Source organism: Falco biarmicus, chromosome 2 (assembly GCF_023638135.1).
Source record: "Falco biarmicus isolate bFalBia1 chromosome 2, bFalBia1.pri, whole genome shotgun sequence".
Classification (NCBI taxonomy): Eukaryota; Metazoa; Chordata; class Aves; order Falconiformes; family Falconidae; genus Falco; species Falco biarmicus.
This window is the reverse complement of record NC_079289.1, coordinates 67,386,310-67,530,488: the sequence shown is the minus strand read 5'-3', so window position 1 is coordinate 67,530,488 and position 144,179 is coordinate 67,386,310. Positions and strand designations below refer to the sequence as shown.

At 40.7% G+C, this 144,179-nt stretch overlaps 1 protein-coding gene across 2 annotated transcripts; it reads left to right on the top strand.

Moving 5' to 3' along the window:
• Positions 1-53,217: 53,217 nt before the first annotated feature.
• Positions 53,218-142,089, top strand: NCK2 (NCK adaptor protein 2). Of its 2 annotated transcripts, XM_056328130.1 has the most exons (6): positions 53,218-53,476; positions 55,556-55,647; positions 86,662-86,733; positions 109,779-110,020; positions 130,299-131,020; positions 140,708-142,089. In XM_056328130.1, exons 4-6 carry the CDS (start codon positions 109,795-109,797, stop codon positions 140,900-140,902), a joined length of 1,143 nt encoding a protein of 380 aa, XP_056184105.1. In that variant the 5' UTR covers positions 53,218-53,476; positions 55,556-55,647; positions 86,662-86,733; positions 109,779-109,794; the 3' UTR covers positions 140,903-142,089. The 2 variants fall into 2 exon arrangements, with proteins under 2 accessions (XP_056184105.1, XP_056184104.1); XM_056328129.1 differs by lacking the exon at positions 55,556-55,647.
• The last annotated feature ends 2,090 nt before the right edge of the window (positions 142,090-144,179 follow it).

Below are 144,179 nucleotides of genomic sequence, written 5' to 3'. Positions count from 1 at the left end.
TTATGCTGTAAGATGATGGATAAGCTCGCAACTGCATTTGATCAGTGAAGTGTAGGAGCAGGTCAGATGAAGTAGCAGATGGAGCAGGTTGAGAAATGAGGATAGAAAGTTAATTGTGGCCAAGATTAATTTCCTTTATTTGACTATGTGGGAGAAGGTTTTGAAATTGTTTGGAAAGTATTTCTAATTTCAGAAGACAATAATAGTATTTAGCATTGCACATGACTTTAGGATCATAAATTTAATCTATAGATTTCAAAGCACTTCACAAACATAACTGTTAATCTTCTTGCTCGTTGTTTAAAGGGGAGGCACCAACAATTTAGTGAACTTTCAGTTTGTCCCAACTTTTCACACTGGTCCACAGCAGGTGCCAAGCAGAGTCCTGCTGTTCCCAGTTAGCACATTCTCAGACCTCAGACCAGACACAGAAAGCCAGCTCGTTTGTTGATGTCATTGAAGAAAACCATAAATGAGATCTGGTTTTCCTGGAGAATCCTTTTGAGTCCCAAGCAAATGGGCAGGATTGCAGCCGATCTCCGGTAGTATTAGTTAATTGGGAACTTGCTGAGATAGCAGCACTCTGAGCACAGTGTTCCCACAAACTGATTAAAGAGAGAAATCTGGCTGCATCCAAATGGAGGGACACGGGAGTGCCTCTGACCACACCTTGGTGATGTGTCAGGATGAGAGCCCGATACCTAACATCTAAATGAGCCTGATGGTCCGGGCAGGTCCCCAGTCTGGAAAGCTGGTTTATCAGGACCTTAGTGTCATACACATACATGTGGGATGCAATTGCCTTTGTGCATCTGCTGCATGCAGAGCATACAGGCATTTGCACAAAAGAATGATGAAAAAAAAATATTCCCATTAGCTAGGTGGAAACTGGATAATTTCTGTGCTTTTTTGCTCAGTTACTTATTGCTGCCTTCTTGCTCTTAAACGTTGCAAAGGTTCCCACGCATCACTGAAGTGCTCTGTTCCATAAATGCACATGTAATGTCCAGTCATCCCAAGCATAGTTTCCACTCCTCTCTAGCTTGTAATCCTCTATGCCCCTTAGAAATCACTGACTGATTTCTCACCCATTGAAATCAAAGGCCAAAATTCCCTAGACTTCAATGAGGCCAATACTTTTTCCCTGTGTCTCTGCCATCGTTAAGCGGAAGCCATTTGGCTTTAGATACCAGCTGTCTCATCATTCTAAATAAGCTGCCAAAAGAAAGAAAAAAGAACACTTTTTCAATCATTTTAGTTCTTCAGGAAATCTGGAGTCGTACACAGACCTTTCAGTTTTCTCAGTATGTGTCCTGTCAGTTTGTCTGCTCTGAGAGAGTCCAATTATGTATGTTGCAGTCATATTATAAAACTGCCATTTCAGAAAATAACTGATTTCACAATGTGATTGCAACATATTAAAAATACCATTTGCTGTATTTACAAATACTGACTGCTAACAGGGGCACTCACAGAGCAGATGGGCATCTCTTCAAACAGTGTTTAGCAATTTGGGGTACTTCACTGAAGAAGAGATTGTTGTAAAGGGGTGGGTGGCTGTGTGCTGATGTTAAATAGGAGGATGGCTTGTCTTGAGTAACAGTCAGATGTACTCCTAATCATGACAATCAAATAGCACATCTCCGGGCACCTAGGAGCAGTGCAAAAGACGCAGATAATATCGATCACATCAAAGTAACTGGAACTTGTGTGGGGCACAGATCCTGCATGTTACATAGGCAAAACGGCAATGAAGTAAATAGAAATTTTGGCTGAACCATGCCTCCTGTCATCACATGGCTTTGAAATATGAAAATCTAAGGCTTGAGTGCAATCATTTGCGCTCATGCTCTGAATGGGAAAATAAATGAACATGTAAATAATGGCATCTTCTCATATATACCTGACTTCTCCGCACACTTCAGGTTCTGTGCATTTAAACAAAAAAAAAGGTGCAAAAAATATCCAGAATACTACTACATCTAAGAAGCCCAAATTTTGAAAAACTATTGAAATAAGGTATTGTTACTGTTGTAATACCATCACGTAACAGTGTTTACAATATGTTATCACATCATGTAACAACATAGTAACATATATGATGTAATATATATGATGCAGCTGTATATTACCTTTCACTTTTCACCCAGAGATATCAACATGCCTTACAAAGAAGAGCAGTATTAGTACTGCTATTATAATTACTATTATCATTAGCCAACAAGAAATGTGCATGTCTGCACAATGCAGATGAACCCAAACAATGTACGTGCACGGAACAGAAATGCCTATAAATATTCATCTGAAATATTACTTCAATAGCACATTACATATCAACAAAACTGAAGCTATTTTTAAAAGGGGTGAGGGGAAATTATTTTCTACCAGTTTATTCACGCAGTACAGATGACTCTGGAGAAAAGGACAATGACCATGAAACTAGCATTAATCTTTACATATGATTGATCATTTAATTGTAGTAGTCTTTCATGAAGCTAAATAATCGCTAGTTGATACAGAATTGTACTCAAGATTTGCAGGGTAAACACCCATCAAATTTTAGACATCACACAGTAGCCCAAGATATAATTATCAGTTCATCATTTGTATTGTTAAACATATCACGTAGACAGTGGAAATAAATCCCAACATACCAAAACCTCAAGCAGCATCCTAATTGAAATACAACAACCTTCATATTCAGGTTATTGAGTAATTTAAAATTGGTATATTTAACCATAACTCTTGTTCTGCATTTAAAACAGAAGCATGAGCCAATGTTTTGGGGTAAACTATTACATTGCTGTGAAGAAAAACTGTCAAGATAATAAAACATGGGAAGCAACAGAGAGGTGAACTCCAGCACTGGTATTGCTAGACTATGTTATTAATTTTGGATTAGGTGTGAGTGATGGGTTTAACATTTACACTAGAGATCAGGGTGGAAGGGTTCCATCCAATTCTTCTTTATCAAAAAATGGCCCCCTTTATGACAGCTCTAAAGAGCGATATGTGAACAATTTATAGCTAAATCATACAATGCTGCTAAGGCTCTGGCAAGTAACAAAGGTTGTTGGCAATGATAAGTTACAACACACAGTAGAGAAATCTTCCTTGTCCACAGTTTACCACCATTTTTTTCAAAAATGGTGGAAAAACTTGAGAGAAATGGGGAATATGTTTGAGAGCAGAGCAAGTGATTATCTTGTTCAGCCAAAATCTTGCCCAGAATGCAGTTGGTAACCATCTGCCTTCAAACTATTTGTCTGTGGCTCTGGCTGTGCCTGACCTACATGTGACACTTCCGAGCAGATGTGCATCAGGATACAACAGATGAGAGAATGTCAGCCCCTGCCAAAAGGACTCCACACATATTGGGAAGGATGAATACCAATAAATCAGGATCAGACGGGATGCATTGTATGGCTTTTTCAGAGTTGAGAAACAGTTGAATTGTTTTATCTATTAAATGAATCGATGAAAGATTTAATAGTAATATGTCTTCCTGCTATATTTGTCTTAGGCAGCAACATAACATTTGTGTCCACCCAGGACCTTTTATTTTCAGGGCTTAGAGGCTGAAACAGAGGTTTGATGCCTGGAAATTGAGATCCACCAAAACGACATTAATTCCATCTTATTATCTCCCACTTACTTTCTATTCATACTTCATTTAACTTGTATGAGGAGTTCACAGGCTCAGAGTATATATTTAAGATATTTCAGGAAGTGGATAAGGGAAGGGGAAGAGGATATTTGAAAAGAAGTAAACATGAGTTGAATGCATACGTGTCAGAAGGGGGGTCCAAATGTATATGGAACACACACAGCAGCTGGGACAGGAGAAGTGCTGTGTTGTCAACAAGCGTCATGTAGAAATGGAGATAACCACGTGCTCAGCTATCTGTCTGATACAAAGCAGCTTGTGACTCTTCATTTAAATTGCAGGAAATGGCATTTTGTGGTAGGCACTTGTCATTTGGAAGAGTTGTTGCATTTTGTTGGCCAAGGAGGGTTCATTGGGAGGAGTTTTCAAGGGACAGGAACCCTGGTGATAAGAATAACAGCTAGGGCGATGAAAGGGACTAACACTTCAATTTCACTGCCTTTCTGATACTAGCTTTACAGTTCTACAAAGTTCTTAATGCAGCAGGGTCTTTAATTGCTACAATATCTTTTAATGAAGCTTCATCTAAGGTTGTGTTTAAAACTGGACAATACCTCATTAAAAATACTTTATAAAGTGACTTCTTTATAAAAAGAATGAAAATAGTTTTCTCATCTAATTTCTGGGTGTCCTACATCATCAGGGAATATATCACAGGCAGTTCATAAGCATTTGTATCAGCTGGCTACATGATGCAGTTAGCTACATGATTTTAAACAGGAATGCCAGAATCTTTCTTGAAGAAAACAAGTGGGCAAAAAACAGAAGCAAAATTGATGAGAAAATGGAACACATTTGATTTAATAAGGATGCATGCATCTTTTCAAAGACAGCTGAATAAATTTAGAACAAAGAGATTAGTTTCCTTTTTTGTATTATTATGATTATTAATACCAGTTGTATTAATTTAGCTCAATGTTATTTTAATCCCAATATGTTTTCAGAATCAGAGGTAAGTCTTTGATGTCCTTGAGTGTACATGAAAGCTGTACATTTAGAAATAACATGTTTTCCCTAGTACTGACTTCCCCACTGCATCAATATGCTCTCTTAGATCCCTGCCCTTCCTACTCCCAGTCCAGTTTTGTACCTACTGCAGAATTTACTAAGAGCCACAAATCTAAATGCTGTGATGCAAATGGTGACTACTTCAGTAAATTATGTTATGTTATAGTAAGCTGAATTAGGATTCTTTCCCTGGAGCATACACTTTTCAGGGCCACCAGGTTTCTGTGTGCTCTCTTCCCCGGTGATGTATGGGAACCAAGGAGTGATTTGCACCCTATGCATATGTTTAGAGAGGATTGCTCTCTATGTGTACGTTCAAAGTGCAGAAAAGAGCTTTTCGAATTGTGCTGTTTGTATCACACTCTCTTGATCTCTCTGAGCGCTGGCTGGTCATGTGGTTTATCTTTTTTGTTAACAGATTATCAATATGCAGCTAATACTTGGTACCTGCCCCTAGTTGGTCAAGTGGCTGTCTCCCAGAGGTTTAACTCATATAAAGGGATAAAACCAGGCTTGATAGAGATAAGCCTGGGGGTGGCACACCAATGTTTGACAGTGTGCTAGCAAGGTCCTTTGGTCTGCTGTCTCAGTGGAGGTAGATGGAGATCCATGCAGCACCAAAGATGCAAAGGTCACTGATGTGTTATAAACTGCAGAAGTGCCTGATAATGGTCACATAAGAATTAGGGCTTCTCCCCCTGCGAAAAGTGGTGGGATCAATAGCCCAACTGAAGTGTACCTACACCAATGCACGCAGCATGGACAGCAAACAGGAGGAGCTGGAATCCACTGTGAAGCTGGGAAAATATGAAATAGTTGCCATCACGGAAACATCGTAGGATGACTTGCACAACTGGAGTGCTGCAATGGATGGCTATAAACTCTTCAGAAGGGATAGGCAAGGAAGGAGAGGTGATGGGGTAACGTGGTACATTAGGGAGGGTTTTGATTGGCTGGAGCTTAATAAGGGTGACAACAACGTTGAGTGTTTATTGATAAGAATCAGGGGGATGGCCAACAAGGCAGATATCCCACAGATATGGGAGTTGGTTACAGAACACCCAACCAGGATGAAGAGACAGATGAAATATTCTATAAGCAGCTGGGAGAAGTCTCACAATTGCTAGCCTTTGTTCTCATGGGGGACTTGAACTTACCAGATGTCTGCTGGAAACACAAAACAGCAGAGAGTGAACAGTCAAGGAGGTTCCTGGAGTGTGTGGAAGATAACCTCCTGAGCCAGCCAGTGAGGGAGCCAGCTAGGGGAGGCACCTCACTGGACCTGTTGTTTATGAACACAGAAGGACTTGCAGGTGATGTGATGGTTGGAGGCTGTCTTGGGCATTGCAATCACAAAAAAATGATAAAGAGTTTTAGATTCTTGAAGAAGTAAGGAGGGGGGTCAGCAGAAAAGCTACCTCAGCCTTCCAGAGGGCCAACTTTGGCCTGTTTAGGAGACTGGTTGACAGAGTCCCTTGGGAGGCAGTGCTGAAGGGCCAAGGGGTCCAGGGAGGCTGGACATCCTTCAAGAAGGTAATCCTAATGTCGCAGGAGCAGGCCATCCCTGTGTGCTGGAAGATGAGTCAGCAGGGAAGACAACCAGCCCAGCTGAACAGAGAGCTTTGGTTGGAACTCAGGAAAAAAAGAAGAGAGTTTGCAACCTTTGGAAGAAGGGGCAGGCCACTCAGGAGGATTACAAGGCTCTCATGAGGTTATACAGGCAGAAAATTTGAACGGCCAAAGCCCAACTACAACTTTATCTGGCTACTGCCATAAAAGACAATAAAAAATGTTTCTATAAATACATTAGCAGCAAAAGGAGTGTGAAGGAGAATCTCCATCCTTTATTGGATGTGGGGGGAAATATAGTAACAAAGGCCGAGGAAAAGGCTGAGATACTTAATGCCTTGTTTGCCTCAGTCTTCAATATTAAGACCAGTTGTTCTCCAGGCACCCAGTCCCCTGAGCTGGAAGACAGGGATGGGGAGCAGAATGAAGCCATCAACGTCCAAGGGAAAATGGTCAGTGACCGGCTGCACCACTCAGACACACTTAAGTCTGTGGGGCCAGAAGGGATCCACCCAGAGGTGCTGAGGGAGCTGGTGGGAGTGCTCACCAAGCCACTGTCAATCATTTATCAGCAGCCCTGGCTAACTGGGGAGGTCCCAGCTGACTGTGGGTTAGCCAGTGTGATGCCCATCTGCAAGAAGGGCAGGAAGGAGGATCTGGGGATCTACAGACCCGTCAGCCTGACCTCAGTGCCGGGGAAGGTTATGGAGCAGATCATCCTGAGTGCCATCACATGGCACGTACAGGAGAACCAGGTATATCAGGCCCAGCCAGCCTGGGTTTATGAAACACAGGTCCTGCTTGACTAACCTGATCTCCTTCTATGACAAGGTGACCCACTTAGTGGATGAGGGAAAGGCTGTGGTTGTTGTCTATCTGGACCTTAGTAAAGCCTCTGACACTGTCTCCCCCAGCATTCTCCTGGAGAAACTGGCTGCCCATGGCTCGGACAGGTGCACTCTGCACTGGGTAACAAGCTGGCTGGGTGGCCGGGCCCAAAGAGTGGTGGTGAATGGAGTTAGATCCAGTTGGTGGCTGGTCACAAGTGGTGTCCCCCAGGGCTCAGTATTGGGGCCAGTCCTGTTTATTATCTCTGTCTATGATCTGGACAAGGTGATTGAGTGCATCCTCAGTAAGTTTGCAGATGACACCAAGCTGGGTGGGAATGCTGATCTGCTTGAAGGTAGCAAGGCTTTGCAGAGGATCTGGACAGGCTGGATCAATGGGCTGAGGCCAATTGTATGAGGTTCAACAAGGCCAGGTGCTGGGTCCTGCACTTGGGTCACAGAAGTCCCATGCAGCGCTACAGGCTTGGGGAAGAGTGGCTGGAAAGTGCCTGGTGGGAAAAGACTTGGAGATATTGGTTGACAGCCAGCTGAACATGAGCCGCCAGTGTGCCTAGGTGGCCAAGAAAGCCAACAACAACATCCTGGCTTGTATCCCAAACAGTGTGGCCAGCAGGACTAGGGCAGTGATTGTCCCCCTGCACTCGGCACTGGTGAGGCCGCACCTCGAATCCTGTGTTCAGGTTTGGGCCCCTCACTGCAAGGGGGATGTGGAGGTGCTGGAGTGTGTCCAGGGAAGGGCAAGGCAGCTGGTGAAGGGTCTAAAGAACAAGTCTTACAAAGAGTGGCTGACAGACCTGGGGTTGTTTAGCCTGGAGAAAAGGAGGCTCAGGGGAGATCTTATCACTCTCTACAACTATCTGAAAGCAGGTTGTAGGCAGGTGTGGGTCAGTCTCTTCTCCCAAGTAACGGGTGACAGGATGAGAAGAAACGGCCTCAGGTTGCTCCAGGGGAGGTTTAGATTGGTTATTAGGGAAAAATTCTTCACTGAAAGGGTTGTCAAGCATTGGAACAGGCTGCCCAGGGAAGTGGCTGAGTCACCATCCCTGGTGGTATTCAAAAGACATGTAGATGTGGTGCTTAGGGACATGGTTTAGTGATGGACTTGGCAATGCTGGGTTAATGGTTGGACTCAATGATCTTAAAAGTCTTTTCCAACCTAAATGATTCTATAATTCTAACAGGTGAGGTGGGAGGAATTACCGTGTTTCTTTCAAAATTCCCAGGCACCTTGCAGCTAAGACAGGACCTCCCGGCAATATTTTAATTCCACATTTCTCATGAAAGCTACAAGGCCTTCTAGTTAACTTGATATTTAAAGTAAGTATCAGCAATTTGTAGAACCCAGTAATAAAATTGCATCAAATGACAGTCTTTAAGACAGAGCAAGGAAAAACTGTAATGCTTTCTTCTGCACTAATGATTTGAGACGTATAGCTAGACTTTCAGGAATAAGGCTACATAAATTAATTTTTTGTGTGGTTTTTATTGGCACAATTTTCTTGTAGGTTTTCATTATAGCATTTAAGCTTCAAGATTTCCGTAAAAATCACAAAACAAGAGATTAACCTTAGCACTGAATAACCTTTTTTCCCCTGAAAGTTTATTCAGTAGGCTAACTCTTCTCCTGTTTGGACTAATACACATAGAGAAAACAGTCTTACTACACCAGAAACCTTTTGACAGAACTCCAGCAACCACTGTCAAACTGTCTAAATGCTCTCAGAGAAGTGGGTTGTCCTTGATATTTTATGCAATCGGTGCCAGACATTAATTCTGGATCTTTCTGATTCAGAGGGTGCAATTCACCTCACCTAAATGTAGGCATCTACAAAGGAGATGTCTCCATCAGAGAAATTCTCCTAGACACTTTTTTCTTATCAGCAGAGAGAAATAAGCCCTTCTCACTTGTGATTCATCTTGTCCTAAGGTAATCATCCAAACCAGAGCAGATGACTCATGAACTAGAAATGCACGTTTCTATCCATTAGTCTAAGAAGGGAACCCTAGTCTAGCTCATGTGGAGACATCTACCTGGCAGATGCCTCAGGTTAGGTGAGATGAATGCTATCAAGGCGTCTCTCCAGCATTTCTGTGTCCTTGGTAGAGTAGACAGGAATAATTTGTCATAAAAGATGAAGTCTGCATTCAAAACAGCATCTTCTCATGTAATAGTTTGCTACAGGGCACAGTCCCTTTCTTTCTGGAAGGAAGAACTGAAATAGAGCAGCTTCTCCTGCAGCAATAAAACGCAAAACACAGAAGTGGTCTCCATAAAAATTTAGGGATGCAGTGAAATTGCACCCTGCTGCTTTAACAAAGGATCCATCTTTCTGCATCCCAGGAAGAAATGAAAGGAAACCATTGCAGCACTATTCAGAACAAAGACCCTCTGTACCCCTCTCAACATTGGGTACGGGGGGGGGGGGGGGGGCATGTTGTCAGGGATTTGTGTTATCCGAGTGAGGAGTGGGAGGGAAAGAAATGACAAGACGTTTAAAAGTGATTGATAAATTCCAGGTGTGTCTTTGAAGAATACTAAAATACTCGATTTCCTTTTGTTTACAGTATATATTCTATTCTGAAATAGATCTGATGGGAAAAACAGAGCGTACCTCCATATTTATTGCATTTCTGGAAATGTGTCTGTATTTATTACTGGCATCTGCTGTTGGTGACAGATCTTGAGTAGAATCCAAAAGTCCTGAATAACACTTGGCTTTCTTATTATGGTAAAAAAATTGCTTTTGCAGGCTCACTGCAATTAGCAGAAAGATTGTATTTTGTTCTGCATGCCCTTTACTAGCAGTAATCCAATATTGAATTGCCTCAGAGGGTCTCAGCAATAACTGGGTCAAACTCTCTCATAACTCTTTCTGCTTGACCTGGAAAATTGATGCTACCATAGGAGTGCACAGTATATATGTATACTGTCGAAACACTGTGTGTATTTCAATCTTGCACTCAGTTCTCCATTTATTCACCTTCCTTTTATGATTTATTTGAAGTTTGTCCATATCTCAATTTTTTTCCAACCTATTTAGCCTCTAGATAAAGACCACTTAGCTGCTAGCAGAAGCAAAATTCATCTTCACGCAGCATTTATACTGAACATGTTCTAATTAAGTCAGTTAAAGTAGCTATCTGCAATTCAGCATGTCTGAACAGCTCTCCATTCATCAGTGATCTCCTGTAAACATTTAGGACACCTTGACCTTGACTAGTTGCGAGTGTAGAAAATGTAACATGACTGAAATTCACAGGCTGCTTCTTGGCAGTCGGGCGGCAGCTTTTTAAGCTGCTACTCCAAGTTATTCCTGGTCACAAGTGCAAAGAGCCAAGAGGAATGGTGGCACCTCATGCAGACCATGCTGAGGTCCCATGGCAGGAACAGGGCACCAGAAGGGGGGGATCTCTTGGTGGGGCCAGGGACGTGATGCGGTATGATGTAGGGTCTCCATCTGATACTCACACAGGAAACTAGGTAAGCCATATTTTTCTACCATGTGAATGAAACATATTCTCACTTGATTTTGCAGAAATCCAGTATTTTAAAAGTAGGGGCAAATTCAACTGACATAATCTTCCCCCACTTACACTTGTTGGGGTTTTTAGGTGTCTCTCAGAAGCTGGTATACATACCATCTTCATTATCACAGTCTGAATGTTTCACTAATTCTAAGCTGGTATACGTACCATCTTCATTATCACAGCCTGAATGTTTCACTAATTCTATCTACAACACCCATAAATATTTTCCATTTTGGAAAGTCCATACATAAAGTTAACACTTCAGTAAGTGTTATATCTAGGCTTTTGAATGAGCAGAACAAGTTATACTGAAAAACAGGTGGTTTGCATGCGTAAAACCATGACAGAGAGCAAAGTATTGCTGCTCATCTTCCTACGTTTTGCCTGAAGTCCAGAGATTAAAGCAATCCGGAGAATATGTGAAATCCTGTTCTTATTCCTATCATAACCAAAGTGGATCTGAACTTACATTTCTTACCTCCATGGAGTGCCTAAACACCAGGCTGTGTAATATAAGGATGCTCCTGTCAATTCTACCCTTCTTCATACCTAAAAGGTTATTGGGGTAGGAACTGGTGCCCTGGTATTTCAAGTCCCAGATGAATGCCCTGACCTCTGCTTCATCCATCTTTCACTCCTTGTCTGCCTCTGGTTCAATTTATATTTAACCAACGAGTCTTTGTATAAAACAAGCACTACATTCTTTACTTCTTTCCCAGCATTTTGAATGTTGTCTGTACTTTGCACTTCATTTCATGAGGGATTAAAATGCTTGAAATAGATTTAATATTTTTTCCTTCAGCCTGAAGTTATAATTGTTATAATTTGCTTCTACAAGAGAAATTTTAAAAAGTTTTCATTTTGGCTCAAGTTTCATAGCTGCTGTTTTTAAATTTTTCAGTTTGAGAGAGGAACTGAAGAATTATTTCTTTTAGAAAATCCTAATTTCTCTTTGTTCTGTTCATTACACTATCTACTGTCAACTGCCTTGAGGTTTGGTAAGGTTTCAGACACTGAATGTCCTTGCCAGTGGAGACTAAGCTTAATAATTTAACAGCATTTTCAATGTTCAAAGCCAGGAGAATTTGAGCTGTTAAGCCTGCTAGTTGTAGTTGCACAAAGCCCTATTACACAGTATAAAATGCTCATAATTTCCAATCTATTAAAACAGTCTCTTTGCATTCTGCTCTTATTCCCCGGTGTTAAAAAAAAAAGTGCTAATTAAGCAAAATGAGTTCAACTCCAGTTTTATTTAAGAGAATTTTGCTTAAATTTATCAAAAACTTTGATCAGACAAAAACTTTGGAGGTGAGGTAAAGTAAGATACATTTTAACTCTCAAGGAATGGATGGAGATATAATCAGGAGCTTATTATGACCTAGATATTTTTGGCATTCATATATAGATAGCAGACAGGTTTCCTGCGTGTCATCCCTCTAGCAAACAAGAGTTGAAGACAGGTGGGTTTTATAATCCTATCCTTCCTGCACTCCATGAAAGCTAAGGATCACAGTGAACAAAACATATTTTTCATGCAGAGAAATCACAGTAAGATACTTCCTCTAGCAGCATGCTTTCCCTCTCCTCAGTTGGCTAAGGATACATCTCTCCCTGAAGGGGTGAAGTTAGGGATCCAGGGGGAGGGAGCAGCTTCAGGTTCTTCTACAAAAAAGTCCTGATGAACATTCTGTGCTTTGCCTATTTTTTTCTCCATTGTGTTCAAAAATTTCATTAAAGCCCCTACTAAGCTTCAGTATAAGAGCACCTATAGGCAGGAAATGAAGGTTTGATGACATTAGGCTAAAGTTATGACCAGCCTTGTGAGGTGTGGTGACCTGGGATGAAAAGTGAGCCTTATATGCATTCGTAAACACATATACATAGGAAGCTAAAAAACTCCTCACTGACAGCTATTTGTGTAAGGGGTTTTTTTTGTGTATTATTATTGTTGTTGTTGTTATTGTTTCTCGGGATTTTTTTAACAGAAAGAAACAAAGTGATTTTGCTTTTGATCCCACTGACAAGTAAAGACTTCAGATAGCATCCCCTAAATGCAGTAGGAAAATGACAAAAAAACAGAAGATGAAGGTCTGGATCAGGAAGACATGGTGCTACCTAGAAGCCTGTCACTGGTGAAGGTGGTATTTTCTGCTGCACGGATGGCTGAGACCACATCCAAGGGATGACCAACTGGCTGTTAGGGAATGGATGTCCTGGCTCGGTCTCTTGCCATCTGAGAAGCCCTGGGGTCCCCCAGCATCTCCAGCTGCTCCTCCAAAAGAGCACAACTCTTCAGCAGCCCTGTATGACATCTCCCAGCCCCACATTTTCTATCCATCCACGTGCTTCCAACAGTATTAGACACTTGTATTTAGTAATAGATTTCTAGAGAGGTTGCCACTGACTGCAACAGTATCTGCATGTAGCCAGCCACCTACATGAAGACCCCAAAATGTGGGGGTCCTCACCAAGAGCCCAAACCTACCTACACCAACCCTTAAGCAATTATGATGAAGCTAACAAAGAACAGCAAGATGTTATGGAAGCTAATACTGATTATAAATTAAAGGGAATCCTATTTGACAACTAAATCCTATTAAAGTAAGCAGGTGGATTACTATCAGCATGGCTGATAATGAGATGGGCTTGTGGAAAACGTTCTGTAGGCCAAAAAAGAAGTGAGCACAGAACAAGCCTTAACACAGGATGAGTCTTAAGGCTCATTAACAGTTCACTTATTGTGGTGGCTGCTACTGCATATGATTATACTGGAGAAGTGAAATGGCAGACAAAGCAGCTAGTCCTTGTGTATGCCTTATTTGCTTTGCAATGGCAGGAGCTTGACCGTTAAGTCACCAAATGTATGATTCATCAAACACCCATATTGCAGATGCCTGTATGTGATCTGGTCACCCTGTGTTATAAACCAACACATCAAGGATGCAAGTTTCCTCACCTGATTTAGATTTTCCCCTCAGGGTGGAAAGAAAGATTCCCTGGGTGTCCTGCTAGGGTGGGCAGAGAGGTCCCGCCCAGAGCTACCTGTGCTGCACAGCTTGGTGCCCTCTTACACTGGCAAACACCAAATCCAATGGGACTGTAAAAACACAGCTGGAGAATTCAACCTTTATGCTAAAAAGGGGGATCACACAAAAAGTTGAGGTTATTTTCTAAACGTATTTTGGGCTCTGTCTCTCAAGAAGTGCCTATGCTAGGTAAGGAGATCTGCTGAAGCGTTCACTGACCCTGCATTGATCCAACGAGCTCAGGCTGCAAGCGTGCAGCTGTGGTCTGGTGTGGTACCATGACCATCATATGTGACATTGCTGGGAGGGAGTGCACGCTCACCGAGCTGCAGTGCCATGCAGTGCTGGCTGTCCTGTGCTGAGGACCTGAACTTGTGCCACCACCCAGGGCTGTGTGGTGCACTTGGACACACTGGTTTGCTCAGTGGTACCACGCTCTTGCAAGCTTTGCAGACACCATCTGTCACAGACTGTGTCCCATCACTGAGTAAAACCCAAATGCCACCTCCAAGCCATCAGAAAAAAACAAACAAACCCAAGCCCCAGCAGCCCTGACATTTTTACATCTCCATTTAAGAGCATGCAGCAGTAGATGAAAGGCAGGCTCAGCAATTGGTATTAAACCAAAGGGACACTTGCAATGCTGTGGGAAAGGAAGACAGATGGGATGTCTCACTGTGAAAGTGCCCTGCTATGACAGTGCACAGCCATTTCACCGAGACAGCCGCAGACATCAGATGCTGAGGAGGAGGAGTTACAGTCAGCAAAAGGGAAGTTACTTAGCACGCTAGAAGTTATTAGTTCTATTATTTTCTCACTCTGTATGCACTGAAAGCAATGTTATGAGCGAAATTCATTCTTGCAGATTATCTACTTTTCAAACCAACAGAGATTCAGCAAAGAGTGAAAGAAATCCATAACGTGTGTACTATCTATCTACATTCCAAATCAATATTAGAGATGGGCTACCAGTGTGAAAAGCCAGAGATCCAGGCCAGAGATGCATGCAGTGTTACAGGGATGGAGAGAAATCTATACACTCGGTGTATTTATCTACATTCTAAGCCAATATTAAAACTAGTTTACTCATGTGAAAAATAAGTGCTACATAGTTGAGAGGGGGAGAACACATCAATAGCTGTACTGTGGAGACGTGCTAAATAACAAAGATCGCCTTCATGCCCTGCCTATCTAGCGCATCTGTATTGTGCAGAGAAATTCTACAATCCCCCAAAATACTCAAGTTAAGCAGAATGTTCTGAAGGAAGGATATTTAGGCTTTCTGTTCATTTCCTTCCAGATTTCACCAGGAGCTGCTCAAGTTCCTCTCTCGGTGCTCTCTCTCCACCTTGGTGTTTTCTGCAGTGCTCATCACGGTACTGGGCGGCCTCACGAAGCTTGAGGATAGCAGTGCTGACGCGTGCCCGCAGGGCAGCCCTTCCCTCCATTGCTTGCTTCCTTCCCCTGTGACCAGCAGTGGCTTCCCCCCTCCATGTTTCACCGCCTGCCCTGCCTTCGCTCCCGTTTAATCTTAACTGTTGAGCTTGACAGTCTTGCAGCACGTGAAAAGGAGAGGCAGGTGAAGTCTGATCCACCATCTCCGATTTTCTGGATTTGGTTGGGAGAGGCAGGTGAAGTCTGATCCACCATCTCCGATTTTCTGGATTTGGTTGGGAGAGGCAGGTGAAGTCTGATCCACCATCTCCGATTTTCTGGATTTGGTTGCTTACTAGCAAAACCTGCTACTTTTGCCAGCAGTCACAGCAGCACAGCTGGCACAGAGTAGGCATAGGGAAAAAAAAAGTCTTCTCCTTACACAGAGCTTGCCTGGTCCCAGGTTTCCCCATCGTTGACCCTTGCACCCCTCGCATACGTGCCATTTTATTGTCTGCTCACACAAAGGCCGCCTCCTGTGAGCACCAGGCTTGCACAAGCTGCCCTGCCCTGCTGTTCTCTTTTATCCCTCCTCTGTCTTTTCAGGCGTTTTTTTCCTTTCATCTTATCAACACCAGGAGGGGCCAGCTGAGCTAAGCCCTACTCCTTTCTATGCCTGCGGCCTCACCCCCATCAACACCTGTCTCTTTCATAAATTAATCCAAAATCAATCAATAACCCAATCAAATAAGCCATGTCCCTTGCTTTGCACGCACATTTATCTTGCTGATTAATATCCCAACAATGAGTCACCAGCCGTTTAACCTAATTTTGGGAACTCTACAATAGACCAGCCTGTTCTGGAGCTCACTGTTTATTTTCCATGTCAACAAAAGAGCTGTTCCTTTAGAAAAGGAAAATGCCCCAATGACCCACTCAACATATTCAGGTGCCGATGAATAATTATCCCCAAATAAGGCCCCTCCTTATCAAAATAACATTGAATATGAGCATCTGATGGCCGCTTACAAAAGTACCTTGCAATCTTGTACAGTATCAATAAAGCACAGCGTTTCTGTGAGGGAAAGGCAAATTCGAGCAGCCCTGAGAACACTGTATGTAAATTTTGTTGGGTGTCTAATCTGGGTTTACTCCTGAACTTGAACTTGATAAAACTGGCGCTTGCTAAACATTCAGGTACATCTCTCCCCTCTTTGCCTCTAAAAAAGTTCTTCTGCATATATGCAAATTAAGGTAATCAAAGCCCACTGTCGCATGGCTCCTCTAAATCCTTTTTACAGTGAATTTCTTCCTGAGAGGACTGTCAGATCTGTTGGCTGGTAATGTGGCACCTGTGAACCCAGGAAAACTGACTTCAAAATTCTGAGAGAACAGACTCTTTGTTTTTATAAGCGTAGGGAGATTTGGTGATTTTTGTCAAGAGCTCTACGTAACAAGCAGGCAGCAGTTTATGTTTTCTGCCATAGGCACTGCAGGTAATGACAGAGAGAAGCATGGTTTTGGAAAGTGCCAGACTCATGTAGTACACTATTGGAAATGTGGCGGTGAAGAAAACATGCACCATTTGCATGTGGGCAACACCTTTTTGTTCCAAGTGTGTTTTCTGATACCTACCTTATCTGACCATATATTTCCAAAGAGAGCTCATTTTTAGTTTATTTTAGGAAGCATATGATGGCTTCATGTGCTGGACTGAGATCTGAGCTGCCAGAGAGCAGCTTCGTGTCAGGTTCTCATACATGATGCCTCTGTGGCTTTGGGTGCGCCTGATCCTACAAGGTGCGTGGCATTGTGCAAGACCCAGGTCCCAGTCCACAGAAGCTCTTAAACATATGATTAATTTTTAGTCTCTTTGACTTCAGTGACTAAACTGCTTAGCTGGATTCGCTCCTAGGCACTTAATCTTCTTTCTTGAATTTCAACATTAGCAAAATGAGGATAATTCTTTCTTTAATACAGAGGGATACAGTGAGCATTAATTAGTTAATATATGTGGAGTGCTTTGGAGATATAAAGGCTATCTAGATGTTAATTTATGCAGATAGGGGAAGAAGTAGAGGGAAATAATTGCTGTCTCTCACCTGTGCAGGGTTTCAGAACAGCATTCATTCCCTCAGCCACTGAAGAACAGAAACTAAGCGCTGAGACAAGCCCACGCTTAGGAGACACTCGGAGCACGCTTATCAGATTTAACACACTTTCCCATTTAAGGGAATGCAATCAGCTCTGTATTTGCATTTCCCTTGCAAATGAGCTTCACTGGCTCCTTACAGTTCGCTTTGCACTAGCTGCTTCTCATGCCTCAGTGCCGTGGTAGCAAACTGCCTCAGCACTGCAGCACGCTTTCATCTGCCGTGCATCTACATTTAATTATGAACCTGGTGAGGAGACTCCAGCACCGGCGATTGGCGGATTCTCACCCATTCCTGTTTTGAGACACTGAGTTTGGGCCATGCGAGATCTTGATTTGGCCAAGTGCTTATCTTGGTTCTATAGATAAATAAATAAAGCACATAAAAGGGACTGGTTTATCTCACTTCATTTAAAGTTGTTTGTGCAAGGTTTGTGTTCTAACAAGTACTGTAAAGTGGCTGGGGTGAAGATGCCCTTGCCGTTGGCTTAGGAGGCCTGTGAATAGTACTGTTATCTCCGCAAAATTGGACAGCCACAGCAGCCCTTAGATCCCTTTCCCACCTGACAGAAGTAATAAAACACTGTAAACTGTAGAGCCAGGCCTTTCCTCTTATCAGTTGGAGAAAAGCTGAACAGCAGACTCTCTGGAGTTTCCCTCGGGTTCTCCTGGGATTTCTGCCTGGCGTTTCAAGCCCGCTCTCTCTGGCTGCGCTGTGGGTCTGTTTTTTCTTCCACTGAGAAACTATATCCCCAGCTAAAAATGGAGAGTGAATATAAGTGCAAGGCTTTATACTCAGCTCTTCACCTGCCGATGGACCTAAGGAAAGTAGGAAGAGACCTAAACAGGGCTAAATAAAGAATAAGAGAAAGAAGGGTCTGGGTAAATCCCTTGGAGATCAAAATCTTGAGACACTTTCTAATCCTGATGGAAGTAAGCCTGAAAGTACCTGCTGTCTGTCATCTGGGAAATAGCTTGAAATGTGAGTTTGGAGGGCTGAATCTGCCCCATTCATCCAGTGGGATCTCATTGCTGGGCTGGGGGTGAGCAGTAATGGGGGTGGAGGGGGGTCCTAGCACCCAGGGGAAGCCCAGAGGTACCACAGGGATCTGGCTGGCTGGGCACAGGCTACAGTGAGAGCCCTTCATACATCTCTCAGCAATGTGACAGCTCTACTGAGTTGCAAAGATGATTATAAAATTCCCCTTAAATAAAGCTGCTACTGCTTGGAAAATATTGCTATGTCAGAACAATAGTGTATAAAATCCCAATGACAACGCTGTGTACCCGTACACTCTGATTTATGTTTTCTCTTTCTCTAATGAAACACCATCAGGTTTTATTGCTAGTGAGTTTGTTGATAATGGAAAACAAACACTCTGGGTGGCAATGAAGAGAGTAAGTTTTTCTAATTTTCGTCTTCCTTGTTTATGAATGCACATTAGGTTCTGAATTAACTTTTATTTATTCCTAAGGTGAATGCCAGCTATGCAAAATTACATCACTAATACAGAGAATGTCTGAATCCTCTGACTGTTACATTGTGACTATGGAAATTTGCATCTTGGCAGGAAGAAGGCTATCACCAGTGAGGTAATTGGTACCCAGTTCATGGAGATAGCAGCCACATGTCAGGGATTACTGCTTACACCAGAATTTCTTTCACCTGCGGATGGCTCTGCTGACTGTTAGCAAAATCAAGCTTACCATCTCTGAGCATAGGTCTTTGTTCAAATATTTCAATGCAGCAGACAGAGCTTACAACTTTAAAAACATTTTGTAAAAAACCATGTAGTAACACCATAGGAACCTGCCAGTTAGTGTTTGCATTACAGCAAACCCATTACACTCTTACAATAAGCCAAGCTTTCCTAAAACTTACTACTGGCTCATCAGAAGCAAAACCTTTTAATTTTTATTTTTTTTTAACACAGAAGCTTTCAAAACCTCAGTTGTGTATTTTGTTTGTTATAGTATCACCCATATAGGCTTCGCTTGAGATTGCTGGATACAGTACAAACAGAAACAAATCATGTCAGAGGCAATCAAATCCAAACAGAGAGAAATCAGAAATCCGAGGCAGTCTGTACCTCGCAGATTTTACAGTCTTAGCAGGTGAGGCACTCAGAGGAGAGAGAAGGAGGGAGAGGGGTTAGTGCTAGAGAGGGGGAATCCGTGTAGTAATGGAGGAGCAGCGGCACAGAGAGATGAAGTGACTTTGGCCAAGGTTACACAAGAAGCCTGAGCAGAGCCGGGAAATGAGGCCAGAGCTCTTGAGACCCTCAACCACAAGACAATCCTTCCCACTCTGTGCATCTCCTCTCTTTTTCACTTCCTCTCTTTTTAAGGCAGAAAATTCCTCAAATTCCTTCTGTTGTTTCCCACCCTGGGATTTTGAAGCCAAGCAACGCCTTCTTTATCCAGGCTCACCCTGATGTAGTCTGCCTGTGTTCAACAGGTTTATTTTCAGGCACTGTCCTGATGATAATCATCACAGTGAGCTTGTCAAAGCAGGGATGAGGCAGTGACAATTTACTTGGCTCAGTTTCTCTGCCTAAACTAGTAAACAAATATTATAATTGCAGATGTGAGTAGGATCTGGGTAGTCTCCCGTTATGTAGCATGCGAGTCCCCACCATGGAGAGTCATGCCTTTTGCAGCCTTCATAATTTCTAAAATCCAGTTTAAAGTCCCATCACGGGGACAGGTGACCAGGAAAAGCAGCTGGTACCCTGGGGGGGGGGAGATACACCATGCAGCATGGGAGGAATATTCCCAGGTCTGCTCATCCCAGCAGTCTCGCTCTGCTCTGTGAGCCACAGCCCTGGCACAGATGAGCCGAGTGAAGGCATCCAGTTCTGGTTGACCAGCCGAGCGGTGCCTGTGTTGTGGTGCAAATGAAGGAGGTGAAGTAGTCGCAGCTGGGGAGCTTGAAACTGGGGCCTGCTGAGTGAGGCTTGACAGGTCTGGGGCTGGCTGGGAGCAAGCCTGCCCTACCACCTGATGCACGGTGGTGATATGAGAGCAAGATGTCATCCAACCCAAACCATCATGCAGATGGCTTCTCGGCTTAGCTAAGCAGTTCAGAGGGAGCAATAGGGTAACGTAATTACAGTGATTCTGGGATCAAAGCTGTGTTGCACCACTGAGACATACCAGCTTGTAACTTGGAGAGCTCCAGCATGGCATGGCATGCATTGGATAGAGCAATCCCTGTCTTGCAGAAATGCATATGTATGCATGTATAATAGATGCTTCTGCCTTGTAAGTACCATACAGGCAGCCAACACAGCTCTGGATCCCAAGCCATGCAGGTAGGTGGTGCGGTCACGTTGCAACATTCACTTTTGGGATAATTAAAGGTACCAAGCGTTTCAGCAACTTGAAAGTGACTGCAGAGAAAGCCTTTAGGATTCATGTTACTCATTTATTCTAAATGTTAAGGGTTGTGGAGGATCAGCTCAACTAGAAAAGCAAGGTGTTCCAAGTAGAGGGGAAAAATGCATTCTGAGTAGGGCTAGATATTAGACAATATACAAGAGCAGAAAAAATATGTTTACATGGATTAACAACTCAAAATCATGTTGAGGAGGTAGGTAGGGAAAGGAGTTTACTTCTGAATGCCACATTAGGAAACATCTCTGAGGAGTGTTGTGTGCAGATTTGTTATTGATATTTGCAGTAGAGACACTGAAGGATGTCAAAGCAAGGATGCCAATTGACCCAAGATTGAAAACCAGTGGAAATGAGGTCCAGGAGAGAGACCAGTGCTTGGCTCCAATGACTTTTGGGTTTCATCCTCTTCTGGTTAATCGTTGAGGGGATTCACTGACATCTTGGACAGGCTGTGTAAGTACTTACAGAGGCAAAAGGTAGCTCATGGGGAAGGCATTCAGTAGTCCCGATAAAAGATCTGGGACAGTGCAGTTGAACAAACAGCCTGAAAGAAGAATGTAATTTCTTAGGAGTGTAGATGTTCTTTTGTCTTGTCATAGTGTAGAGGTGTCATTATAACGATTTCTTTGTTTAGTAAACATGATGGCTTGGATCCCACTTTATTCATTACATTCTTGATAGAAACCTGAAATCGCTGGACCTTCAAGCCATGAAAAGAAGTCTTCGCACAAAATGACAGTCAACAAGGGGAGAAAGGGAACATTCATGAGCTGAACAAGGTTGTTTGCACCCCCTCAGTGCATTGCCTGAGCATCTGCAGGTCTGCACATGAAATGAAACCTCCAATGAAATCTCACACTTCAGAAGTTCACAGGGAGCCCCAGTAGACAGTGGTTAATTCATGCATTACTATCAGCATTACTATCATTGTGACTTCGCCTGAAACACAAGAAGTTGACTTGCTAGATCGTGGCTGTAGGATGAGTACCGAGACTGGTGAGCCATACACATGCAGTTTGTGCATGCACTCAGAGACAAACAGCAGCCATAACTCTGCAGCCTGTTCTACAGGGCTGGTGCATGCTGCCTGAACTTTCAGAATCACTCTTTTACAAATAAGCTGTACGCAACTTCACAAACACCTGCTGTGCACAGAAGGGATTATTTTGATACCAAATTTCAAGCTTCAAAAGTCAGGATGTGTCTACACAAACAGGTGCGGATGAGTGCGTTTGCTTTGCATATTCTCAAATGCAGGTGGAAGAGGAGCACACCTGCCTGCACCCAGCTGGGTACATATTCTTAGATGTGTTCAAACCATTGCCTTTCTCCTTTCCTTTCCAAAGGAGGCTGAGCAAACTACATGGTCAATGATAGGGAAGTGGTTTTCTCAGTTTATTTGTTATTTCATCCTCTTTTACCTCAAAAATAGCAAAATAATTGGGTTTATATTTTTGTCCCACAGCCTCCCCAAAATAAAAATTCATTTTTGGATTAATTTTCATGCCTTGAAGGGAATATAGCTGCAGGTGTTTGTTACATATGCAAAAATGGGAAGATGTCTGGTGATTTTTTGGCAGCCTTAACTTTTTTGTTGTAAAACAGAGTAAATACTGAGACAGCTGGTGCACTGTGGGGAATCTGTGGCTGACAAAACTTTAGTGTAAGAAGGTTGATTAAGTGATACTTGCAGTAATTCTAATCTTGACAGTGGCTGAAGCACAGCAGCAGGCTCAGCTGGAGCATGAGCCTCCCATCAGTGGTGACAGAGCAGCCCTTTCTGGACCAGTTATTGTCCTGTATCACATGAGTAACGTAGCTGGGGGATTGTGAAAGGGACTGTTTGGTTTCCTTGGTCAGATAAACTTGCAGGGAAATTACAGTCATTTTTGATTAGATAGGTATGAGGAGTGCAATATCATACACTAGCTAGACTTACCCTGTCTTTCAGGCAGAGAAAGTTTGTGTTAATGCTTAAAAAAGGTGAGACAGCTTCTACTAACAAACCACAGTGCCGAAGAAGAAAGGGAGGGAAAGAAGGATAAAGGCACAAGAGTGTCACATTTCAGGCCAGCGCAATAGACTTGGCTTTCTAATAGCTTGCAGTTTTGGAGCAGGCTGTATTTCAGGGTCTTTAGTTCAGACTACCCATAAATATGGAAGACTAAAAAGCATGACCTGCTTTATACAGAAGGTACAGGAAAATCAGTGAAAATCCCATGGACAAGGCATGATTTTGCTCCTGCATTCTGCCATCTCTCTGAAACAGGGGCAGGGTACTGCAGCGCAACTCTGCTGTTAGTGAACTCATATAACTTGGTGCATGTAACACAACACTCGAACACATGACTCGGTGCACAGAAGTCTGGGTTCTCCCACTGTCCTAAAGCTATGAGAGTGACAGCCTCCTTGACTTGAAAAGTTCAGTTTTGAAATGAGAATGTGTCTTGAACAAGAAAAGCAGGATCTAATCCAGAGAAAACAATTTCTCACCTTCTTACTTGCTCACCCACTTCTGAACATCTAAAATTAGACTGGGTTATGCCACCTCCTCTCCCAGTGAGCCATCACTGCAAGGGGCCAGATGGGCTCTTCTTGAACCCTAGTACTACTCAGTCTCAGCAAAATGTGCAGCGTTTACACTGCCTCTTTGAGTGCTGAAAAGTTTGGTACACTCCCAAGAAGTACAAAAAGTATAAAATCAGTCAAATTTCATTATGAATGGGATTACTAATTTAGCAGACTATGGCTGAAAACTTTCCAGACTAATGTAATACCTCCGCCTTGCCAAATTTGTAAATGTGTAAGAGCAGTGATTTAGAAATAAATTAGTCTATTCAGCAAGAGTGCAATCTACTGTGCTTCCAATTAGTAAAGGTAGGGAAAGCACAGAGACCTTGTGACAAAATACTACCTAACAGAACTATGACCAGAGAAACGCTTGTGTAGATGTGAAACAAAGCTGAGAGCCTGGAGCCAAAAACTGAGCGGAGGACAAATACGGGGCTATTACAAGGCACCAACTGCACGTTCACATTGCTTCTTGAATCGCAGCAGTGTCCTTGGGGGTTAAACCAACAAACACGGCTACATGCTTGCAAGCTCAGCTGGCATTTTAGAGTGCTTCTGCAAGCTTGCTTCCAACCCAGACTCACAGATACGAGATGCTAAAGCCTGTCACCTTAAACGTGTCTCTGGACATTCTGTCCACAACATGACCCAAAGCATTTTATTGAGAGAAGCTGATACATTTCAACTAGGCTCTGCACTGCTAAGTGCCATACTTGATTGAACAACTTGTCTCCACTATTAAAATGCAGAAAGAACTTAGACAAGCATTTAGAAGCTTTGTCATTAAATAGTTTTCTTGTCAATTGATCTATCTTGTAGGAAGAAGACAACTACTAGATCATTAATTGCCAGCAAAAAACCTAGAAACAGGTCTTAGTTAAGTGAGCAAGTATTGCTTGGCAGCTCCCTTTGGGATGCAGTTCATTTCAGGCCTGACTATTCAGCAGGATTAACAACTTCAAGCACTGGAAAGTTGACCTTAAATGAAGGTGAGCTCATGTCAGCAACGTGTCAGTGGAACAGCACCGTGAGAGGCAGCAGCACAAACCTCTCTCCACTCCCTTGCTGAGGACTGCAAGATCTTTCCCCACACACCACCCCCCCCCGCCCCCCCCCCCCCCCGAGAGTCTCACAGAGCTTTTAAGTTGTTTACAAAGCTTCAGTCTTTTCTCTTTCTGTTGATATTTTATTGTCACGCATTTCGTGACTTGTGCTGTTCAGCTCAAGCCCTGTTACTCTTGCTGCTCCCCGGGTGCCATGCCTTGAATGAGCAGCAGCGTGTGTGGTTGGGGGGAATGCGCTGAGATGGAGTCAGGTGCCGACAGCTCACTGAGTCGAAATGACTCTTCTCAGCGATGAACGATGAAAAATGCCCCTGCACACAGTGCAAAAGGAACTCCTGCTTACCTACAGCTGTGTCACACAGGGGCATCTCACCCAGCCAGTGCCTCTGCCGTTCCCACTCCTGATACGAGTTTTAAGCCTTCACTGTATACTTTTTTTTTTTTTTTTCCCCAGAGCCCCAAGTGTTACAGATGTCCCAGGACACCTCTGTGTTAGACAAGCCTGGTGTGTCTGTCACAGACATGTCCCTGTTGCTGAAGCACTCTGCTCCTTGGGAAGCTGCTTCCATCTCCTTCAGCTTCAGAAATGGCTTCTCCTCATCTTTTCTAATAGTTGCTGCTAGCAGTGCTGCTAACAACCCATCCTCAGCAAAAGCCTCATAGCCTGAGAAAAAGGCAAATATTTTTCACCCATTTTACATACAAAACTCCCTAAAAGTTTCTCTGTCTCTTCGTTACTACGTACCAAAACCTTGGATTCTTAGCGGGATTAGCTTGTGCAGCTGTGTGCAGAACATGCTCAGAAAAAGCCAGTTGCTGAGCAGGACTCTGTCATGCACGAATTACTTGTGGTAATGTAGTTGCAGAGTTTGCCAAATCTGTTTTGCTTCTCCTGTGTGAAAGTAGATTAACTCTCTCCCCTTCCCTAAGGTATGCCCCAAATGCTCTCAATATAACATCAGACTAATTATTACACTTAAAAGTAAGGTGACAGTCAGTCAGATACTGTACTTCAGGTAAAAATCCGTGTTGGGTTTCAGGCACTTCATGGCAACATATAAAAAATTAACATTTCCTCCCTTTTTCAAAGCTACAAATTAATGTGAAAACTCAGATGAATATCATGCCTATTTAAAGATGTTAAAGATTGATAAATCGTATTTGTCACCCTCACAATCAGTTTGAGTTTCAATTAGGTGGAACTGAATCGTCCAAGTATTTATTTCGATTACAGGTGGGTGGATTCAGGCTATAAGGTTTACATGTGCAGTTTTATTTTTCTCACATTCTGTACCAATTAATTCTTTAGAATAATAAAAGTTGTAGAAGACAGTATTCACAGCGGCTGTGCTCCAGTAAATTTTAAATACTGATGCCCGTGAATATAAGCGAATAGTTCAGAAAACATTTTTTCTATGTCCTAAATTAAAATTAGATCAGTGATGAAAGTTCAGTTGTGTCTCACTTAATGATGTTGTCACTGATACCAAGGGATGTGCTTGGCCACTAATTACAACATCAAGTTTACAAGGAGTCTGTGTGGAGCAGAGAAATACAATGGCCACTCTGTGAGGGAATCGCTGTTCATAGTCCCATTGCGTTTATAGAAACTGATGCAAATAAACTAAGCAGAAATGCAGAATGCTTCACTGCAATAATCTCTTTAATTTATTGTAACAATTGCAACAGATCACCTTTCATCCCGGCTGTTGCTTTTGATGTGCTCTTCTCTCCTGCCCAGCACGGTGTGGCTGTGCTTCAGTAGCGGGGCTCCATCCACAGTGCCTGGAAGGGAGCAGCGGCTACCAGGGGGGCTGTGTGGCAAGGGACAGCTTGGCTCCCCCCTGCACCCTGCAGCTGGGGCACTGCCGGGGGGCTCCTTCCCACCCCCCCGGGCCAGGCAGCCTCTGCCCAGCACAAAAAGTTTTGCTGCACCTCTGCTGAGGATGGTTCTTTTCAGAAAACCCTTTTTTTTTTCCAGGCTTCTCAGCCTTCCTGAGGGTAGGAGAATATATATATATGTATATATGTATATATATGTGTGTGTGTATATATATCATTTCTTTAATAGGGAGGGAAAGCTTGGTGACACAGCAATGCACAGGCAGGAGCTCTGCAGGATGTGATTGCATCCCCTGCTTGGGTTTTGGGAGCGGCTGGCCCAGGAGCCCAGCTACTGGACCCCATGGGAGGGAGGGCACAGCCAGGCTGGGCTCGGGGGCTGATATACAGCTGCTTGTGCCCCAGTTTCTGCTGTCCTGGGGTTGGGATGTGGATGAAAGGTGGCTTGCTGCCTTTCCACCTGTGGGAAGTGAGATGTCCCCGGAGTGAACCTGGGGGAGGCAGCACCCTGGCGAGACACCGGCTGCTGAAACCACATTAGCCCTCGGACCCGTCTCTGAGGATCTGCAGATCCTGGCTGCTGGCAGCAGAGGATCCCCAAGGAGGCTCAGTCACGGAAGCAGAAACATTTCTGCTCTTCATTCAATGTAAAATAATTGCCCGAATCCATGTGAGGAAATCCTCTCCCCGGAGCAGCTTTGGGGATATGACAGAAGGCCTGCTCCATTTCTGCCAAAGATAAAGCAATTTATCCTCCTTTTTGCTATTTCTTTCAGTGGAAAGCCCTGAATTTCTCCCAAAACATGACAGCAGTGTATATTAGGACATGATGAGGAAAGAAATTGGCTGGGGTGGTTTGTTTGGTTGTTTTCTTTTTTTTTTTTTTTTTTTTATTGGGCTACCGCAGGGCTTTTTCTAGCTGTGGAGTTGTGTCAGCGATTTCAGTGACTTCGTCCCCACTCTGCTGTTGTTGATGTTGGTGGTGCTGTAAATCTGCCTGTAAGGCACTGCTCGCAGAAGCGGCGTGTAAAGCAGAGATTTATCCTTTGTGTTTTGAGCAAACTGAAGACAGAAATTACATAAGCCGGCTCCCCAGCTCAGTCAGGCATCTACTTTGGTGGTCTCCCCTTGTAAAAGCTTTGGGGTTCGGTTGGTACTTATTATATACTGCACATATATCCACGTATATATGTGGATATATACAAGCACATACGAAAATATGGATATGTACATATATGCGTGTGTGTGTATCTATTTATATCTATGCATGAGTCAGAGGTCTGAGATGCAGGACAGTGTACCCATAATTATCAGACTCCTTTGGTAAAAATGATCATACACATTATGATCCTTATTACAGAGAGAGACTGACTGAAAGTATATTTTACTTTTTTTTTTCCCTCTTTCATTTCTCTCTTATTTTTCTGTTTTGTCCTTCTTTTCCTCTCTCCTTTTTCCTCTTCCCATTTAAATGTATTGGATAACAGAGACTAAAAATGCCTTTGCAGCAATGGTTTTGTGAGATATACTTAGGGAGGACAGATGCCTTTTGAGTATTTGTATGTAATAGAGTTGCATCTGAACATGTACTCTGTATCTCTCACCAGCAATGTTCATCCCATGTCTCTGCAGCTTAATGTATGGATACCACTGTGTTTATATGATGTTATGGCAGCATGATATATAAGCACATAAAGAAACATGCAATTGAAAGGAATGCTGAAAATAATGTAAACATTTGTTAGAATATATAAAATGTATACAGCTCAACATAAGCATGTTTTTGCATGAGTATGTTTTTTATTTCTGTATGTTATCATACAGTCTTCCTATGAGCACATGTATGTGGGAGGAAAGGATATGATTATGGATTTGCATAAAATCCTGCATGAATGTAGACTGAAACCGAAAACATGGAAGGAATTATACAATCTATTTTTAAAGTCTATATTACTGCAAATGTTGCTTCATCAAGCTCTTATCATAGCTGATTAATTATGTAGAATGAATGATGATGAGTTCTTCCTTTATCTTCCATCTTCGCACTGGAGAAGAAATTTAAACAGGGTGTTTTGGGACACTCACAAAGAGTCATTTTATCAGACAGTGGAGTGAGTACCACAACATTATTTTTTTATCCTCTGGACATCCTACAGATTCCAGTATCTCTCCTCATGCATGAGATTATTGATCTTTGTGGCAGTAATGAAAGATGAAAAGGTCAATTTTTGAATGTGAACAGTAGGGACCACTTGCTATGACAACATCTAATGTAGGAAAAGTGCACCCTTGCCTTTTGTGAAGATCTTAGGTATATTAACAATATTGATCTACTGTGGGAAGATCTTGTTTTCCTATCTTTTTGTCTTCATACCACTTCTGTCCAACACTTCCAGAACAAACCTGCTATTAGTTTTGATAGCTCCCCACCTTCTAATTTTCTTCCTTTCCAGCATGGCAGGCACTTGTATCAAGCTGCCTGAAGCACAGTCTCTTGTCTGTGCTTCCCTGCATGGCTTCTGCTGGTGGAGGCCCAGCTGGAGGGCACCCTCCCCACTGCAGCACCCCAACCTCTCTTTGCAGCTCTCAGACAGTGTTGAAGGGTGCCAGCACAGGAGAGAGCCCTCACAGCTGTCATCCGTGTGCAGGGTGGCTGCCAGTTATGCAGGTCCAGGCTTGGTTGTGGGAGAGGAGGTGGGACAGAGGGCACTAATGTAGTTGGGTGCAATCAGATGAGGAAAGGGGGCAGCAGGGTAAGAGGAGTTAGATTAGTTTTATTAGGAAAAATGAGGAACGGGTACTAGGGCTGACAGCCTGGCGAGAATGAATCTGAGTAATCCCAGGACTGACAGCCTCACAGCTTGGGAATACAGGGATCAGGGGCCACCCCACCCCACCCTGACATCCATGGTATGACAACTATAGCTACTGCAAATATTGAGGCATTTCTAAGTTGCAGGCACAGCTGCATCGTGATTCGGACAACAGAGTGCCTCAGTGTTGCCAGCCATTTTAACTTTCATGGGAACTTCTTAACAGCTGTCTTAAACCCTCAGTTTTGGAGTTATCCTGTCACACAAAAATTCCCTCCTTCCTTCCTTCCTTCCTTCCTTCCTTTCTTCCTTCCTTCCTTCCTTCCTTCCTTCCTTCCTTCCTTCCTTCCTTCCTTCCTTCCTTCCTTCCTTCCTTCCTTCCTCCCTCCCTCCCTCCCTCCCTCCCTCCCTCCTTTTCTTCCTTCCTCCTATCCTTCCCTCCCTCTCTCCCTCCGCTGTCCCTTTCTCTGCACCCCTTTCCCCTTCCTTTCATCTCTCTCTCTCTCTGATGCAGTGAAAAATGCAAAAGGATGCCCCATATGCTGAAAAGACTGAAACACAAAACCTTACTTCCTTCCATGTTTTCTTGATGTTCCATGTTCCTGTCTTTTTTCAACACAGTATCACACAGTTGTAGACAGGAAGATTGATCTGCAGTTTCTGACTTTTTTTTTGGTTTGGCACAGCTGGAATTCTGTCAAGGAAGATGTTAGCCTGCAGCAATTTCTATTCAGCAAGGGGGGAATTAGGCACGTGAGAGTAATAGGAAAGTTTGACCCTCATACTCACGATGACTCAAGTCCAAGAAAGCAAACCCCAAAAAGGTGTTGTACAGGAGACTGCTGCTGATAACCAGAAGTTTTGGATTAGATGTTTAGTGCAGGAGGTAAGAGGTGTGGAAGAAAATATGGAATGTGTTAAGAAAACTAGTCTCTATGATGCAATGGCGTATGTCAATGAACAAACCAACCAACACGAGATTCTAAGAAACCTGGAGAAGTCTGAAAGGAACCACAGCTGCAGCATGTCTGTCTATATTTTCCCTCTGAAAGAGAAAACAGAATGGAGAAAGAAGCAGGCTGTGTGCCTTTAGGGAGCCTGCTTGTCAGGCTCAGCTCAAGTCCCTGGGAAAAGATAAAACTAGCAAGAAAACAGAACAAGGGAAGGATAGCCAAAGGGGCATCAGATAAGGGAGTGCCGTGCTAAAGAGGAAGCAGACCCCCTTTTAAGAACGGAAGTGAGATAAATTCTTACAAAACGGGAATGCTGCAGAACTATATTCAAACTTTGTTTTATAGAAAGAAAAATAAAGATGGAGTGCTGGCGATTAGGAAGTATCGACAACACTTTAGCTGTTGAAAAAAAAACATGTGAGAAAATATTTGGTAAATTAACTGCCCTGACTAAATTAATCCATAACATTGAAGGGATTATTATTGAATTGCTTATTTTTCCTATGTCTCAGAGAAAGAGAAAAATACATTAAGATGGGGGAAAGAATATAGGGTAAGACTCAGCTTGCTGATTTAAGTCATGCATAAACAGTGAAGCATCTACACATGATGGAGGTATCAAATGTCCCATTATAATCAGTGGCAATTTAGGGCTTCATTCACTTGCTCACACATAGGCATGGCCCAGGGGGACAGCAGACATGCACTGGGGACTGAGAGATACATCACAGGAACTACAGGAAACCCACGTCCCTCTGGAGCATAGGGCTGGAGGCCAGACAGGACAGGACAGGCCTTGGGCATCTCAAAATGGACCAGGCACCTGTGGCTAAACAGCCGAACCAGGAGCTGGGAATGGGAGGTAGCTCCAAATTAAGGCTCCAGATGCCCATATCCACACATAAGCTAGGTGTTAGAGCTCCTACTATATTCCTCTAGTAGACAAATAGTTCACTATAGTTATTGGCAGCTGAACATCATGCCTAAAGATCATTTCAGCTAATCTAAGGTACGGGCACTTACAGCACTTAAAGCAGCAGACAACTTCAGCCCAGCAGTTGGGCTGCGTGACATGTGGGGAGGCCCTCTCCCAGTTATCTTCATTATCCTGCTCTAACTTCAGATGTCTCCTTTAGAGAGGTTTATGATGGAGCAAGCCACCCCCTCCACAGCTGATGAAGACAGACAGGCATGGGGGTGCAATCCCTCTCACTCCAAAGCATACCTCTGAAATAGGAGGGATTCCCTTTCTCAAGTGCTTGCTGCTCTGCAGAGTGTGATTTTTCTCAGTGTTTAGGGTGATGAACCCAGGTTTCTGCTGGTGCACGCAAAAGAAAAGTAGATTTTTCTTTTTCTCCAGGGTTTGGAGGTGATTTCTCCTGAAGAAATTCTAGGAGGGCTAATTATATATGGCAAAATGAAAGAAGAACTGTAACGCTCTCCAGTGTCCTCCCTGGTGCGTTGGCAACTGCATCACGCAGTGAGCAGAGGCCTTGGCTCCTCTCCCTGCAGAGCTGCATCTGCCCCGGTGCCTGTCCCTGGTCCAACTTGCCCTGAGACCCAGGGTCCTGTGGGGAGAGGCACCCATGCCCCACGGGATGCAGTGTGGGTCCCCAGCAAGGATGCGACACCCAGAGTGAGACTCACCACACTGAGTCACAGGGATGGGGACCAGGCTCAGGAAATGAGTCACTTGCCTTCACCCTCCATAGCCTGTGTGAGGCTTGTTAGGTAGAGGTAGCTTTATTTAAAAACAAACCCTGCATCAGTCTGCAAATGCATCACGTAAATCCGCGGCACAGCAGCCCTGGCCCATGGCTTCCTCTGCTTGCTGTCTTGTGGGGTAAAAAACCATCCCAGCTCCTTCTGGGTGAGGGCTGTGGTAAGCGTGTCCACATCAACACAGTTGGATTGGCCAGTGAGCTGGGAAAATGCGGTGTGATTTTTTGGAGGGGGAGTGGAGAATACTCCCTGTTGACAGTTCTGTGCCCTGATGAAATACAGCATCACATCTCTACCATTCCCACCACTGTGGAGGGCAAATAACATGCCACGGAGAGGGAGGGGATTCCTCCAAGAGTTATATCTCAAACAACTGGAAGACATTCAATTTGCAGAGATTAAGGTGAACATTAGAGCAGAAATTCCATATGGGTGACATCTACAAAATTAGAGACCAATTTGGAAAACTGCGCTTCTTAAGCACTAAGGGGAACAACAGTGCATTGTAAGGCACGGGATCTCTCATAGGTAATAGCTGTATTACAGTGATGGAGTGTTCACACTATAGTTTAACATGAGTCACAGCACTGACTGATGCATAAATACCATATGATTTTATATAGGCTATATATGCATCTTGTTTATGACATTATTTTCATCTGTCCCTATAATTCAAGTTTAAAACTTCTCTGAGATAGTTCCTAGCAGTTATGTATGGTATCTGGTAAAACCCTTACAAAGTTTAACTTAACCAGTGTTCAAGGAACCTGCTAATTAAAATTTTTTTGCATTAGTGAGTACACAAAATTCAGGAGTACCTCTTTACAGTAAGCATAACTTTATTTTCAAGTGTTTTTGGAATACAATGCAGTACTTGTAAATGCAACTTGGGAATTCCGGTAGTTATCTGATAAGCGACACAGACTAGGGTTAAGAATGTGACCATCCACTATGAATAGTTCCCACTTACAGCTTTAGTACGTATATTTATAGAACTACTTATTTTAGGCTTAATGCATTTAGTGGTGGGGTAACTGGAATTTTTTCTTCCTGGGCCCACTTTCCTTAAAAAAGCAGTATGGACCACTGTCTGCTTGGGGTCTGATAGGAGGCTATCTAACATTTACCTTGTTTACACCTAAAAATAAGGAAACAGAGAGTTTGGTATCTATAGATCTAAGCATTTGCATGTCCATGTGCTAGCTGAACGTTCAGTCACAAAAGTTGCACAAACAAATTAGGCATACAGCTATACAAACCTAGTTTAAAAAACTGGGCCATGTGTGGGTGTGTGCATCTAAATATTTTACAAACTGAACAATCACCCTAGAGTATTTTAGGTTAAAGATAGATAAATTATCAGTCCATCCAAATTTTCATGTAAGCAGATATTCAAAGACGAATATGCATAAAAACTTTGAATTACCGTCAGGTTTGCAGGCATTCTGGGCGTCCTTCCTGCAGGGCCATACTAGGCAGAGCTCTGTGCTTTCACAGTTTGGTTCTGTGAGACAAAAGCAGAAATCAGGTTACTACTGGAGTCTGGGTTACCTAAAAATATTTCTAATAATCTATTTCATTGCTGTAGTATAGCAAACGTTAACAGTGACACAAGCACTCAAAGAGCTAAATCAATGGAGTGACTGGGACGGCGGGATGCCTAGCCCTGCCACAGTCAGCCGTGATGGGGAAGGTTCATCACTGCCAGGTTCCAGAGCTTCGGGTGTGTGTGTGTGTGTGTGTGCGCTGTCCCTCCACAGCATCACGTCAATGCAGCTCACAGGTCACCATGTGATGCCTCCAGCCCAGCAATGTGGGTCTCCCTGCAGAGGGGCAGTCTGGAGCCTTGACTGTATCTCAGCCTGAAAGTGCATGACCTGCCTGGGAGCAGGCAGCAACATCTCCTCCACACAGTCGTCCACATCCCAGTGCAGCCAGGCTTTATCCCCCCTCGGTGGCTTCACCTCCTCCTTGCTGAGGGCACAGTTCCAGCAAGAGGAGTAACGAACCCCTGCCTTTCCCTCCTGAAGCCACCCCACTGAATCATTTTTTTTTTTCCCCTGAATCTGGGGCTTTCTTGTTATGTTTGATGTTATAATTACAGAAACTGAGTGACAGGCCCATGAAATGGACTGTCAAAGGCAAGCCTGAGGCTAAGCCATGGGCAGAATTTGTAGACTTGGGAATGGGCACTGGCTTAGACCAAAAGACATCATTTGTTTTCCAGCTGCAGACAGGTAGCTTAGTCTCCGTGTTTGTGAGGGCTCTCAGGATTTCCTAGGTGACTAACGCTATCTCCTGGCATTAAAGTCTTCCCTGCTGTACCCAGTCCTTCTACGAGGCTTGTATCCTGTATTCACTTAAGATAATTATTGCTCAGATTGAAGCACTCCCTTTTAATTAATGGAAAGGTTGATGATCTCATACGTTTATCTGTTAGCAGTTTTGTTACTTTTTAATAACTAGAGGCCCAGAATGATGCAAACCCACTGCACCAAGCGATGGTGGCTGTCTGTCACCTCAAATGGTACAGAGACCTGTGGTTTGGGGAAAGGCACTGGGGTCTGGGGCCACCTTCTTCCACGTGGATGGTGTACACCACCAGTTAACGGCTGCTCTGAGCGGTCCAGCAAGTCTCTCCAAAGGACAGGCAATGGAAGAGGGAAAATCAAATGAGCAACAATAAAGTAGCAGCCTTTTACATGATGTGCCTACAAGTGAGTACTCCTCATTCCTAAAATGCTTGCAGATTACCACAGCGATTCTTGCAGCTGGTTTGCTTTGTCAAAAATTATGAATTTATCTTCTTTTCTTCCATGGAGATCTTTTTCTTTTGTCTGTTGACTTGAAGAAGCATCTCAGAAATATCTTTCCATTTCGTTTTCTGCTCATTTTTATCAGCATGGGTATGCAAGCAATGGGAGAGGAAGGAAAAGATAAAGTAAACATCTCCCCATTTGTTTTTCCTGGTAGCGCTGCCTGAGCTAGTATATATCAAGCCCAGAAATGCAGTAGACAGCTCACACCAGAGCTGGCTCCAAAGTATCAGCCTTACCACCCTTCAAGCAGCATTGCCAGCACTACATTCCTTTGCCCAGAAAGCCCCCAAACCACCAAGGCTGAGAAACCCTGCAGGGAAAGCCAAGCAAGGCAAGCTGCCTTACCTGCCCTAGGTGGTCCCTACAGGCAGCACCTCTGTGGGTGCCTCTCCCCCACCTCCCCCTGCCCTGACAGCCCCCGATGCTGAGGGTTGGTGTCTGTGGGACTGCAGGGCCGTATGGGATGGGCATTGCGGAGGAGGCTCAGCCTGCTTTTGGGCGTGGGAGGAATGTGGACTGTCCAGAGAAGATCTCTCCATGTACAGATTTCAGAAAGTATGTTTTCTTCATCAGTAAACAAACGATGAGTCATTGGCTGTCACATGGGAGAAAAAGATTACAAAGAATGTATAAGTAAATAAATTAGTTCCTTTTAGTCATGGCAACAACTCGGTGTTTCCACCCAAATGTTTCATTCCAAATCATCTATCTTCCTTTATTTTTGTAACATTGTTGCGCTTGTATTTTGGGCAAACAAAATTCTAATAGGGTTATCTTGGAAATAAAGTTTTTCAAAATGCAGTTGTGTGAAAATGCATTTGAAGACGCAGTCTTTATTTTTTGGCACTTATGTCCAGGGATGGAGTTGTGAAGGAAGGAACAGAGCTGTAACCAACCCCCTCTGCCCTGATGGTGCTGCAAATCTTGCATGTGGCATTTGTCACTCGACCCGCGAAAGGAGCTTTTACCATGTGATTATCTCTTGCTCAGTCCCCTGCCCCAAATGTGTGCGCACTACACTTTAGCTGTTTTACAGAAGCCATCCATAAGAAGAGCTTTGGAGGTTTGCTGACCCCTCTCCCCAGGCACTGAGGCCAGATTATTGTGATCCAAAGAACGATATCCCTCCAGGGATAACTCTATTTAAAAACATGCTTCTGCTCCAGTCCTTTCCATTACACCCGCATCTTAGAGCAGTCGATGCAAATTTTTTTGTTTTCCCTAGATCCTGCGGAGATGTAAATCTTGCAGAAGAGCTCTGTTTCAATCTTGGTTTGAGTTCTGTTCTTTCAAAGGCTGTGGTTTTCCAATAGATGCTAAATAGTCTAAAAATTATATAAGGTGTTTTAAAATGGTGTATTTGTTACAACTCATATAGTCTCAGTCCATGCCAAAAGAGTGCTCTCCAAAGTAGGGGAAGTTGGAAATTGTTAGAATCACATCTTGATTTAAATGTCTTTTAATACTGTCCTCATCTATAGGCTGCCACAAGTGGATATTCTCTTTTTCATTAAGATGGGAAAAAGACTTCAGAGAGCATTCCAGAGAACTGAATTATTTAAATATTACCTTTATTCACATATTTCCCCAAAGCTATTTTCCCATTGGTTTTGTCCCTTATTATGTGAGATGGAAGGAATTTAGGGAGATGGCACAAGCACCTTTCCTGGTACGCTCTTCAATGTTTGCAACAAAGACAATATAAAAACGCATTTTCTTTCTGGCTACGAGTGTTTTTATATCAGAGTGATGCTGTTGCATATATCTCTTCTAATTGTAAAATTCACTTATACCATTCCAGGCTATGAAGGTGATGGCATTTTCTTGGTCAGGAGGACGCAGAAGTATGCACACAGCCAGCATCAGCAATATAAATTTCTTCATACTATAAGTCAGTTTGATTTGGTTTGAATTTTCAGGTCAGTGGACCAAAAATATACTTTGACCTTTTGTTCTGCTGTATTTCCTGTATCTTCAACGACAACATTTTATTGAGAATATTGTCTTTAGTCACCCAGCAGAGATGATGCGTGAGGGAAGGAGAGAGAGAAAAGCAGCATGGAAGGAGTTTTAGCCCCTGCATGCACCATCAGATGCTTCAGGGTTTGCAAACACAACAGGTAGCCAGCCTGGAGCCATCCCTTCCCTGCTGTTCGGAAAAACACTCTTCTTATTCCTGGTCCTGCAAAGATCTTTAGGCTGCAACAAATTGAAACTGCCCTGTCAATTCTCAAGGCTCTCAAAACTGGGAGACAATGTTAGTAAAGATTTAAAATAGGGAACATCACAGATTTTTCATGCAGGCAACTTAAAAGGCTGTGGGAATTTTTCCAGTATAGCAGATAACTTTTTCATTGTCGGTGGTAGCAATAATCATAAGCTGAGGTCTGTGATTCCATTTATGGTGGTCTAAATTTAAGAAGGAAGATTTTTTTTTTTTAATAATAAAAATGAGGAAATAGCAAAATTCCGTTAAAGGTAATTAACTCCAGGGATGCAGGACTGAAGGTCGCTCTGAAGAGTGAAAAGGAAAAAAAATCTATATGGGTGATGGATTTTATCCCCTTTCTTCCCAGCAGGTTAACTTTAAGGTATCTTCTTTTAATTGGAATTCTTGATGAAACAATTAAATACTACAAAACTATATTTAGTTCCTGTAATTGTTGATGTCAAGGACATTTCTACACAAAATCTGAGCAAGAACAGGTCAGGCGGAGCAATGTGTGGGTGAAAGCACTTCCTCTACACAAAGTATAGTGAGACAGACAGTACGTAAACAAGTACTGATTCACAGTCTTGTCTTTGAAAGGAGCAAGTCTAGTTCTAAACTCTCCATCTTCAGTTCTGAGTGAAGAACTGATTCTCCAATGATGGACTGAATAAATCACAGCTCATGCTCTGCTATTGGGTTTTTGCTTCTATTTAGATGGGTTTTTTTCTTTCAAGGATGGAAAGTAGATCTTTATGGGAGTCTCATGGACAAAGATATAAATTAATTCTTTTCAAGGCAATTAATCTGATCTGAGCTGTTCATTTAACAGAGAGAAAAGTGAGATTAAAAACTGACTCTCCAAAGGCCAGCTCTGGTAAAGCAAGACAGTAAGACTTTACCCATCTTCACCTGTCAAGAGCTGATGCTATTGGCCCCATGCTGCTGTATAATATCTTTGTAGGGTTAGTGGTTAAGGGATGGATTTTTTCATTCATTTAGATTATAGGTAAGGTAAGAAATTGAGGGCTGGGTTTATTTTTTTAATACTTTTGAGATGTCAAAAGCACTTGAAGCAAAAGAATTTTAATTCTTATTTTATTAATGTAAAACTACGTTCTTGTTGAGACAGTAGGTGGGAGCAGTGGAATCAGTAGCTTTGTGTTGAATTCCAGCTCTGATAATAAATTGCTTTTTGATCAAAGGCAAGTCTCCCAACTGCTGCATGCTGTAATTTCTTTGTCCTAAATGTAGCTGTATATAAAGTGTACCTGCCTCATGGGATACTCCTGCAACGAACAGGACTGTACACATTGAAAGTACTACATAGTGCAACTATAGCTGATATTTAGGTTGATATTTTACAGCCTAAGCGTCTGAAACACTTTTCTCATTATGTCATTATTTTCTTCTCTGCTGATATGTGGCCTATCCAGGCAGAATCAATTAAGCAGTAACAAGGAAAGAGGCAGAGTTCTTTATGGTCAAGTCAACGAAAAGTCCAGAATGGTCAAGTCAACGAAAAGTCCAGAGATCTTTTTCTTTCTATATTTAAAATAATTATAACTTGTGGATGGGGGGGAATGGGGGGGAAGCGGGGGTGGGGTGGGTGCGGTGGTGGTGGATGGGGGGGTGGAGGGGGAGAGATTAAGATGTTTTGCCCCTTTTTTTTCGTTTTTTATTTTTTAAGATTCTGGTATTTTCAAAGGTTTGGAAGGGTTTTGTGGTTTCCAACTGTTGCCTAGCTCACCATGGCATATAAGATGAAAATGTGTCAGCTATTTTCTGAGATTCTTGGGCTGTCATAACATAGACAAAGGCTACCATTAGATCCACACTGGAAATGTGAAAACTTGTGTGTCTCAGAGCATTTATTTAGGTACAGAAAGTTTATGCAGCTTATGGAAGAATTACTCCATGAGGGAATTCAGTTTTGATAGCCTTTTATCTCACTTCCTCAGTTTCCCTGTCATCCTCTGAGCTCAACCCTTTCTTCAGGAGCCCAGAGCAAGCAGGGAACAATGTGTTGAATTTAATGGTTGGCTTGGAAAAGTCTTCCTCAAAGGACTGTTAGTCCATTATAACTGGCTGTCTGCTGCATTTATTTTATTGTGGTTTACTGGCTGTAAGGACATGAGTACTTACATTTACTCTCTTTCTCAAAATATTGTGGTTTGGCTAAGTGGTTTAGACCAAACTGAAGAGTTATATCGATACTAAAGAGGATGGTTTATTTTGGTCTTTCTACCTGTGTGCTTTCAAACTGTCTGTACTGTGAGCATCAGGCTGTGCGTGGGAGTGGTGCTGCAGCAGGAGGATGCAGAGGAGCCCCCATCACCCATTTCTCTGCACACACACACAGAAGTGCTTGCCCCAGCTGCTACGCTCCACTGTAGATGGAAATTTGGAGATGGGAGCAAGGCCAGACACCCCTGCGCAGAGAGCTCGGTGTGCTGGGGAAAGGCAGATTTCATGGGGACTTACCACCATGGCCCTCGCAAGCGCTGTGCAATTGAGCTGTAGGCAAGGCAGGGTTGACCACACTGTGATTCACATTAATCGCACCACTCAGATGGAGCCAGAGGACAGGCTGTTGGCAAGGTCAACCGTGGCTATCCTTACAGTCACCCTGGCCTCACCCATGGTGCAGAAGACCTACACAAGCCCCTCACCACCCCTTCAGCTCATCTGGGGTCCCTGAGGTTCCTTGAGGATCCCATACCATTTCAGCTGCGATGCCTGCCTGGGCTGCTGTTCTGCTGAAGAAGGGGACAGTTATGTTTCACCAGCATAAATCCCCCACCACGTTGATAAAATGTATTTTCAGAAGGACAGTCAAGACTCCTGAGCCCTTGCAGCTTCCCCAGTGGCTTGGCCTCCCCCTCCAGGATGTGCAGCCCGGCACCCTGTCTCCGCAGCCCCGGTGCCAGGATGCCTGCTTGCCCACAGACGGCTGGGAGCAGGCCAGGCTGTAGGGCTTGGCGCCCAAAGAAACGTGTTCCCAGTCCGGCTGCAATGAGTCCAGCAGCCTACTGCTTGCTCATTCTCTGTGAAAGACAACACTTAAAAGACCAGCAAAGCAGCCCTGAGCGCACTCCAGTCACGTGCAGAGAGGATTTGGATTACAACTCTCCAGCTGCACAGGCAGCCCAAGTGTCCTGCCCTTGTGCAAATGCAGTGGATTTTGCCTACTGATCTATTTTTTTCCCCTCCAAAAGGACTTTCATATGAGGACACAGTTGTTCAGAAATTAATTTGTGCTGCACTAGTAATTGTATTATTATTGCTCCCATGCTGCTACGGATATAGATGGTATTTTACAGGAAATCATGAAAAAAAGACTACTGCTTCGAGTGGTGCTCTAATCTAGAGTTATCCAGACAACATGACCCATGCCCATATCCTCACCTCTAATAGCTGCGCAGTGGTACAGTGCCAGTCTAGTCCAGCTGATGTTCTGACCTAAGTTTTCAACAGCTATGTGTTTATTCTAATCGACAGGCTTAACATTTTAGACCTGGTTCATCATCCTAATAGTTGAACCAGCAAGAACTTAAACCTGAAGCAAAATTTCCTGGTATGGGTTTCCAGTATATATACTCACTGTAGAGATGCCTTTTCTTTTTTACCTGCCTGGGTGGTATCAGATGCATCTGTAGTTCATGCTTCTGTTTTATAGAAGGTATATTTTATTGCCTCATACTTAATGAAAATGAAGAAATCAGTAATCATATTGATTAATCTAAATAGCATCACTTCATCATTTGTAATAGGAAGCAAAATACCTAAAAACGTGTCAAAGTAAATTGCTTCTTGTATCCATACTATTTCTTTGAAGTCTGTCCCAGTATGAACATCCCTCCCGAACTCTTGTATTGGATGTGCTGATTATGCTCTTTGTTTAGCAAGCAGTAAATGAATGGAAGTGTTATTAAAATACCAAACCAAAGCATTTGGATTAGAATACATCCACTTCCTTGAAAAATGAAGGTTGGGAAGAGCATGCAGGAATAACAGCAAACACATAAACTTAGTCTGGGAGCCAAAGGCAGAGGTGATGCTCTTGCGTGTGGCACTGCCTTGGCTGGCAGCAGCCACAGGGCAGGACAAGCTGAGGCTTCTGCTCTCTGGGGCTGGGGGTGTTACTGGGAGTGAAGGGAGCAGGGCAGAGGGGGTAGGGTTACTGTGTGCTGCCTCTCCCTGCCAGAATCAGGGTCATCCACGTTCCACTGATTTATTTGTGGGAAAGAAGTTAGGGGAATTCATTTGCTAATCCTACAGCCAGCCTCCCTCTTCCCTGGCTGCAATCTTCCAATATTTCCCAATATAGACTCTACCTCCCTCTCTGCAGCTGTTTGTTATTTTTAATAACAAAATGCTATTGCCTAAGGCTGACACTTGGTGACTTTTGTTTCTTTGTCAAATCCAATTCCACCTAAAGTACATAAAGGTTTTGTTCCTAATACATAAAAATCTGTAAAATAAGCCACTTGTAGTAGATTTTTTCTTGTCTAAATACATCAATTTAATCTGAAGAAATTAAGACACCTGCTTAAACAGTAAACCAAATGTTCATGAAAACTAGGAAGAATTGGAAGGCTGATTCTCCACTCACTCATAAATCACGAATGTATACTTTACTTTTGAGTACCCATGAGATAGTTTGCAGGAATTGGTTTTAGGTGGCTAAAGATGGCTCACTGCATCCCTGCAGTTGTTCAGCAGGGACAATGTGGAGGCAGTGGCTCTACGTGACATTGCTCCAGCTTCCTGACTGTGTGACTGCAAATTAATGAGCTGCTTAGGGCTTGACCCAATGAAAGGTTTAAGTGACTAACAAAAGACTTATGTATTATTAAGATGCCTGTGCTCAACATTGCAAATCCATACCTTCCTGTTTGACTTCGTAAGTCGCTAAACACCACCAGCTCTGTGCCTGCATGTGCCCGGGACTGTCCCTGATGTTCTTGTCATGTCTGGGCTTGATTGTAACCCAAAAATACAGCGCTCATTTGCCTTAAGGGCCTGCAACAGCAGGCTTGGCACACAGCCGCAGGATGGATCCACTATAGGAGGCAGCAGTGGTTATGGAGCAGCTTTGACTACAAATACCCTCCACCTTTGTTGTTGACAGTAAAGGCAAGATTTATGGGCCTGAGAAAGGGTGTGTAATGTCACTGCTTAATATAGCAGGCACTCATGTGGAAAGGAGGGAGTCAGTAAAATCAAGAGATCTCCATCTCCTAGTCAGCAAAGCAAGTTCAGGATTGCTTTGTCCTGGCCAGGGGAGTAGGGGTGGGATCCCTAGGAGATCCTTGTGCACTGTGTCTCTTGGTGCCAGGCTGTGGGTGCTCGCTGCAGTAGGTACTGGCTGAGGGTGTTGTTATTCTGACCCCTTTTTCCCAGGGGTTGGTTTCATAAGTCCTAGGGTGTCAAATAACTACTTTGTGACCCCAGAGCTGGAGGTCCACCCATCTCTCATGCCCTTGCCAATGCACAGTCCCACTCTGTATCTCAGGTGAAATGGCCCTCACACATTGGCTTTGTACTTGAAAACCTCAGTTCAACAATCTGGAAGAAAACGAACAAACAACAGCAAAACCCACATAGCTTTATGCCACACTAGTGAGTCAAAAGGGAGGGTCCCGTGAGGGCCAGAGCTGGTGTAAGCAGGACACAGGACTGGGAAAGGAGAGAGCCATGCGGTTTCTCCTCTTCGTCCTGAGCTGAGCGTTTCAGTGGCTGCATCCACAGGCTCCATGTGTGCTCTCCAGGGAGCACCATTCCCAGCTGCAGGCTTCGGTCCTTCTTCGCACGTAATGCATACCTCTGCTAATAAAAATATTAGCAAAGGTATGAGGAATGGGGAAGATTGGTATAACTTCATTAGGAAAAGATTAATCAGTATGAACACAGGCAGCTGTCCAAATCATCACATAGAGCCTAAATGGTGGCTGCTAGGGATATGTTTGTAGTAGGTGCACGCTCTCCTAGCTTTGAATAAACTTCTTCTCCGAGAGTATAAACATTTATGATTTAATCTAGGAATTAGCCTTAGGGAAACCACAAATGTCTAGAGTAATATTTACATTTGCTTCAGATAATCAATTGCTGTTGGTCAGCAAATAATTAATCTGTATTGAAGAGAACTTAGGTGATATAGGTCAAACACTTTTGCACTGCTGTGGGAAAAGAACGGAGACTAAAATATAGCTCCAAATGGGACAGGTTGCTTTATTCTTGGCGTTAGCTCAGCTGATGTATGTAGGCAGCAGAGACCAAGCTTACCAAGATCTTTCTGCCCATCCTGCCCTTCAGAAGGCAAAAAACTGCCAGGTGAGGGCACATGAGCAGATCATAATTAGACCCAGAGATACATACAAACAATAGAGCATTCATCGAACTGAGAGAAATCAATTGGCAGATATATTCCCTAAGTGCTTTATTCTGCTTATGCAGAGCGTTACCTTTAAATCCATGAAATCTGCATGCCCACAAGTCTATTTTTCCAATATTTAACCATCACTGATAGAAGACATAAGCAGGAAGAGCCTGGCAAGTTACAGCTGAAAAGTCAAGTGGATTTGCTGCAGGTCTAAATCTTAAATTATAGCAAAAGACATACAGGCCTATTTGAGATAGAAATACTTTTCTTTATATGTTTCTATATTAAAGAAAAAGAAATAAAAACAAAAAGTAAAAGAAAGAAAATGAAAATGAAAAAGAAAAAGAAAAAAGAATAAGGAAAAGAAAAAGAAGAAAAGGAAAAATAAAAATAAAATGGAAAAGAGAATGGAAAAGAGGAAAAAGAGAGAGAAAGACAAAAGAAAAGGAAAAGGAAGAAGAAGAGGAAGAGGAAGAGGAAATGAAAAGGAAAGAAAATAGTCTTTTGAGGGTTAATTCTTCAGCCATTTTCCTCTCTTTCTGAGCTGGTGCTCCACAACAACATTTCCATTATGTGCCATCTCTGGTGTATTGCTATCAGTGCATACAGAATTTTTCCATTGAGTGGAAAATTGGCGAGGCTTTCTTGTTTACAACTGCAAAGCTAACAACTCTGATAAAGTAATGGACATAATTATGCCACTTTTAGCCAAATTGTGGGAAAAACAACTTTCCGTTCTGTTAGCCTGGCGGGTGCACCTGGATGTGTTATTCTTAAAACCAACACTGATGCTACTTGTTCGCAGCATCCCCGCTCAGAGAGGGCTGCACTCAGTGACTTCCTGGCTTCAGCAAATCATAAACGTAAAAGAGTTCTCCCAGCAAATGTAGTATAAGGATTTTCACTGTAACTGGTGTTCTCAATAGGCTCAGCTTTGTCAGAAGAGTGCAAGATTGACTTTATTTCAGTCTCACAGGTTAGAGGCAGCAAAGCTCTGGGCTAGAAGGGGAGTGGGCGGTTGTACCCATCTCAGCAGATTCCCTTTGCAGTTCTTTTGGGCTCTGTTGTGTGCTGCTGCTTCTCACCTACCACCCTTGAAAGATCAAGTCAGGTCTAAATGGGTAGGTGTTGCGCTGCTGCAGTAATTATACCATCCCTATTATCAAAATTCACAAGCAAAGCAGTGTAGTGCAAGCCCAGTTAAGAAAAAATGTGTTCAACTGAATGCAGCTAAAAGTAGACCTAGGTTATTTAGAATCACTTAAAAAACACAGGACTATTATTCTTTCAGTGCTTTCCCTTTGTGGATCTCAAAGCATTTTACAAGCCTCACCACCACCCTGTGAGGTGTTATAATATTGCTACTTTCCCAAGGGTGTGTAATGCAATTTCTGAGCGCACACATGGAGATACGTGGACGTTTCAGAGACATCAAACACCCAGAACTGCCAGTCACTGGTATGCATAACTTGTGACTCCAAATAACCACTATTAAAAGTGCGATGGCAGGCATGTTTGTATTTACCTCCAGTAAAAAAGAGCTTAGGAGTACACATTTTCAAGAGTGCCTCCACAGCTTTGAGAGCAAGTAGCTTTTTATTTGCTTGTTTTTTTGCCTAAATAAAGCTGAGAGTAGACGACCTAACTAAAGATGGGATTCAGGCAGTTTGGTCTGTAAGTAAAACACAGTACACACCATATTGGATGACTCACAGTAAAATTGCAAGAGCAGATGAAATCAGTAAGAGCCATGAGCTTTTCCATAAACAATTTCAAAGTTAGACACCAAAGCACAAGGCAGCAGTGTGTTAGGCACCTGTTAGGGGAGAGTACCATTAAAACACACTGCACTGGGCAAAGAACAGTGTGGGGACCAGCAAAAAGCCCAGTTTGCAACATCTGAAGACCATGTGAACAATAACATCTTGGCCTAATGGCACAATTCATTCTCTCTAGCTTGGATACTTCCCAGGAATTCCCCTCCCGCGTGTATTTTGGTGGAGAGGGCTCAGTGACTAGGAGGTTTGGGACAGGAATGGGGAGAATGCAACCACTCCCCATTATCATTTTTCCTACCCGCCCTCCCACAGTGCAGAGCTTTTCTCCAGCCCCAACATTTTTGCAGGCGCTCCAAAGCCAGCAGCTGGCAAGGGGAGGCAAGGCAGCTACAGATGTGCTGGCAGGGGCTTCGAGGTGGGCTGCAGAGGTAACGGACCTTGAGCCTTGACCCTCTGTAGGGTTCCCTATGGTCTGCTGGGAAACCTCTATGGTAAAGGAACCTGTTTTGTGGGGTGCGGGCAGAGGAACCAGTCTTCTTCTTGATTGATCTGCGAAAGGACCATCAGGACCTGCCAGTACCAACACAAAGTAAATGAGCTGCAATTAAGGTTGCTTACATAATTTGCCCTGTCATCTAGGGACATCACCCACCAAATTTAAAATCACAAAGAACAGCAGGATATTGTGGTGGTGAGCTCTGCAGAAAACTCTCCAGGAGACAAGGAGGAAAACTCCATGTAAAAGTTTGTAAGAATCAGGTAATTTCACGTAATTTTAAATGTCAATGTGCAGGTAATTTCAAACCTAGAATAGACCTGGTTGTTAGTATTAGGCCAAATAACACAATGCATCAGATCACTGCATTTTTGTACAGCAGCTGAGCAGCACATGGCCACCCGCGCCCCATGCCCCATGCATTCACAGCTACAACAAGCAATCTTCAGAGAGGTTTGACACTGAAAGAGCTGTGGTATTTTAAATTGTGAATTTGGGGAACTATGCAGACCCTTGGTTTGGAACAGCCTATTTCTTTCCAAGAGTAGAAATTGCTCCCTGCTTTTGGCAGATGGCGCTGACTCAGATGCTCATCCAGAGTCCTCTGCTACATATGCCCACGTATGTTCGCAGGCTAGATAGACATGTCTTGACTTACGTTAGTATGACAAAGGTATTTGGCTAATGAGTGTCAAAGCTATAAATACAATGGATCCACACAAAACCTATTGGTGAAAAAATAGCACCCAAGATGGTTCAGCTGAGTGCTGGATTTTTCAGCTAAATCAGAACTGACTATGCTGCTGCAAGTCATAACACTAAAATATACCACCTGTATACGATGCCCTCCATGCTTTACATCTACAAATTAGCCTTCCATCATCCCCGGGAGCTATTACTATAATCGTATAAAAGATAGGAATGCTAAACTGCCGAAGCTTTACCTACTAAGCTAAAGCTATATAGCACTTGGGTGACAGTGACAAATAGAAAACAAAGGCTGGGAACACTGATTTCTGAATTATTTTTCTTGTCTCTAGACACTACCTGTATGTAACAGAGATCAGCTAAAAGAATGGTAGTGGAGCAGATCTGAGTATAGATATGCTCAGCCATTTGCTATTGCCAGGTTGCTGTCTTTGCAATAGTTGCTTAACAAGGGGTTGCTTTAAAGCTAAAAAACCTCACCCAGACCCAAGAAAACCATAACTATGTTTTGCCACCTGATTATTTTTTTCCAGCTCTTTTGTCGCACCTTAAAATAACTAATTGTACAGAACATGAGTTCTATTTAAAATACAATTAATATTTAAAATTAATTTTACTTTATCTTGATTTCATTTAACAACACATATTTATAATTTTGTATAGTTAAAATTTTCTCTATTTCTGATTTAACAATTCAGCGTTTCCAGATTATTTTATGTAATATTTGTATTTGACCAGTGATTTTTATATTGCTGTCTTGTATTCATGTTTTCTATTATGTATAATCGTTCAGCAATTTCAATTATAACTGACAGAGTCACAGGACAATGTCTCTTTCAGTCATGTTAGTTCTTGATACTATTTTTCTTTCAGCTAATTCTAATTTTAATTAGTTAGAGCAGCAATTGATTGTACTGATGTACTATTCAATTAATTCCACAGTGGTGACTGAGGCTATTTGCTGAGTGACAGCAAAATACCAGAGTACACCATATTTTACAATAATTACATACGAGTTCTACGGGAAACAGTGGTCCATCACCTTGTATATTCAAATGCTGATTTTCACGTCACACCTATTTACGTCTTTTTTAACCTACTTCCCATTAGAAAACAAGGATGACTTCACTTGTTAAGTGTAGAGATCATAACTCTGTAACATTGAGAAGGGATTTTAAAAACTGACCATACAAAACAACTGAAATTTTTCTTCAGAAACAGGCGGAGTCTTGGTTTGCTGTTGTACATCCACTATGTTTTATCCCATTATTCTAGAGCGCATAGATGCACTGAAAATCATTTAGTGATCACTCTGCTGTTAGTTTTTGTCTTTTAATTCCAGATTGAAAGGTAAAACACAGACTACATTTCCGTATTTTCTGAACCAGACAAAACAGATTTGGCTCTGGCCCACGCAGATTGTAGACAATGCTTGATCTGTGTGGATTGTACATCTGTGTAGACTGTAGACTAAAACCTTGTGTGCTGGTTGGTAACAGTCTGCATTACCTATTCAAATAGGAAATGTTGCATGAAGGTAAACTTCATGCCAGCATATAACAGCAGAAAACTACTTACAGTATCTGACCTAATTCAGAATCACCAACCGCAAACATTCAAAAATTCAATCAGGATGCCAATCATGAAACTAATGTAAAATGCTGATTTAAAAGCACATTGATTTTTCTTTTATCTACAGGTTTCTAAGTTCAGAGGGATCAGGCTTCCAGACTTTCCCTGGCAGTCACGAAGGGTGAAAACATTGTCTGAAGGTTGAGCTTCTTGCATAGCCTAATGCTTCTTGGAATTTACGCTCAGAGATACCAAATATTTTGTATAACAATGACAATAGTATAATAATTGGCAATACAGATTTTGAAGGCAGGCCTATGAATTTTCATCGGTTATTAGAAAAGAAATGGGAAGGCTAATAAGGAGCATTTGTTTCCCTCTGCAGCCAACTACAGTATTGTTAGCTTGTGAAACTCTGACACCAGCTAGAGCTCCTACAGGTGAAGTCACCTCTCATGTATGAAGTTGGTAATTAAGGCTGTAGACACCTAGTACAGAGCCAAGTAGGAACTTAAACCCAAGTCTGTGTCATCTTACAGGATTGTCATGTTGCCTTCACTCACAACCTGCAGCTGCTTTTCCAGCCTCTTGGCCCAAATCAGTGCCACCATCCCTTTGATACATTTGCCCAAGGTCCTGGGTTGACAGGATCCACCAGTGCAACTATAGATCTACAGCAAAACCCGTTGCCCCCCTCCCCAGACCGTGGCTGCCATGCCAAGCTGCGATGGGCCAGAGAAGTCCTTCTCATACACACAGATGCTGCAAGGTTGTGGCTGGTGGGTCCCCAAGGAAGCTTCCATGGAGCTTCACCAGGCTGAGGCCCACCGAGTTCAGCTTCCCTCCATCAGCAGAAAGAAACAACTACATACTTGAAAAACGCTCCTTCCAAAGAAAGCACTGGTCCATGGGCTTACACAATCTGCAGATTGGTCATGTAGCCTGCTGGATCTCCAAGTAAGAATTAACCTCCTCTTTCTCTTCCATGGCCTCTCCCTGCATGTTTTTCCCCATAAGAGTGGAGTACCAGCTTGCAGTCTTGAGCAAAGTCCAGTGTGGGTTATTAAATTTTGCTGACGTAACCTGCATTGGCAGCAGGACGTTATACCCTGCGCCACTCGCTCTGAACTCTTGCACGGCTCTGCCACATGTCAGAGGGTTGTGCTCCTCCCTTGAGATGGCTGCACCTCGTTGCTGGAAGATGCAACACCTGGGTCTCTGGCGTAACAGCCAGCTCTGGACAGAATTTGGTATTTAAATGCAAAATGGAGATTACGCTGCAGTCAAAACACTTAGCAGCAATATTTTGAATTTCAAAACTGTATGAAAGATCAGTTTTAACCTTTGAATAGAGTTCAAAAGATGTCCCTCAGCACACTTTCACTTTCAAATAAACAGAAGAATCAAGGGCCCTGACATTTCCAAAGCCCAAAACACCGCTTTGTTTTCCTTACATAAACACTTTGAATCTTAGCAACTGTCTACAAAAGATAACGATAGAATTTGTCATAATAAAATGTGATCTGCTGATAGATTTAGCGTGCAGTTTTACAGCACCTTTGGGTAGCTTTTGTCCATTGAAGAGAAGAATTTGGATGTATTTTGAGCTCTAAGGACACGTTCTTCCCCCTCAACATTTTTCGTAAATGTCATTGAAGATGCAGCAGCCACGCAGCAAGTGAGAAAAGCAGCTGTGTTACCGTCAGGCTGAATTAGAATCATCGTGCAAATATACTTAAGTGACTCAGCAGTAACTAATTGAGTATTTGGGAGCTATTCTCCCCTGGTAGCGGTCATGTAATTCCCCTTCACCTACATGGGAACCAAGCATATGCTTGAAGCAGAAACTAGATGAAGTGTAGTGATGTAAACCGTTAAAGATGGAGGGTTTTGGGTTTTTTTGAGAAAGAGAAAAGACACTGACACTACTTTCAACATTTTAAAATTAACTGAATTGTGAGCTGGGAAGTTTTCTGAAAGTTGTTATTAAAATGAACATTTTTTTCAAATTAGAGAGAATTAAAAGGAATAGGTTTTTTTTCCCAGAGTACCTACTGTTTCTTTACCTGTCCATATGTTAGTGATAGAGTATCACAACCCCACTTGCATAAATGGAGTTTATTACAACACTGATGCCTTTAAAAGGCAGTTTTGAAAAGCAGGCGTAGCGATTTTTAAAACAAGTTAATTTAGATGTAGGTATATTTTATCCCCAGGACTAACACAGAATGACCCAACACCTTTGCTGTCCACCTCTGAAATGGACAACACCATTTTCCAGATTTTTAAACAACATTCCAGTCCCTCCTCCTCACATTCCTGCTAAAATGTCACCCAGTAGCCTACGTGAGCAGGTATTAGCTTGTACTCTAGACAGAGCAGCTGGAGAGAAAATCTGATGCACCTGGAAAAAGAACCAGGTATTTGTGCAGAAGGTGGAAGTACCCACATCTGGGAGGTGACAGTTGTCTCCTTGCCACAGTGGGGTGTAAATACATACAGATCCAAAAGCATAGTTTGGATCTGTATGGCTGGGATCTGTGGTGGAGATTATGCGCCCATCCTGAGGAAGCCACTGCTCTGCTGAGTGAGTGGTAAAGCACAAGCAGAATCACACAGGGGAGAGAAAATGGGTAGTCATAAAAAGAGACAGGTGAAGAAAAATAAATAAATACAAGCCAAAAGACACAGTATGATTGTTTAGCTTCTTGTGTGAGATACAAATGTCAAGATGAATTGACTGCCATCATGTAATTGCAAAATAAGTCCATCACACAACCTCTGGCTTTGTTGTCTGCATGTAACCCTGTTTGAAGCAGCAGCATGAGGCAGGCTGCTTCTTTGCCAAAGACGAAGAGGCATCTTTCTATTGCTTAACGATTTTTTTTATTTTTACTATACAGTTACAGCCTTAGGCTGGGAGGAATATTCATGCTCTTCTCTCCTGTGTATATATTTTCTAAGGATGGCACTGCTCTTATGCATATGCAAAAGTGCATACTTTGCATATTTACTTTCTTTATACAAAATAGTGTGCCCGCCACATCATGTACAGCTTTCACTTCTGTGCCGATTTCCCCAAATTTATCATCTCATATTTAGAATGTAACTCTCACTCAAATCACAAGCACCCAGCTCTTCTTAATAACAGTTATTCCAGAGACAACAGCTAATTATGACATTTCAAAACCCATACATTAATATTTCAGTAGGCTCACTGTTTTGAAGCACTACTCAGGGCAACATCTTGGTCTTTTTTGCTGGTGAGATGTAGGGATCTGTTCAGCAGACAGGCAGTTAAAACACCCTTCAGCATACCCTTGCAAATCCTGTCTACAGTATCTTCTGTTCGTCATCAGCCACAGTTTGGAAAAAACAGCTTTAATGGATCATTTCTTAATGTAATTAAATATATTTAACAACAGCATGCTTCAGAGTCCTTAAATTAGTCCTTTGCCTGAAGACAATGCATTCATCCAAATCCCTCCCTAAAACATTCTTCTTCTGTAAATCCTATTAGCATTAATCTGCTAAAGCTAGGTGTGTTTTATCATTTTTTTTTTCAGGTACCTGGAAAGCTTTGAGATCTACCGCTCACTCAGCGTCTTATGGTGCTGAACACTTTCAGAAGTCTAATTTGGCCTGGAAACCTTGCACGGTCACATCACCTTCCCCTGGACATTCTCAGCTCAAAGGCACTGTAGGGAAAGCAACAAAGTGGAAGGTTTCTGTAGGATGGCATTAGTAAGGGTGTGGTAAGAAGGGACAAAACTGAGACTGAAACCTAACTGTGTATTATAAATGCAAAGGAGAGCAGGGATAATTCACCTTTCCTTTATCGCTCCCATGGTGCAATTTGTTCCAGGAACAACAAGAGACTTATATCTGAAAGTCCTTGGATGACCGATCCCATTTAAATTCAGTCTAAGCCTCTACAGGCTGGAGTGAGGCCTGACTGCGCGGTGATGCGGAGGCAGCAGGGACCCCAAATATTTTCCAGCTCTAAAAAAGCATGGTCAGATTATTGTTTCAAAAGGAAGATTAACACCTCCCTTGAATCGAAGTCAAATGCGCGCACGAAAAGCCTGGGAAGGAAAGGGCCTTTCTGTCCCTCTGTGAGGTGCATGCAAAGTCCTTCTTGGAAGAAAGAAGAGCCCACATTTTCCTTTCAGGTTTATCTCACAGGCACATGAGAGGTGCTTGGGTCTTCCCAAACCATTCATTAAATGCTGCGAGAATTAGTAAAAGTTAACAAGGGAAGAGGTTGTTAGTCGAGGATTTCTGAACTATTTTAAGTAGGAGCGTGGAAAGATATTAGAGTACGCGTCTTTTAATCATCGTATTTAAAGAGTTGAAAATCTTTGTCCAAAGTTCTCCCGGCTAGTTTGAGCTTAGTCAGGGAAAATAAGACACTGGGGCTGCTGACTGTGTTTCAGCCGTGGGAGAGGTGCTGTTGTGCGGCCTTGCCTCCCGCGGCAGGGAGCGCGCCCCGAGGGGCGACCGAACCCGCACAGGCCTCCGCTCTGGCCGCCGCCATGTTGGGGAGGGTTAATGGTTTGGGAACGTTTCAGAGCAGCTTCCCCCCACAGCGCTGAGTTTTACTCGGAGCTCCCCGGGTTACTCCAGCGGGACGGTCCTTCCATCCCCGCTGCTCAGGGACAGCGGCTCCCGCCGAGGGGCTGCGGCCCGGGAAGGGCGCCAGGGCCGGCGGGGCCGTGACCGCCCGAGGCCGGTGGCCGGGCTGGCACGCTGGCCCTTCCCACGAGAGACCGCGGGCTCCGCAGGGACCTCCGCCCGCCGTCTCTGCCCACTCGTGGGGAAGCCCGGCGGTCCCACCACCGGAGGGGTGCAGGGGGCCGCCCGGCCCAGCCGGGCACGGGGCTCTATTTTGGAAGGGCGGCTTTGGGGCGGCTTCCGTGCCCGGCGCCCTCTCCTGAGGGAACAGCACCTGGGCAGGTACACACCGAGCCCCCGTAACAAAAACTGCCGCCCAGCGGCGGCAAACACGCGGGGCGTCGAGGCAGAGCCCGGGCCCCGGGGCGGAAGGGGAACGGGCAAACGCGGAGCGGCCGCCGCCAGCCCGGCCCCGCCGCCGCTGCGGAGCTGGGGCCGCGGCCGCCCCACGCGCCTTGGCGTGACGTCACGGCCCGCGGCCAATGGGCGGCGGAGGCGCCCCGATGCCACGGCTGGAAGTTCCCCGACCCGGCCCGGCGCGCCGGCGGGGCGCCCCCCGCCTCGCCCCGCCGCCCTTCCCCCGGCCGGCCCCGGGCGCGCGTCCCCATCCCCGTGTCCCCATCCCCGTTTCTTTAAGCGCTCGCCAGTACTTTCCCCGGCCGCTTCCGCTCCCAGCGGGGGAGCTTTACCGGGAGTGCCGGGTCTCCCGGGGCTTGAGGGGGACGGGTGCGGGGGGCCGTCAGGGCGCTCCCGCCAGGCACAGCGCCCGCTGCCCCAGCCCCGGCGGCGCGGAGCGGAGGGATCCGCCCGGCGCTGCCCGGCCTTCCAGCGCTGCGCCGGGGCGGGGGGAGCGGCGGCCCTCCCGGCGGGCGAGGGGGAGTCCGGGGAGCTCCTCCCGCGCGATCCCGGCAGCGGCAGCGGCAGGAAGGGCAGGGCGGGGGCGGGGGCTGTGCCTGTGCCGGGGGGGGCGGGCGGTTGGCGGGGGAGGGGCCGCCGCCGCCGGGCGCAGCAGGCTGACTGAGGGGAGGCAGGAGCGGAGCCGCCGCCGCCGAGGGCCGGGGCCTTGGACGCGTCCGGCGTGGAGCGGAGGAGGAGGAGGAGGAAGGGGAAGGGGGGGAGCCAGCCGGCCCCTCTCGGAGGACGCGGCCCGCATCCGCCCGGGGAAGGGCAGAGCGAAGCGGAGGGGGGAGCGAGCGGGCGCCGCCGCCGAGGAGACAAAGAAGCGGAGCCCGCCTGGGCTGGGAGCCTCCCCGCCACCGCCGCCGCCGCCCGCCCCGCTCCCCGCCGGCCGGCGGGCCGGAGGTAAGCGCGGCCGCGGGCGGGACGGGGATGGAGCCGGGGCCCGCCGTAAACTTGTGGCGGCCGCGGGGGGCGGCGGGGGGGAAGGGCCGCCGGGAGCGGGGGAGGGGCGGGTGTCACCTGGGCGGCCGAGGCCCCGTCGCCGCCCCGGGGGGGGGGCCGGTACCTGCCGGGGGCGGCGGAGGGGGGAAGGTGTTTGTGTGCCACGTCCAACTGCGGGGGGGGGGTTGGGGGGGGTTGGGTATCGGGGGCGGCTCCTCCTCATCCTCCCGAGTTGCCTCTTGTGTGTGCGTGTGTGTGACAGCCGCCGCTTTGTGCCACCCGGCGCTCTGCCGGGGGGCGGCTGCGGGCCGGGACACCCCCGCCCCTCCGCGGGGCTCCGCGCCCGGCCCGGCGGGCGAACGGAGGCGGCGTAGCCGGCGGGCGCGGGGGCAGCCGGCGGGCCCGGCGGCGGGGAAGGCGGGCAGCGCCTGCCGGCCGGACCGCGGCGCAACCGGAAAGTTTCCCGGGCGGGAGCGGCCGCGGTGCGGAGCGCGGGGACCGGCGGGCGGTCACATCGGGCTGCGGCCGGGGACACCGCGGCCTCCCGGGCCCCCTCATCGTTCTTTCCGTTCCCGGCTTTCGACTTTATTAGAGCTGAGGCCGGGGTTTTTCCTGAGGAGCGCGGTGCAATACGCCCCCCCCGGTCGATGGGCGATGTTGGTTAAAGGACATAAAGCTAATAAAAAAAAAAAAAAAAAAAAAAGAAAAATACAAGGTAAAATTAAACCTCGTATAGTGACTGTTGAGTAAAGTGCATCCCGGGATGTTTGGGGAGGAAAAATATCCAAGTTTGTAAGTCTTTTCATCCCGCTTTTAATTAAAAGCGCGCCTGCTCCACCAGCTGCCCTTGCCGGCAGGCTGGCACTGTGGCCCGCGTCAGATAAAGTTGTCGTGTCGGGATTCGGGTTCGTAGCTCAGGTCTGACCCGCGGCTGGCTGATGGTGAGCACCGCTCGACTCTGGTTCCGATGTGGACGTCTCCCACGGCTGGTATTTTCACAGAAATGTGGCCCTGTGCCTGCATCGGGTTTATTTCGTGAATTCCATGTAGTGTTTTAACTCGGAACTGTCTTGTTCTTTTGTTACTTTAAAACTTGGATGCTGACTGAACCTCGGCAAGAATGTAAAACGTTCTCTCTGAACCGTGTTTCTTCCCCTCCCAGTGAAGCAGGATTTGTTTCTGAGGAAGGTGCTGCTACTGTTGTAGCAGCTCAATGTAGCAGAATTAGACTTCTCTTTGGTGAAAGGCAGCAGTGCCCTTTGTAAAAACAAATTTTCATGGCCTAACCACGCGTGGTTTGTGTCACTGGGAGTTTGGACTGGTAACTTAATATGGAGGAATTTGAAAGGGCTCACTGGGTAGGAGCTTATGAAAAATTTGTTTGAAAGTACTTGTTTGGCCACTGCTTTTTAGGAATCTGAAGCAGTCTGCACCACTTAAATGATGTTAATGGTACTGTGTTTTCATTTTTAGGATTATGACTCCTGAAGTAAAATAATGTTGTTGCTTCTTAGAAATACTGATTTCACAACTCTGAAAATCTAAATCCTCTGTCTGACCAAAGTAATTTTAAGCAGTTAAGCAGATCGCTTTGTCTTCATAACAGGCTTGCTTCTTGAGACTTTGACGGAAGATGTCACTTCTGGGAACAGTGAATAAATACAGAGATGGAAGGCACCTGTACCATGAAAATCAAGCGTGTAATTAGCAAATATTTTATATAGGCCATGAAACAGATACAGACTTGTTTTGATGTTAGCTCTCATTGCTGTCGTTCTGTCATTGCAACATTAGCAGTTGTATTGGCCTTTTGCTTCTACCAGATTGCATTTCCGATTGCTGTAGTGATATAACGATACACAAAATCTCTTTTGCTATATTTTTCCAAAACCAACAGCAGACCTAGTCCTTGATTGTCTGGATGATTCTCTTCATTGTGTCCTGGCTACTGAATATATGATAAATTCAGAATGTCAGCCTTTGGCTTGTTACTGCAGTGGAAAGGGAACTTATCTCCCCTTCCTCTCTTTCCTTCTATAGTTTCCTGGCTAGCTGTGTGGGAGCATAAGGAAAGGTATTTGCTATCTTATGTGTCACCTTGTGTCTAATGTCAGCTAAAGAAGAGGGACAAGGTCAGTAGCGTCTGCTTCTTTTCCATCCTTTGTTTTTTGTACCTTGTGTGGCTGTTGATATGTTACTCCTTTGCAGTGCTTGTGGCTTTTCTCAGTAGCAACTATAACAGCAGCAACTCAAAAAGTTATTCCCATATAGCTTTGTTTGCTGGTCATGGTCTTGAGCAGCAACAAAACTACCTGGAGTATCTGTTTTTCATGCTCCTCAAGCATAAAAGCTGCTTCCAGACTCATGGAGACAGGTGCTGTATCAATTTACTTGCTGCAGGTTTGAAATCAAAACCAAGGCATCTTTGAATCTGAAACGTATGTTCTAGAAGATATTTCCTGCTTGTATGAAGGGACCGATGGTTTCTAAGCCTTGGGTATTCTCCTTCACACACACACCCCCCCCAGTTTTGAGAAAGGGGGATTGCTGGTGGGGACTTATCGAAGATGTTTGAAGGAGTTTTTAAATAGCTGAAAACTGTGAAACCAGACCCTACCATGTTTCAGTTTAGTCAGAGCTGGGGTAAGGTGCTGGGCACTCGTTGCTGGACACACTGTTTCCCTGAAGTAGGTCATCTGGTATGTTGAAGAGGCAGAGTTGAGGTGCTCTGCAGGAAAGCTGCTTTCTAATTCTACTGAAATAATAAACTTAAAGACAATACACTTTATCCTTGTATTTACTAGGTATACAGAAATATCGCAGAACAATGGTTTCCACAGAGTGAAAGTCAAGAATTCTTACTAGTTCCTGGAGTGGAAGACCTTCAGAGAGAACTGAGATGGTGTTTGTAATGTGGGAAGCAGCACTGTTTTTTCCTCCTAAAGAGTGGAGTTGAGGCTTGTACTATTAATTTAACCATTGTCCAGTCTTCTGAAAAAAGACACTACATGAGGTCCTGGTGTCTTACATGTTTTGAAAAATGGCTTTTCTGTTTGTTTTGCTTTGCAAATTTATGAATGTCAGCCCAGGAATCCTAAGCTTATTTCTGTTTTCTATAGTTCCATTTAAATTTTTCTTGCGGATTCAATTAGGCCCATTAGTTTCCTCATAATAACGTTGTCGTTGGTGTTCTGCCCAATTAAACCGTTGCTCTGTTCAGTGGTGGGTAAAGTAGTTCTTTCAAGTGTTGTTTGGGTTTTTTTCTTGGAGTAATCTTTTTTCCCCCATCATAAGGATTCTTAATTGTTTCATAAATACTAATGAAATGAGTAAATTGGAAGTGCATTGAAATATTAAATACATACTTTTGTATTCCATTAAATATATGTGACGCAACAAATGAATATGCTTCTCACCATTAATGAAGTGAGTTCATATTTTATACTCAGCATAAATAACTTTGTGTGCAGTGAGGTGGCCTGGCAGTATATGTTTTTAAGCGTTAATAGAGTATTGTAGATTTTAAGAATCAGGTGCAGAGGAATAAAACTTGATTTGAGAATAGCAACCCATTGCATTTTAAGTTACTGCGGCTATGCACAATAACCTGATGTCAGTAAAGTTTTAGAAATACTCATGCTAAGAAGAACATCTGTTAGAGAGGAGGCTCAGGCATGCTGGTGTAGCTAGTATTTATTCAAAGTCATAGAAACACGTTTTGTGGCTTCTACAGAGGGAAAGAGCCTCTGGTTCGTTGTGCTGGTTTTGGTCCTGATCATATTAACAAGTATTAATATGGTGACATGTAACTAGTATTGATTATTCTGTGAGGCAGACAGTGGGGTGAACATGCTGGGACTCTTGGTAGATACCTGAACTCTCCAAAATGTTGCTTCTCTCTTACAGTCATGACAGAATACAAATGCAAAATACAATGCAATACAGGCATGTCTTTAATCTAGGCTGAAGAAACTTGATCTAGTTTTCCTAAACTCATTGAAATTACTGTCTGCAGAGTACACACAACTGTAGAAATAGATGCAAAAATAGGTAGTGAGATATACCACAGATAGAGTATAGCTGAAACTTTATTAGACAAAACCAGTATATTTAGTATGTTTACAAAATCAGGTAGTAACCTTCTTGGGCAACTTTTTTTTTTCTTCTTTTTTTTTTTTTTTTTTCCCTTAATCAAATGAAATATAAACTTTGTTTCCAAGAAGATTTTTAATTTTTTTAAAAAATATAGTTAGATGGTAACTCATTATCATTGTTTCAGCAGGTTGTGCTGTTTTGATAGGTAGGGTGCTTTCTTCCTCTGTCACTTTAGCAGGTATCTAATGTGTGTAATGCATGGTCCTTGGAAGCGATGTGGATAGTGTTTGCTGTGCCAGGGCTCAACTGTTTAGCCGAAATGGATTGATAACCAAAAATAAGTGAGCAAGCCTTCAGATTATTACTTCTTTGGTAGAAAGGCAGATTTTAGCCTTGTGAATCATTTGAAGTTTTTGTGTTCTAGAAATGATCAGAGTATTTGCGAGGGCCTTAACAAGGACAAGTGATGGGTGTGAAAGTGGATACCGAAGTTTAGCAAGAGGCTAGAGTCTGCAGACACTCCTCCTGATGCAGGGTCATGTCCACTCTATGGTGTGAGAAGTTGCTTTTAGCTGAGTGCTATCTCTGGTCTGTCTTTCCCTACAGGTTACACTGGATTGGCTCCATTCAAATACAGAGGAGCAGTCAGACCCTGCAGGAGAACAGGAGTAGAGTTAGCAAAAGCAAGTGCTTTCTGCTCATGCTGGGGTGGGATTCTGAGTTCTGCTGGCAGTGCAGCATTTTAAGATTTTTTTTTAAGAAAATTATTTTTAAGAAAATAAAAGTACGCTGTTTAAAAATATTAGTCCATTTCTCTTCTGATTTAACTATATTGTCCTTATTTATATTACTTTTTAAAAGCCATTAAACACTGTTTTAGAACCTTTCCTTCAAAATGAGACTAGATCCTTTGCAGGGTGGGAACGTTTAGAAAGGAATGGTGGTGTGCATTAAGCATGCAAACTATAAATTGAATATATTGGGATTTTCTAACATGTCCATCTTATTAAATTTAAGTTGTCTGAAAAAATCCTTTCTGTATACCAATTAAGTTTTTAGTTAACTATATAGTAAAATGAAGCATTCATGAGTAGTCCCTTCACAGGTTTAGGAGAGAAGAGGAACATTAAATCCTGTTCAAACATACTCTGTGTATGGAGAGTTAAATTGGTGTATTACTTCAAATTTCTTTAGGGCGTTCTGGACTAATAAAATGTTTCAAGAAACTGCAATAAATTAAGCCTCCTGTTTAGCAAACCCTGGTGCTGATACCAGAGGAGAGGACTCCCAAGCATCGATCGGACTGACCTCTTCATTTAGTGCAATAGGGCCATCCCCCTCCGTGTGGCTGCAAGGTTTTTCCTTCCTGTTCTTAGAATAGCAGTGTATTCATCACACTTGCTTTGTCCCACATCCCTTGTGTGTCTGTCTTGGCTTCCAGTGCCATCCTGGGCTACCTTTGTTCCAAGGGAGTTGACTTCTTAGTTGACATCCTAATGCTGTTTTGGAGAATGACAAGGAAAGTATTTTTCAACCTTTTAATGCAGAAGGAGAGATACGTGACTGTATGATATGTTCTTGGGCTGAATTTTGATAGCTGTCATGACAACAAATCACACATTCATTTCCCTGAATGGATGGTGTCCCTCCAGACACACACAGAGTGTTATCAAGTTTGACAGATCTTGAATGATGACATGTCAAGGATTCTGGATTCCACCACAGGAGACTTGGGCTGCTGCAAATGCACGCTGCCACCTGGCTTAGTAAAACTTACCGTAGCCTTTTTCTTGATTTTGAGTTCAGGGTTTTTTCAATTTGTTTTTACAACTGCCCTTTGGTTTTCTGTTTTTGTTTTAAGTTGATTTAGTGTTTGTTGGAAATTTAATTGGTAATTTTTGACTGGAAGTTTATTTGCTGGATTAGTGGAAGAGGAAAAAAGGTAGCTGGACTTCATCCAGTCACTTTAAAAATGTGTATGCTTTAGATGCTTTCAGTGTTTTTAATAAGAACATCAGCAAAACCAGAAGGACAAGTGTAGAGTATTTTTTAGGTCAGAAGTGGGCACTTTATTCACTGATTTTTTTCATTTTGTGTTAGTGCTATCAGTCAGTGACAATACAAACACCCCATGGTAGTTCTGCTGTGGCGTGCAGGGACAGGAGCTGACACCTGTGTAGATAGGCTGTGAACAGGGGCAGTGGCACAGATGGTTTGTTTGGCTTATTTTTAGCCTTGGCTGTTGTTTATTTGTAAAGTTGCAATTTCAGTTGGACAGCTGTTTCTGGTTTAACCAGACTACAGTAGTCTTGTAAAGTTGGATAAAACCCTGTAAATATTGATTTTTGTATGTTTTGTATGGAATGCTATGCTGGGTTACAGTCATTCAGTATCTAGCGCTCTCTTAACTCAGATGATCTGCAAAGAGCAGTTTTACAGAGCAATGTTTATTTTGTGTTCTGGATGACTTTTCTTAGCAGTATTGTCTGTCTATAGCTGTAACTTAAGTGGATTAAAAATTGGTACCATTTAGCTGCTGGGGAAAAAAGGTACCGTGTTTGTATCTTTAATTAGTCCTTCTTACCATAACTCCTTGAAATCCTGTGGATATAGCAACTTTGGAAATGTAAGTTAAGACATAGCATTTTTCCCAGTGAGTACTGAAATTTTTAAAAAGTCCCTTCTATTTCTGCAGCTTTGTGGTTTTAATTAAGAATGTTTTTGTTCCAGTTGTGAAAGACATTGGGTATGGTATATCTTGCTTAAATGTGTTTTCCTTTAATCACTGCATGTTGAATACAAAAATATGTAGATGGCATTTATAGGTATTAATACATGTATTTTTACATCAAAAAAAGGTATAAGCCATTTAGAGTGTAAACATGTTAAGCTTCACCTTTCCTGTCTTTCAGAAAAAATATTAAAAGAAAAATTAATGATCAATCTCCTTCTTTTACATTTTCAGGTCTGTAGGCAATCTTTCTGCTAACGCTATAGGGATATTCTAGAAATAATTGTTTGGACTATTCATAAATTCACACTGTTTTGAATTCCATTTAATTCAAATAGAGAAAGAAATTAATGCTAATATCCCAAATAATTAATGCTATAATAAAGGATCTGCCTTCCACTTGACACTGAATGACTTACGTTCTGTTACATCAAAAGACTTAAATCATTTTGAGCATTCAATATTAAAATTCTAGTTCATGAATATTAGAAATTTAATCAGATATCTCGGCAAGGACTTTGTGGATTGTATTGGGTTTAAACACTGGTAATAATAAAGCTTGTGTTTAGCGCAGGTATCAAAATATGACACATCATTTTTATGAGCTCTGAGGCTCTTAAAGGATGCATGGGGAATCATAATGAACCAAAATGTTATAGACCTCCTATGACAGAAAACTATTAAAGTCTGTGTAATGTTTTTGCAGCAATGTGTGCCTTCTGTCATTAGTCCTGTCTTGTAATACTGATGGTTGTATTCCTTTAGGATCTTTCCTAGTTTTGCTGACAGGAGATCCTGGATGTTTATTTTGTTCAGATACTCTTTTCGCCTCTCTGGAACATCGGGAAGATACAATGTTGTAGCTTTGCCAAAATGTTCATTCTTTATTTTGTATCCCAACTTTTCCTGCTGTTGCTGTGGCCCTGTGAAAATGCAGGCAAGTGCTTAGTATTCTTAGTGGTCTTACTAGAAAGAGTATCTCTTGTTGACAAAATATGAAGCTGAGCCATGAGTACATCTTTTTCAAGACAAGAACCACAGTTAGGTTGCAGGTCAACTCTTTTTTGATTAGACATTCTTTGACTTGTCGTGACATGTATGTTAAATTACATGTTGAACTTCTGTCTGCAGAAGAAGTTCTATTTTTACAGATATACTTTATGCCAGCGGTCCTCAAACTACAGCCCATGGGCTGGATACGGCCCCCCAGGGTCCTCAATCTAATCCAGTCCCCGGTATTTACAGACACCCCTGCCCCCCGCCGGGGGTTGGGGGGGAAACCAAGCAGCCGCAGATGACTGCCTGCCACTGCATCCGCGCGCCGGCCCCCTGGTTAAAAAGTTTGAGGACCCCTGCTTTACACCTACCTATAGTGTATTACATCATCATCAGTCTCAAAGTCTTTGGGACTCCTAGTAGTTTAGCGTTGCTTAATGAATGATGATACTGAGGTGTTAAAGAACAGGAGTGGATCAGACAGTGCTTGATATAATGCCTGCTGAAGTTGATGGAAAAAGGCAGTTAGCTTGTCATGGGAAAGGCAAGGAATGATTTAATTTGTTGTTTAATTTTAAAATATTTAAAACAGAAAAATGAAAGCAGAGAAAAGGAAAAATTAGAACAGGGTGCAGAAAAAAACCCCTTAAATGCATTGAGGGTTATATTGGTTTTGGCGGAATTGAGGTTTGCAGTTAGGTATATTCCTGCAGATCACTGAAATAAACAATTTTTAAAACTCTTTTCCCCCTGTGTTTTAACTATAATACATTGTTTAATGGTGCAAGTAGACTTAGTTTCACTCTTCTATGATAAAAGTTTTTTCAGCTTGTCCTTGCGATGTATCAGTTCTGTTTGATTTTTATTTTTTTTTCTTCTTTCCGGATGGATGATTTTAGTGGTTAAGTAGTTGGTCATTTGGATTCCTTTGAGATAATATACTCGTGGTTAAAAGAAGGTACCATACGTAACTGCATTTTTTTTTACATTAATGGACATTGCCTTACTCTTCTGCAGCAATGGCATACTTTACTAAGTGGACATAGTATTAGATGCAGCTTGGTATTTATTGGGTTATACAGTGCTTGCTAAGCAGGTAGTAAAATTTTTAATGTTTCATTCTTCAAAGATAGCAATCCTGAGGCTGATGTTGGTGAATCATGAATGCAGGTGCATCACGGTGGAGTTACACCGGAGAGAAGATAGTTTTTCTCATGGTTGAGTAGAACACCTGTTGCTGTATTATCAAGTCACTTTAGTTACAGAAAAACCTAGGAGTCGTCTATCTATCTATACAGCATAGATCAGCTAGGTAATCATTAACTAACTTGTGATTCTAAATACTTTTTCGTGTTGACTGTGTGAAGAGCAGCTTGGCATTGCTAGTTCCAGGTGCATTTGGCAGTTTAGAAATTGTTTTTCAGTGCGTGAACCGAACGTGTTTGGCAAGGGAGCTGGTAAGGATGAACAATGAGGGAAGGACTGTGTGTCCCCCAGGACTCCTGTGCTCCACAGCCATGTGGGGAAGTGTTGGTAGGAGTGCAATGCAGGGCTTGTAAACTGCTGGCAGCTCAAACCCCAAGACAATGAAATGCGATATCAAACAGCTTTAATCATGTCCACTGGTCGACTTTCATCCCACCCAGGTGGGGGGAATCAGGTGTTACCTTTCAAATCCCGACCCTCAGGCATAGCCATCCTGCCTGCAGGTGAGCCCATGCCGTGTCTGCTGTGACCTCCCTCTGCCACACAGCTGGTCAGCCTTACCTGCCTGCTGCTGGCCTGACTGGCAGCAGCCCTTGGCTCTCATTTCTGCCTCGTTTTCCTGAGACTGGCTTTTTGAATGTAAGGGATCTGCACAACTTGCAAAACACTATGCCTGGTTTTAAGCAGCCAGATTTCAGGGGGTTGTTTAAATTGCTGACACTGTCCTTCTAAAATCGTGGTGCCTACTAGATGTAAGAAAAACCAAAAAAACCCAACCCTCCAAAACCCAACAACAATCAAAACCCCAAACCCCAGTAAGAATACTTGCACCTGATATCAATATAGTTCATAGTTCTGGTGGTTATGTAGATGCACCTTTAGATTTTCTTAGGGAAATACTGTTTTATTTTTCAAAGTCTGTAAATAGTTGCTCTTCATTCTAGAAGAACTTTTAATTGGTGTATACCTTGATTGTTGTGTTATCTAGACAGATGACAATCACCTCTGCTTTGTGGCTTTGTTAGTCTTTTCCCTCCACCTTTTCCATTTTGCAGTTTATCGTACATAGTTAGGATTGGGAATAGCCTTGATTGTGAGTGTATATGTTTTTGGGTTGTCTATAATCCATTTGTATTGCAGGAATATTTCAGGAAATAAAAAAAATCATTAGATAAAACTTAAGAAAACCTTGTATCCCGTCTAGTGTGATTACACTACTTTGGGAGTAAAATGAGCAAGATTTGGCTAAAACGTTTCAGTTAAAAGTGATGTTCAAAAATACAATTGATGAAGTTTCTCAAATGAGGATGGATTATCCACACTTTTGAACCCTTGCATACAGCATTTCTGTATAGTTTTAAACTTTCTTTTTTTCATGGATATGCTCTGGCATTGCATTAGGGTATTGGGGTGGGCTCCCGCATGTTTCAGTCAATAAACGTCTTGTACTAAATAAAAAGAAGCATTTTCACATTGAGAAAACTTGTGAGTTTTACATTGGTTTTATGTTGTTTTCAGTGCAATAATTTTAAAATATTTTAAATTTACAGGAGGCTAACCTTAATGTGTGTAACCGTCCTGTGGAGAAATCTGTATGTTCTTGCAGCTGTGTGAGAGTGATCATCATACATTGCCTTGAATCACACAGCCCCTTGCTCTACTCCCTCTTTCAAAGTATCCAAATCCATCTCCTTCCCCCCATGTCCCTTCTGCTCCCTTGTAGTATCAGAGAGGCACTGGTCATTGCCTTAGAAATACATGTCTTCTGATTAATTCACATTTTCCAAGTGGCTTAGCGGCCATCAGGTAGCTGAATGGCATCCAGCTGCTGTGTTATGAAGCCCCTTGTCCAACAGTCTGCCATTAACGTTGCTTTGGAGGCTGTTACTCACATATTCTTCAGACGGAAAGAGTCTTTCCATTAAATTAACACCTGTGAATAGAGTTTGGATGTTTTTGTTTTGTTAGCTCACTATTCTAAGCATGTAGTTGCACACCAGTCACAGAAATGAGGTTGTCTGCTTGCTTTCTGCTGAGGCTGGGAGTAAGTATGGTTAACACAGGTTATTCTGTTGAATATCATGCTTTCATTTTCTACCTAGATATGTATGTGCCTGCAACCTGGTATTTGGGAATGATTTCTTAAATCTGAACTGAATTTATAAATATCACTGTGGTCCAAGTTGGGGCAGGATTTACCAGTGTGAACTGGCTTTGAACTAAAACTAATTTTATAAAAAGAACACCATAGTTTCCTTCACTGTGCAGCATCCTCCTCCTGCTTGTCCACTCTTTATTGTGGGAGAGCTGCCATAGTTGAGAACTGTGTGATGAGGTCCACAACTGGATCTCAGTGCAAAGGAGTGTTGGGGGAACGGCAGAAAGCAGTATTACTTAGGTTTTCCTGTGTTCCAGTGGCTGGGTATTTTCTTTTTAGTAGTATTTCTGTGGAACATTGCTGTTATGAAAAGTCTGTGTCTTTCTGTACTGAAGTGTAGCCCAGCGTTTTCAGCTTAAGGATGTGCTGTAATATACTTTGTGACAGTTGCTGATTCTGAGGCTTTCATATGTGCAACATCATCTGAAACTCAAATTTTTTAAGGGTAAGGAAAGGGAGTTGGAAAATAGAAATCCTGAGTTTAGGGAGAGTTAGACAAGGGATGAATGACTTACCGTTTGTAGCGTTAAATGTGTATATAGCATTGTATAAAACTTCTGTGTGAAGTTTTGTTTGGGTATGCTTCTGAGATTGTTTTTTAAAGTCAATGTTTTGTGCCTACCAGCTTTTGCTGTAAAATGGACATACTGCAGGTTGCTGAGTCATTGACCCTTGTAATCAACAATTTATGTGTCTTCAGCTTGTTTAGCTTCATACCAAGAAGCAGTAGAAAAGTGATTTTTATATAAAATCACTAGGTGAATAAACTTGTTCACAAAGGAAGGGCTTTAATTTTTCTCTGGTATGTCTAATTTTTTATCATTATGTGTGGACTTACAGAATGTGCTCAGCTGAGATTGATCACTGGTGTGTGAAATGACCAAATTATAACAATGGAGAGTTTTCTGAGGTGGGTAATATATTTTCATATGTAGCTTCCAGCAATGAGTTTAATACACTGAAGGCCACATTTTCAATGCTTCTGTTATTGAAATGTAGTGCTCTGATCGTTTTTCTGCTGAACTTCAATTTAGAGCTTCATCTGGAAAACATCCAAGGAAAAAAAAAAAAAGCATCAAAGCAAAATAGTAAGAATTATCTCAGAATGCAGGAAGATCTTTAAGTGTAAAATTAAAATATGCAGTAAGGCTTGAAAAAGTGCATAGAACACCTTAAAGGCTAAATCTGTAAGTAAGAAAGGAAAATAGCTTTACTGGCACATACACTGATGTAATAGTTTGCTAACCTTGGGTACAGGAAGTAAACTTTTATGTTCTCACTGTTTATAACTTCATTTCCCATCTTTAGTCTTCTGGCTTTACTTTAGCTGAAGCATTGTTACCATTTTGCTGATAGACCCCCATGGAGTATATTGCCACTTGCAGAGCTCTGGTTTGGTCCTCTGCTTCACTTCAAAGCCACCAGGTGAACTCTTCCAAATATTTAATCAACTGAGTTGTGATACTCAAGCCACTTATGAACATGTTTAGTTAACATTTCCGAGGCTTAGATTTGGGACTTTGACAAGAAAAGCACATATGTGAAGAAGAAAACTGTGATGAAAAGAACTGTATGCACAGTGAGAATGGGTTCTGTCTCTTTAGCATTTTAGTTGTGACAATGTGAGAACTACTATTCGAGATACTTTTGTCTGTCTAGGATAGTTTGTTGCCACTGTAGTAGTAGCTGTGGGAGGGTGGTAGAGTGTGTGCAGCTTCAACAGCTGATGACTTTTCTGTTCTCTAGACCTATTATGAATATGGTAAAAGTTGAGTTTCAAACTGATTTTAAGAATAATTAAAGCAGAAATTTCTTCTGTATTATCCAGGAACACCTCCATATATCATGCTGAAGTCACTCTCATCTAGGCTTCCCATGTGGGTTTTTCCTTTCTTTGCAGTAGGTCTGGACCTGTCAGACACAGACTTGGGTGGTTCTTGAATTGTTCTGGCAGCATCAACGGGTGGTTTCCACGCAACATGCAAAACATATAGAAAGTTCTGTAAAGTGTAGATTTTCTAGGGTTTTTCTTTTTATTCTGCCTTGCAATGAATATTAAAATGCTCAGGAAATTCAGCATACTTTATTTGTCTGCTGGGCACAGTAAAAATTTGCTGTAGCATGTGAAAGTCGCTTTTCATCCCACCCGTAAGGTCAGTATACCTAAAAAGTCCAGTTATTGCCTTGGAGGGGGGAAGATCTGCTCATCACCCTAAATCTTAGCAGATTTTCTTCACCTCTTTTATTACAGGGACTTTTCTGCTTGCTTTAGTTTTTACATTGTCCTTGCAGCTCAACCCACACATTTTTCTTGTTTCTCTAGGAATAGCTTCTCTAGATGGCAACACCAGTGGCTGGCAGGTCTCTGCTTGTTGGGCCTGGGGAAAAAGCCCAGGCTTTGAGAAAGCCCACTGCCTCTAGCAGCAATGAGCAGATAATGCTGTCATCATTAGGAGATGTGAGTGGCAGATATGTGGGAGCCTTGTCTTTGGATAGCTGAAACGCTCATCTGCTGGAGCAGCTGGATGGATCCTGGTCTTGGTTGAACATGATTGATTAGTATAGTGGAACAATGTCTGTGCTGTCTTAAATATCCCAGTTGATGCTGCCATAAATTGTTTTAGGTGCTCGCTAGTATTCTTTCCCAGTTAGGGTAGAAACGCTCTTGATTTTCTTCCTTATGCATAGAAACCTTGCAGTAGGTCTGGTTTAGACTGATTACAGAATCACCTGTACTTCCTTGCTGTTTTTCCAGACACCTTCTCATGCTGGATAAACAGTATACATACACTGTCTCCAAAACAAATTTTGCTATGTAATACGCATATGGGAAGTTCTGCAGAGACTCTAGGATCCACCCTGCTGGAGTAAGATTTTTTTCTTCTTGATTTCTATGTGTATTTCAAAACAAACTACCACCCCCAAAGCAGTTCTTGTCAACAGTTGGTACTCACTGTTAATTTTCATCCTTGGGGTAAAAAGATGTATGCTAAAATAACTTAGTTTCAAGAGGCAACATGAGGAGAAAAGAGAGGAAGGTAAAACTAAATGTGCCAGCAAAAAGGTGAATGATTCTTCATTTTGCTGTATCTGTCAGAAAATACCAACATTTGTGATTCCAGCCTTGAAAGAAAAAAGCAAGGAGGAAAGTTGTTCTTGTCATGTAATGTTATTTGATTGCTGCTTACTAATCTGTGTTTTCTTTCTTAGAAAAAGAAAAAAGGATTATTTAATCACGAATTGTAAATAGTGGGAAGTAGACATCTCTGGAAAGTAGAAGTTGTAGTAGAAGGATAAATTATTTTCTTTCTACCTACAGCACAAGACTTGCTCATTTTGGCAACAGCAAGATGTTTAGCTTAGCTCCGCCAATTCATTTTGAAATCTCACTATAATTTGCTGAGTTTGGAGACTGTGTGATTATTTCAGCCAGCAGGAGAGCCTTCTTTCTTTCTCAGGTTTTTAAAAAAATCTGTTTGCTAATTGTTCTGTTATTTTTTTGAATGTTACTTCATAATGTGCACCATTAAACTTTGTATGCAGGAATGGGAAGAAGTAATTGTTTCTTCTTCAGTTGATTCACACTGAAATAGCCATAAAATTCTTGATCCTGATTCTCTGCTTTTTTAGAGCTTGTAAATCATTTACTTTGTGCTTTGAGTGCAACGTGTTTGTATAATTCCAGTATTGATGTTGATGTATTATTTCTACTTCAGTCTCACTTAAGGAAAGTGTAAATAACTTTACAGAGTTGCAAAACAGTAGGGAAATAAGCCTCCACAAGCTAAGGCATCAGATTTATTTTCTGGGGCAAATGAAGAGGTTCTTTGAAGCCTGATCAAAGCCCAGGCTCTCTCCAGCAGTGTGTAGTATAAAGTTGGTGGTGTTCGGGCATTTAAGCAGAATCTGTTGGCTTCAGGAGGTTTTGGGTTTGGCTTTTGTTTTTGGTTGTCGGTTTTTTTGGTTTGTTTGTTTTTTTTGTTTTTTGTTGTTTTTTTTTTAATTTTTATTGGGGCTTTATATCTCTGGAACCCATATTCAACATATTTCTGGAAATGACAAATGCACTGCCATATGGCATGCCAGATTTCAAGCCATTCCGAGGTGCATGTGTGAATTTTAGAGTGCCTGGAAGAAATGAATGAAAACCACTTTCTCAATTTTATCTGTTGCTGAGCTCTGTAGGCAGAGGAGGGGGGAGGCTTTGAAGTAAATTCCGCTGGAGGGATTGCATGCTTATTTCTGAGCTGCTGTCCTAATGCAGCAAGGTGTAGATGTAATTTATGTTTCAAAATACACACTTAATTTCAGCAGGACTGTCAGTTTACTTACTGCTATGTTTATTCTGGGAGATGCCAAGAAATACTGAGCATCCTTTCGCTACTGGCAACTCTGTTACCATTTTCACTCCTTCATTTCCAACCCTTTTTGTGCTTAAACCTCTCGTTTTGAGGTTTAATGCTTTGCTTTAATGTCTGAACTTAATTTTTATGTATTGTTGAACTGTTATTTTTATATGTTCTGTATCTCCTTAAAAGGTTCTGTATTGATTGTACTTCATGAGTAGATTTCTTAAGCTTTTGTTGCTTAGTAAAAGCTGAGGAAGCATTACTGGAGGTATTTTACCAGAGTTATTTTTAATTCTGGAATCTATGAAAACTTTTTAAATGCAGAAAAGATGTTTGGGGAATTTGTGTCAGGTTTTGGTTAGAAAAAACATCTCTTCCTTGTGAAGCACAAACTAATAAGGTAGTTCCTTATAAAGAGTAGCTGTATTCATGTAAGTTTATACAAGTTCTGTGAGTTTTCTTCAAAATAAAAGACAATAAATTTTGAATTTTTTTTTTATATAGAAAGGAGGGGAGAAACTTACTTGTGAAATAGATAATCTGAGTGATTAATATTTTGCCACAGTAGTTGCTTAACTGGTAGAATTTGTTAAAATGAATTCTGTTTTCCTGTAACAATGACAGTTCACAGGGGAAATCATGTTGCTTTACTAAATCCTTTCCCCAAATTGTACTTTTAAAGTGTCGTACCTCAATACAGTAATTGTTAATGACCACTTCCAGCCCATAGCCCTTATGTTAATTTAATTTCTTTACATAAGCCCTTTAATTTCTATGCAACTCCAAAGCTTTTGATAAGATTGTGAATTTCCTCCATGTTAGATCATCCCCATGGTTCAGTTCAACTTGTTGTGTGCCAGTTGCTTGCTGTTTCTGACCTTGAATGAAAGCGTGTTGTGCGCTCCAGTTGCAATGAAAATGTGACGATGAAGGGTTGGTATTCACTGATGTAAAGCAGCAGTTTTACATGTGTTTATAATTACGAACAATTCTGAAGTTCTTAGTCACACAGCCTTCTGGTGGAAAAACGTTTTCCTTCCTCCTGGAAAACACTGATTCATTAGGCCTATGTTAATTAAGTAATCAGTTTGACAAGGATGGATCTTCTGGTGAGAGTCAAGAAGCAGGAAGCTGTGGTTCTTGCTGGTGGCAGGCAAGAGGGCCAGGAGTTGTGCTTGGGATCTGTGTGTGCGTGTTCCTGCTCTGGGCCATGGGACAGCTCTCCCCAGTTAAGAGGTCGTTGTGGTCAGGAGCATGAGCAGACAGGGTGGGGGTTTCCTGATGCTGAGACCATGTCCTTTTGTCAGGAACAATGGGCAACTGAAAATTCGAGGAGATTTCTAGGAGGGAAAAACGATACCCTTTCTGAATGGGCTTTTTTTTTTGTGTTTGTGAAATCCATTTTCAAATGATCTTTCTGAGACAAAGGATTTCTTTTTTAATAATTTAAATAAACTTTTTTTTTATACAGTATCTCAGTTCATATCTTTACTCCACTTATAGACTTCTTGAGTGTAAATAAAGCCTGCAAACAATAATAAGGCATTGTCTTTGCTCTTGAAATTCTGTTAACACCATATGTAGCATTAAGCATGTACTTAATGTCATGCTTATTTGTGATCAAGAATTTTGCATTTCTGAAATGCAACTTCTGTTTTTTTGGTAGGAATGAAATAAAAAACAGTTTAAAGTTTTTTATCTTTACCTGTTTTACATACAAAATAAATTGTAAGCATAATGTTCTGTGTCAGAATGGTAATATGCTTCTCAAATTTCCATCTGTATAGAACTGGTTTTGAAATGGTTTAAGAGGAGTATTAGTACTTTGTGGGTTGGTTAGTTTGGCCTCTTTCTTCATATCTTCATTTGAAAAGTCTTCTCCCACTTTTTTCCAGAATTGCTGTGTGTATTCACATCTTTAAAGAAACTTTGGAAGGTCACAAAATGACCTTGTAGTCAGACATTTGAAGAATCCCTGTATGCTGAAACTTTTCATCTTGCATCTTTGACTTGGATCAGAACGAACAACAAAAATCTCTGTGATTCTTCCCCTCCTGAAAGACTGGCTCGAGTTCATCAGTATTTTATCTTTCAGGATTAGAGTTTAAGCTGTCAAATACAAAACTTTAAGTAAAACCTGAGATCTTTTGGTGTAATAGTGTAGATGGTCTGCATTTCCTTTGCTTATAGATTTCCTTAAATTCATTATCTCTGAAATGTCAGTGTATCAAAAAGGATGTCTGCACCTAGGCTATTAACGGCCAACCCTTATTTTCTATCAAATTGTTCTGAATACTTAAAAAAAATCTGTTGTAATTAATGGTTGTTTAGTTTTCTTGATTAAGCTGATGATAAACTCTTCATAGCTCTTCTGTGTGTACTTTTCCCTTCCCTGTCTGTGCAGGGAGCTGCTATTTGCTTAAAATCTTTCTGCATCTCTTTGGTGTTCCTCTTACATTTTGGCTGCTCCTGTCCTGTTTCTTCCCCCACTTTTGCACTGCTTGACCATCGCGTGTGAGTTATCACACCAGCCTCCCACTCCGTATTGTACACAAGGTGTGAAGTCTTCACCAGCCACTTGCTAAAAGACTACATCTGCTATCCAAGCTCTTGTTTTGAAGACACCAACCAGGAGCAATTTGGCAGATCTCTGCAATAAAATGAAGTTGTGATTGCATGCCCATACAAGCTTTAATCTAGATATTGCAGGTAATGGCAGTAATGAAGATGTGATGGCATGGTCTAGCAACCAGGATATATCCCCAGCAGATTTGTACTCTCGTTTACATGTTGGTACTGTTTAGAGAAGCTCTGTAGACCTGAAACAGAACTCATGCTGCCCTCAGGCCATCAATTTACACATACTTTTAGTTCTGCTAGTTTTCTTTGAAACCATAGATGTATGGTTTAGTTTTTGTTTTGTTTTGGGTTGGTTGTGGTTTTTTTAGTGAAGAACTTTCATAACATTTGGTAGTAATTAGCCTTAGTCAGTCTTTCTAGTTGTGGGGGAAATCCTGGCCTGCTGAGAATTACAGAAGTCCTGTGGTTGATTTTTGAGGACCCTACAGTCTCATTCCTTTTTCAGTAAAGCTTTTGTGTAGGTACGCAAGATTCCTTCAGTTTGCGAATGTGTATGTATAAGTCTGATGGCTCACTCTTTAATTTGACATCATAAATTTGACTGAGTAGCATGTGCTAAGAGCTTTTTAAAGCTGGTGTTTGTTGGATTAGCTGCTCTTCTACTTGCTGGCATAACTCTTCATCAAGTAGCAGGTCCAGGCAGTTGGCCTGCCTCTCAGCTCCAGTGAAAGCACTGATAGGAAAGAGTTTTTTGCCTGCGGGTATATTAAAAGGCTGGAAGAAGAAGCAATACCGCCCTGCTTTGAGGTGATCCTTCCTTCAGGAATCTAAAGCTTTATTCAGGAGGCATTTTCACTCTGTGACAGCTTTCAGTTTGGTTCTCAGACCCAATGTGCTCATTTGAAGCTCCCATCAGGTTGTATTCTGCGGAAAAGAGGAGTCATGTTTCTGTGGTGAAGCCAGTCAGTTTTTAGGTGGCAAAGCTGAAACTGGCTTCTGAAATGTAAGTTGTGCAAAGTGTGTAACATTTAGCTTTACAGTTTATAAGTGCAGCACTATCTTCTTCAAAAGATTATTTCATTACTGATCAGTAATAGGCTTAGAAACCCATGCTAGGGAATTTTGGTAGGTATGCACTCTGGAGGGTTGCTTTTTTCCTGTCCTGTTTCCTTTGTGTCTCACTAAGTGAGCTGGTAATCTCTCTGTAATAAAAATAAGTAGCCCTGAGTTGCTCTGTTCCATGTATATTTTGAAATGCTCAATATTGGTTGACATTTCTTGAGATCATTAATGCCTGTCATCAGCAGGAAGGATGAGGTACTTCTAGTTGAACAAGTAAGTTTGCACATGTAAAGTTACTACAGATTAGTAAAATGTAAGGCAAGAATTGTTTTTGGGCAAAGGAATGAATTAATGGTGTACCCCATAAGGGGGCAGAACCAGTACTAGATGATGCATCATGCTTTTTGTCCTTGGTATTGCTTCACTATGTTATGTTTATTTCTGACTGTTGGACCATCACCAGAATTTTGAATCCTGTTTGCACAGGGTGTCTGTTCCTGGACTGATTTTTTTTTTTTTCATATATATTTTTTTTGCTACCATATGTCAAATGTGCTAAGAGCTTGAAGTTTGTTGCACTGCTTTCTTAAGGTACCTAGTGCTTCTAAAAATACAGTAGCTGTAATTTAAGCACTTGATATGTTCGTAGTCTGTATTTAGGCTCTAGTTTTGAAATTCCTTGATTTTTGCTGGGAACTGTTACTTTATATTTGTCAAGAAGGAAACACTCGTAGCATCTGTGATACCACTGATTTGAATGGAAGGTTGCTATAACTGAATTTTTCAAAGAAAAATTGTGTGTATACTTTAGCAATCAACAGTGGGTTTCTGAGACTGTTACTCTTAGGTTTCATGGCAATAAGCTTTGTGTCCTGAAGCATGTGGGATGTTTGTGCTCTTTTGCAGCTCGAGAGGTGTAACTTCCATAGAGGATAAGTTCTTGTTATAGGATCTGTATTTGCTGTCATAGCCTATTGAAAGGAATAGTGAAATACAATGAAAGCGAATATAATTAAAATTCCATAGAAAGGAGGGGAAATCATTCTACCTCCTTGAAAGTAAACCAGAATTTTCAAAATTATTTAAGTATACAAGTACAATTTAGTGTTTTCGGTTCTTCATTAGTTTTAAAAACTAAAGAAGATACTCTTAGCTTCATTTTCAGGCGAAGACATTTGGATCGTGATCATCATCTTCATATTTTTGTAAGTGAGCAATATAATACACCTTATGGGACATAAACGTCAAAGTTGCAGGCAGAGTTAATTCAGGGTCTGTGGTCTTTGGCTTTTGTTGTTCCCTAATGTGGCCTGCCTGTAGTTTTAGACACAAGATGAAGATAAATGGGAAGGACTTAAATTGCAGCAAACGATAGGTGAAACAGTGGGGAAGGCATTTTAAAAGGCATGCAGAAAAATTCCCATGGAAGTACATTAGAAAAGACCATGTGATTGCATAATATGCATGGAAAAATGCCTCTGCCTTTTGTTTCCTTTTCTAGCAAAAAGAAGAAAAACGTCAGTAATGTTACAGCCTTTATAATCTCCTCTGCACAGAGAAAGCTCTGGCCCAAATCTTCTCATTATAATTGCATAATTGGAGCACAAACCTTGAAATGACTTGATTACCCTTTCTCCTTCAACCTGGAGTTTACCCGTTTCTCATGGTTTTACTGGCTATGGGTGGTATGCATGTAAAGGACAAAATTTAATAAAAATATAACTGAAATTGTTTAATGGAATAACTGAAATATCTAGAAGTCTACTCTTGAAATTTTGTACCTTTCTGTCCTAGCAACAAAGTATCTGGGGAGTATGGTTGAAACTGGACAGCCTGTGTTTTTCCTGCAATTTGTTTTTTTTTTTTTTTTTTTTTTTTAACAAGAGATCATGTGTTTAAATGTCAGCATGACATTTTGATTTCTAGCCTGCACGAGGAAGATGATTTAGTCAGGTCAGCTATTAAAAAACAGCTATTCAACAAGGCTCGTATACATCCTTCAGAAAGAGCTTTGACTGTGATGGCTGCTTACTACAAATGAGGCATTTTTTGTTTTCTTTGGATTATTTTTATTCCCAAAAGGGCAGACCCGGACATCTGTAAACAGTAGTTGCTGGGTAGTGAGAAGAGCTTGGGAAATACTGTAATATAAGGTAGAGGAGCACATGCTTGTAATATATGCATAAACTAACTGCACTGAAGTGGTAAAGTATTCAGAGCTTCTGAAAGTTGTGCAGATTTACAGTGTTGAACATCAGTGTTGAACAATGATAGGTTTTTTGCATCCAGCTAGGATAATAGGTTACTTAAAAATACTATCATCTTTTCAGTACCCTTGAGACTGGTGGGATTTTGCTCTCCGTGCTTCCCAACTTGATGTTACCCTGTGTCAGAAAGTTCCTTACCCAGGAAAAGGAGGGGGGGGTGGGGGGGAAGAAACTGTGACACCTTTGGAGTAATTGTTGAATTGTAGGTGGTAGTTGGTAGGGTTTGCATGTGTTTTAAACATTGAGCAAACTTATGTGCCAGAAGCAGAAGGCTCAGGCATTTGAGAAGCATGAAATAGCGATGTCCACCTGGATACTTCAAGGGAAGGTGGGAAGAAGTGGCATTTCCCAAGTCTACTTGAAATGCCTGGCAGACAAAGAGAAAATTCGGAGCTACCTTCCTTGTAAATGAAATTTTATTAAGCTGGGATTGCCATCTATGTCATGCTTTAAAGATGGTTGAAAAACGTGCTGATGCTCATTTTGTTCAGTTTATTGTCATACCGTATGGGATTTAAATGAGACCTAATAGAGTAGTAATTGGATTTGCAGTGCCTGTGTGACACAGAGGAGGATTCATGGTACTGTGCTCGGTGTGTTCTAGAGAGCAAGTGCAAAAATGAAATCTCTTGTAATAAAGCACTGGCAACAAATGGATTCCTTGTATATATTCTTAAACTTAAAAAAAAAAAAAAAAAAAAAAAAAAGAGAGAGAAAAAAAACCACCCAAACCCAAAAATTGAAGCTGAAGAATTTTGTTCTAGGCTTTGCCAAAATGTTTCTGATAGCCTCATTGACTGCATGGTTCAATTGGAAGCTATTTTAAATAAAATGTATTTTTCATTTTGTGAAAAATACAGTAAAGTATGTTTTAACTTAACAAGTTTAGTTAAAATTATTGTGTCTGATATTCTAAGTTACGTTTTAACAGCAGAAAATGTGGTGGGTTACTGATCTGAATTTGGCCTAAACTGGTAATATCCAAAGTTGCTGGCTTGCAAAGCAATCTCTGTGCAAGTGCCTAAAAATGCTTTTGAGATTAAATTCTTTGAATGGGTGAAGGTGGTAGCCGGTCTTCATTGGCACAACTTTGAATTAAGGATGTCGTGAGTTCTGGAGCGCAACCCTACGTTTCTGTATTACCCGTTTCTTTGAATTTCTTTTTGGAATTAGCTATATACTTCAGAACTTAACAGGTTTTCACCAAAAAAGCTTATTTTTGGACTTTGCTGAATACCTGTGCTCAGGAAAAAGAACAACAACCCAACAGCAACAAAACCCCCTCACCTCTAGCAGTGTGAGTCTTGGTGTAAGAAGCACAGGCTGGAACATGCAATCCTAAATATAGGCCCATCCATAATGAATGGTTTACTTTCTCCTGAATTTGGTATCATGTTGGTAGAAGAAGCACTTGCAATACATGTACAGTGAGTTATATCCCTACTTTTGAAAGCATTCTTTCCTGTGTACAGACAGATCAGGGTTAGAAACTTTGTGTAAATCAGTCTGATATTTTTCATCATCATTCACTTATATGTGTTTAAAGGTTTATTTATCTATTCATAATAAAGATAAAGGTTTCCAGTTGAAATGTAGTTACTAACCAATATATATTGCTTCAGTTATTTGACACGTAGTTTTTTTTCTTCAGTTTCATAGCAGTTTCTTGAATAGTTTTGTTTAAAAAATAGATAAATGTATATTTATCTGTAGTTTCAAAAGAAGTTATTTTCATATGCCTGCAAAGAAAGAGAACAAAAATCCTTGTATTTTTTTGTTTGTTGAATTAGAAAGCTATTTTTACCCCCACCTTGGTCGTTCTCTGTTTTAAAACCACAAATAAACAGCGTCCTTTGGCAAAGTTCAGCAAACTGAATTTGCCACATAATTAAGGAGTAACACAGACATTTCCAAGGCAAAAAGGAAATGAGTGGTTACAATGGTTTAAGGAAAGCAGCAAAAGCAGCAAGAAATCATACTCTTGAATTAAAAGCCCTGAATACCATTTGTCACTACTGCCTGATATTAGAAGGAGAATATTATTTTCTTTTATGTAGGTTTCAGATAAATTCAGTTTGTGCTTCTGGGAAGTTGGCATGTTCTACTACTGCTGTTAATATTTGGTTGGGAAAAAGAAGTTTTAGAAAAACCAAAGCAGTAGTGGAGGATGTAGAGGTAAGCAGAAATCTTCTTAATTACTGCAGTCAATACATCTTTTTTCAAATAAGTGAACCTGGAAGCTATTATCTTGAGGAGGAAATTTGGACAAGGTAATTGGCTTTGACCTTTTGCCAGATGTCTAGCAGGTTGGTTCCCGCCCCCCCCCCCCCCTCCCTTGTGTCCAGATAAATGTCATGCCTTTAGGTTTTTGTTCCCTTGTTCTGGTTTCAAGTGTGGAGCTGCTTATGTAGCTAATCTGCGCTTAAAATTATTTCCACTTCTAACCCCAGTAGGACTCTCTTTTAGGGTATTCAGACGGAATTGACATAATTGGATTTCTGCCCAGATATACTGTATTTAGATAGCTTTGGAGATGTCATTAATTTGACAGCTGCCATAGGAAATCATTGTTTTGAGTATTGTTACAGGGCCTGCAATGTTTCTATTGCATTTTCATTTGCAGTCTGCTACTGAATTGGTGTGATTAAAATGAGTAGAAAAAGACACCATCAAACATGTACAAGACATGAAAGGGAGAAAATCAGTGCTGAAAACCTCAGAATATAGGCGGTTGCCAAATTTTATTTGGGTATTAGGAGATTTTGGACTATCTAGTTATCTTTCAAACAGCAATAATAGCAGTGCCTGCGGCTAGGGCTGATGTATGCTGTGGTGGAACCAAAGCTCTGTTAATGTTTCTCTTGTCATCAACCTAAAGCAATGTTTCTGGGGCAGGTCAGGCAAAAACTGCTTCAACAATTTCTGATTAGTAACTTGACAGAAAAAGCAGGTCTTTTGAGGGACTGTGTTCTTGGGAAGTAGTGATCCTAGGAACTCAGTTGTTGGTTCCTTTTCGTGGATCTGAGGAACCTGGTGGTTTTGTTTTGACCTGCACATTGAAGGTGCTGAATCTGGGGACTGCCATTCTGCCATGTCCAAAGAGGATGGTTATGGTACCACGCATCACTGACTAGTGCATACCGCCTACCAAATCCTGTAGGAACCAAAGCCACTTCTAAGTTCCAAGTGTTTGTCTTCCTTTGGCTCTTAGTCGTGAACCCCTAGTCTTGGTAGTTTTGTGCTTGAACCACATGAAGTTTGTTGGTTTTTTTTTTTCAATTGGGCCATCAGAGGACACTCAGAAAAACTTTGAATCTGGAATGCCAGTTTTTCCCAGCCTTTGATATACAAATGTATTGAGACAAAAATGTCTTGCTCCTTCCAAGGAAGATAATTTTCATCAATACATTACTGAACTCTAACACCAGGTACTATTTCAGCATATTCCAGTTTCAGTAAGGGGTTTTGTGTTGCAATCTTTGGCTTTTTTTACCCCTCCCTCAATTTTACTAATGGGTTCTATTTTGATGTCTGTTTATATGAGTTTTACAGCCCTGTGCTTTTTAACATTGTAAAGGAAATACCAAGTTTGAGTAAGCAATGAATCTTTCAGGTCTTTCTGCTGGTGGTGGTAGAGAGGGATTTCTTCCGCTTGCTTCCTCAGCTGAAGTCATTACAGATTTCATCACCTGAGAGCCAGGATGCCTGGACTTCTTTCTGCCATCCCTTCAAAGTGAAATGGCTGTCTTTTACGCTGACAGTACTTCAGATGTAGTTTGCCTGAACAGAATAGGGCAGAGCTTGTATACTCTTCAGAATGAGGTACTCTACTTGGCCAGTAATGCCTACAGCACCCTTACGTACCTGGTGGCTGTGCACCTGAAGGAAAGGTAAAACCCGAACACCTTCAGCGAACAGGCTCAAGTACAAGGAGTGATTGCTGCAGCTGCTGCTGATGACAGCTTTTACAGGAGTTGGGGAGTGCCCAGGCCAGGCCTTGTTCTATCAGATAACATATCAAGTTGCCACTTTGCAGTTTGAGAGTTACCAAGAAGTTTCTGACAATGTTTTCCTTGAATATGTCACTCAGGATCTGCTCTGTGCATTTCTTCCAGTTCCCCGTATGTGCCTGGTGGTTTCAAAGACAGCCACTGACCTTGACCTATGCCTCTTAACATCACCTTACCCCCCGTGTATTTTAGCACAGAGGCAGTAGTGCACCTGTTATTTCAAATTCGGACCGTGGTGTGTTGACTGTACACATAGTCCAAAAGAAAATCTTTCCTAAGAACGAACGAATAATTTACCACCAACAGGAGCTCTAGAAAGGGTTGCAGTCAGCCTTTAACTTTGAATGCCAGTGGGCTAAGTCTGCCTTACACTATTAGTGATCTGTAGTCTCTCTGTAGCCCCTGTTACAGTCCGTCCCATTTTCTGTTACATGTACCCCAAAGCAAATCTTCTTTGACTGGGTAGATGGGACATTTATTTGCTTATTTTAAACATTAGTCTCCCTTCCAACAGCAGTAACCAAGTGTCTCTGCCTAGCGTTTCTCTGATAGTGAGTTAGCGTGGCATCCTTCTGTGGTAGCTAATTCATCAGAATCTGTGGTTTTTCACTTCTCCAAAAAGCATCTGCGAATGCCTTTTTTCCAGTGGAGGTGTGCGTTTTCAGTAATTGACATGTGCAGATTACTAGATTGCTGTAAAGAGTATATTGATGTGCTGTTTGTAGCCATCTTTCACAGCCCTGACACCCACAAATATTGAATTAAAATCTCTGACTCTAGTAGAGAGGTTTGGAAGAACGGGTATGATCGGTGGGTCATATGTGTCTGTGTAAACCGTTTTAATGGCAGAGGTGCGATAGGAAAAATAGATTTGTGAAGGAGCTGCTTGGGTTGATGAGTTGTTACCCACTCAGGTCCTCAAAGATTCTGAGCTGATTTTACTTAACAGAAAAGACTGTCACTGTGCAGTTTTTACAAACAAAAATTTAAAGTATTGATTGGAACAAGGCTAAAGTTCCACTTGAGTGAATTATTAAACTATATGTATAAAATGCTGATTTCTAAATGCTGAAGAAACTTATCTAACTGTAAGTGCTAAGATGTTTCTAAAAATGAAATCTGTAATTTGAATAATAAGGTATCCCCTTAAGGAAACCAAAATAATTATCTCGTGTTCAAACCATGACCTTGAGAAGCTTGCTTAGTTAAGCAGTACCTAAGGTTGAAGTATAATCCTTTCCTTTCCTTAAAGATACTGTGAGACAAAGTTTAGGAACAGCCTGGGTATGTATAGTTTCGTTTCTTCTTATTTGTCTGCCATTATAATTGGTAACTCGGCTCTACCAGCATACATTAATAAGGGTTCTTGAGGTGCTTAGAGCTGTCCTAAGCATAACTTAAGATCTTTGTTGCTTCTCCAATGTGGGCTTTAGGGATATTTATACATACACTTCCATACCCAGTTTGTAAACCCTTAAATGAGGAAAACTAGAAAGATTGTGAGTTCCTGTTCCTTATTGTAAGTAGAAAAGAAAAAAAATAGGGGAATTGAGATAAAATGGAGTTTGAATACTTGACCTTTCACAGGTAGTTATTGAATAGGAATGCTTAAAAAACCAGGGGCTATTTTGGTGGCACAGTACCTTTATTGTGAGCCTCCTTCAGTCTGCAGACCATGAGTGGACACGGCTTCCATTTATTTTGATGCTTGGTTATCAGCCTCAAAGACAGGTGTGTGTGGAATTTTGTTGGTGGTGGGGTTTTTGTTTGTTTTTGAGAGTGCAAGATTACATGTCCTTTCATGTTTATAGCCTCATGGTGGGGAAGGCTTCCTGGCCTCCCATTTATGATTTCTCCACTCTGCTTTGGGGTTTTTTTTTTTGGTTCTTTTTTTTTCCTTTTCTCATGCGGGGACTGCCCTGGAAGTTTGCAGCTCAGCATAATCAAATTTGAATTAGGTCAATATCAGTAAGTATCAAAATGGAAGTGGAAAATCCTGCTTAAGCCAGGAATTTAAAAAATTTGCATATTACAGTGAGTTTAAGTAGTAATTTGGTATCAGGATTAGGTTTTTAATGGCTCGGACTTTTGGGGAAAAATTCTTGCTGACAGAATGTAAGAACTGTGTGGTTTCTCTTAACAAAATAATGTGAATCTGTACAATGTATATTGCAGAATTTTAGCAGATGCAGTTGCTAACAGATGTAAACCTCCTCATTTATTTCCAGTTTAATAAGATGCTAGTCATGCATGTGTTTGAATTGCAACTACAGAGGAAGCTGACAATGAAAGTTGGTTTTTGAAATACAGTATTTTAAATGTTGATATTATTTGGACAATCAACTACTTGTGTTTCATGAATAGATTGGGAGTTGGTGGCTGTGCAAGTAGATGTAAAAAGTGTTCCTGTTTTTTGAGAATGTATCTGAGTCTGCGGAGGAAATGCATTTGACTGCAGGAGATAAATAAGAATTTAGGTCAGTGTAGCCTCTTTGCGTGTTGTTAAAGTGTGAGCCATTGCATGCTTTCTCTAGCTGCATTCCTCTCACTATACCCTGTCCCAAAATCGTTGTTTGGGGGAGAGGGCGGGGGGGCGGGGGCTAGTTGTTTGAGCAGCAAACGATACCTGTCTAATCATTTCCTCTTTGATAAGGCTGCATGGCCAGGGGGTGTACTACAGCTCTTGTATGCTAGAGCACAGAGGCGATACACAACCTCCTGCTTTTGCACTGTTCAGAAGAGACCCAAATTTCTTAGGCTAACCCTTATAGCCTCTAGTGATGGCTCCAAACCTGGACCGCTTAAAAAAGCCCATTTAAACACAGAAGCTTGTCTTTGCTTCAGGGGCTAGTCTCATTTTCAGAACTGGCGTACAGGCTTAAATCTTTTCCAGTGTTTTAGTATCTGACAATCTTTTCTGCATGCAAGGCAGTGAACCTGTTCTTGTGCCCCATTTTCACTTCCTTCTTTGCCATTAAGGTACTGTGATCTTAAGACGAGAAACGCTTAGCTGTGTAGAGTATCTAGCATGAATGGATTTTCATTCTTTTGTTTGTTTTTAGAATGTTATACACATCGTAATGCAATGTTGCAATTTGCAGCCTTTTTAAAAATCTTAAATACAATGTGAACCAGTCTTCCTTTGTTTTCTCTGTTTCATACTTAGTTTTAAAATGTAGTATTGAATTAATGCCTTGACTTATCAGAGTTAAAGAATTTACTGCATATTTTAACATGACCATTTTCTTAGCTTTAGAATAAGGTAATAAGTGATTTTTGTGAGGTTATATCTGACTAGCTGGTTAAAATACTAAGCATATACTAGAGTCTTCAGTAAACCTGGTGGTTTTTTTTTCACTTTAAGTAATCGAGCATTGAGCTTTTGAGTGCTTAGGCTGATCTCTGCTGAATCTGCTGCTCCACGGAACTGGATTTTGCTTGCCCAATTGTCTATATAGTTAAAATATTTTGAACATAGCCTGTTTTGATGTAACTTCATTTGAAGTATCTGCCTAATGGAGAAGTCTTAATGGAATACTTTAATAGCCCAAAGTGGTTACCTGCAATTGCTCCAGCGTATTTCAGTCAATTACAAAGGAAGGCAATATTTAATGTTGGAGTGGAGCTAGATGGTGTAATGAACTGGCAGATTGCCAGCTTGATCTTTTCCACAGGAGAATTTGTATTAACGTGATGCTTTTCATTTGTTCTCCAGAAGGTCACCAGTAATACATCAGTTGTTGAATTTTATCATAGTTATTGGAGTCATTTGAATGCCTTACCATTGGAGTTAAAACTCCCAGTCTGTGTAGTACAGGTTTATGGTCAGGTCATTCTTGTGTATTAGCATATTAACTATCAAAGAGATTATTTTAGCTATTTCATGTCAGAATTTAAATAGGACGTGGTCAGGTATTGAGAAGAGAGCCTGAGAGAATTGTCATTGAAGTAGTCATTGTAAGGCTGAATCTGGATTTTAGCCATGGGGATAAAGAAAATGGGGCACATTAGAGCTATTAGTGAAAGGAAACATGGTTAGTAACTGTGGATGTTACTTGTAATCATTACAAAAGCACAGATTTACTCTTAAGGTTGTAATCTTTAAAGACTACACAGTTAAATGTACAGTGTTTATTATATTGGACGTTACTGATATTTATCTTCTGGTGCTTGTTTGCTGGCATCGGGTTCAAACTTTTATTTCTGACTATTCAAAAGTACTTTTCACTTTAGTATAGCCCTTGTACAGGAAGACCTGGGTCTAGAAAAAAGCTGAGTGACTGATGTTGCTGTTCAAGTGCAGACAGATTTGTCGTTCCTGCCTTGCATGTTTGTAATCACTTGTTCATCGAATTCCTATACTCTGCCAATTCCTGTTCCTTGTTGTTGTCTCCTGTTCCTCTGCTCTGAGCCTCATGCTAAGCATAGAATATGAAGGCAGTCATGAGTGGTTAGGAACTGTGACATTTTACATGCAGCCGGGGCTGACGTTACTGCAGTAGTATTGGCTTTAGGGTTGAGATATGACAAATGGACATCACGCTAGGTGGTACAGTAGTGACGGGCACTGGTGATACCATGGGGTGACTGCCCAGCTCTATGCTTTTGTTTGCCTTGCTGCCTTTCAAGAAAGTTGTTGACTTCATTTCCCAAGTTTTCTGATGTGCCAGTTTGTCTTTTGGGTGGGCAGTAAGTATTTGCCATGTGTGCTCCAAAGCTTTTGAAGGCTGATGGAGATTTTTTTGTACTCTCAAAGTTTAACTATTCATTCCCCACCCTTGTTTTGCTATCACATACAGTCCTGCCCGGGTAGGACACATCAGCAGAACCAGAAACTGCCACGTATGTTGCAAACCCTCTGCCTGAGGGCAGATAGTCCCAAATCCCAACCACTGTTTCCATTTACTGCCCTTTGAGAAGAAAGATCTTGAACTTCTATAACTGAAAGATTGTTTCAAGGAACATATTTAGAATATAAGTGAATTATTTAAGGCCCAGGTTTCCATACTGCGTTTGAGTCACTCTGCAAGTCGCAACATTGCAGGCAAAGTGTTGGGCTGTGGGAGTGTGTGATGGAAACTGGTTACTCTTCTGGGGAAGTGACTCTTAGTGTGACTTGCAGCAAAAAAATTCCTCTGTCTTTTCCATAGCAAAGTTAAGGTTTTTACCAGGAGAAAAATAGGAAATGAGGTCACAATGCAATGGAATTGAGCCCAGAGACGACTGAGACCAGTCGGCATCTTGCACTCATGTGTCTGTTATCTACCATGGTTTTATTTCAATCCAAATGATGGTAGCAATGAAGTTTTCCTGTGCATCTTCTTCCTTTGACTCTTTGCACTATCACCATTAATGTCCTGAGCTACTTTTGATTTATGTTACTTGAGCTGTGAAAATAAAACTATTCTTGCTGTACAGAAGGAAGCTAGCATTGTTATATTGAGATAAACACATGACTCATTCTTTTCTTATGTGTTTAGATGGAATTTGGATACTTATTTTCCCCAACTGTGCTTCCTATCCAGTTGACTAATAATACAAGGTTAGTTTTTCAGGTATTGATGAGTAACAGTACTGTTTTTCAGCTCGGTTTCAAACGCGAGTTCTATATGCAAATGCGCATTTGTGAAGGTGGAAGCAATAATTGAGAGAGGTGTTGGGTTTTCTTTAAGGAACAAACCAAAAAACCCCAGACAATCAGAAGCTTGGTACAGTACTTCAGTGGTGGATGGTAATGGGCAGTAGAAGATTTGTGAGGTAGGAAGGGGAAAGATAGTTCTGTTCAGAAGATCTCATAACAAAAAATGAAGTGACTTTTATTTTCTCACTTTTTCCCTTATATTTAAAATGTTCTTGTGTTATTGACAGGGGAAAAACATGTACTACAGAACAATCAACCAGTAGAAAAATAAATCTGCCCTGCCTCAGGGTTTTAATGTTGCTTCATTTATTAAAGTATCTTTCCCATTTACTTGCTATCTGTCCTATAATTTCAAATATAGAGCAATTTTCAGCAAGAATGCAGTCGAGGTCTGTAACCGGGTAGGAAAACTGATACAGCAAAGTGTGAATACCCATGCTCTGTGTCTGCAGAAAGCTGAAAACCAGGATCAGGCAGTGAGGCAGCACCCTGGCCGGGGAGAAGGTGGGTAGGTCACCCTCCAGTGCCCTGTGCCGTTACAGGCATATCTTCATTCAGGGACTGAACTGGATCAGGAGGCTCTTCTGTTTGAATAATACTTCGTCACAATTTTCCCCTCTCTGTTTTGTTTTTTCCTTGTGTGTTTTTCAGGAGGGCCAGTAGTGCTTAGGCTCTCATCGCAGGTGCTGGAGAGCAAGGGGTGAGCCACCATGGAGCTGAGGGGCAGGGACTGTCATGTGCTTTACCCCCTAACAATATGTTTGCGCTTAAATGTTTGTCAAACTTTGGGTTCAGTAGTTCTGTTACTCCCCTTACTAATAGGTGGAAGTCTGAATCTCACTTCTAAACATCTGTGTAAGGCATTTATAATACCTTTGTCAATACTTTTTTACCCCCCTTCATCATGATGCACAGGCTCACTGGATGAATTGCTCTTTTTAATTGAATTTCTTCATAGGGTGCTTTTGTAGAGTGGTAACTGGTTGGAATCTGTTCAGAGAAGACTTCGAACAGAAACATTTTTGCCTGAGTAGTCTCAGGTTGAGTAGGAGTTGCAATGTATCGTCCTTACGAATTAGGATCTGCGGTGGAGGAAGATGCTCAGAATTCTTTCCTTCTCTTTGAATTGGATCTTAATGGGTTTACACTGCCTGAATTTTTCAGACAACCTAAGGAGTTAGAAGCATCATTAAAAAACAGAAACAAGTGTTTAAATACTTTGAAGTCCCTTCTGAAAGATTACTTTTGTGGCTAGAAATACTTAACAGAACAGTGGAGGCCAGGAGGGAGCTGTGGAAGCTTGTGCCGTCCAGCTCCCAGCAGGGCTAGGGCCACAGCTGGGGCCATGTCCAGGAGGTCCATTTGAGAGTCTCCCAGGAAGAAGGTCTGTCAGTTCTCAGGGGGCATGTGGCTGTGCTTTAGCCATCCTCATGGCTTCTTTACATCCAGCCAGCATCTCCCTTAATGGAGTTCTCTAGCTCTATGACCAGCTTCACCACTGCTGTCAGAGCTCACTCTTGTTGGTCCCAAGAGAGCTTCAAACTACATGTGGTAGTAATCCAGCTGGATTACACAACAAAATGTGTCTGAGTGCCTCCTCAGTGGAAATAGTCATGCTCCACAAAATTGTGGGCTCTGCTTTTGCTGATGTACCTTAGTTTTTCAAGTATAATAGTTTTCCTTTTTTTCGGAAGTATGGGCAAGTTAAAATAACTACTGTTTCCTTCACTTTAAAAAATGTAATCTTTCTAAAACTGGGCTGAATTTTTAATTCCACTTCGTGACTGATTTTTCTCTGTATTGTGATGGCTGGGTTTGTAGTTGCCTTTTTGCCTAGATGGTTTGGATTGTCTGTGGTTACATTGACCTTGTATTGGTGGAGAAGAGTTAAATATGAAGATAGATTCTATATATGCTAAACAGGTGTATCAAGTTAGAGCTATTCTGCCTGCTCTTCAGCATCTCTTAGGAAATTTTGATAGTATGAAAGCTAAACTACCTAGCTAAAGGTCTTCGGAGTTTACTAAAATATGTGTTGTTTGTTGTTTCAGATTGTGGTGTACATAACTTTGTTGGAAAGTCCTGCATTTCACTGCCTGGAGCCTTTTAACAGTGTGCTAAAGGTGAGTGGTTCAACTGCAGTAGCTGTCTTTGTAGCTAAAGATAACGAGCGAACTGGAGATATTGCTTGTTTTTTGCTTTTATGTAGTGTAGTACTTGTGATATTTATTTTTTTTTTTAACTGCTGGATGGATGATTACATAGCAAGTCTTTTTGCTTCAGTGATCTGAGACAAATCAGTTTTAGCTCTTACTTTAAAAAAAAGACAAGAAAAAAGGATAGGCTCAGACTATTAACTAAGTGGTGGTTATTGCTACCATTGTTTTTTGGCTCCCGTCTCCTGTTACCTACTGCTATGACTTGGGACATTGTCACCTGAAGGCACTGTGTGCTGGACACGGTGGTGTGGGAAGTGTGGAGGAGTGGCAGCCATCCATAGCCTGTGGTGGAGCACGCTTAATATTTTTCTTCGATTGAATTCTAAAAACTAAGTAATAGCTTATAAAGTATTGAGAGGAGAGAAACTCTGTGGCTTTTGTGTGAGAGGAGAACAGAATTGCATTCCATATATAGAGAATATCTTCCCAGTCTAGCTCGGAAGACATGAAGTAACCTAATGAAGCTGACGTTTTCCATAGGATTCATCTTTCATAAAGTCTTGGCTATCTTCTTTCTGTTAATTCATGTACGCTGTTTTCTGGTTCTAGTAACTGTAGTTGATCTGAGTGGCTTAGCAGAGATTTAACAGAAAATTTTAATAAAATGAAACCTCATTACAACTGTACCAAAAAATAAAAGCAAAAAGGCAGGACGCCAAATGAAATTGTAGTGGCTGCAGCATGGAACAGAAAACTGGGAGTCTTAGTATCAATCATTACTTTACCAGGTGGATTTATTATTTCTTACTCAAATCCTTTGTTTATAAAATAAAAATAATGTTACCTTCTTCAGAAGGTAGCTATGAAGGCTAATTATTGATATTTTGGAGCCTTCAAATGGAAAACAATGTATGAAGTCCTCATGTGCCTTGATATTTGTTGAGAGTTCTGTTAAATAATTGTTCAATGAAGTGTTATCAGATGTTGAAATTAACCTTAATTTGTTTAATAAAGTGCAGGTGAACCAGTTAGAATTAAAAATGCAATCCAGTCTTAAGTATAACATCTACATATGTTTCTGCAAATTATTGTTTCTTTCAAATTGAAAAGGAAATTCTGAAGTACTAGGATAGAAAGCCTTGAAATGCTACAATTGGCTTTTGTGCTAAATTTTCAAATTATCTGTTACGTGTCTCTAAATGTAATGAAAGAATTTATAACCCTGGCCTTTCCAACAGATGAGAGTATAGCCTTGAACATTTTGTATTTATGTTTAAAGACTAATAGTGAGAAAATAACAATTTTCTGGAGTAGAAAGTCCAGTAAGTTTTCTTCATACTTTCTGCATGTCGTTTAGGTAGCAAAACTAAAATATTCTTGAAAGGGCTGTTAATGTAAAAACAAAAGAACACATGCTCCTAAAGCCAATGATTCATCAAACTGTAGACTTAATCAAACTAAAATTATTCTAATTTTTCTACTAAAATTTCTACTAAAAATTAAGGTTGTTTTTACTGACTAAGGCCCAAATTTTGTACTTATTTCAAATGTGCAATACAAAACGCTTTAGAGTTTTTATATCTGGAATCTTTCTTGTCCTTTTTATTAGTTTTCAGTTAAGTGTTCAGTGAAAATAATTAAAAAAGAAAAAATCCACTGCTTTGTTCAAGGAAATAGGTATTTGGAATCTGGGTTATGGTTTTGGTCATCTTTATTTGTTGAACTTATTTTTGTGGTATTTGGCTTAATGAGTAATTTTTTCTTCTACCCTTTAAAACAAGAAGGGGGGAGGGGAACAAAATGTGCCCAAAGGGAAGGTGTTTACAGAAGGTTTTATATATTTCCCAAAAAGGCAATGAATAGATAATAGCTCATTGAAAGGAGGAGAGGAAGAATTATTTGGACGCCTTGATGCAGGAAGGTGTAGGGTGTAGAGGGGTGTGTTGTAGATGTGTTGTTTTTTTTTTGTTTTTTTTTTTTTAAAGTAAGGTTACCCAGAATGCTTGATGTATCCAATAGACAGCACTTGATTTCAGTAACAAAATCTAACTTCTGTATTAATATTTTATGTCTTTTTCTATCATTTGTATGCATGTTTCTGATGAACTGTTTTCAGCTTGGTAAGGATATGGTTTTGCAAAACATGGAGCATTCTAATGCCTTTGCCGAAGAGAAATGAATGCACAGGTGTAGGTTCAGTAAAGCCTGCACTTGAAATGCTTTGTTGAACCAGAACATAGTAAATCTTTTGCTCTTTGAAAAGGAAATGCAATTGGGAGCAGAAGAAAGATTCACAAATTACACTCAAAATGTTATTAAACTTCACCAAACTGCGGACAATGATGTGTCCTTTTAGTATTTAGTTGAGTCAGAACCACAGTGTTATTAGTATATGGTTGTCAAGATCTGCCAGCTTATCTTTTACCTAGCTGGGCAAGCTGGCTCTTCACTTGTTTGGTTTTTTGGGTGTGTGGTGTTTTTTGGTTTGTTTGTGTTTTGTTTTGTTTTTTTTTAAAGGAAGAAATCTATATGGAAAGCACCCTTTAAAAAAAATTAAATATATAATTTCTGCAATTAAATTAGTATAAAGTTACAGTTGAAGTCAAATATTCTAGCAGTTTATTGCAGTCATCAAGTTGTTAAAAATCTGAAACTGTCCATAAAGCATTTTAACCAATTTTAGAACATATTGTATGTGGTGCTATTCTGTGCTTTTAAACTTGTTCCTCATTCACTTGCAATCTTTGAATAAAAAAATAAGCAGCATCTTGTATCTTCACAATAGAATATTTTGAAAAAGGGTTGCAATATTAATATGTGCCTTCAGCAGTTCTTTTTTCTATTTTAGATAAACTGTTCTGGGAAATGTTCTTTAATAGTGTAATTTTTTGAGACTTCATACACCTTTATGAAATGTACTGTTTGGTTCTTCAGGGATACCTCCATGCACAGGAGGGAGATTGTCTGAGATCAGAAGCAAACAGGTACAAGCACAATTATCAGAGTCTTAGTACTCAGCAGATTTGCCAAATTGCGATCAGATGTATCAACGGCTACAGTACCACAGCATTTGGTGGAAAGCCTAGTCTGTTAAGATACTCAGAACAACCACAACACAAATGCGCTCCTCACCTTGTGAGACTGGGGACCTACTCACACTGAAAGGACTGATCATCCTCCTCCTTTAAAGAGGAAAAAGCACCACAGACATTTCAACTTGATGGAACTGTCTGCAGTGGTGTATCAAAATATTTCTTGGTATTTTTCTCTGGATTAGCATGTTTGGAGTTGTTGATTTGTGAGGCGTTTAAACCCAAGGAAAAAAAACCCCTATTCTTAGTGTTTCATGTGAGTAAGTTATGGGGAAATCTTGATTCTGACACTAAGAGAATGAGAGGTATGTACTGAGTGGATGTCTGGATTCTTTCCCCTGAAAAAAAAAAAGTTTGCTGTAACTACGTCAATTATCTGAGATGCCTAAAGTGTTGATTTCAAGCCTTTGAATGCAACTTTAGCATTACTTAAATATATTTACAGACATTTAGTACAATAAATTACTTTATAGAATACTGCCCGTTATGCTAGTGGCATAATGCTTTCTAATCTGCAATTGTAGACAGCAGGGATGAACACTTCCATCCCAGTCCTACGCCCCCATAATCACATGTATCCCCCAAGTAAATTGATCTTCCCTGAATGATGTAATTTTAGTACTTTCTTTCCTTAGATTTTTTTACTACTATTTTTTGGTTTCTCTTTGTAGTAATTGTAGTTCTTTGCATGAAAATACAGGCATGCTTTTATTTGCTAGTAGTATCAAACCAGATTATTAAGAATAATTTAATAATTTGTCTCTTTCTTTTTTTTTTTTTTTTTTTTGCTTTGATAGCTCCAGGTGCAGTTCAGGTTTGTAGATATCAATGGTATCTGTTACGACCCACAAATGGCCTTTGTAGTACACTTTAGCAGTCCATATGGATTCCTCATCAGAGAACACTCTGTGGCTTTCATCAATACATGAAAATTTACTTCAGTAAAAATAAAACAATGACCATGTTTTTCCTGGTGGAAGCAGTTTTGTGGTTTGGTAGCCAGTGTGGACTTTGGCTGTCTTCTCATCCAGTATGTCAGTTTTTCTGAGCCAAAAAACTGCTTCTGAATATAGCTATGAATTAAGCTATGTATATTTAAAATAGATATATACGAGTAAGCTAAGTTTAAGCTTGTGCCCAAGTATATTTGTGAATTGAGTACAAAACACTCAGCAACGAACCTTGGTGTCTTGACTAGTGTTCGGAGGAATGCCACTGGCAGAACTGGTTATTGAACCCCTGTTTCTGTGGCTTCTAAATAAACATATCCTTGCATTACACCAGTTTCAGTTAGAAGATTTAAATATGCACTGCACTTCTTAGGCACAACTGATGTGGCTTAGAATATGATCCTGAGAAACTCTTCAAGATAGCTTACGCAGTTAACCTCTCACAGGGAGAGCATCCCGAGATGCTGAAAGCATTCATGACTTACACCTCTATGTACAACATTGGACTATGTCAGGGAAAGTCAGCATGAAGCTTTTGGGGTGTGGGGACTGGGAGCAGTCTTTGTGCCAGCACTGTGTAGTGCGATAGGGCTGTATCAGTGCAGGGTCAGTGATCCCAAACCCTCCTGAAGGAGGAAGCAGATTAGCAGCTCAGGCCACCGAGATGCTCCAAGATCTAACTGTCCTATAAAGCAGCTGTTGTCATCTCTGTTTGCAAACCTCCTGGAGGTCCACTCCCTCAGGGTTCTGAGAGGTGCTGTGCCTGGTTTTGTAGCTCTTTAGGGCTGACTGCTTGAGCTGGCACTTTGCAGAAGCGGGCATGCAGCCAGTGTTGGCATAGGTCACTTACATAATCAGTTGAAGGCTTGTTCCTCTATTTGATAGGGGCTGGAAGGCCATTCTTCTGGTGCAGAAGCTTTGAGGGAACTTAAAATGATGCATTGTTCGTGTTAGATGTGTGTAGTAGAAATACAGCTAAAACTGTAAATGTATTTTCAGTAGTGCTCTGAACGAACTCCATATAACATCATATTCAAATGGTATGTATTACATCAAATGTATTACGATATTAGAAAACAGTTCAGCTTGCTGAAATACAGCCTTTTAATGAATGGGGAAAGACTATGCACACAGTTAATCTCATTTCATTTCTGGAGGATGGTTTTATGTGTTACCCAGGGGCACTCCGGGTAACTGCTGAATTTGGTGAGTTTCACAGAACAGAAAATATTTAAATGTTAGTGTGGTATACTTGTTGTGGAGTTCTGTTTCTAATAATGCGGTTAATTAATCTTAGATTACAATTACTGTTTTCACTGTAGTGACAAAACTTGAATTGTACTAAACTGAGAGTACTGAGAAAATGAGCTTGTCCTGTTTATTTTTTAAGCCAGTAGTAATACAAACCCATGCATATAGATCATAAAAGGTTTCTATCTGTTTTTCTTTCCCTGATTTCAAGTTTGCGAGTCCAATTTTAAGACATCATAGGCTGCTTGCAGTCTCCTGGTTTTAACCTCCACTTCCCTTTGTACCCTTTCTTCACACCATTTTGTTTCAGGGATCCCCTTCATCTCTTATCCCTCCTTATTTCAGAGGCTGTTGTTTGCGTCAGCTGCTCATAGTTGTTCCCTATAATAGAGCCTCTGTGCAGCTAATTTTCTACCTGTTCCATCACCCTCTTTTTTTCCTCACTCCTTTCTTTTAAATAATCCTAATCCTGCTTTTTGATTCAGCAGCTGTATGCATAAACCTTCCAGCAGGCCCCCTGCTACTGTCATTCCTACTCACACTGGGTGTCTTTTTCCTCCCTAGTTAGTTGTGGGTTTTTTAGCATGTCTTTTCCTTGTGACTGCTTGTTCTACCTCTTCCTGCTAACCTTTAAAATTTACCTGTAGCCTGAGATACTTAATGTGAAATACAGACATCTTAACAGACACATTTTGATGTGAAGTTAAATATCTGCCTCTCATGCAAGCAGGCTATGGCAGGTGATGTCAGAGAGATCCTTTCCCTGAAGCAGCAGGTAGTTGAGGGATCCAGATTTTCCCCAAGAGGCTGATTTTGAATTCTCTATCTTGCGCCAAGCTCCTTGTCTGTCACTTAGCACATTCCCTGATAAGTTGGCTTCTCAAGTTATCACATACCAGTCCCAAAAATGCTGTTGAATGAGGGTTAGACCTCCCTATATTTGATCTCTGAATTTGTTTTTCAAGGTTAAACAGTGAGAGTATTAGTTTTCCGTTCTTAGTTCTCCCTCAAGATTACTGAATGGTATTTTCTGCCAGCCCTGGATTTGTGTAGGATCTGGAAAGGTCTGTTCCATTATTACTAGAGAGAATGCTGGTTTATGAAGATCAGGGTGCTTGGTAAGCTCAAGCGTTTATCTCAACAGAAAAGGGTGCAACATCCTTGCGTTGACTTAAATGCTTTGATTAGAACTACAAACCTTGTGTGTTTATATATGTATGTTTATAAAACTGGTTCTGAAAGTATGAAAACTTGCATTCTCGACTGCTTACTTCAGGCAGTCTTTGGATGCATCGATGCTATAACATACTTTCTGACTGCAGTAAGTTACTGAAACTTCAGGAAGTCTTGATCTGAGCTGTAAGCCTTTTCTCATGTAACTGGTAGCATCATCATGTGGCCACAATAGGGGTGTCCCATATGTGTGCTGGGCTTATGTCCAGTTGTGTGAGGGGTGGCTGCTGCTGTGTATTCTTGAGGAAAAAAGGTGGCAGGAGAGAGGTCAGCAGAGGAAAATAATGGCGCAAAGCAGGCCACTGGTCAGCTTAAGGATTCTGGCCTGTAAGTGGTGGCTGGATGTCTTTGCATCCAGAGTCACTACCTTGACTAGTTCTGCAGAATCCTTAAAATAAGAGAAACAAAAACTGAGGGCAGATTTGATGCAATGATATGGTGCTGCTTACCTTTATGGAGCTAAAGCTTGGTTTCAGGTTGAGTTTTTGAACATAAATTTATTACACACTAGAGGAGCAAGGACAAGACATCAAATAACACTTTAGTCCAAGATCTATTCCTCGGAGCTTTATTTTCAAGAAGAAGCTTAAGATCAAGAACAAATAAAATAAAAATGCTTGGTATTGGTCACTTGAGACATTCAGAGGTTCTGTGATGCAGGAAAGGAAAAGAGATTTCTTCTTCTGTAAGTTCTCCCTGATGTAGAGGGGATGCATGTGTTTCCCCCTTCTCCCTATTCTCTTCCCAACCTTGAGGTAATTTGTGGATTTTTATAGACTTGCTCCTACTTCTGATGAATCAAGGGTTTGTAACTTACCACTCCTTTCTTATACTGCTCCATAGCTCCCAATATTTGTGTATGAGTTTTCTTTAAAAAGCCTTTTTCATTGAGGCCTGATGCAGATTTGGTAACACTATTGGCTTCTTTTAGTAAGGTCTGGTTTAGATAATGAAGAAATGGTCTACTTCTGTTGTAATATTACTTTTAACACAATTGTGTCGCGTCGCTCTTGGAATTTTGACTACAAGTGATACTAAGGTACTACAAGAACATGTCAAGTGCTAAATATTTTGTGTGGTACTTGGCTAAACTTGTGTATGAAATAATGATGGCATAGTCACTTTTATTGAAACTCAGTAGCAATAGAAATTTTTTAATTGGTATTAATCTAGAAGGAACAAGAACTCTGTGGCTAAACTTCCAAATTTCAGACCTATGGTTTTGAACCTGTTTTTACTTTATTTATTTTTGGTTCTAGTACAGATATTAATCCCCACAGTCTCTCTCCATGTTTGGAAATTATTTGGCTACTATTATTTCCCTTTCACATTTGTTGATGCATTTTATTATTACCTGGTGGGAGTAAGGAAGAAAATGTTTTAGTTAGCGTGTGAGGATAGAACGTTGCATTCATGTAAGTGTAGATAACATTTCTGGATGAAAGGGGATGTGATGTAGCAGCCAAAGCCAAATGCTTAATTTTGAGTTGATTTGATTATTGCAGGGAGATTTTATTCAGAAAAGTGAGCTCTGGAGGAATTTCTGGCAGAAGATAAAACAATAGGAGGAGGCTTAGAGTTAGAAAAAATTCAGTTTTGTTCAAGCACTGGAGCCGAGAGTAGGAATAAAGGAGGATGAGAGTCTGGCATTGCCAGGCAGTGTTGGTCTCCATTGAATGTGTATTTTGCTCCCAGAAATGTAGACTCTTCTAATTGCTTATTCATGGTTTTGGGTAGCTATTTCTGTGGAAAAAGTCAGATATTCCTAGCCTTTATCCAGTAAAAGTTTATTTTCAGAAGCTTATCTTTTTGAGCAGCAGTTCTGGTGCAGTGGAAAGTCATGCTGGGGTAATAGTAGTGGAACAACTTTTTAGGTTGTCTGTGTCAGCTGTCTTAGAGTAGCTGACACCTGAACTGCAAGGTGAGAGTTCAGAATAAGGAACATCTTCCTTACATTCTTACAGCAGCCTCTCTTCTCTGGATCACACCTGGCAGGAAGGGTTTCCCCTTTCATCCTTTCCCCCCTTTGGTGAATGGTTCTTCTCTCTTAGTTTTGCCCCTCTCCTTTGAGGAGTTAACAATGGCTTGCTGCTGTAATCATGTGGCAGAGCACTCACAAATAACTATTTTTTGGAAGAAGACCTCATTTGAACTGGCAGAAGATATATAAGAAGTAATTTGCTTGAAATAGAGTGCTGCAACATTCCAAACCAAAAAATCAAATTTTGACTTTAAAGCATTTTAAAGAGCTACGGGACAGGTTGGTTTGAAACCTGTTTTATTTGGAAAAGTGTGAGGGGTAGACTGTCCTCGGTACTTGTGTTTTGGGAGTGGTAAGAAAGGATTCCTGTCTTGACTGAAGAGTTGTTAAATGTAAGGAGAACAAATAACTTTTGGGGGAGACTGGGATGGCCATTTCTTGCATGGGCTGATACTTTCCCTGTTTTATAGCATTAGATATAATATTGACATTTATATTGACACTATATATTGACAGCAGTCAATCTGACTGACAAGAGACTTGTGAAGCTGCAGCATTCACTTACATCTCGTACAAGATCCAGGAGTGTCTCTTCATTTAAATTGTGCTTTCTTTTGGTACGTGTCCTGTAAGGAAACTAGAAGGATAACTTTCTGAGTAACGATCTTGTGGTTCAGTCTCTTCAAGAAGATGTACAGATATATACAGAAATAAATTTAATGGTATTAGCTGCTGCTTAATGAAATCTAACACTGTATCTTTCAAGCTACCTCTTTGGTTACATATGTAAGCACAGAATCAAGAATGAAATCTTGTGCCTGGTCATTATTTTTGCCTGTATTATTCAAAGACCTTGCTGCTAGAAAGAAGTTTTTTGCCAGATAAACTCTCCTAGATATAAGAAATAGGTGTTCAATAACTCCAAATTCAGGTAAAAATTTGTGGAACTTTACCTTGAGAGTTAAATTAGTTAAACTTCTTGTTCACCCCATGCCCCACCCCCCATTACATGTACTTTTTCATATTGGATAAAAATTCTTGCCCAGGTGACCTGGTAAAAAAATCCAGAAGTCTAAGAATTCATTCAGTATTTGACATTACAGTAAACTGGAAAGCTCACAGGAACAGTGTCTTGAATAGGGCCTTTAAATTACTTAGTGCTCTGTGAGCTAGAAAGTTAAAAGTTGTTTTAATATATGTACTTTTCACTACTGTCATGTGGTAGATTGAATGTTGTTTTTTTCTTGTAAAGCAATTGATAAATTACTTAAAACTATGAAGTTACTTAAGACTATAAAGTGAACATTGTCTAGAAATGGACAATGTACTTTTTTTTTTTTTCCTTCCTTAAACAACTTTGGTTGGGAATAAATGTGTTTTTGAACTGAACAAACATCTCTTCCTCTTTCTAGTTAAAAAGTGAAGATATGATTTTTCTTTTGGGGAACAGAAGGTCAGCAGTTCAATTTTATTTTCAGCATTTTATAGACAGTTTAAAGTGAAATCCCTTGAAAAGTAGGTAGCAGTGTTTCAAGGGATTAGCAGTAAAACGTAGCAATCCACAGTGATTCTGAGCTTTGTCCTTCTGTGTGAGATCAAGGTTAAACTTCTTACATCTGAGCACTGTTCATTGTTTATACAATACATAAATGTACAAACACTTCCAGTGAAGTACAGTTCCTGCAGACCATTGAATGTTTGAGCTAGGGGAAAAGCAGCAGCAATGGAAGCAAATAATTCAAATGCTTTTTTTTGAATCTTGAAAGAAGTTCAAGGGTGTATCCTTTATACATTTCATGGTGTTAACCATATCCTGAGTGGCTGGCTGTTCTAATTTCAAGGCAAGAAGGAAGGTGTATTGATAGTGAGGATGAAAATGCATGAACAGCAATACGCTTAATTTGTTCTTCCACAGAGCATGTTTCACCAGTCTTATATAGATAATGTTACCTAAATGTCCTCTCAGTAGAGTGTCTGGTTTTTTATTCTATCAGCTTGGCTCCCTCCTACCCCCTTTTTGTAAGGGACTGTGAAGAGGTTGGTAGGTGCACAATGATTTGTAATTTTGTGTTGTGTATACAATCAATGTACGTTGTATTCTTCCTGGACCTTCCCCTCTTTTTTATCTTGATGTTTGGGTGGGTTTTTTTTCGTTTGTTTGGGGTTTTTTGTTTTCATGTATTTTGAAATGTATAGGTAAGCTTAAATATTGTTGGCTGGGAGGAAGGGAGAGAGAACAATCCAGAGCAACACTAACAAACATTAAGCTTATCTGTGTCTCTGACTTAGCAGAAACACCCATAAACCAATGTGGAGATGTGGCTATTCATCATTGCTGTTGTTTTAGAGGCAAGATGAGGTCTCCTTAAACCAAAAGTTGCTTTTAGTGCAGCTGAGCTGTTTATTACCTATGTGGCTTTTCTGAAACTACTTCTAAAAGAATTCAGGAAAAGGTGAGCTGATGCTCTTTTCTGACCCTCTTTCTGTATTTATCTAAATGTGAGGCAGTGGCTGGGGTTCTGTTGCGTTTACTCTGCAACCAAGAAATATAGGTCAAAAAAGCCGCTGCTTCCCTGTTTTTTGCATGCCATTTGCAGCCAAAGGGTCTGAAGATGTCCTGTCTGCACAGTCTGGGTTTTGCCATTGCTGTCTAGAACATGGAAAACCATTGGTCTTGATGGCAATGCCTTCAAAATAAAGCAAGAGGAAGCTTTTTGCACTAATAGTGAAAGAAGTCATGCAGATTGGGTCATCCGCAGTAGCTGCATCTGCATCGACTACTGACAGAGGCAGCATGAGAACCTGCAGCTGCAGCTGGCATCTGCCTGAGCCCTGCTGATGGAGTTTGCAGCAACAGATGCAGAAAAGGGAAGTTGCAGGCAGATGGCATGAACATGCAGGGGCTAAAGGCTGCAGGAAGGGGTTGGTGGGAAGGGATGTTAGCTGGCCATCTGCGGTTGGAGTTGGTTTATATTCAAACTTTCCACCACACCCCTCTTCTTTCAGCAGATGATGATAATTTAATAATTCACGCTCCTTGTGTTTTCTGGAAAGTATATAATAAAAGGCCATGAAAAGATGCAATTTTGTATAGCCTTCAAGATAGGGAGAAGTACCTTCTTCCAAAACCACCATCAGGGTTGGATGAAGTGCTGATAAAATCATCTAACTACAAAAATCATCTCAGTGTTTTTTGTCTGGTCTCTAGAAGGTTGCCAGTACTGTCTTATTAATCTTTGTCCTGCTTTCTGAGTAAAATAAAAACACAAATTTCTTAAAAACAACTCCTTAAACAGGCTGAAATATGTTTTTTTGGATTTTTTTATAATCCCTTAAGGTTTTCTTTAGCCAATTTCTTAATAGTTATCCCATGTTTATGGAACTACTTCAGCCAGGTTATGATAAGCCCTTTGCCCTGTGTGTTGGTGACCATACTCAGTTACAGCTTAGCTAAAGACCAGTTAGAGTGTTTTCTCTGTAACTTCTATTATCATTACCTATCTTTTAAGCATAGGTAAGTTATAAGGCTTCTAACTAGTATTGCAAAACTTTTAACATATGTTGCTATAATACCAGCTTGTTTCTGTAGAAAACCAGCTTTTTGTCCTTTGAAATAAAATTTTAAATTTAAATCACCTGTCAGAAGCTAAAAATGAATACTGCTTACTTTATAACAGGCATGCTGTTCCAAAAATGGTATAGAAATACCCTTTTCAAGTGAGACATCAAAAGATATTTTTAAAACTTTGCTTCTCAAAACAGCAGAGTGCTTACCAAATAAATAGGAAAGATAGTATTATGTCTTTTAAACGCTGTCACATTGGTTAAGCATTTGTACCTCGAACTGACAGAGACCAGGACATTTTGTGGCATAGCAGTATTACTAATGAAATTAAAAAAATATGGAATTGCGAAGGTTAGCTTGTATGAAGGTCACAAGATGAAACAGTCAACATTGTATAAAATTAGGGTGGTATTGCATAAATTATAGAAGGCCAGAACTCAGATTTGTGTTCTTCTAATGCTGCAGCAGCCTACCTTGTAACAGCCCAGACATCTTTCTCTTTCTCCCACTAGAGAGGCAGCAGGCTGATGTACCTTTAGCTGCAGTGCTACTTTCATAGAATGGTTTGGGTTGGAAAGGACCTTTAAAGGTCATCTAGTCCAAACTTCCTGCAGTGAACAGGGTCACCTTTCACTAGGGCAGGTTGCTCGGAGCCCCTTCCAACCTGACCCTGAATGTTTGCAGGGACAGGGCATCTACCACCTCTCTGGGAAACCTGTGCCAGTGTTTGAGCAGCCTCACCGTAAGAAATGTCTTCCTTATACCTGGTCTAAATCTATCCACTTTTAATCTAAAACCATTACCCCTTGTCCTGTCACAACAGGCCCTGCTAAAAAGTCTGTCCCCATCTTTCTTATAAGAAAGTACTTTAGTACTGAGAGGTTGCAGTCAGGGCTGCCCAGAGCCTTCTTCAGGCTGAGCAATCCCAACTCAGCCTTTTGCTCACAGGAGAGGTGTTCCATCCCTCAGATCATCTTTGTGGCCCTCCTCTGGACCCACTTCAACAGGTCCATGTCTTTCCTGTGCCAAGGACCCCAGAGCTGGATGCAGCACTGCAGGTGGGGTCTCACCGGACCAGAGCAGAGGGGCAGAATCACCTCCCTCGGCCTGCTGGCCGCGCTGCTTTTGATGCAGCCCAGGATACGGTTGGATTTCTGGGCTGCGAGCACACAATTCTGGCTCGTGTCCAGCTTTTCATCCACCAGTACCCCTAAGTCCTCCTTGGCAGGGCTGCTCTCAATTCCTCCATACCCCAGCCTGTACTGATACTGGGGGCTGCCCCAACCCAGATGCAGGACCCTGCACTTGGCCTTGTTGAACCTCATGGAGTTCACACAGGCCTACTTCTCAAGCTTGTCCAGGTCCCTCTGGGTGACATCCCATCCCTCAGGTGTGTCAACCATACCACTCAGCCTGGTGTCATCTACAGACTTGCTGAGGGTTCCCTCAGTCCCCTTGTGTTATTGATGAAGACATTAAACAGTACCAGTCTCAGTAAGGACCCCTGGGGGACACCACTCATCACTGATCTCCATCTGGACACTGAGCCATTGTCCACTACCCTTTGGATGTGACCATCTGACCAAATCCTCATCCAACAAACAGTTCATCTATTAAATCCATATCTCTCCAATTTAGAGAGAAGCATGTTGTTTGTGGGACCATGTCAAAGGCCTTACAGAAGTTCAGATAGATGACATCCATAGCTCTTTCCTTGTCCGCTGATGTAGCTGCTCCATCATAGAAGGTCACTAGGTTGGTCAGGCAGGACTTGCCTTTGGTGAAGCTACTTTCTCATATAAATGTTAGCAATTTTAATCTTATCTCATAATATTTTCCAGAGTCTTACTGTTGTGATGGCATTGTTGTCTTCTTACAACTTCAACTTTTTTCTGAGGCTGTACGCCTCAAATTATGAAGCTGTATTAGTCTGAATAATGGGCAGCTGTGATTGTGAGGTGACCTTGGCTTACAAGAAAGAAAGAAAGATGTGAGCTGGGGGATTGCACTCGGTGCTTTTGTTGTGCTTGAAAGTCTCTACCATCAAGGCCATCCCCACTGCTCTTGTCAGCTAGACACTGGTGCTGTACCTTCCTGCTGGAGTGGGGCTTGGAGAGCTGGAAAGGGCCTAGGCATCACCTACAGGCATCAGAGATGGTCATCGCTAAGACTCTGGGCTGCACACAAGACATAGGTGGGTCTCACCAAGGAGAGTTTTAATAGTTTTAATTTTGTGATTAAAATTATTCCTTTTCCTTAAATGACAAGTTTACGTTTCAAAAGATCATTTGAAGCAGTCCCTGCTTATTTCATCTGAGCAGACTGATTTGTGTGGTAGGCTTCATGAAAACATTGGGTGGGAAAATTTTTTTACAAACATCCTTTTATGTTATTATACAAACATCTGTAAAGTGAGATTTCTGTTGAATGGTAAAGTGCTGTACTGACTCCTTTAGCAGGAAGGATGTATTTCTGGGTGTTTCTATTCTGTATTCTCCTTTATTTCTTTGTGTGTCTTTTAAAAAGACTTCTAAGCCACTTACAAGACAAAAAACAAGATTAACTTTTGTGCTGTTGGAGCTACGCAGAAATTCGTTACCACTAAACTAGTCTTGAGGTTTCCTGTTTGCAGTTGTTCTGTAACGTAAGATACAAGGTGCTCGAGTGTAGCAGCAGTTGTATTAGAGATTGGGATATCAGATATATTGTGGGCCGAGAGAAAACAACGTTGCTCAGAAGCTGTCAGAGGCACCCAGCTGAAGAAAGAAAACCCCAAACTTCGCAGCGCTGTGCCCTGAAACAATGGCAGGCGATACAGAGGGGAAGAGGGTCTGGGGTGTGCAGGGCAGGCTGTTGGGTAGCATCAAGATGAAGTTAATACAGTTCTAAATTACTGGTTAATTAAGACTGTTCTCGTGCTTTTTTTGAAGATGCGCAGCTCGCTTGTGTTTTAGCAAGAAGTATCACCTGAAAAACCCACGCTTGTGGTGCCCATGGAAGCCGGCTGGGGCTGGGCAGTCCTGCCAGTGGCACCTGGGCCCAGCATGTCCGACATGATCAGCCATTCCACGGGGCTGTATTGCCCTCACAGTTTTATCTAAAAGTATTTTCCCCTTCCCCCTGCTCCAGGTGACTCATAAGGAAACAGAGTGCTTTTGCACCTAAGAACAAATGTCTTGGGGGCCTGCCAGAAAAGCTCTTGGTGTCTGCTGAGCCTGCCTTTGAAGTCACCTATGCGGCTGGGCCTGTCCCTTGGCTGGTTGTTCATCTGCTCAGCGGGGGTGCAGGCTTTGGTGGATGGGTAGGCCTAAATCAGGAGCTCACATGAAGTGAAAAATATACAGGAAAAAAAAATTTCTTCATTCCCATCTTCCTTAAAACACTTAATAAGTACTAATTGCACACCCATAATCTGCTGGTATGCTGTGTAGGTCTTTTGGGGACATCTTTATCTCTTTATTTTTCTTTAGGATTAGAGTTTGTCTGACTACTTGGTAGTGCTATCAAGGATTTTCCAATTTGTGCTTTCAGATGAGTGGCACAACTGTAACTCTCCGGAACGTCTTCATTGCTCCAGATTTTCCTCAGAGTTGATGCTAAAACTGCAAAGCCTTTGTGGACAGCTCTGCTATCTTGGGGTGCATTTGAAGATTAAAAGTGTTTAACTTTTCTTATTATTTTTTGTACCCTAGTTAACGACAGAGAAGAAAATGTTTGTCATTGTAAAATAATCCCATAGTGTAGAACTAAGTTTTAAACATACTTTTTTCCCCTACATCGTGTGCAGGAAACTTAATGTTCTATCTAATTCTGTACTTAGTGCTAATATTTAATCTATTCCAGACACAGTTTAATAGTTTTTTATAATTCTTAATGAGCGGAACTGCACTTCTTTTGATACCTTCAGTTTGTATTTCCTGACTTGAGCTTGTTGCTATCAGATTTTCCTTTTCAAAGAAAGGAGCAGAGAAAGAGGGGACACAGGCACCTCAACAGCTTTTTACCTCACTTTTTAAACAGGACATTTTAAACCATATAATACTTCTTTCATAAATACTAAATTGTGAGAATAGGTTGAGAAATGTAATAAAATTTCCTCCTTTGCAGTGCATCTGTTTATTTACATCTTTGTTCACATTTATTCTTTACAGCTTCCACTCATCCTTGCTTTCACCTTAGGAAAATTGACAGCCCTAAAGGACCCACAGGTGATTTCAGTTGCCTGTGGGTTGTTTTCAGTTTGTGCAGCAAAGTAAATTAGATAATAGTCCCTTGCACTTACTCAACTATCGCTTTTATGTTTCATTAGGATGTGCTAACTACAGAACTAATAGTGAAATAACCAAAATTAATTGTCAGGCTTGTGTTAAAACAGCAATTTTAGGCAGCCCAGGTATGTGAGTTTTTTTTCTGCTCAGGTATTGGTTTGACACCTCAGAACTGCATAACAGGATGATGAATGTTTGGTCACTACAGGTATTTGGTTAACTTTCTTTGAAAGAGGAGGGGAGTATTCTTACAATAATTTTTGGTGCAGTGACCTCTTTCCATATAAATGTGTCTCTTGGGGTGGATTGACACACATTATATGCAGTATTGAAGTGTTAAACTGCAGAAGCAGTTAGACAAGGTGGCCTTTATGTGATTCATCTCCACTTGTCTGAGCACCAGTAAATAGCCCATGTAACAAAGCATGGAAAGGGTTTTAACAGAGGGCTGTGATTTGCCATAATTTGGGTCAGTTTGTTTACTCTTTTTAAACCTCTGCATTTTGAAATTTTCCTGTAGCAGTCATTAGAAATATGTTTCACTTGGTTTAGGTTAACAGGAAAACACAAAGGCCAAAGTTTTTTTCAAACATACATACTTTAAGTATCAAAAATGCTGTGTTCTACTGGAAATAGCTAAAAAATGTGTCCAAAAGGTGTATTCTTTTTCACAAGCTTTTATCTGAATTCACATTTCTGTTCTTTTTAATGCCTTCTGAGTTCTGTCTTTGAATTTGCTGCTTTACAGAGCCCCAAGAACAGAGTGAAACAATCTCAGCTACAGAGAGAGGTGCTTTTTTGAAATCTTTCTGTATGTCAAAACTATTAATCTAGGCTGATTAAAAAAAAAAAAAAAAAAACAACACAAAAAACCCCCAACAAACCAAACCTAACTACACCCACACACATGCAACAAAGAAAATAACTGTAAGTGAAAACAAAGCTTCAAACTTCCTGAACCAGCAGGCAGGCTCACCAGAGATTGCATCTTTATAAGCAAGTTTCAGACTTAAGGGTTTACTTCAGATGAAGTGATCTGATACAAGATATTTCATTAGTTACACAGTACAGTAAGCTCATCCACTTGTTATGGAAAAGGCCTTGATGGAAAGAGACTTGGGGTTTTTTTTATTATTTTCCACAACTGTGTTACATTAGAAGACTAACTATTGCCTATTTTGCTATAGTTTGTGAAAGATTAACCAAGTGGACATCACAGATAGCTGGCCCACCAGCAGCACGTGCTGTAGGGTTCAGAAACCATTTTGATTTTCAGTGTTCTCAGGGCCAGAGAAGGGGAGGTTGTTCAGCCTTCCAGTTTTAGAGAAAACAGTGACATGTCATTAGTTAGCTTTTCATTCTCCCAGGACAATTAACTACACATTGTATATAGTAATTATGTCTTATGTAATATTGTGTAGCGATTATGTGGTTTATGTACATCAGTGTCATGTAAAAGCCTCTGTATCAGTTTAGCGCCTTTCTTTCAGCATGTCTTAGGAGGACATCCAATTCCAGAACAGTCTGTTATATCAGTTGGCACTTCCTATTAATAGAATTTTTGCTTGTTCCCTTGGTGAGGGATTAAATTTCAAGCATTACTGTCAGTCATCTTTCAGCCATGTTAGCTTTTGCAAACTGAATTGTGAACAAGGCAAGCAACTGCTTCCTTTCCCACTGCATCTTTAAAGCTTAACCATACCTCCTGTTTACACTATCCTAACTAACTGTACCCCGATGTAACCCTGAGCCTTCCTCCTGAAGACAAGAAAAGGTGCTGCTTTTCAGCCCATTGGGCCAGGGAGTAGTGGGAGTGCTAACCTGCATCATGCTATAGGAGAGGATTCCAGTTCAGGTAGCCTGCTGGAACTGGAATGGTTCCTTTCTTACGTATCATTGTGGAAGAAACACATTAGGCCCTATATGGAGTGTGTAGGTGTTAGTGGAATCCAGGCCTGGTAAAAGGTAATGAGGTCTGTATTAACAACTGGATGTAGTTTGATATTTAAAATAACATTGACTGAGCAAATTTTCACATGAAATATAACTAGCAGATTTACAAGCTTCAGGAACAAATTCTCTTAAGTTCCTTTACATTTAAGTTTCCATAATCTGAAGTATTGCTTGCATGGTTCAGTTTTAAGCATTAGTTCAAAACAATGCAGGTGGTCGTCCTTGGTTTTTTTCTGGCATTGCTAAATTCTTGGATCATTGATAGTTCATTCAACATAACCTTTTTCTTTCTGGACTTTCTTCTGATAACGTCTATATGGGAGCTACAGTACTAGATATTCCACTGATGTCTGCCTTTGTTCTGGCTGAGGGTTAGCTAATGTTCCTCACCTGTCTGAGCAGGCTCTCAGTACAGTCGTCTTATACTTTACCTTGGCTGCATTTTTGTTCACTGCCTTCCTAGCCTGGCAGATTTTACAGTTTTTTCCCCTCTCTCCCAAGGGTATTTTCGTATAGGAAAATTTTCATGTGTGCTTCTGCAGTAGGGTAGCTGCCACTGAAGACAGGACTCCTTAACAAAACCTAAACTGGAAGGAAGAAACAAAGCCACTGAAAATACCTAAAGTATTTTGTATTTGCTGAAATGTTGTAACTATGTTGGTAAAATAAATTAGTTTACTGCCACTGCTAGCAATGAAGGAAATGCTGGATTAAAAGGCGTTGGAAGTTTGGATTGGTAACGTAGCTAATAGAAGAATTACCTTATGAAGGTCTGGGTTGTGGCGTTTTGTTTATTTGCTCATTTAGTGTGGTGTCGGTTTTGGGGGTTTTTTTTTTTGCTTTTAAAAACTGTAGTTGCAAGTTGGATTGCCATAAAAGTAAAGCAAATGACTTCGTGATATGGTAAGCTAAAAACCAAGTTATAAGTATACTTCTTAAAGTGAAACAGTCTTGTACTGAGAAATGACTGTTGCGTTCTGTAAATTTACGGTCCTTTGCACAGGGATTTCAGAGCTTTTCACTGGTGCTTTTTAAAGTGGGTGCGTTATATTGGATATGAGAAGACTGTATTTCAGCACTAGGACTTTTGAGCTGTTTAAGGAGGAACATTCTAGAAAGTTGTATACTCTTTGCAGTAATGGTTTTTATTTTCTTGGTGTGAAGCACTCCCATGTTAATGTTAGTGTATAGGGACTGTGATACTTTTTGTTGTGTGGTCTATAAGCAGTGTACTAAAGAAATCTCATGTTTTGAATGCATGTCAAGTTTTTATGGGACACTCAGATGCTTTGGAAGGCCATATTATTGGTTTTTACTTATGTTTTTCCCCATATCTAGTTATGTCATTTGCTTCTAATGTTTTGTTTGGCACAAAACTGTGTTGCAGAAGCGTTTAAGAACTATTAATTCCACAGCCCCACTTCTGGGGAACAAATGTGTCCTTATTCACATACAAGGAGATCTTAGCTCTGCAGATGTCACAGGAAGAACCTTATTGTCCTTGACGGAACCAGTCTAATGATGTAACCATACAAAAGTAATGTTAAGAACTTTAATACTAGTTCCTCACATAAAAAACAAACAAACAAACAAAAAAAACCCCCAAAAAACCAAACAACCACAAAAAAAACCAACCCCCCCCAAAAACCCAAACAACAAAACAAAACAAAAACCCCGAAACTCACAAACCCCCCCAACCCCAAACACCACCCCCCACCCAAATTCTCCCCAAGATAAAAACCAGCACAATGAAATCCCTCCACACACATGCATACAGCTGTAAATGTTCAGCTGCCATTATATGATGCATTTTGACTCTTTATAACTCCTGTTCCCTCTTGGGTAGAAATGCTTGCCCCATTATACATTCAGCAAAACCTGGAGTACTTTACTAAAATAGGTTCTTCATGAGCATACCAGTTGAGTAACTTGGCTACTCTACACTTCCACCATAATTGCATCATGCAAGGGGTCTGCTTGTGACATAATATGGTTTCTCAAGCACAGTGGCAGTTTTACACATCTACAATAACTGGAATTACAGAAATCGGTTAGTTTGAGTCTCCTTGTCCTGAGTGAATTTTGGAGGACTGTATAGTTGATGTCATCAGCCCTGATGTATGGTCTCTTCCTGTTCTTCTGTCCTTGCCCAACACCGCAGGGAAACACTTGGCAACTCTTGCAGCAGGGGCCAATTCAATTTTATTTTTTTTTCTTCAGAAGGATAGGAAGTGTAATAGTTTTTCATCAGTCACTAGTCAAATATTAAGCCTAATGTGTGGTTTTTTTATTATTAATATACTGTAATATTGATAGAGAATTTTAACTTGCCTATGTTGTGAAAATAATCTTTTTTAGAAGTGGAGCCTGTGTGGTGGCAACATCAGCCAACTGCATTGACGGTGTCCTATTTCTTTATGTTCTCCATGTCCCCTGGAATAGTAACAATAGAGCATTTTACAATTGCTGAGATAAACTGATCTAAATTGGAAAGAGAGATTACACTGACAACGCTGGCCTCCAGGACATGCTTGATTGCAATCCCCCTGTGGCTACATCAGTTTATAGACCTGTGGGCTATCTGTCCATTTTATGTGAGTCAGAAACCAGGGCGGTTTATTGGAGACTGTGGTCCAAAGCTCAGACTGTCCCATGTCATTGTCAGATGGGATTATTGTTTTAGAGGAAAAAAATGGTTGAAGGGTATAGTGACTTATTTCTTGTAAAATCATCAGTTCTATCTGCATAAGTCACAACCTGTTTGAACTGTAAGGGCTGCATTTCTTTCCACTTGTTTGAAATGTCCTAAATTCTTTTTGAAGTCCTCTTGGGGCTTTCAGCTATGCAAACACATTTGAAAAATGTTTTAATTGTTGTATGTTCTTTTCTGTTTTCTAATTGGAAAGTAAGTACTTAAGCGTGTCGATTCAGCTTCAGATTTCAAAAATGTCACCTACCTTGGTCATGAGGGGTGACGTTGCTGGTGTTTTCCAAAGCTTTGCTTTCAAATAGTTTAGTAACTATAGCTCAACCCTGTATGATGCTGTCATGGAAATAAAAATTATGATAAGAGGAGGCTGTTAAATTATAATGGAATCCACTATTGTGTCTTATGATTATAGGTTAACTTTAACTAAGGGAAAACACTTCTTTGAAAGAGTAGACTGCTAGTCTGTCTAGCATGTAGTTCTCACAGCCTGTACTATAGCTAAAGGGAGAAGGTGCATATGTGTGTGTTTACAGACTGCAGAAGGAACCCTTTTGGAATATAGGTTATACAACTTAAATGCTGAACAGAATTTCTCAATGAGGTTTGGGTTTTCTTTTTAATTACCTCTCTGTCTTGTAAACTATTAGGTATCAGAATTCATAGGGTTGTGGACTGCTAAGAACTAGGCAACAAAGTCAATCATGCTAAGAAGATCCTTGGACATTAACAGTTTGAAGTACAGTCTCTACTACTTCTACTACTACTTGGGACCTGTCTCTACTACTTCTACTAAACCGTAATTCAAAGGAAAACTGCAGCTTTTGCTTTTTAAATAAAATTATCTGCTACATTTATTTTCAAATACATTCTCACCTCCCACTCTCTCCTGTCCTCCTCCACTTCCCTCTGCCCCAAAATCCCCCAGCAGTGATTAGAAAATTTTAGGTAACTTCTTAGAACTCAAAAGGTACAATCAACATGTTTTGGTTGGCATTATAATGTGTTTGAGTGTTACTGGTATTGGCATGGCACTTTTCCTTGCACACTGTTGTGCTCCCTTACATTGTTCCCAGTAATTACTGGGATGCATAGGAAAACGTGGAGGCATGTGGCTGTCTTTATGCAGGTGACAAATAGCTTTGGAAAAGATCATTCCTGTTATAGGTAATGAAAAGAAAGACAACTCATTCAGTCTTAACAGAACTCTGAATTCAAAGTTTCGGGTAGAGAATAAATGAAATGCAACTGAGGGAAGTGCAGTGGGTACTTTTCCTCCAGCCCACTGACTTGTGCGTGGCACAGGACTGCAGTGAGCTGGGATCTTTCCAGGAGCAAAGGGGAAGCAAAGGATTCTCCAAAGATGCAGTCTTGTGCTGCCTGCGCAAAACATTGTGAACAAAGGCTTGTTAAAGACAATGCCCTCTTCTTGATGGCAGGTTTCCCTGCTGAATTATATTACTTATTCAATTATTTTTAACTTCCTCCTAAAAAAAAAAAAAAAAAATAAAAATGGATAACTTTATATGCAGAAAATTTATAAATAATACGTTAGTATGAGGATGAGGAACTAGGGCAGAAGAAAAACAAATACATTTTTGCAATGCTGCCTTTTTTTTTTCCTCAGATCAGAAATTTGAATGCCAGATGTGGGATAGTTTTATAACGCCATGTGCAAAAACTAAATGGGCTTCATAAATTAGCCTTTGTTAACATATATCTGAATAATATTTTGTATACATTCAGAGGAACCAAACATAAATACATTATGACTAGAATTTACTTTCAAGGTGGTGTTGTATTTTAGTGGCAGAAAAAGCAAGAAAGGTTGATATGATTTCCCTTATTTTTAGAAGAGGAGTTCCAATCTATGAGGTTTCTCTCTGTATGGCTTTCTCATTTTTTAACCTAGCCTTTTCTTGCTTATTTCAGAAGAGCTCAAAGAAAAAACTGAGTAAGAATTACATGATATAATTTACTGATGAGCATGTTTTAATATTTTGTTGCAGAAGGACTCCATGAAAGATGACAGAAGAAGTTATTGTTATTGCAAAGTGGGATTACACTGCACAGCAGGACCAAGAACTTGACATCAAGAAAAATGAGCGTCTTTGGCTATTAGATGATTCCAAGACATGGTGGAGGGTAAGAAACGCGGCCAACAAAACGGGATATGTGCCATCAAATTATGTGGAGCGAAAAAACAGCTTGAAGAAAGGTTCTCTGGTTAAAAATCTAAAAGACACATTGGGTAAGTCCTTTTGTATTTTGGAAGAAGTTTAGTAGACTTGATGGGTTTCAGATTGGGAATGTAATGTGCACATAAATATTTTTTAACATGCTTGTTTAGATTTTCTTAATCCTTGGTTTGAGGTAACATTGTGGATGGTTGGGAGTGGGAGGGATGAGGGGGTCGTGAAGAATCATGGAAAAATCTGTAAAAGGTTTTCTCATATCACATCCAGGAGAGTAAGATGTTATTTTTGTTCCAGTTTGTCAGAGGCTGTGTATTTTCAGTGGCTTGAGAATTGTGTTTTCATTGGGATATCAGCTGCTGAATCCCCTCCTCTCATTCTGGGTCCACTTGCTCAGAAATAGAAGGATGTAAACTGGATTGTTCAGCACAGCTATCATAGCAAAGCTAAATCACTTTATGAATGGGATTATACAATGTGGCTATGTGCAATGTCAGGGGCTAAGTTTCTGTGGTCTGAGATGTTCCTTCTGCTTCCAAGCCATTAATATGGTCTCCGTTTTATACTTGTACATAAATTCTTCACAACAGTGTATCATACATATAAAATGGTAGACCTTTGAAAAATTTTGAGTGTATTTTTAAGAAATGTATTTGGAAGTCTGGTTAAATTATTTTTTTTCCTTTATTTTTGCAATGATTTTTAATGACTGGTTGAATTACTAAAAAATTAAGGGCTTTGCATGCGGCTAAGAAAGGTTAAACGTAGGGATAAGTAATCATTTTTTATCTAGAGGCCAAAAACCCCCTACTAGTGGTATTTTAGGATGTTATGAATAAAACAGAAACAGCTATGCACCTGGAGGTGTTTTGAGGTTATTTTTTGCTTGTGTTTTGGTTTTTGCCTGTGTTTTGCAAATCTTACATAGAGAAAACTTACTCTGTTGCAATTTGCTGTAGAAAATACAGACTCTTCAACAGAAAAATTAGAATTTGGAATTAGACTTGTCAAAAAGCAAAAAGGTTCACTGGAAAATAACACGGCAATAGCTTGTGTAGGCTTATTGCAGGTGTCCTGTGCTGGTGTTGCATCTAGCAAGTTAGGTTTCTTGGTCACCTCATTATGGTGTCCTCCATTGCTGAGCTGCCGTAAAGTACATGAAAATTGAGGACTACAGGATGGGAGGCAGGCAAACAAGGTTATCACAGGATTTACCACAGTAATATTTAAAACCATAGGTCTTTCTACAGATACTTCTGGAATATACTCATTACAGTGCCAGCAAATGTGATTATGCCTTTTTCAAAGATTTGTATAAGGAATAAGCCTGAACATCAATTAATTAGTTAAAATCAAAATTTTGCGTGTTATGCTCCTTTTACATGGATTTATGTTGTTTAAAATACATGTATTTTGTTTGAAAGCTCCTTTATGAAAGGATTGCATTTCTATTGTGGTTATATATCGTGTTTGTGTGAAATGTGGACAGTATTTACTTGATGTAAACTCATTTTTATTTATATTCAACAGAAATGTGTTTAAGTGAAGGAACAGAGACATGTCCAAGCATTTATGCATGTTTACCTCCTTCATCTTAGCAAAGCTGTGTGCTGCAGGATGCTTCACTATGGTGGTGACTGATAAAAATATGTGAGAACAAAGCTTGCTGGTTTCATGGCTGAGCCTTCGCTCGTGTCACCTCTTCCAAACCTCAGCCCTTTGCACACATGTTCTGAAGGACTGTAAACTACAATCTACCGATTCCCCTACCTTTTCTAATGGTTTTCTCTGTGCATTGCTTGTTCAGCTGAGGCAGAAAATACTGTGTGACGGAGCCTAGATTTATTTTTTTTTTTTTGCAGTGACCACACTTACCGGCTAATTATACAGAATCCAAAGAGCATCTCATGCTCTTTTGTGCTTGTACATCTTGTGACAGTAAGAAACTGCTGAAGCCATACATAACCCACACATTGGCTCAGGATATTCTTAATGCCCCCACAAAAAAGTTGGTGCTTAAGAGTATTCTTTTTTTACAGTTGAAGGTATGCATATTATGTATGCATAATGAAACTTTAGTCTGTGCTGTGCACCACGTATCTGTACAATTTTCTTGTTATCTTACCTGAATCTGCATCCTCAACTAACTGTAGTCTTTAAGCTTGTCTAGCTGTACAGTATTTCCCATTCAGAACAAGGAGAGCATGTGTCCTTCCTTAAGAGGATCCTTTGTTTTAACTGCCCATCAAGAATGCATTTCTTTTTAAATAAAGGCTTGCAAATTGCAAGGCTGACACTTGATCTAGTGAAACAGCTTTTGAAAGTTCTGCTGTGCCCAGTGAAACAAGTTCTTAAGTTCTCTTAATAGAAATATGTCTAATGTCTCATCAAACATGCCTTTCCTAAGATCACAAGAAAATTCACGTTAAAATACCTGCTAACCCAGCACAGATTGGAATGGTGGTTGTGAGTATTATTCCTTAAATGAAGTCTGTTTTCAACTTTGACCTTGAGGCTTTTACCAAAATATCAGGTACTGAACAAAAACAACACAAAACAAAAATAAAATTAATAATCAGTCAGTAATTAATCATAAGTCTTGTGAAATGTCAGGAGAGAAACAGCAGGCTTTTAGCTTCTTTCAGGGTCAAGGCTAGTGGGCTTTAAAGAGTGTAACCCTCTGATATATGTGGACTCACCTTTCATAGTTGCAGCGCTCCAGCAAACGGTTGGTCCCATGGAGATGCGCTTTTCCCTACCTCTTTGTTAATTGATGACATTTCCTTGTGTTCGAACATACTTCATCTGAAAGCGTTGTTATTGTGCAAATGATGGAGTGTGTTGTCTATGTGATTGCCTGTGGTTATCTGCCACTCTTAGGCTTATCCACAGTAATTAACTGGTGTTTGAATTATACTTACTTCCAGATAGTCAATAAATATGAAAAGTGCCAACCATAGCTCAAATTGTGGCAGACCCCATAAGAGCTTTTACTATTTAATTAATAGTACTCATAGTTGGCTGTTGAAGATACATCATCTAAATAGTTCTTAATCTATGTTGTCTGTGTTATAATGGAAGTTTATGGCACCACTTAATATGTTGGTGTCTCGTACATAAAAAACAAAATACCCCACAAAAGTTTACTTTACAAAATTGCCTTTATCAGGAAAACTTTTAATCTCATCAAAGAATGAAGTCGTGCCTGTTGTGCTGAAAACGAATTTTCCCAGAACTCTGTTGACTGTCATTAATTGAATCTCAGCCCTTGAATACTTTATTAATAGAATCCCATCAGCTTTACCATTGTTTGGCTTCGGGTCGGTAGAAGGTTAATGGGCACGTGGATATCTAGAATACGTGGCTTGATGGTTTAAAACATCAGCCTGTTTTCAGCAATGTCTTAAGGCTTCTGGAATTTCCATTGTATTTCAGCGGTAAAATGTGTTCAGAGCCAGCTCTTTTAAATGTGCCGGGTATATTTTAAAATGCTGATTAACACTTATTTAGCAAATGTTCATTAGGTCAGTTACTTGTGGACTGAAAACAGCTCCCCTCAAATCTCAAATGATCCCCAGTAATTTCTGAAGATGTACCTTTGGATCATCCTACATTTTTTTACAAAACAGTAGCCTTTTTTTGCACCATTCACTTTGTCTTTTCACTTCTACGGTCTTACTCTCTTCTGCAGTATCTTCTTTTAGTCCTGTCATCAGGGAATTTTTCCAAAACTTTTAGCTTTCCTTAAGTGACTTGGAGACATTTTGAGACTTAAATTTTTCTGTTGATGGATGTCTGTTTTTATCATTTTTCTGTTTGATATATATAATTTCTGTGTTCTTGAATCTCTTTCTTGGGTGAATTCTAATGGATGCATAGCTACAACAGCCCAGTTTTAATTATGGAAACGTAGCATATAGGCCATCTATTAAGTATTTTAAATGATTCATCTTCTCATTCCCTTTTTTGTCTTAACTGAGTGATACTGCAAGTAAAAAGTTAATGGCAATTTAGCCATTTCAAATTGCTGTCTTCTGTTTGCTCATATTGAATGAAATCTGGTAATTATTAATATTCTTAAGGCAAAAGCCGGCTTCCAGGCTTGTGATTAAAATTTCATCTTCATTCATTATAATGAAGTTTAAAATAGTTTCCTTGTACAGTATTTCTTTTGTGGGGAGGGTATTTTTTATACATTTTGATTAAATCTTGCTAAGCAAGATACTTCCAGCATATGTCTTCCAAACTGTAATTTTCTGTTATATAATTCTTCCCATGCACTGGAGGTGGGAAGGAATTCCTAGACCCGCTTGGATGGAGCAGGTGTTTGCGAGCACCACCCTCAGAGCTGCCTGTGAGTGGGGCTCCATGGGTTTCCCCTTCTGCAGCAAAGAAGATCTGTGCTGCTGGCTTGTCTCTGTCATGCTGAACAGAAGGCTTATCTGAAGGAAGCAAAAATAATGAAGAAGTCAGTTATTTGTGTAAGCAAAATAAAACTTCTGCATTTTTTCCGTCCCTTTGCAAGTCATTTTCCTGGCAACAGCACAACTCCCCAGGCAGCAGCGTGCCATGGGTGACTTATGCGTGTGATCCAGCAGCAGGGTGCCATTTTTGTGGGAATCCACAATTTTCTGAATGTTACCACTATTGCTTCACAACTAGCACTGTGTAACAGGGATTTATTAAAGGTGTCTGGTCTTGCTGTCTTCAGTGAACAACCACATAAGAAACCTTGAATACATTTCCACTTGGTTCTTAGTGTAAGTTTTTGAACAGATGCCCAGCTAAAGAAATAGGGTTTATTAAAAGGTATTGAAAGAGAGATTGGACACCAGGAATACAGGAGGTTTGCTGTGGTTTTAGGTTTGCAAAATGCGTAGGAACAACAGAAACACTAGTGAGTGTTGGCAATGATGGCAAGTAACAGTAATCTCCATAACATTTCACAGAGATGTTTTAAGTTGCATGACTTCTTTATTAAGCTTCTGTAAGTCAGCAAAACATTTCAGTAACTTTTTAATTCTAATTCACTCTGTGTGCCAGATTTTCATGTGGGAAGTAAGAACTGACAAGTGAGATGTGAACTACAGAAACCAGTCCTTACTTGCATCACTGCTCCTAGTACGTTATTTCAGAAGTGGTGTGAGTGTCCAAGAGTATTTCCTGTGTTCATCAGCCTCCATGGTGTCTACCTGGGTCAGCGTGTAGGTCTGTGCAAAAATTCCTGAGAGCTATACTGTCACTTCCAGGAACCAACAGTTTTAGACCTCTCCCCTGGCTATTTAAATTTATTTACATGAAAAGGTTCTTTTCATATTTACAGCTTCACATTTTCCTGTTTGAGAGCTACTTAATACCACCTTCACCATGCCTTTCTGGAAACTGCCAGGGAAGGTAGCTCTTTTCTTTAGGCAGCCATTGCTTCGTAACAAGCAGAAATGTGGAGCGGGTCATTTTTAGTGCAATGTTTTCTTTAACATTGGAAGAAAGTGTTGGTTAAGAGGTTTGGTGTACTTCCTTTTTAGATACAAGTATTTCAACTCAAATTATTACTATTCTGTATAATGTGGTCATGAAATCTTATTCTCCAAATAAGTCATCAACCTTTAAGTTCTAGTATATAGGTTAGTGGTCTTTATTTTATTTTGGTTTTGAGGATTTTTTTTCTTTATTTAAAATCTCTTAGTGGCCCAATTTCAATAGTTCTGACATGGTGTGTTTTGTAGATTTAATTGTACAAGGTAGTATTTTGACATTCATCTGATTGCTTCTAAATCTTGTCTTGAATACTGAAATTTGATTACTAATTAAGTCTTTCACTGGTGAAAGTTACTTATGTGACTCAAATTGTTGTGGTTTTTAACTGAACTTTTTCCAGTTCTTCAGCACTAGTGTTTAAAAGTGTGTAATCATGAGAAGCATATGCAGTATTTCTGGCACAGTGATAGCTATAAATTGAGTCTTCCGTACTCTTTGCTTGATGAATTTGTGTTTGTTTATCAGCAAACTGCCCTAGCCATATTAGCTGCAAGATCACAGAAAACACATTAAATCGGTAATATGGCCGAGTACTAGTTTGAAAATATATCTATTAGTTCTTAATTAGTTGTTCTCAAGTTTAGTTTTTTCTGGACACCATGTGGGTGTAAAATTTACTACAGAATGAAAGAATGGTGGAAATATGAATATGGTATCACTCTAAGTACACTGCTGTATAGCACAGCCTCTTAAGCCTTGTAGAGCTCATGTTAATAAAAACAGAGCTGCCTTATCAGACAAACAGAAGTTATTTTAATCTCTCTAGAACTGCAAGTTCCCGATGTTGTTGGACTTCCTTATTACAGACCTGTAAGAAATGCTAGTCTTTCCACTTAAGAGCAGGCATTTAATAAATTTGATTTAAAGACATAACAAACCAACTTTAACAACTTTCTACAGTATGTAGCTGCTTGTCAAATTACATGTCATATATAAAGGTTTTGAAGAAAGAACGATAGGAAGCCTTTCATTTAGCCAAACATTTCCAGTTGAAGTTAGCAGTAAAATCCTCTTGTTAGGAATTCAAAACAAATATGTTTTGGGTTTGTTTTTTTCTGTGTCGCTTTATGTTGCTTTGAAGCTTTCTAGCTTGTCAGAAAATGTAGGCATGACAGTTGTGGCACATCTGTCATGTGTCTTGGAAGACTGGATTGAGGGTAAGTCATCTGTATCGGCACTTTTAAGCAGTCAATATACAGGAATTTAAGTTCATATTTGCAGAGAGGAAGTAGTTGAAGTTTTTTATATACGGCACAAATTCTTGCTCAGTTTTCTAGTATCTCTGTGTTGAAATAGCTTATTCCATGGTTGAGTTTGTTTAACAAAAGCACTTCCTTTGCTGTGCTTCATCCTGCTTTTTAGTTGCATTGCTCAAAGTACGCATGTATGTTTGTTTGTCTGGCAGGGTAGCAACAGTGGTGACTCTTCACCAGTGATGAAATTGAGGAACATGGTTTTCTGGTAGCAAGAGAAGCTGATGGGAACTTTGTTTAGGTGTGGTGTCTTTGGTGGTTTGGGAGAGGGGGAAGCTGGAACAATTGCATTTCTTCCATCTTCACAGCAGTAACAGATCAGTCTGGTTGCACGGGTTACTGTCATTAGATGCTGAGAAAGGAGAAATGGGAGATGCTCACAATGATTTCAAAACACAAGGAAGAGATTTCTTCCATTCCCATCTAGAGCATGTGGAGTTAGGAGCTGGCAGTGCTGATACCGCTGGAGGGGTAGCAGATGATTTGTATGATAAGGAATTGAAATGCTTTGTTGTTTTCTGGAAACATATCTGCCTCATGATCGTCATCAAAACCTAGACTAGCTTAAGCAGCTATTTTCACTTCATTGATGATCTTTGAAGATCTGGACACACATTTGATACCAGTAGCTCTGCATATGGAAAATAATACAAGAAGATATTGCTGACATGGTAGCGTCTGCTATCTCATTATCAATTTGATATATACATAATAGCATAAGAATATATTCATTTTGAATTAGTGTTACCATTGTGCATGTTAAAATAGTTACCAGAATACAAAACAAACTCACAAATTTATGGTTATGTACCTGTTGTATGCCTGTAAAAATTTGAATAACTTTATGCATATCAACTATGTCCAGTGAAAGTAGCATTAAAGGAATTGAAGTCTCTGCTTAGTGGAACTAAAATCAGACTTTCTAAAAAATACCGTGTTACCATTTCTAAAGGAACATGTACTCATGAAGGAAAATAAATCTGAAATTGCAAAGCAGACTACTGAAAAAAAAAAACCCACCCCAAAACAAAATAAATCACAAACTTCATGCTTTTTTTGTTGCCTGTAGCAAAAAGACTCGAAAGCAAAGAAAATTAGTAAATATTTTGGAGAGCTCAAGGTATAGAGTAAAGCTTATTTTACTGCTTGATAAGAGATTGTCTCTGCCGGCTGTATGCATCCGGCCCTTTATCTGAGCTGAGTTGAAAAGCCAAAAGCAGCAGCGAAAGCAGAGCCTGCAGCCTGTTGCAGTGGCCCCAAGCTCCAGTACTAGCTGGTGATGGGAGCAGAAGTTTGCTCGTTTCAGTTTACAGTTGCGTGTATTATATTCTGCTGAAAGTTTGTTTTATGCAAACTATTTATTGGAGTGCATTATTTAAAGGATTTACTGCTTCATGAGTTTGAAACAAACATATAATGGAAAGGTGATGTGTTCTACCTTTCAGCAGATTTTTCTAATAAGATGGCTGCAGTAGAACATTGAAAAGTTGAAGGTGTAAAGAAATCTTGCTGGTTTTAGGCCATGTTGAGTGAATAAATTTGTTCCTTGTATCGTATTAGAAGTTTTGTGTAATAGGTACTTCTCTCCTCCCTTCCCATGCAGTGTATGGGGGTACAATTTGACATTTACAGATTGTAGAATGAGCCTTTATTTTAGTCATAATTATGTTTTGAAAAGATAAAAGGATCACCTTAACTCGGTGTGGCTGCGTGTACTGGTGTCTTTGGTGGCATTACCTCAACTGTCACCTTTGAGGACCCTTGGTTTTGCCCCTCTCCGAGCCATTTATATTTCAACATGCAAGCCCAAAGATTAGCTCCCAAGGCAGTTTCATCTTTCCCTATTAAAGAGAGTCACCCCATTGCCAGTAGCTCTTCCTTATACCCTGTTCCAGCCATGGAGGCAGAGCTTTTTGCTCTGGTAGTGTTAAAAGCTTGTGTCTGAATCCTCAACTCTTTTGATGTTTAATTTTTTCTATAGAATAAAATCCTTTAAGCAATCTGCTAATTAAGTCTCTTCTTCTGAGGCAGTTAAAATAGAGTACTTTTTTTCCAAGTAGTGTCTTGTACTGGATTTCTTGGGTTGTGTTCCCTTCTGTCCTCCTTTCCCTCAGGTTCCTGGGAGGACCAAAGTCCTCTGAAGCAGCAGAACTGGGGCTGCAGTGTGGATCACCACACTGCGCCCTGCTGTCAGGGTTGGACTTCTCCTGTAATGTAAGCATGTGTTTGTGGGGGAATGCAATGACCACACTTCAGAAAAAGTGGTCTCTGTGTACTGTCCTCTCCTTTAGCTTCATGTCCTAGTGTGTGAATGTGGTAGCAGAGAAGGAACAGTCGACAGTAGCTGGTTTTGAGGTCTTGTGTATAACTTGTTTGGTGTGTGTAGCTGGGTCACTCTTAGAAAGACCGATCTAAGATGGCTGGCAAAAATCAATAGCCTGTGTATGAACTCTTGGGGACACCATTTTCCAAAGAATTCCAGTGACTCGAAGGACAAGCAATTTTTCTATATTGAAATGACAATGGCTGCTTCTTCTACCACCTCAGCATCATTGTAGAATTCTTCTCATTTAGATGCAGGTATTTCCTCCAATATACATCATTAAATAATCCTTTCAATATTACTGACTCCCTCTCTTTTTTTTTGAGGCCTTGGGCTGTCTTAATATTTAATCTTCCAGGGTCTTCTGGAGCATTTGTTGGTTTTTTTAATCTGTGTCGTCCCACTTGGGTTCTATAGATTTCTGTTTTCTCAGTTTTTTTGAAGACCTGAACAAACAAAACTTCTAACATAGTGTTCACACCAAAAAAATTGGGCTTTGTCTTAGAATGTACAGGAGAAGATTTCCTTCCTTTTTCTGAGTCTCAAAAATGTTTTGTTTTGTGGAGTGCATCCATAAAGCAGAAATCAAGATGTATGCAGTGTATCCAGGCACCCAGCATAAATCTGGTATGTGAGAGAAAATGGCCACTTGTTTTTAAGGAGGGGAGGGTTCCAGTGGCAGAGATGGCTTTCTTTGAGTCACTTCAGTGGTAAATGTGATTAATTACTAACAAGTAAGTTTTTGTGGTCTCAGCAAAGAGATTTGGACCAACACTGCTCTTATTGTGAATGCGCGGTAAGGTTGGCCATGTGAACATTCATGGGCGCTGATTCTACTAGGTGACTATTTGTAACTGTATTTTGCACCAGAAAATTGATTTAGGACTTTGGCTGTAGACTGTCTAAGCTATATGCAATCATTGCCATTGCTGCTGTTCAGCAGTCTTTGAGACTTTGTAAATGAAAGAAAATGGAAAGTGAAAGAGAAAAGACAGGGCAAACGTGTTCTGGTGTAGTGAAAAGTCGTTGTTCTTGTACATGGTCTCTACCAATTTACAAATCTGTAAGATATTTTTTTAATTGTTCAGTCAGGAAGTTGTTCTCCAGAACAGGAGCTAAATTTATTACTGCATTACTTACTAATTCATTATTGAATTTTAATCTATAGAATAAATTGTTTTAGTTTGTGAGTTGTGGGATTTGGTGTTTTGGCTGTGAGGGCCAAACCTCAGAGGAGACAAGCTGTTTAAGCAAGCCATTTTCCCCTGGTACATCCTCGTCAGTGGTGGGGATGTCTGGTTTTGTGCATGTAGTTGCAAATAACTTGAGAGCCCTTTATTAATGATGCTATGGGCATTGCAGTTCAGGGAGGAAGTTAGTGAAGAGAAGGTGCTTTCCTTTCTTAAAACTGCAGTATATATGACGGGCTTGTAAGGAGTTCCGTCGTTTCCAAAGAAAAAAAGTCGGAGACACCTTGGATTTTCTATCCAAGATGCTATTTAATGGTTAAAAACTTCAGTATAATATAGCATGGTCATTCTGACCTTATGCTGGAATTACTAAGGCTTTACATCATGCTTGGTGCTGGTATGGGCCAACTGGAATAAAACACTGTAACCTCAAAGAGTAGCCGACCCATGGTACATTCAGGAAGGACTGCCTTGAGCTTTTTGATCCCAAGAGATTGCCCATTAATCAGTACTTGCATCGCTGTCTTTAATGCATTTCCTTGAGTTGAGGGGCTATGTATAATACTGCTTTGTAATTTATTTAGTCAGGTTTGGGCTTGATTATCTGAACTTCAGTTTGTATTTGTTACATCTATAAAACCTTTCATTTTCATGTACAGAATTGAGAGCAAATTTGAGCAAAAAAGAAGTGAAAAGACCAAGTTAGTAGTATAATTGCCCATACCCAAAATAGAATGATTCATTCTCATGTATCGGGAAGAGCCTTTAAATTGAGGGGTAATCTACTTTGTGCTTGCTGTATTATTTATTAAAAAAATAAAAAATAAAAATTGAGTAAGTTTGTGTTAGCAAATTGGATTTGTATCCTGAGCTGTCCCATGCACCTCTTTTGCTTCATATAAGTGCAAGATAGCTAAATATAAATTATTTTCCCATCAAACATTGGAGAAGGAGGGGGGAACATAAGCTGTTGTATGCTTGCTGAGGGACAGGAGCATGTGTTGGGGTAAACAGTTTGGAGCACCTCATGCATATTAGGGGTTTCTTTGTCAGTATTCTGTTAGTGTTTGTGAAGGGGAAGCAAAACGGCGTAGCTCTCCTTCTCTACATGAAGGGAACAGAAAGCACTAGGAAGTCCTGCAGGGCTACTGTGCCTTCTCCTCATCCCTTATACATCTGTTCTTAGAATGATAGGGTTGCCTTAGGTTTAAGGTAGTCCTGTTCTGTTTTTTTCTTATCAGGGTATCCTACAAAATCAAGAGAGCAACATTAATAAGATTACAAAGTAGGTGGAAATATCTTTAAATGATCTCTATTTGAAAGCAACAGGTGTGTATTTAAAGCAAACTGTCTTCAATTTAAATTTGCAGAAATTGGAACCATAGATCTTGAGAAACCCCGTTTATTTTATATGCCTTCTATTTGAGACTGAGAACACTGTTTTCCTTAGAGAATTTAAAATCCCAAGGCCATTTTAAACTGGCCTGGTAAGACTTCATCTACTTCGCTTTTCCAGTGGGGTGAGAACATACGCAAGGCAGTTGATGGAAGCCTTTGGATCGTGTGTTTGGCATCTTTGGAAAACTCTGTCCACATACGCCCCTGTAGTACATGTTTCATTTTAACCTTTTGATCTAAAATGCTCTGCGTACAGAAAACTTGTTATCTGGTACTGGATTTTGAATGTACTTTTCATGATAACAGGTAGTCATGTTTAACACAGTCTAAATTACAAGAACTAATGCAGTAGTTGTTTTTAATACAATTGTGGAGTTGGTTTCTTTATGGGAGCCTCCATACCGAATAGTGTTTGATGCACGGGAAACTTTGACATTACTTTTTCCTGCATTTGAAAAACATAGTGACAAAGCAGCCTGGTTGTCGAAATGTCAGAATTTCACTTTGACATTTAAAGAGCAGCTTCCGTTTTCTGGTTTGTTCTAGTGTGGCTTTTTTTGATATTGAGCTGCTTAAAGAAGATACAGAAAAATCATTAATAGAGCTGTAAGGCTTCATTTCTGTATCACAAGTGCAGATGAAGATTTCTGGAATTTATAGCAGTGTCCTTTAAAGAGTGCTGTTGATGGAGATATTGCTTCTAAAATACTGACTGTCCATACGGATCTTGGCCTTGGAACATTTGCTTTGAAACTGGATGTGTAGGTGGAGGGGCAGAAGAAGGGGTGGGAGGTTACAGACTGAAAATGTGCAGAAATGTTTGGTTTTTCTTTCTGTGTAACAGAAGAAACTTTTCCTTTTTAATAAAGAGGCAAAGACAAGTTAATTTAAAATTATAAAAATAATAAGTAACGTAAAGCTAAATGAATGAATGTCTGGTCTGGATGTTCCAGCTGTTAAGAAATGATGTGTTTATTTCTGCTTTGGATGAATGAATTACTTAATTTACATCAGTTTGTTTTTTCTTAGAAATTTTCCTGAAAAGTTAATGACTTCTTTTTAAATACTTTTTTCTTTTAAAAAAGACTGTAAACTTTGCTTACTTATTAGATGCATACATTAATATGGAATATAACTCAGAGCCTTAGTATCAAGAGATGAATAACTTGTTAGACAGAAAAGGAAAATTTTTTAACTGCGTATATGTGAAGCCAGGTGGAATTGCAATTCTATTAAAATGCACAAGAAAAATCATGATTTTTAAGTTTCTTAAATAAAAATTGGCTAAAATATTACATAAGCCTCTAAATAAAAATGGGTTTTGATAAGCTTGCTTATTGCTGCTGCATCTAACATAAAACACCTGATTAGTAAATTGAATGAGAATTTCTGGTTATGTTGTCTTTTAAGATTTTTACAACTAGGAGAGCTGTTCTCTAGAATTTTGTTTTATATTTGGGGGAACAAAAATGTATTTTCATCACAGCTGAAATTGATTTCTTAACTTTTTCTAGAAGCCATTAAACAGAAATTATTTTAAAAATATTTTTTCTAACTCTTTCAGAGATTACTATTATTATTCAGTATTTGAACAAGGTCTTGCTCTAGGTATTTATACTGGGAGTTCTCCTAGCTCATTTGTTTGGCTTCCTTAAATTTATCAACCTTAAACATTTTCACTTGTTTGTTTCAGCTGTTCAATGGAAGTCATCTCAATAGATTACAATAATGTTAAATTTTTCAGCTCTGGAGTGTCTTGTTTCAATTTGAATTTTAATGGATTTATTTTTAAAGAAGAAAAACAGTATTTTAAAAATCTGATTAAAATTAAAATATTTTCATAAAAAACGTACTCTACTTATGCTCTTTGTGGTGGCTTCTATGATCATTTTTTTTTTAACCATAAAGCTAACAGTGCTGTTTAAACTGTTTTACTCTAGAAGGGAGGGTACACAGATTACATTAAAAATTGTATGAAAAATTTTACAAGTAACTCTTTTGGTGGTGTTTTTGTAATTCAGAGAAGAATGCTAGTAATGTAAAGAAATTTCAGTTACTGGGTAATTTGTAATGCCAATGAAAGATCCTTTTAAAAAATATTTTTTTCCTATAAATGCATTTTATTTCATTTAGTTCAAAGACTCTTTCATATTATGTTTAAAATCCATGCTTTGACAGCATGCGTGAGAGTTGTGGTAGCGTGGACAGGTTTTAAGGCAGAAACTGAAGCAACAGTCTCCCAGGACTTTCACCCTTTTTCCTCCTCTTCTCAATACCTTTTTTTTTTATATGTTCATCAGTTTGATACCAAATAGCTGCTGACTTATCAAGATCAGCATAGCATTGCATTCATCTCACTAAAATCATGCCAATTCATTGACTTTTGACAGAACTGAGCATCATGGGTTGATTTTTTTGGGTGCTAACCTGATGGTAGAGCTAGTCTCTTTGGGGAAGACATAGCCAATTTGAGCAACTTAAGAGCTGGTGGGGAGCCAGGAGGTGGGAAGGCAGGGATCCTCAGTAGTCCTGCCTGCCTTTCCAGGTGGGCAGGGCATCACATTTCTGTTTTCAGATGATTGAAAAAATAAAAAAAATCTACAAAATACAGTTTGGAGAGATAAAAATTAAATACATCATTTTTTTATCCACCTTTGTTTTTGACTGTACATAAGTGTGCTTTTAATTCAGTTGTAGTATCAGTTCCTGTGTTTTGACTAGGTAATACAGCATAATTTAGTTTTTTTAATTGAGAAAAAGCTTGTTGTGTTTGTGAATAGACTGTGAAAGAAAGTAGCTGGCAGTATGTGATGTACTATTAGTTCAAGATATCTATTTGATGACCTATGTCATACTTGAATTAATTTTTTGCCAATTTACAGCTTTGTAATAATATATAACTGATGGAAAACTAATTTCAAACATAAAAGATTGAATACATGGTACAAAAATTAGTTCTGACTTGTTATGAAAAAAATCTGTTAGCAATAAAAGAAAATAGATAAAAAAATTGATTTTCTAATTCCCGTGGGGAGAGGCAAGGTAACAGCATTACTCAGCAGCATTTGTTAATATATTTCCAGCTGTATATTTAGGGTTCAAACTAGCTACTCCAGCATTGATATAGGATATTTGAAGGACACCATTTAGTAGAAAACTAGTTCCTTAAAGAGGAAGTAGCTTCCAAGAATTGAGTTGTATTGAGACACTTCTGTTGTTGGGTTTGGAGTGTTTTTTATAGTTTAATGGTCACTTACTTTGGGGGAGGGGGGGTGTCCTTCCTTAAATGCTCTTGATATTTTAATAAGAAGTTATTGGAGTCTTCTTAAGCAGTTGTATCTGGCATGTTTAATGGCATGGTCTCTTCCATTGAGTTTTGGACTGAGGAATTCCACTTCAGAAATTTAGTGTTGCCTTTATGATTTCTCAAAGCATTACAGTTTTCTTGTATTGCACCTTTTTTTCTGAAAGGCTGCTTTTTTTTTTTTTGTTTTGTGAATTTGATTTGATGCGCAGAAAATATTTTTGCTCATAATTTATGTGTTAAAATCAGAGAAGGCTTTAGAAAAGATAGGTTGGGAGAATTCAGATGATACTAGTGTCACTTGCCAACTATTTTTCAGAAATTGGCTTTGGGTATTGACTGACCTTTTTATATACAGAAAATGGGAGAATGGAAAAGTCAGTAATCTGAGATATCAAATGAAATTCCTTTGTAAAAGAAATGCAATTGTATTTAGTCTATTTAAAGTTATGTACAAGGTGTAATAAACATAGGGAGCAGTCTGGGGAAGGTGGTGCTAGACAATTTGACTGCAAATATCTTCAGTGTCTAGTGAATTTATTCTTAAACAGAACTTAATAAAATAAATGTGAGTACGAATAAGCCTGCATTATACAGCCACATCAGTGAATCTGTTCTTTCACCTCCTGGAGATGAGCAAAAGCAGTTAAAATACAAAATGTGGTCACCCATCAGTTTCAAGCAAGGACACCAACTCACAGGAGCATGGAAAGACTCATCAGATAGCTTTTCCTAAAATTAGGAAAAGATCTGTTTTGTAAATGGGCTTTTTCTGGGAAAGGTGGTATGTACTACAAACCATAATTAGCAAATGGAATATGAATTTTTACTAGTGGGGAAAAGATCCCTTGCTATACACGTGTTATATTTGTATTTGATAAATTCTGTATTAGGATAAAGTTTTAAAGATAACTAAACTTGCTTATCCTAAGCACCAATTTTCATAAAGGTTGTAGCTATGCGGCCCTTTTTCAGTGCTTTCACTGAAGGCAGAAGGAGAGAGAAATCCTTTTGGTTTTAACAGGAGGAAGGCTGGGCAGTCAGGGCATCTGTGCTGTCTGACAGGTGGCCAAGCTTTGAGCCCAGGAGCTTGGCCAGCATGGCAGAAGACATAGAGTAGGGGTAGGGGAACTGTCAGTATCACAGTATCAGGCCAAAGGGGCGTGATGAAGGAAATTCCACCACTTTGAGGTCTGGGGGAAGCTCAGAACATTTCCTGGGAGAGCTTAAGGAGCACAATAAGGCGAGAAGGCTGGAAGCACTGCAGGGGGAGGGCATCGGAGGTGTGAGCTGAAGGACAAGTTGGTAACGAAAGGGTGAAAAGCTGGGGCTTGCACAATGGGGACTTAAAAGACAGGAAGCAAATGCATAGGAAATTGGTCTTCCTTCAGCCTGCTGCTCGCAAAACAAGCTATTCTTTAGAGCTGCAACAGAGTGAGGAAAGGAAGAGGGCACAAAGTAATGGGGGAGGCATGTTTCTGAGTCTCCATAGGACTAACTTGGGGGCCAGAAGACTTCTTTCACTGCAGAGAGAAGGAGGATTTGCAGTGGATCCATTCTCTGGAAATGATGCTAACCATTTTTATTATTTTTTTTTACCTCTGCAATATATCCATCTAAAAATTAAACCTACTTACATCACTTGGCAGCTTGTTTGTGAGAATGAAAATGAACTAGTTTAGGATGGGTCAGCTGTAGATTGTAAAGTGTTATTTCCTATGAGATACCATACCATAAAATAGGCTTTCTTCTGCTTTGCAATGCTTTTACTCCCACTTTTTTCCCCTCACTTAAAAGCTAATCCGTTGCTTTAGGTTTCTGGGTATGACAACTAGTTGTATTCCAAAGGATTATGGCTTCAGGTGAACTGTAACCAATGAGTCAGAATGGGAAAATACAGTTGTATTTCACTAGTAGATAAGTTTTCATTAAAACAAAGACAATAAAAATGCCAAAATCATGAGTGCAGTCACAAGTATATTTGACTCTTCCAAACATGTCTCCAAATGTGCTTGAATTTTTTCTTTTCCATGAAAATCCTTACATGGGTTTCATTCCATCTGAACATAATAATAGGGATACCCTTACAAGTAGTAGTAAGCAAATGTTTCTGTTAGTAGTGAGTAACGGCAGTGTTTACTCTTCCAGAGATGACTCATGTAGGTTGTACTTTTTTTTTTCTAACAGGTTTGTGATTTTTGTCATGGGTGCATGTGAAGTTTGTAATCATCCTACTTTATTCTTGCTTAACTATGACCAGCCATCCTACTAAATTATATTTTTTTTTCTTGTTTCCTAAGGAAATGAAGCTTACACTAGTCATGCTGTCACAGTCAGCTGTCATCGTCCATCCATCTGTCCACCCTTGATAGCCAATTTTAAGCAAACTTGACAGACTGGCAGAGATAAACTAACTGGTTTTCTCCAACTCAGTGCCTGGGAGGGTCATTGCTGGTGTCCCTCACTGGAGAAGCCAGTGAAATCCCAGCTTTTTGCTCAGTCCATGCAGGGCTGAAAGGCAGCGGGGTGCCAGACACTGTGCTTGGCTGGCCAGCCCAACAAAGGTAGGGAGGGCATCGCCAGGGAAGAGGGGGGGGTATAGGTTGAGGGTAGTTTGGACATGGCAGTGGAGAGCTGGAGGTATGAGAAGGACTTGGGCATGCGAAGGCAGTCATATGGTAAAGGGGCTTGTTATGGATCCTACAGGAGATGGGGGAGGCAAGAGGGGGAGTAATGCGGCAGGAGGTGTAAGGAGAAAAACAGGAACAGATTTCCTTCGTTCTGCTCATGGAACAACTTGTTTCCTCTTCTGTCATAGAGGCAGTTAGGAATGTTGTAACCTCACATTAAAAATGAGTATTAGATAAAGCTGTGTGTACCCTTTGCTGTGGTTGGCTCAAATGGGTCTCTGCGTAGTTAGTTACCTTGGTCAAACCAGCTGGAAACACAATCTTTGGTGCACGTTGCTGCTATTGCAAAAGACTAATTGTTACCATGCTATCAGCCTTAAAAAGCTTGGTTACGTTAAATGTTAAACTGAAGAGCTCCAACTGCCTTTATTGATAAAGCAAAGTAGTGAAGTTTCTGATTTCTTTTCCCGATGTTGTTATGGTTTATGTTGAATGGGGAGGATAGAAAGGAACATTTAAAATGTAAGATGCAGCACTGGAAGGTTTGTGGAAAAAGATGCAACTTAAAAAACCTCCACTTGAAAGAAAGTGCTTGGATGATGACCTTTTGCTAAATGTTTAGGCACCTTTATCAGACCTCAGAATTTATTTTTGAGAAATTTGTTTTTCACCTGTTTGTCAACAGTTTTTTCTCTAGATACTTCAGTTTATGGCATTCTCTTAACACACTGCGTCCTCATATATCTCCATTATTTCTGTACTCTGATTTTCAGCTAGTTTTCTCCTGGCCAGCTACTCTATCATCTGGTGGGGTTTTTGTATTGTATTTGTTGTTCTACTGTAATTCCAAGAAGTGGTGCTGCATATCTCCATTACCAAGCACATCAAAACCTAAGCTTTTAATCTTGGAGGTTCAATCTCAGTGTAGGGCTTTGTGTAGAGTGACTACTGAAATACAGTTGCTTGTTTTCTATGAAGTTATAACAGTAATTGCCCCCCTTTCCTAACAGAATGACTCTTAAGTTGTGTTTGTTTATATCACCCTAATTTAATGCTCCTTAGTTCTGATACTTCCTTGTCTTTGGTTGAGAATGATCTCTAAACTGATGAAAATTTCCAGTCTTGGCAGAGATCAGAGCCTGGGCAGCTTCCCATTAGTGCTTGCTTGGACACTCTTTTCCTGCGATTGTCTCCCCTAGTACAATAAGCTGCTCTCCCTCATTTTGCCTGAAAGTGCAGCCACTGGCTCATGGCTGACATGATGTAGTTAGAATGACATTAGGATGTAAGCAGGCTCCAGCAGGAAGCAAGGAGCTGCTGGGGAAGGTCAGGAAACACTTTAGGATCATTGGAATTTTCTGCAGTCTTCTGAGACCTTAAGACTGTATTAATTAATGTATTTAACCCTTCTGTCTAGCAGTGCCCACATGGTTGTGTGCACACTGTTTGTGCTGTACAGCTAACTCTGTGAAATAAACCAGGTGGTTTTGCAGTGTATATGCATGTACATATATATGTGTATATATTAAAACTGAACACATTTTCAGCAGTGGAGTGGCCAGATTAAATAGTCCTGAATTGGTAAAAATGAAATAATATGCACCCCATTCAATTGCCATAATCAGCATGTACTGGTTCTGTCTCAAGTGAATCTCTCGCTTGCCAGCAAGGCTCAAGGAGCATGCAGAAAAGTACAGAAACTCCAATTTCTGTGTTGGTTTTTGCTTTCTGTCCCCTGCATGACATTTTGGGTGTTGCTTAGTTTGTGTTATACTGAGATTTCATCTTTTGTTTTCTCTTCAGATTTTTTTATAAATGAATTTCACAAGTGAGGGCTACTTGTTCACTCTATCTTTCTGTTTATGTATAAGCTTAAGCAGTCCTTGCCACAGAAGTTTGAAAAGTACACAAAGTGTGTTGTGAGTTTTTTCTTCTATATTTAAACAGACGCTAGCATGGTTCCTTTAATTAAGAAAAAAAAAAGTTGTGTTTCATGTTATTGTTGTTACTTCTGTACATTGTATTCCATGCTGTAATTAAAGCCACAACAGTACATCAGAATTTACAGATTACAGGGGAACATATGCAAATGGCCTTCCTCACTGTCAGGTTTATGCTTTTATAGTACGTGATGAAATGTAGATGAAAGAGGTGTGGATTTCAAAAGGAGACTTGCAGTTGGAAGCAGTTGCAGCTGTAGCTGCCTGGGGACTCACTGAAGAATGAAGAGAGCAGAATGTAATCTGCAGAGAAACTTAAGCTTTTATGGCTGTGTTAGTTTATTTTTGTAGATTTCCTTTCATGTTTTGCTTAAGCCAAATTAAAGTCATCACTAAAATTAAAAGGCATGATAATTTGGCTGGATTTTTAAGAGATATAACAGCAAGCTGTGCAACTGTTCCAGTGATTAGCTGTTCTAGTAGTGAAGAAACCACTATTTTAAAGTGTGTTAAAACTCTGGTACTTCTGGGAAGGGACTAGAGCTATTATAACACAAATTGCTCCTTACTTAATGGTGCATCAACTGGATGTTAAAGATAATTTCTTAAAGGTGGTGTTTTCTGACTGTGTAGTGTTACAGAAGAGATCTCCATTTAGCAGTGTTGTTAAAGTGGTGGAGAGCATGTCACCAAATCCAGTGTTTGCAGTCTGGGGATGAGCATTCCAAGTGACCACTTTATGTGTCTTTCTTTAACAGGTTTGGGAAAAACCAAGAGAAAGACAAGTGCAAGAGACGCCTCACCCACTCCTAGCACAGACGCAGAATACCCATCCAATGGCAGTAGTGCCGACCGGATTTATGATCTTAACATTCCAGCCTACGTGAAATTTGCCTATGTCGCGGAAAGGGAGGATGAACTGTCCCTTGTTAAAGGATCCCGAGTGATTGTCATGGAGAAGTGCAGTGACGGCTGGTGGAGAGGTAGCTACAATGGACAGATTGGATGGTTTCCTTCGAACTATGTGGTAGAGGAGGTTGAGGAGGCAACTGCAGATTCCCCCAGCTTTCTCAGCTTAAGGAAAGGCGCTTCCATGAGTAACGGCCAGGGCACCAAAGTACTTCACGTTGTTCAGACACTGTATCCCTTCAGCTCCGTCACAGAAGAAGAGCTCAATTTTGAGAAAGGGGAAACGATGGAAGTCATTGAAAAGCCAGAAAATGACCCAGAATGGTGGAAATGTAAAAATTCCAGAGGGCAAATTGGTCTTGTTCCTAAAAACTATGTAGTAATCATTAGCGATGGTCCTACCATTAACACTTCCCATCCGCCTCAGATAAGCTACACGGGACCATCCTCTACTGGACGGTTTGCTGGAAGAGAGTGGTATTACGGGAATGTTACCCGACACCAAGCAGAATGTGCCCTGAATGAAAGGGGAGTGGAAGGAGACTTCCTTGTTAGAGATAGTGAATCTTCGGTAAGTGGTACTCAGCCTGGTAGGCTTTGTAATACCCAATGCTTGGGCTAGCAAGCATGACAGTTAATAGCTTCCCTATCTGTAGTAAAGGGCTTTTCCCCCTTAAAGAAACAAGCAACATTTTGGCATTACCAACTGATGCGCTTACTGCTTGTGAGAATTAGTCTGTTACTGAAATGCAGTGACATTTGCACTGAAATTTAGCAGCTGTTTTGTATTAGCCAGGGTTTTTTAATTAGTGGACAAGCAAGGTAAATATTTCAGGCTTCAATCTGACTTTTCATATGTTCCTCGTATGCAATCCTCCTCAAATTTACAGCGCTACAAGATAAAATAATTCCTGTGAATTGCAAATTTGGTCATTAACTTGATTTTAAAGCTAACTGCAAATTGAGATCTTTGTATTGGTTGGGTTTGTTCTGCTTTTAATTGAATAATAACATAGGTTCTTTAAATTGTTGGTTAAAATCCCATTTTTTACTGTATTTCTGTTCTACTGAGATTATTTAGGTTTTAATAAGGTAAAGTTGTATCTAATTGTTAAGGTTATGATACACAACAGAGGGGGTCAAGTCAGCAGCTCATGCTTTCTAGATTGAGCTTTGATGACATCAGAGGGATATGAGTAATATTCATTAGGGATCATTGTAATTCTGGAAGTTAAAATTTTAAATTACACTGAAAGGTCTTTCATGTATGCTGAAGCCAGAGAATTCATAGTTAAAGTGCTCAAAATTTAATTATTCCTTGACTGTGATTTTGAAAAGATGAGAGTTTTTAATAATTCCCTAATATGTCTTTTAAAAGCTACCAAAAAACCCCCCACCAAATCTGAATTTGTGATTAGGGCTGTTCTGCATTTATTGTTTCAATTGTAAGGTCAGTCCCTGAAGACAAAGTGTTGTCTAGCAGATGCCTCCATCTAAGTATTTTCTTGCTTCATGTATAAAAATTCAAAATTAATATAGTTGTGTTAGCTCAGTCTTCTAATTTGAGTGTACGATACTACTAAAATAAGTATACCTTATACAGCTACAGATATCTATCCCTGTGTCATATTTATATCAGGTTTCACTGTGCCCGTGTTGTGGGCTATCCTGGTTTACAACGTAGACTACGAATAAAAACTAGAGCAGTGTCAAATACATTCCGTTTGAGCTATAATATGTTTTTTTAAAGATTTCTTGACTTTAATGACTTTAGAAGGCTGTATTGATTGCATATATCACCTCTGGTTAGAACTTGTGATATTCTTTATCATATTTGGCTATAAACTGGAACAAAACTGTTCTCATATGCTATTTTTTGTGTAAATGATTTGAGTAACTAGTCAGTAGTAGGTGTTGGCATGACTACAGGCTGTAAGACAAAGAATTTACGTTAACAGATAAAATTAGGCTTGAGCTGGAATGTGGAAGTAAAGACCCTTGTAGCTCCCAGTACTTTTTTGGAAATATGTTTTGCATTTCATCTCTTGTTTTTGTTCTTCCAAAGTTAAAATTTTAACTACTCAGAAGAGGTACTTGGATGAAGTCAAAATATGAGGTAGTATTGAGGCAGATTCACTAAACAGTGCATACTAAAGGGTACCCTTCAGTGGACAAGCAACTAAGTATTTCAGGTTTCAGTCTGAATTGTCATGCATTCCTCATATGCAATGCTAAAATTTGGGATTGGCAGGCATGCTGGCTTCTGGTGAGGGAGATGAACAGTGACAGCAGAACAGCTGAAAGACAAGGAAATTGCTAATTCTGCAGGATTTTCTAAATCCAATTAAAATTGCATTCTAATTTTTTGAAAACAGTAGTTGTTTATTATTATTGAACCTAGGACTCTTGCTATTCCCTGAAATTTTTACATCACAACCAATATTATTGACAAAATACAATTCTGTAACTGTCCCAAGTATTATTTTTTTCTGGATACAGTATTGTATGATTAGGTTTCAGGCATCTTTCGTTGATAAATTTGCTCTGCAGAAAACATAATAGCTGTCAAACTACCCTTTCTTTGAAGCTCTGTGTCATTGAGTTTCTATTTCTGCTCTTAGTTAACTGTAATCACTGGATGAAGGCAAATGCAAATAAACCAGAGGAAAACAGGAAGAAAAATAGAAATTTAGAAAACATGACTGACTTACAGAGTCTGAGGGAGAAATCAAGTTTCTTTAATCAACAGAAGAAGAGGCTAAGATGGGGCATACATCTTCTAAAATGTAGAAAGCCACTAGAGGATTATGGTAATCATTAAATTACAGTATTTCAGCAGTCTCTTCAAAGTAGCATCCTGTCCGAACCATACTGGATATGGTGTGCCCTTGGTGTGTCCATCCAGCAGGTAGAAGCTCACTTTCAGATATGGATGCTGCATTGTGGGTTATTCTGAGACAGTAGCTATCAATTTTCTGCTGTCTTTCGGGGAAGTGCCAGAGGGACAATTTGAAAATTAATACATTACGTAAATACAAAAATGCATAGCCATTTCTAAGCCCATGCCATATCACAGTGATCACCGTACTACAGCCTGTTTCTTTGCGCTGAAGAGTCTACCTCTGGAGTAAATGAATTTTCTTGAAAAGACACAGTAACCTTTTCATTTAACATGACATCATAACACTGAACATACTTGTATTCAAAGCAGTTTCAAATCTGCTTCCTGCATTGTTGCTGGGAAAATTGTTGCTTGTAGAGCACAAAAAGTTTCATTCAGAATGTGGTCTTCAAGTTGTTTCTACATCTGACGCTTAATGGAATCCCAGGAAAAATTTCTCAATTCATATTACAGCAAGTTTTTGCACACATGAAAAAAAAAAAAAGTGCTGAATTGAGGGACTTAATTTTTTTTCTTTTTTTCTAATCTTGATCTGGTCTTGTATCCAAATGATTCTGTATTTGGAGTTTTTTGAGCAACGAGAAAAACTGTAGTTACACCTGTAAATGTCTGAGTACTACTGTCTTAGTACTAGTAGAGAGTTTTAGTTTTTATTAGGTTTAAAGAAATACTTTGCTACATCTCAGACTTTTGTATGCCCTAATCTTTATATGTCATACCATCATGTCATTTGTTCATGCATGTGAATTATAAAAGCATTGGGGATTGCTAACTTTTTGGTGGGGGTTTTGTTTTGTTTTTTGTTAAGTGTCTGGAGTGGTGCAATAAGCAGATAAGCATACTTGGTAGCATTGGGAAAAATATCATAAAATACCTGTTTCAAGCTTGGAACACAGAAAGACTTTAGAAGTGAGTCTCAAATTCTTGATGGTTACTGTACTTCACATGCATGACTACACAGGCCCTTCATGCAGTGGCTAAAAGTCACCAGGAGTGTCTGCGCAATCAGAGCAAAAGATCTTGGTTAGAGAGACCAGGCTGAAGAGAGCGAAGTTATCAGCTCTCCAGTTTGCTCATCTTTCCAGCAGACCAGCAAGTCCCATTGCATTGTGTTATGAACCCACCTATTAAAGCTGTGGGTACAGGGGTTATTCATTTCTAATAAGGCCCATAGATAAAACTGTGAGTCATTCTGCTAATCCTTTGCCTGATTATTGACCTGTTTTAGAGTTTTCTATAGCCTTCTGTCACCCTAGTTGCAAACATTTGTATGTATAAGATTTTTCCATAGATTTGAGTTTTCCTATTGTTACTGAGCTATGAAAAGCTCTCCTTGGATAGATGGCTTGTATCATTCTGTATTCACTTGATGAGACTGTCATGTTTTTCCATTTCAAATTTTAGTAGTTGCAAGATTTTACAATGTTTCTCTAGATGTAATTTACCAGATATTTGTCTCACAGGTAGATTCTTTTCGCCGTAAATAATCTCCTCAGTTACCCTTAGATCTAAGGGATGCTGCCATAGTGGAGAATATCCTGAGACGAACTCTGTCAGGTGGCTAGAAGCCTGATTATCTTCATTAATTACGAAATACTATTATTAGAACGATAAACTTGTTTGAACCATTTAAGCCCATAGTTTATGTAACAGGCACAGTTACCTACTGGTAACGTTTTTGCAACTCTGTTACACCTAAGTAATGTCACCTTAGTTTTGGAGACATGAAGGAGGAGACTGAAGTGGAACATACCTAGTTAGAAACACTGCTTGATTTGTTCTTTGCATTGCAGGCTGCCCTTTTGATTGAAAACTGAAGTTTGTTGTCTCGTTTAGGTTGTACTTCTGAACAAATAATGCAGATTTAATCGATGCGGTCTCTGTGCAGCCATTTCTTACCTTTTTTGAATTGCAAGTTCTTTAACGGTCAGATTTTTGTTCTCTCTTTTTGGTACCTAACAGAAGACAAGTAAGACTTGGCTGACACCATTGGTCTGGGTTGGGTAGGTGATTGACATGCTTTGAAGATCTAAGATTCCTTTGGGGAGAGAAGCAAATCTGGAAGGAAGAGGTTTTTTTGTTCAGGTTCACCTTGGGAAACAAGTGTGCTTGCTAGTGCTATAGCTAACAGGAAGCAGTAATAGGTTGTGGCTGGCGATGAGGGAGGGCAGCCACACCACACCTCAAGCTTCTGAGCAGATCCTCTGCTGCAGACACCCTTAGACTTCAAAGGGAGCTTCTGTCAGGACTTGCAGTCTCATTGCGTTCTGTTGTGAGTGGGTGCAAAACACCACTACTTCATAGCCCTGCAACATCTTCCCATGAAGCAGAGACAATGTTTTTTATTCTCAGACCAGTTCTGTTTATTAGCATGAATAAGCTATGCAATTTTTTGCATGATTTCAGGAGCAATTATTCATTAGGAAGTAATGGCTACCTTCTGCCGATAGTGTCACGGCTATCAAATTATAATAACCGATCCTAAATGAGGTTGCAGGGTATAATACCAGCTGATCCTGATGATCGTAGATGTATTAAGATGATACTGAGGATTGTAGGTCCAACTGGATTTGTGTCAGCCCTTTGAGATCACGTTTAGCTTCTCTGCTCTTTGTCCAGCCATAGTGACAGCAGAGGGAGGATGCACAGGTTGAGAGTTTCTATGCTTTTTGAGATGCTGATTGTGTAGCCTTCAGGCTGTCCCATATTTTCCTGGGGTTTTAATCCTGCAAGTGTTGGATAGAAGCAATGCAATGTGGCAGCTGTTCAAAAACTGAAGCATTTGTCATTTTCCGTGACATGCTGTGATTGACAAATACAACGAAGAGGAGGAGAAAGTTTACCTTCAAAACCAGGCTTAAGGAAATACCTTAGTAGTCTATTTCAAATGGAAGAACAGAAATCTTATTAGAGCTGTATTTGAAGACTGATGGAGCCAATTCATGTTTCTGACCTGTGTAACATTGATTTTGGAACATGGCAAACATTACATGGAGAGGAAGGGTATTTGTTTATATCTAAATGGGTAGAAAAAGGAATTAACTCTCCCGGATGTTTCTGTCCAGCCTGACTTCAGACCTTTGAGCTATGACTTGATTTTTTTGGCTGGGTGAAGGAGGAGTGAGGGAAAACCTGGGTATGGAAGTGGAAGGAGTTGGGAAGCTCCGGGTCAGGCTTACAGGCTGGAGCTTAAAGGATCTAGAATAGTCTGAAGAATGAGTGCATGAGAATATCTTCCATGGAGGAAGGGCATTGCCAAGTGGAAGTGGATTGACAAGTTACAAAATCAGTAAAAGGCTTCCAGTGGGAGTTATTTTTCCCCAACATTGCCATTTATAATAGAATTGCCTTGTTTCATTCTCAAATGGAGGTTGTAAAGAGGGAACCTTCTTTCCTGGTTTCCCTTGTTTTCTATTATGTCATTTTCTAACTTGTCTTCTTGATAAGGTTTTCTATCCTTTTTTAAAAAGACAGTGAAGTTCCTGACCAAAGAAGTAAAATTAAAGGAACATCTTCCTACCTGTTGTCTTCCACATGCTGTAGGCACCAGCTAGCCTGTGGTCATCTTTGTGATAATCTGGTGTTAAAATAAAGGAATATGAAACAATTCAAAAAAGTAATTCACCTAGACTAAAGAGCTGCAGCTAATCTTCAGTTTTCTGTTGTAGGAATTGATTTAACTTCAGGTTTAGGTCTTCCCAGTTATGATGGTGTAAAAATATTCACAGGTTCTCTGCCATGAATCTGTGTTCTGTAATTCTGTTCCAGCATCATCAAGTCCTCTGTAGATTTCAGGGATTAAAGCTTACTTCTGATGTGCCTTTATTTGGTGTATGTGAGGCTTTTATTCCTGGAAAAGTTAGTGTGCAAACATCCAAATATAGCAGTTAATTTAAGAGGGAGAAGGGAGAAAAATTGGCCAGCAGTTGAAACAAAATAGTTTAAACAGTAAATAAAATAAACAGACTTGGAGCAAATCCAAGGAGGACAGCAGGGAACCAATTCAAGCTGCATTGAACCAGCATACTTTGAAATGGTAATATTAAGAGCAGTAGTTTATCTAGAATTTTTTTAAAATAGTCTTTTTAACCATTTTGCAGTTTTGTTAGTGGGAAGGAACTAAAAACAAACAAAAAAAACCCAAAACAAAACAAAACAAACCCCCAAGTCCAGTTTCTTTTGCTGTTTGTTTGACTCTTGTAGAAATTACTGTGCTGAGGCCAATAAAGGGTTTCAGGATTTTTGCAACAGCTGTTTGAGCTCTTCCATCTCTTAGCACCGGATGATGGCTCTCAGGAGTTAGATCAGCCTTTCCGCTTGTTTTTTTGGTTGTGGGCTTTTTTTTAATTAAATCGGATCACAAAAAGAATAAACTTTGTAACATACTCTGGAGAAAATAAGTTATAATAAAGTCTTCTATTTATGCATTAATCTAACTAGCAGTGCGGAGGCTGGGAAGAATGGACAATAGTTCAGGGGAACGTTCATTCATTGAAGTTATAATTAAAATGGCAGGAAAGTATTTAACATAGTGTGTAGATCGTCTCACAGAGGTCTAAGTCTGGCCACGGCCTGGGACATAGGACAGTAGATCAGAGGTCTAAGACCTCTTTCAGTGCTGCATGTCTCTGTGTGTCATTAGCATATGCTTTTTGGTCTAAAGATAATGATTCTTAGCAGATACAAAGAGCTTTGAAAACTCATAATTTGGATATGCTGAAAACAACTGTGCTTTGTCAGAAAATATTAAAACGTTGTTGGGCACAAAGTGATTATTTCACTTATTTTTAAACCTTTGTCATAACATCTTTTCCTGTTCCTAAAACCAAAAAAAATGTGTTTGGTTCAGATTATGAAATTTCCATTTGCAAGCTCTTCTATTTTAAATGAGGGCCTTCTGGTTACTGGTTTTCGTTTGGGGTAGGCATTGCCCATGGAAGGAGCAGAACCTCAGTCAGCAAGACTTGATCATGTTTCTTGAATCCTAAGCGGATAGTCTGTAAGTGCCCCCCTCAGTGCTGTCCTTGAAGAGACCCTATGGACCTGCCTGGTGGCCTGTGTTCAGAGCACAGTGATCAGCACGCTGCCCAGAGCCCGTGCAATAGATTTCTCCTCCATGAACCCAGGGTCCCAGAGCTTCTGCAGAGCTTTCTTTTGTGCAGGCCCGTGTTTTGTTACCGATCAATGGCTGCTGCTTACGACTATGGAGATGTCCACTAAAACAGGTCCCAGGCCTGTGTGGTTATGGTTGCTTGGAGGGTTTGTCCACACTGCATTCAGGGTCTTAAGCACAGCGCAGTGTTGGTACAACTGGGTTAGCTTTAACCCAGTAGGATAGGTGTTGAAAATAGGTCAGTCTTGGTGTGAGCTCTGTGCAGCCTTGTTTGCAGTGCTCCTGAGGCAGGGGTTTAATATCAGAGCTAGCTGGCTTAAAATAGAAGTATTCCAACTTGGAGCTAAGGATGGATGACAGGGCATGAAATGTATCTTGGGTGGAGCCCTGGAAACCCCAAAGGTACACTCTCATGCACATTTGTTTCCATCCCTTTCCCCACCCTCCCCAGTCCTCTAAGTAGTCACGGAGGGTGTTGTGTATATTTTGAGCCGGTGGCTTTGGAGCTGCTTGATGCCTGAGGCAGCCTTCCTGATGGACCCTGCACTGACCTGGCCAAGGCCCAGTGACCCTGGGTTATAGACGGAGGGGGTAATTCATCTGTGGGTGTTCTGTAAAATGGTTTTTAATGATTGATGCTTGTGGATCTGGAATGTAGTGGGCTTGAGGTAGAAGAGAATTACTCCAGAGGTGTGGGGAGCTAGCTGCTGCCTTGAGCAGTGCAACAGGGGAAGAGCTGCTGCCTAAAGCTGAGGTACAAGCCTGGGGAGTTGGGCCAGAGCCAGATCAACAGGCACAGCAGGAGCTCGCTTTGCTCTGGGCAGGGCAGGTGGAGTCGGAAGGGAAGGCAGAGAAGGCATCGGTACTAAAACAGGTGAGAGGGAGGTGCAAGGGATGAGATTTTGGGATAGACAGAACACGGGGGATGCGTGGGGTGGAGACATGCATCGTTGCAGGAAAAAAAGACAGCGTGACTGAGAAAATGCTGTCCTTCAGCTTACCTGGGTATGTACTCAGTGAGTATCTCACCCCCCAAATGCAGCGTAGAGGACTCCAGAGGCTGTGGTTTCATGAACCAAATTCTGGTGAAAGCAGTAATGTACAAATGCCTTCACCCCACCCCGCTTGGACCTCTGCTGTGCCACAGCTGCGCTTGGGGCTGTTTGTCAGGCAGTGCTGTGAACCACATAGCCCCTTGTGCATTTTGTTTACCCTGGACGAGGTCAGGTTTGCAGCAGTGGCCCAACCAAAGCAGCAGAGTGGTGGGGCAGAGGTGTTACTTATCTCCATTAAGCACTTGCTACAAACTCTGGTGTGTGCTTTTTATTTGTTATTATTCCTTTTTCTGCTGGCTGGCAACAGCTGCCTCCAGCAGCCTCTCGCAGGGCAAGTCCTGTATTGCCATCCGTATGGCCAACCAGCAGCAGTCAATGGATAGAGATGGAGTTCAGCTGGAAGAGAGGGACAGTGTGTCCTTTCTACCCTCCTAAGGTGGCATGTGGTGCAGAAAGCGGAATGGTCTCATCCCAACTGTCTTCCTTAAGGCAATGCCAAGACAAAGAGATGTATAGTGTGAAATTGTTCTGTCCTGAATATCTTAATTAGTGCTTACATTTTGTCTTTTTTTGGACAGTGGTTTGATGGTGAGATTTGTACTGTGTTTTCGTTCTATAGCTTTATATTTTTTTACAAAAAATGTGTACTCAATAGGAGAAATTATTCCCCATACGTGTGATAATGAAGATAAAAGATGAATGGGGTTTTGGCTTTTGCAATGCAAAGCAAGAACGGCCCTCTAGTGGTCACGGCTCTAAAAAAAGTGGTAAGGGGAATTTTCATCTCGCCCAAGCAGTATGGCAATAATTGCTTTCTCCAGGACTTTCTAGCAAAGAAACCATACGTGCTGGAAGTTTTTCCCTTCTCCTTGACATTCTCATGCTTCTAGGTTGAGTAACTAAGATAATATTTGCAATTTAGTCATGTAATTGGCAACTTCAGACTGTGCATCTGGGGAGCTTTCACTTAACTGACTTAACTGTGCACGTTAATAATGATGGCAATTATTTATTGAATAATAGACTATTGGGTTTCTTAAGTAGCTGAAGCACCGAGCTGTGGAACAAAGACTAGCATAAATTACCATCAACTATATGACACAGTTTGTTCCTGAAACCACAAAATTACGCCTTCATTTTGTTCACTTTTATGTAATTCTTTTTTTTCTTTTGAATTCTTCTCAACAGCCCAGTGACTTCTCAGTATCTCTAAAAGCATCGGGGAAGAACAAACATTTCAAGGTGCAGCTCGTGGACAATGTCTATTGTATTGGGCAGCGTCGCTTTAATACTATGGATGAGTTGGTGGAACACTACAAAAAGGCTCCCATCTTCACCAGTGAACACGGGGAAAAGCTATATCTTGTGAAAGCACTTCAGTGACGTTGAAGATGGACTTGGCCACATGGGCCTCTTATAACTTACAAGCCTTAGGTCCTAAATTCACTTTTATAGAGCAGAGCAATATCTGAAGCAGGCTTAAGGATTAGGCTCTTTCTAAAGTGTTTGCTCTGTTGGTTGCTGTTTGTCTTTTTTTTTTTTTTTTTTGTTTGCCTCTTTTTGTGTTCCAGTTCTGTTATTCTCCGACCACCTCTCTTCAGGTTGAGAGTTTCCCTTGGTGGCCGTGGTGAGCATTCACCTTCCTGGCTGAGTTCAAAACTCCCCTCTCCTGTGTACGTTTACATAGTTAGCTCAGATCAAGGAGGGGTGTTTTCAATTCAAACCAGTGTTAATCTGTTCAGATTGCTCACAAAGGCAGAACTCTCCGTTCAGAGACATCGGGCACAGTTTGAATGCACTGAAGCTGCAGCTACTTAAGTGAGAGAGAGTAGACATAACAGTTGTGGCTGTGAGTTCTGTAGCTATATCGCTTACCAAGTAGCATATTACAAAAACTCCTAGTTCCTAGAAGCACTCTTTACACTGTACTCTGCTATTACATTGCCTCTCTGACTCTTTGTAAAGAGTACACTAATTAAAAGCATTTTGTAATAGTACTTCTTAAACTACTATGGTAAGATTGTAGTAAAAGAAAATTATCTAGTGTATTTTGGTCTGTAATTGCAACAAAGAGAAATTTTATTTGAAAGTTGATTACTAGAGAAAGAATCATTGAATTGTAAAGGCTGAATGTTTTGGTAATCTGCAACCAAATGTGCCATCCACATAATGCTTTTTCCTCTTGCCCTTCTGCTTGTTTGAATTAAACGATTATGTATTTAATTCTCAAAGTAATATGTATCTGTAGCTGATTGTTGACACTAATACAGAAGATTAATAAAAACTGATCTTGGGACGGGGTGGGGCGGGCTACCAACACTATATATATATTTGCTTTACAGAAAGAAATCTTCGGGTTTTACAGAGGATGGCGTGGTTGGTAGGAAGAGACACACAGAATGTTTATGAAGAAATTGCATTTTTCTCTTTTCTTTACATTTAAACTCCTTTATGGTTTAAATATACAGTCTTTAGATGGCACATTCCTAAGATTGAAGAAGGGATCATGAGATCTCAAAATCTTGCATACTCAGTTTTTTGGATATTGTAATAAAAAAGGTATTATGTCATGATGGAGTACTGGATTTATCCTTGGGTGGTAGTCCTGGTGTTGCTTTAGAATGGTGAAATAGAGTGAATAATGAATTTGTTTGTCTTGGAATTTGTGTGGCCTAAAAAGAAAACTTCTGTGACTGCAGGGGACAGTGATATGAAGCAGTGTCTAATGAGCTCTGTGTTGCTTGTTTCTGTGATAAGTAAGTCTGTTCATAGCTTTAATGAAAACTGCGAGATGGAGCTGTTTCCTGGTACCTTTTTGCTGTTAAAACATGTTCCTTACCTATACTGTATCTCAGTCAGTGGTAGTACAACTACCTCTGTGCATAACTCCAGCGTAGGTTAAGCAGACACCAGCACTGTCTGCCTTGCTTTGGCGTAAATCATACCACTGCCAGAGACTGCACTGGTATATCTGCGAATGAATTGCAGCCTTGCTCAGACCCGAGGGGCAAGTACAATTTCTGAAATTGTGCACATGTGCTCTTTTCCCATCACTCTTGAAATCTTATTTCTGTAAGGTTATCTGAACTGACAACTGTATTTGTGTACATGCATTAACTGAAAACTGGGCAGTGACACTTCTGCTTGGTCCAGCTTAATGAAGGAAAGTAGTGAGTCAGAGCACTCCCGAATGGTCATGTGTTATCCCAAAGAGCACCTACCCATGATTATCTTCTGAGAATATGGAAACTTTCCCTGGGAAGTTGGTTAGAAGTACCAGTTGTTTACAGTCTACCTACAGAAGGACTCCACAGTGGGCTGCTGCTTGAACTTCTTAAATGAATTCTGCAGAGAATGTAGGTTTTTGCCATCTAATATCTAGTTCTTTAGGTGAAACTAAGCAAGTACCGAGTATGGCAATGACATTAAGAAGGTCAACTATATGTTGTATGGGCATTTTCAAGTTTGAGTGAATTGCTTTTCAATCTCATTGACTCTGTAGTATCTGGGAGAAGGATATACAGGAATGGTTTTCCTTTTCAGTAAACTGATTGCTGCAATTACTTTTTCATGCCCCTTGTTCATTTTTCTGTAATGTTCTCCATGTTTCCTGTTCCAGGAGCCTTTGTATGCCTCTTGCAATCCTTTTTTCCACTTTTTTTTTTAATAGTTCCTTTTTACAAGCTATCTTAGTTCCTAACCCCTTTCTAGTCTTAGTAGCTTAGAACTAAATCAAACAGATGTATAAAGGAAGTTTTTACCATATGCTTTATATTTTAATGGATTTATCAAAAAATTTTTGTTACCTCATCCTCTGTAAACAGCTTCTGTGTATTGACATGTTAATTGTTAAAGTATTTTGTTTTGGAAGCAGTTGGTTAATTTATGATGCAGCAGTGTGAATGACTAACTTGAGTTTGTTTTGGGTTTGGGGTTGTTGGTTGTTTTTTTTTTTGGGGGGGGGGGGGGGTGTTTGTTTGAAACAACCTCATTTTGGTTTTGCCCATGCTGTACTTAATCAATATGCTGTCCATTCGACAGGCTCAGTAATAGTTCTTCAGTTGTTTTGGTCTTTACAAATTGAGATAAGTTTCTGCAAGTTTTGCTGCATTTTTGACCTCATTTGCTGCATTGGACATAAGCATTAACAATGTTCAGTACTAACTGCTTAATAAATGTGCAACAGACACATATTTTATTTTTATTTTCCTATTTTAAATGTACCTTTCTATTGTTTGACAAAACCTCACCCTTATTTTTTGACTACTTAAAGCCTCTTTGCCAAAGCTTGGGGTTGGGTGTGTGTTTTGGTTTTGTTTTTGGTTTTTTGGTTTTTTGGTGTTTTTTTTAAGATGAGAGGAATTTGTGGTGACCTGAGTTTCTTCACCTGCAGTTTTCATTAAAGGCTGAAATATTTTCTGATGGAGTAGAAGTGGTGATTTTTCTTTATGGTATTCAGTCTGGCTTTTCCCATCTTACCTGGTTCGTGTGGATGTATCAGTATTATTCCTGTACAGCTGTTAATGTTTTCTTGCCTTGCTGGTGTTTACATAAGAATGTGAATGAGTTGTCTGAATCTGTAGCAGTTGCCACACTTTCCATGCAGTGGCAGGAATTTGAGATCTGTGTTTTCACTTTTAGCTCCAGGAGCTTATTGATG

Excerpts from the sequence above, each read along its gene's own strand:
- NCK2 (XM_056328129.1), top strand. The coding sequence starts at position 109,795 with ATGACAGAAGAAGTTATTGTTATTGCAAAGTGGGATTACACTGCACAG. Across the intron at positions 110,021-130,298 it reads AAATCTAAAAGACACATTGG|GTTTGGGAAAAACCAAGAGA; the intron begins GTAAGTCCTTTT and ends TTTCTTTAACAG. Across the intron at positions 131,021-140,707 it reads TTAGAGATAGTGAATCTTCG|CCCAGTGACTTCTCAGTATC; the intron begins GTAAGTGGTACT and ends TCTTCTCAACAG.